Genomic DNA, 144,179 nt, shown 5'->3' with positions numbered 1-144,179 from the left:
ATATGTTTTGGTTTTGGAAAAACATACAGTGATGCAAACATTTTAATTTTAAATTACAAAGTGGTACATAATTAGTTAATCAAAAAAACAATTACTCAATTATAATCATTTATTTCACATTTACCAAAAATACAAGGCAACCATATTATTAACAAAATGATTATTATAAAGTGTACTTTTGCGATACATTATTTTTTTTTTTAATTTCATTACTCTCTTATTTTTGAGAGAGTATTATATCGTTTTAATAGTTACGTTGCTTTTGAGCTACTGTAACATTGTCTGGGCCAATACTTACGTATCCAACCTCAGTAAACTGCAAATTATTCAAAAGAAGGCTATCAGGATTATATCTGGTGCTCCACCGCGGTCCCATTCTTCCCATTTATTTTCCAGACTTAATCTCCTCAAACTCATTGATATAAACTTCCTGCCCTGCATTTCACTTCTCCAAATCATTTAAACAATATGTTTATTCCGAATTGTTCTATTCACAATTACCCTACACGTTCTAGAACTGATATACACATACCTATCCACAACACCAATTATTTTCAAAACAGTATTAGATACTCCGGTCCATCAATGATGAACAGTTTACCACCCCCAATTACAAATGCTGTTTCAATTTCTTTATTTTCCATTAAATTAAAATAACACCTAATGTCAAACTATTAAAAAGACAACGATCGAATGTCACAATTTGATTTATGCTGCTGAACATTGATCTACTGTGGTTTTTGAGTTTTATTTTCTGATTCTACAATTTGATTGATCTATTTTTTTTTAGATTTATTTATTTATTTATTTTATTATTTTTTTTGTCTTGTTTGTTTCTCTTAATTTCCACTCTTATTTTATTATCCATTTTATTTGCATAGGCATACCCAGCACAAGATTTCCTCATCTTCTCGGGATTATGCTTTCTTCCATAGCCAATTTTCTTTAATTCACTTTCTTTTGTATATCCAACAATCATCTTTTTCATTTTTAATATACCTTACCATTTCTGTTTATTATTTTGTATTGTATTGCTATGGAGGAAAATAAATGTCTTTTGAAATGAAATATATATATTAATGTTGTATTATGTATGTGTTGAAATGAAATAAAAAAAAAAATAAAATAAAGTACGTATTTATCTCTGTTTAAGGTTTATTATTAAATTGGTGCCCATTTAAGGTACTATATGAATAAAAAAATGAACCAAGGAAAATTAGGATTAAAAATTATGTTTTAATGAACAAAAGAATATATCATAAAAATACAAATAAAAAATTGGTTGCGTTTTAATATAGGTTCCAAATTAAGTTTAAAAAAATGTAGTTCTCATATTTAGGCATATCCAGTGTTCTCTCTGCAACTTGTTCGTATGTATTCCCAATTTCACAGTGAAACAATAATAAAAAAAAAATTAAATGTTCTGTCTAAACAAGTTCACATAATGTTCTGCATTGTAGGTGGCTGCTAGAAAAAACATTGAAATTTGAATTCCAATTCTCAAAAAAAGAGCATTTTGAATTATTTCCCAAATAACAGTAAGATAAAAAATAAAAACCACAAAAGGGTGTAGGCTAAGGAAGTTCACGTTTGGTATTTCCAAAAAAGACTTGTCTACACTATCAAACTTTATGTTACAAAAAATGTGATGTGCCCATATATGGTCGTGATGATGTCGTATCACAACCATATTTAGGGATATCACTACCACATTTGGAAATATCACATTTTTTGTCAAACTAGTTTGATAGACAGAGCTTTACTTTGTTTTATTCACTTATTTGATCTTGAAAATGGTTTCATGATTGTGACAAAACTTAAATTATTTTTATCCTTACATTTTATTTTAAAGTTATTATCACAGTAAATGTACGTCTTTCTATTCGTATCTTTCTATCTTTATTCTTTATTTCATTTAATTTTACTAATTCATTAAAAATTATTTGATCCCTAGAGGTAATGAAGCAATAACAATAGTTTACTTTCATTACTTCGAACAATATGTAACTATGGAACCAAAAAAACGCTAGAGGTGGTAAAACATGGAAGGACTTAGAACACAAAAGAAATCCACAATTACAGTAATTAGTTTATCTTAAAACGCACTAACACTGCTAATTATTGTAGATAAAATTGGGAATTGGTAACTTAATTATACTTATAATAATATATGTATATATAAATGTATTTTCGGTAATTTCTCCGTCTCATATGTCATTAAAACGGCAGTCCTTCTTCTATTTGTACTTAAGAAATTAAATTACCAAAATGACGGTTTGAAATAAAAAATAAGATAACTTTTAACTTAATTAACAGACATGTTTCGGTGAGGACATTAACCATTATCAGCGTTAACTAAAGCAACAAGTCTTCTCGGATAAGGACTATAAACCGTAGGTGCAGTGTACACAACTTGCTCGTGTGCACTTTAAAGAACCTAGTACATCTTTCGAGACGAGTAGGGGGTTACCCCGGTGTATTAGTACATTACAGCCACTGATCACCAACTGGGCCCTCTGGGAGATCAGTCTTTGACTGAAGAGGTTACCCAGTATAAAGATAAAACAAACAAACAAACAAACAAACTTGCTAGCTTGCTTATGATATACGAATAAATTTAATTGATCTGGTATTTAAATTAGATGGTATATCATATCTCTAAATTCACAGTAGGCCTATATCATATCAATTCATTATACAAATAATTAATCTTTATGAGTGTAATGGTACAAATAATGACATGAGGTGAATGATGAAAGGTTATCATCATTCACCAAATTGCATTATTTGTACACGAATATAAAACATTCATTTTGTTTATATATAACATATAAATGTCATTTGAATTAAATAAAAGGTATTCCTAGCCAAGGCCTACATTTGATTCACATTGATACAGTAACATTTGGTTTTTAATAATTATGTCAACAAACGACCAACCATTCTAGGCCTAGCAAGGCTAAAACGCCTAGGCCTAGCCTATACTAATATGCCTACTAGTAGGCCTATTAGGCCTAGTTAGGCTGAAAGCAATACAAAACTTTGACAGGCAACTGGAATTCATCTCAAGCTAATTTAAATGCCTTTTTGACCTAAATTATTACATATATATCTCCCCAAAAATATAATTCAATCGCGAAACCAGTCATAACTAAAACTTTCGCAACGAAAGTACAAAATAGGTAGCGCTGTTGTATTTTTCAAAGGCAATAGTATAAACAAATTTTTTCCAAAAAAAAATCATTTTTTCGTACGTACACGAAAAAAGTGCTATTAAACGATCGTTTAATAGTGCGTAGTATTTCACGCCATGTGACCCAAAATCGTCCAATCAAATGACAGGAATTTATTTAGGTGTTATATAAAAAGTAATATTACAGCATCGAAAGTAAAAAAATCAGAAAACTTGTGTGCTTGTTCTGTATAGTTTAGACAGATCAATGTTTCATTTTAGAAGAGAAAGAGGGTATAGAAAGACAAAGGCCAAAATAAAGCTCACCAAAGAAGCCAATAGTCAAGCGTTAATCTAGTAGTTCCAATCTCCAGCGGGTATTGTTTTAGGCTTTAAAATAAATTCTCAATTTCAACAGCCAATAGGAATCGTTAAACCATGGACCTATAAATTAGGTCCATGGTTAAACTGACGAACTGTGGAACTGCATTTAATTAAAATCATTTAAATAGATGTTTGGCTTGGTAGTATCGTATAAAAAACTTAGCAAGAAAATAATAATGATCATTTATATTTATTTTATAATTATTATTTTATAAATGTGTGTTGTATTACAATACTGAACTATTATTATGTTATAGGGGCTGGACTCGGAAAGTATTTTACTTTTGTCTAGCTAGCTCCTTCCATTACTTTTATTGTTATAATTTTATAAGAGGAAAATAATTTTGAATTTGAAATGTTATATTTTCACAGGTTCGATTGTGTTTGTGGCCAACATGAATCCTCCAGGCATCTACATGTCAAACATAAGTTTTCGTGACACCAGTTTAAGTTTTACGAAAATACCAATTCCGCCGGAAGCTCAAGTAATCATGCCATTGGTAATTGTTTATGATGTCAATACCTCAACAATATACTGGACTGAAAGATCCCCAGCTACCATTCAACGCTATTCACTTGTCACTAAAAATCACGAGGAGTTGTTGTATTTACATCCAGACTGTAAGATGTATTTCTAAAAGAAATGCTTAGTTTAAATCTTTACTATTCATGAATGTACTTTTTTTCGTAACTGCAGCAGCACAACTAAACAGCAAATAACCTCGCTGAGTATAATTACAATATGCATTCTATTTGGAACCCCGTATTTTAAAACCTTATTTGCAATCTTGAGACTGCCATCTGTTAAACTCCTTTTGAGTTACCATTGACATCAGCCACTTGGAAACCCCATATCCATGCATCTAATTCTTTCATCATTTGTTTTTTTTTTCTCTCTGTATTAAAGGCCAATACATTCCAATAATTATCGATCTATAGTTTCCCCTATGTTTCATAATTTTTGGGATTTTATTTGTGTTACACGAGCTTGTTGAAAATAATGATATTTTTATTCAACTTCAGATTTTTATTTTCATGCTATAGCAAAAATTCTCCACCGTATATCTACCATCTTTTTTCACCATCTAGAGAATCACCAGACATGTTATTACATTAGGTTAACTACCTAACTACTGAAAAAAGTCTTGCTGGTTTTGTAATGTTGTATTTGACCATATGAAGGGAAAGTCATGTTTTTTCGTCTTGATTTCTGTTACAAATATTTGATTTATGTACAATTAACCAAATATTATATTTAAAATTCATGCCTGAACCTGAGCTTTAAGACATTTGTCTGCTCATCAATTTTACTTAATTTTTTATATTATTAACTATTGTTATTATCTTTATTTGTTTGTTTTTTTATCTATTTTTTCCATATTTATCTTGCAGTCAGTCTCGCCACAAGATTTTCATCTCTTTTTTTGCGATCCTAGTCCCCTCGTCCTTATCTCAACTTGTCAATTATTGTTTTCGTTACTTATTGTCTTTGAATTGAATCGAATGATATTTGTTTGTGAATAGATTTGGTTGGTTTAGCCGTTGATGTACCTGGAAATAAACTTTACTGGACATCAGTTCTGAATGGAAATATTGAAGTAATAAATCTTGACAGAACGAACAGAACGATTCTGATTGACACAGACTTGGTCAATCCACGTGGAGTTGAACTAGACAAAACTAACGGGTATATCTCTATCGCTATAGGCTACTATTAAAAGCTAAATATAAACGATTAAGTCATGATTTTGGTTAAGACTAGAAAAATAATTCAAATAAATATTTTGTGTGGTAAAGAACTAAATTATGTTCAATCCACTAACTACATTGGTTGTGTAATTAATAATAATAAAGATAATTTATATCAAAAGACAATATCAATTAGTATGCATCAGAGGTAATTTCTGTAGGCCTATGCAGGAGATTTAGCAAAAGCTTTATTGATGTTAGGATGTTATTGTTGAAGTGTTTTAGTATGTATTGTGTGGCATTGTGGTTTGACTTTAATGTGAATACTATATACAGATTTGTTACACCAATGCTTTCACAATGAGTCGCAGTGCTATTGCAATGTTTGTAGAGAAGCATGTTGATAAATCAATGTTTAGTTTTTAAAGATAAAAAATAGTAGCAATTACATTCTCGAAACGTCGATTTCTCAAAATGTATCCTGTCTTCTTAGGCCTATTTTGAATTACACTCGTATTATGTTAACTGTAACAAAGGTTTAACCGCACCCTTATACTTAGATACCTGTACTGGATTGACAGGATACCACAAAAAATAGAGCGAGCAAAGTTAAATGACTTGAGCACAAGAACGGCCATAGTAACAACTGGACATATAAGCACAAGCCGACTTGTTTTAGCAGTTCCCGGTAAGCCAACACTTTTCTATTCTACTGCAGTATGAAAGTAAACATAACAATAAGCATATCCTCCAGTCAAGTAATTAAATTTAACAATTGATTCCATACATTCTTTTTAAAGATGGAAAGATGTATTGGTATGATTTTAGAGATAAAGTGGTTGAGGAAGCTAACCTTGATGGAACTGGCATAAGAACGATCATAGGTCAAGTTACGCTCTCTGGTATTAACATTTATGGTAACTATCTGTACAGTCCGGATCATACCAATGGGATTTTATATCGAGTTAATAGAATAACGGGAATATTATCCGAAGAAAGTTTTGATAGTAGACTAAATGCTACGGGATTCGAGACATATTTTTTCAAAAGTAATTATTCTATTATTATTATTGCATGAAATTAAAACTTTCTATTTTGTTTGTTATCATTTATTTATCCTTCAGTCAAAGACTGGTCTCCCAGAGGGCCCAGTTAATGATCAGTGGTATTGATGTATTTGTACATTTACCTACGGTTTATATCCGAGAAGACTCATCCTACCACCAGAACCATGGAGTGAGTGAGCCTGGAACGTTATAGCTTAACCGCAGTTATTTTGTCTTCAATGAATCACTAAAATAAAGCATTAATTTCACTATTTAACGTAGCAATGTAATCAGGGAGTTGTAAAATAATTTTACAACTCCCTGATGTAACGGTGATTATATGTAACTTTACGACTCATTATAACAAATTGATGTATGACAACACCGGATGAGGTTTTTGTCCGGACAGGTCTTGAAAATATGTTGTTTCAGGTGAAATGTCTCAATAAAATCTTTCGAGTCGTTATTTCAATATTAGTGGAAGATTCTAGAACCACAAGACGGATCATTTAAGCCACAGATAGATATGTTGTAATGGGGGTAAACAATTTGAAAAACAATCCAGACTAAGATACAAATTCTGCAGGACCAAATTGTTAAACATTATTTTTCTAATTTTAGACCGTACGTCAAAAATAGAAGTCTGATCACCATTCTTGATCCCCTTTTCTCTATTTTTTTACTCCTGGCGGAGAATAATAATTATCATTTTTGGATAACTCAATAGAATCTTGATATGAGTTTAATGGAGCTATATATTTTCTGGATATTACAGGTGCTTGTTGAATTGTCAACTTCCCTAAATTTTATTCGAAAATATATAGCCCTTATATTTTACAAAAGTAAAAGCTAATTAATCAATAATATGTTTTTCTTTTTTTTTGTTGGCACATTTGCGACCTCTTCTGTAATGTTTATGTTATTTATTGTTTAGTGTGAACTGTTTAAAGACATGAACAATACAACTGCGGGATATATTTAGTTCTGATATTTCTATATATTTATATATTATAGAAAAGAAAAAATATAAAATGAATTTCATCTTCTATAACCGTTCTTGGTGTGTAACTTTGTTCTATTTTCAACTTTTTCTAAACCACTGAGTTTAAAATCATTAATAAACGTTTTTTTAAATTTTATAGTGTGTGTTTATTTTGTCTCAAATACTCATTTTCAGAGAAATATATGTTTCGTTACTGTAACATAGTTTTAATAGAGACACCACACGAAAGAAAAGTTATATTTGCTACAATACAAAATAATAATACTACTACTAATAATATTTTACTGTATTGTTTCTGGTTTAGCTCTCGATATGGATGCTAGCGCAAACGTAGAGGATTCGAAAACATACTATGGAAGTGGGGATGAAGTGAAAACGGACCTTATGGTTTATACAGCTTACGGTTTGAAATCTGGATCCGGCTTCAGTGTCACCATTACAGCTGAAAACATGGAGGTATATAACCTGAAAAGAACAATATTGAAATTTTGATTTCATCGTGTTGCTATTATTCTAAATCTTTATCGAGTACTTATATAACAATTACCGGAACATCGGCCTTTTATATTACTGACGAACAGTTAAACAGTAGGTGTGAATGCTACAGTGGTTTCGGTGCAATGGCGACTAGTCTATAGGCACGGTCTTTCATCGTGACGTCACGAGCATTGCCAATTCCTCTAACGGGATTTTCAAGTTTTTTATGTTTTGTTTTAATTTATGTGAATCTCGGGTATACGTTTCCGACACCAATTTGTATTACTTAGTACAATTTCAAAAATAACTAAATATCCGTTGGATGTAATAATACTAATAATGCAGTAAATTTCTTTTTCAGTTCGATTTGTCTACAGATCCTTTTAATTGGACTCTGACAGGAAACGGAGTTACCGACTCAACTGCCACGGTAAGATTCCTTGTGTGTGTGTGGGTGTGTGTGTTAGGTTTTTGTTATTGGAATATATATTGGAATATAAATTGGAATAATACATATTGGAATATTGGTATGTTCTGATCTAAATAGTATAACAGCACGACAAGGAAGCATTATTTTTTTTCCTATGAGGAAAAGAAATCATTTATAATGCATTACCTTTATTATTTTCTATTATAAAGAATTGCAAGAGAGCTGATCTACTTCCTAAATATACTAAACCTAACCCTCTAAATAATCTTTCTCCAGTGTAATAGGTTAAAGCCACTAGACCAAACATATATTTTTATTTTCCAGAGCGACTTCACAATCACCGCTGTATCCAGTTCTGAAGTGAAACTAACTTTTACTGATAATACATACTTTTCAACTGACATTCAATTCTTAGGAAACATCAACTCTACTGTCAATGGTATAAAAATATTATAAAAAAACTAAACTAGGGATACATGGTTTAAAAAACATGAAACCAGTCCAGTGAAATCAGCCGAATCGTTAAAAATATGTAGTGGGTTACTCCACAAATCTCATAAAATAGCTAACTTTTTCATCACGTGGAAATGGCAAAGTTATTAATATTGTGTTATTATGTCCACTACTCTTTAGAAGTGATCTCTTTACCAAACTTACCCTTATTTGGTATGTAGGCCTACCGAGGTTACGGGACCATGGCAAGAAACTAAATGCCTACGACCTATATGGTTTTTATCCATGCTTACAGTAACACAGCTGGCTCGTGTTTCAAAAAAATGAGTCTCACAATGAGAATACATCACCGCCACCTAACAAAAACAACACTAACCCTATTGTTAACAACAAATGACAAGATTGCACTAGGTTATTTGGTGTATTCATTTTCTGAAATTTAAACTATATTTGACCCATTTGACCTTTGACCCCAATTTATTAACACCATAACTTTAGCAAGGCCATATACATGCTATACGTGCTCAAGTTAGTGTTTACCGGTAAACCGACCAAACAATCGATCGACCGACCGACCGACCAACCGACCAACGTAGTGAGCTGTAGAGCCGCGTTGCACGCACGCGACTAAAAATGGGAGAGGTACCAATAACACTGACTAAGCGGGAAACAAAATCTGTTTAAAATAATGATAGAAAAAAGAAAGAAAGAAAAAACGACTGAAAAACATAACCGAGTCGGTCAAATCAGTTGTCCACTTATTGAACGGATTGTCTCAGTAATGGTAATACAATTTTCTTTTGCAGCCAATGTAAAGCCTGGAGCTGTTTTACGTGTAACTATTACTGCTGAAATCACCGAATCCAGTATTCTTACAGCAGAAGCGGCCATCGACGCAGTTTTCAGTAAACTACCGCATTTCGTGTTAAACATCACTGAGCAATCTGCAGATGGTAATGTTTATGTTAACGTTGGTCAAAAGGTGCATATGAACCTAATTGTTGAGTTTCCCAAAGGTACCGCTGATCCTACAATTGAAGTCACACTACCATACAACTTTACGACTAACAAGACAAGCGAGCAGTGGAGTATCAACAAGGTGTCCATTTCGTATGTCAGTGACTCCTTATATTGTACGTATTCGACAGAGTTCTGCTATTACGCTCCTCAAACGCAGTACATTGCTAACGATGATGATTTCGGCATTCTTAAAGACTGGTCGCGGACACAGTTTGACGGATTTATTGAAGTGAGCAACCCAGATGCTTCTAATAACATCTTAGCGATAGAAGTTGAAATTGTCCTAGACGATACAGACGCGGTGGTCAATGGATCAGAGCACTGGTTAGGACTTGGAATGCAGATTGGCGACGGAGCTCACATCTGGGTTGGAGAGGTACCAGTTCATACGCTGATTAATGAAGTCCCGAATCCTAAAATGTCGTTCAAGATATTATACGAAACTAATTCCTTTTATAAAGGGTAAGTTTAGTATCGGATACAAGCAATGTTCTTATTATTGTAGAATTGTATGAACGAAATAAGATAAATTAAAATGGTTATGACTGACACTAACGAACACTATCAGAAATAATTATATACCTCGTATTAATACCACAGTACTTTAATTAACAGTTGTAATAGATTTTGCGCATACATTCAGCACGCCGATGGTATTTACCATTATGCATTATTTAAATGGCAAACAATTCCATTCGTCGTATTTGATTGTTGTCAATCATTGTTCATGTTTGTAGATTTTTAAATGTAACCAACTTGTACAAAATCATTTGAAAATTAGATTGCGGCATTTGAAATTTGGATTTGAAGTTTAGGCCGTTTTCGATAATACTATATTTCGGTTGTTATTTTTAGTGATGATGTAATACTATTGATTAGTATTTGGCACGATGACGATTCAACGGGAAAAGCAATAGATGTAACTTTCACAATAATGACGTCAAAAAATGTGCGATATATTAACCTTGAATCAGAATACATCGAGCTGTTCCAGCCACCAGCGGTAAACCCAAGCATGCCTGGACCAACCCCTGTTCGATTTAATGTAAGTTATTCTAAAATAATGGTTGCAGTAACAGATTCAATTATGTGTAGGGCCCACAAGTTGCTTGGTTAAGGTTGGGAGAGTATTTTAACCTAGTATTCTAGATGTTTAACTACAGCGCTCACACATTTGAAAGATTAGGAAATGGGCGACGAATGGCCGATGACCTTCAGTAAAATGCCCAGAATACATTCATACCTATTGGTCAAGTGTGGTCTGTCTGAATTGTTTCACTCTTGTAGATTGCAGACTCTGTTAAAGTTTTAAATGACTTATGATATAAATGGACATGGGTTTTCTAAATGAAATCAAAGCAGGCGTAAAGGACAACATTTAATAACATTTTTATGAATTTTACAGCTTGGAACCATTCAAATTGCTGCAAAACCAATATTCCGTGTACGTCTAGGAATCGACAAAAACGGAAAAAGTGCTCCTGGTACTCATCGCTTTGTTGGCGTGGCTGATTTGTTGTGGTTCTCGACTGTTAATAGCGCTAAAGTTTTAGGTTCTACAAATCTTTTTCAATTTGAGTATACGGACAGACCAGATGTTGGAGGGGGCGGTAAGTGTAGAATTTATTTTTGAAAGAGCCTATAGGCAAGTGATATTGAGAACGGTTGGACACATGCTCTCAAGAGAAAGAGTAAATTGGTATTTTACGTCAGGTGTAAATGTACCATATAGGCCTACTTCAGTATCTGTAATAAAAAAAAACAATATCGCCCCATTGATGGGCACATACAATTCTACTTTCTACCTATTAAGATGACACTGTTTTACTTACTTTAAAGATTTATGTCGGTCGGGTTATTCACCTTATAAGGAAACATGTTACCAAGTGTTCAACCACACGCTAGAAACTTGGGATGCAGCAATGGCGGCCTGTGAAGCAGACAATGCGCAATTAGTCATGATCGAAGATACGTTTGAACAGCAATTTCTTCGCGTCCTCGTTCCAGTACTCTCTCCTTACAAATACTGGATTGGGCTGAAAGACGTTGGGGTGAGTATGGTTCATCATCTTCATATTTTTGAAGAATGGTAATTATAAATATAACTTAAAAAAACCGCCGCACTCTACCGTAATGAACTCTCCCGACTAACTTAATAAGATGACGTAACCAACCTGGCGATAGTTAAAAATATTAATTTAACTGTATGCGATATAATATACCGTACGTCTTATGGCTATTCCACCAACAATGTTCGTTTTCTAGAGTACTGATACTTTCATGTGGACAGATGGTTCATTAACATCTTATACAAAATGGCTACCAAACAGACCCGGAACAAGTGCAACTGAAGACTGCGGAGCTGCGGCTTTTGTAGATGTCTACGATACAAGGGATGTCAGTACTGATCTTGGTGACTGGGACATAATGGATTGCACCGCTGTCCTGCCAGCTATCTGCGAGTATTCTATGTTTCAAGGTAGTTTCTTGATTGCTTAAAGATATATTGTCACTCTAAAATAGGGTTCTATTAAAAAAAACCTTCAAGTTTCACTTTGTTGCCAGCCAATTGGTTTTTGGTTGAGTTTACCATTATTTTTTAAGTGATATCAAACTCCAAAATTGCCAATACAAAATGAATCATTTTTTAAATGTTTTTTGGGGACAATACATCTTTAATTAATATTCAATTAACTCAAGGGTCCAAATCTCGTCGCTTCAATATAATTTAAATTCTAATGTCAAAACAGAATCAAGCGTTATTCATTTGAATGATTGATTTATATTATAGTATTGCATATTTTGAATATACTAAATATCCTCAATAAATTCCTAAGTTATAGGCCTAGTATGAAAAATGGAACTGTATGTATGCACGAAGACTTTCATCAATTTTGAGAGGACATCTGATACTAGTTGTATATGACTGCCATTGTCTAAATACGCCATAGACAACTTGCCTCTTAGAAAAAAGTTTTCGGCAAGACTAAGTGAGGTTGCCGAATCTCATCCAGGCGTTACTAATAACAATTTTGTCTTCAGATGAACCCAACCCAACCCAAGAGCCCTACCCTGCAAAAGAACCTGTGATGAGATACAGCAAATGGACCAACGGCCAGACAAGCACCTGTCATTATGATGCAGGATCTAGCCAGTGCAATTCTTGCGTAGCTGGTGCTCATAAGTGTGAAAACGGGAAGCATAGTGTGTGCGTCAGTGATCCTAGTGACTGTCCAGTTTCAGGTAAATTTCGGGATTATGCTGAATATATTACGGGAAGATACGCCTCTTATGACTAATTAAAATACTACGTCAGCACATTATGCAACCAATAGAAAGCAAGATTGGATTAGAATCGTGCTTGTGATTGGTCAAATTTATTTTAATGTTAAGAGTTTACAAATAATAATTTAGTTTAAAATAATTCATCTAAAACAAACACTACTCGACTTAAAACAACTCAAATAAACAAGAAATAGTAAATGTCGAAGACGGACTTCAAACTTATTCCAACAACCCCAGATCATCTTCATGGTTTGGTTTCTGTCTGGGTTATTTTTTTTAAGCACCTGTGACCTCACAGCATGTCCACACACAATGATGAGTATTTGCATTATTTTAACAGATTATTACAACCGGGGTTTTGTCATTACAAAGAAATTGGACGATCCAGATAATGACGTCATTTTTGTTTGTAACCCTTCATTTGGACGTCTATCAGACAAGGTTGTTCCGTCTTGCTATATACAAGATAATCCACCAGATGGGAGATGGAAAGGTAAGGCAATGATGCAAGGTTACAAAATTACTCTATAGAACAGCATAGCATGGCTGTAGATTATCTCCTTAAAACAGTTCCTTCATCGATCCGTTTCGGATATATATCTTGGAAAAATAACTGCGCATGAGCGCCTTTCCAATTTGCTTTTATGAGTGCAACTTTAAAGTTAAAATGCTATATTTCTTAAAATACACCTCACTATTATCAATATTCTTCATTAGCTCTTCCAATAAATCTGCACAACGTCATTGGATCTGACCAACTCACAGGACATATCTATGGCATCCACATGGACATGCGCAGTTACATGCGCAGTAAAGATCATGGTGTAACGTGGGAGTTTATCAGTAAAGACGACTGGGACTCGTTGACAAAAAGTTTGCCGGACTTCAAGACGGCTGGGACTAGTGAGGACAACTGGATATGTAAGTTTTTCTTTTTGGTTCTCAACTCTAACTTCTCACAGTCATGTAATGTAGGTGTAACGGGTCTTTCACACCTGTTCCGGTACGGTTCCGATCCGAATCCGGGAAATCAAATCGAACGTCAACGTTTCGCTTCCACGACGCTCCACGCGGCTATGCACCAATCGATATGCGCGTAGCCGCGTGAAAACGACACACTGACGTTCGAAACGCAAGTTTGGTTGGCGTTTGATGCCAGAAGACCTTCGGATCGGCTTTTGAGTGTGTGTGAAAACAAAGGTTTGATAGTTACAAAAGGTGTTTTTAAAATATCAAGTTTAAGTCGATACCAACCATGCAATCAAATGACAAGGACAATTGTTATATATTTATTATATCAATATAATATTATTAATGTAATATTATTAACATCAATTTGTATTATCTTCAACAGATGACGACAGTGGCCTGAAGTACAATGGAGTATTGAAAATGAAACAAGACTGCTGCTAAATTTAAAATCATAAGCCATTATTCTTATTGTTCTGTTCTTTGCTAATGTAGTTTTAAAATGAAATCGAATGAAAACTTTTATTTACGGTATGTAGTAAGGTATTGGCATGCATTGTGTATTCAAAGATATTGAAACTACAAAACATTTGTATTTATATAAGACAGGACCACAATGCATAACAGGTTCTATAGCTCTCATTATGTCGGTCGGTTGGTCGGTCGGTAAACACTAACTCAAATTTGAACACGCGACTGGGCCAGCCTTGTAAAATGGTCTTGTTCTGTTACCTGATTGTGTAATCATGGATAGATGTTGTTAGATATAACATAAAATTAGGCCGAAGTTGATTAAAATGTAAATATTTTTATAGCACTTATATTTTTCGTAATTTAGGTACAAGCACTTATATTTTTAGTAATTTAGGTACAAGCAATTGTCTTTTATTATGTAAACGTATTATATAAGCTCTGTCTACACTATCAAACGAGTTTGACAAAAAAAAATGTCATGTGCCCAAATATGGTAGTGATATGACATCATCATGTCCATATATGGGCACATCAAATGTTTTTATCACACAAAGTTTGAGCTTTTTAACCTACTTCCATTCATTCAGTGAAACGGAACAGCGTGAATGTTTAGATTTAGTCGTGTAAAAATATAAAATTCATTAACAAATTTGTATCGATGGATTATGCTATTACATAGATTTATTAGATAGGTAGATACTAATGTTCTAGCCTATTTTAAAAACAGAAATATATGGGTACCAACAAACATTTTGCTGGTAATGACTTCAAAAAACATTGAAGAAAAATATAAAGAAAAGATTTAAGCCATGAAATAAATCCTAATTAACAAAAATAACAAAAGATGCAACCTCCCTATGCTGAGGAACCGGCCATCACCGCTTTGTTCGCCTGCAATTTAAGGCGCTTAAGCCCTGTCTACACTATCAAACTAGTTTGACAAAAAAAGTGTGATGTGCCCAAATATGGCAGTGATATGCCCGAATATGGTAGTGATATGTCCATATAAGGACACATCACATTTTTGTCACATAAAGATGTAGACGAGCCTGCTCTTAGATAGATAGATAGATTTGCAAATACTTGCTAACAACGTTACTACACTCAATAGGCCGATAATAGGACATCTGCGATTATGAAAGGGCTACTGGTAATGAGCACAATCGAAAAAATGCAAACTAAATTTGCATCTGTGAGTTACAATTAGCTCTTAATGTGCCATATAAGTGTGTGAATTATTCTGAAATAATCATAAGAATTAAGTTAATAAATGCATACACGGAAGCTCTTCAGAAGAAGAGAATGATCCAATGGTTAGAATAAATATACATTAGTATCTGAAACAGTCAAATCAATGAAAAATGCATTAATAATACAAATTTAATCTAAAAGTAAAATATATGTTATGATTAAAAATGATCACCTGGTTTTTAGATATAATATATTAATCGGTGGATAGATAACGTGTTATAGTCGTCAAGAAAAGTTATTACGTATTAAGCAAGCACTACAATAATGAAATTGCTATCAATTATAACAATAAAACGTTAATGATACAATAATGTTGCGTAATTATGTTTCTTTGCAATAATTGGTGTTTGACAGACACATTGAGAAATAAACTCTTCTGGTTGAAAAATGACTTTTCTTTGCGGAGGTTTCGATCCACGCCTACGCCGTGTTGTTGTCGAATAGAAAGCGTCATAAAAGTATACGAATAGGGTCATAGGTCATTGATACTTCGTTTGATGTTTAAAATAAATAGAATTACGAATTACCTATTGCAGTAATGATACGACCGTCACAAAGTCAACTTCACGTAGATTTATTTTTCATCTGTTGCTCTTGTTCACCATTGTCAGCTAATTATCCAGGTATGTGTATTGTGTAGGTATTCAGCAATTTAAAACATTTGATTAATTATTACATTTTCATGTTCTGTACATTCAAATCACGTGTTTCCCATTTATTGGTAATTTTTAAAGATGTTTTATGAATTATTATGGGTCTAATAACTTTTAGAGATTTGGCTGATAATAACATGTTTATTACTCTTTTTTATGATTAAAAAGTAGAGATGAGTTAAGCTCTGTCTACACTATCAAACGACAAAAAGTGTGACGTATATATCACTACCCATATGTGTGCATATCACTACCATATTTGGACATATTATCACCGTATTTGGGCACATCACACTTTGTTTGTCCAACTAGTTTGATAGTGTAGATAGAGTCTAAAGCTTGCCATGATTAAAAAGTAGAGATGAGTTAAGCTCTGACGTATATATCACTACCCATATGTGGGCATATCATCACTGTATTTGAGCACATCACACTTTTTTTGTCCAACTAGTTTGATAGTGTAGACAGAGTCTAAAGCTTGCTTGTTTTAAAATGTTTTATGAATTGTTATAGATATAATGACTTTAGAAATTTGGCTGATAATAGAATAGTTATTACTTTTTTTTCATGAGTAAAAAGTAGAGATAAGTTATCAAACTTTATGTGACAAAAAGTGTGATGTTCCCATAATTATAGACACGATGATCATCACAACCATAGTTGGGCACATCACACTAGTTTGATAGTGTAGACAGAGCTTAAAGATTGTTTGTTTTGTTTTAAGTTGTATAGCGACTGTAGTTTGATAAAATCTTTCCTGAATCATCAGTATGGAGATTGTGAATCCCACGTGTATGATCACGTTTATGACGCTCATGACATCGTCCGTTGGTGAGTACCGTACATATCATTTATCATTTAAACAAACATTAATTATTTTTTTTTTTCATCATTATTGGCTGATTTTAAAATATCATGCATGAAAAAAGCAAAAAAAAAAAAAAAAAATAGGAAAATTTGGTAATTCAAACAAAAAATCCATATCAGTAAACGGTAAATAAAAAGAGAAAATTAAAATTCTAGAACAAAATGTACTGTAAAGATTTTAAATGTTAACATTAATAGTGTTTTTAAAATTGGGTTTTTGCATTTAAGTTTTATCTTATCATAAATTCAATAGCTGCGCACGTGTTTTTCCTAGTACCAGTTTCCTATTTCAAATATTATTTATTCGTTATTTCCTAAGCTCTAAGTATGACTAATATAATGAATGGGTACATTTCTCTCAAGCTTTAAACATTAATTAATAAGAGGTTGTTCATTGTAATACTGTATAATATTCACAATATCTCCTTACAAAAATCAGGAAATTAATTGTAAGCATTCCTTTCATCTTAAAACTCTTGTCTTGCGCCCTCTATAAAGCAGTTATTGTCCGTATTGTACATTGTTTTTTTAAGGCATAAACGTTCAAACAAACACAAAAATTTAGAAAAACTAACTCAATCCTCAATTTTGTTTTTCTTCTAATAATTATGTTTACCCCCGCCTGCGTGAAATCAGACCGGTTGCTTCGCCGTTTCCCACTTGTGATTACGTAATACAGCACTTTGCGCAATATGCTGCTGCGATGCGTTTTGTCGCACACTTTAGTTATTAATACAGGTTTTTTTTTTATTCTATTATTGAATTTTCATTTAATCAAATCAGATATTTAATCTTGCTCGATTTTATGTTATCAATGATTGAAAGGGCATTTTCTTACGTTGCGTAGATTGCGTTACATTGCGTCGCTAGTGAGAACCAAGCTTAAGTCTTAATATGAGGCTTAGGAAGTGGAGTTGAAATATTCGTGAGTTGCAACACTGGCACTAGGTCCGGATTGAACCTCGGACCTTAGGATTAAAAAGCAAGCACGTTAACCATCAAGCTCCACTAAACATTTTTCTAAGTATCGTCGATCGTTATCCTCCTCGTATAAACGGGTCTTAAAGCGTGGTTCCCACTAGAATGCAACGCAGTGACGTATTGACGCAAAGTGCTGTATTGCGTAATCACAATTGTGAACCGACGACGCAATAGTGCTGCAAAATTGCAGGTTTGATTTCACGAAGGCGGGTGAAAACACAATTATTGGAAGGGCATTTTCTTACGTTGCGTAGGTTTCGATACGTCGCGTCGCCAGTGGGAACCAAGCTTAAGGGTAAACAGGGATGGGGAGATTAACCATTGTGTTACTCGCTATAGAACGAACTTCAATTAAATTCATAGGCACATTTTATAGCCTTATCGTGAATAACCACGCCAGAAAAAACATTAACACAACGTGTAGGTAATTATATGTACATTAATAAGCAAACCGAGGTATCGATCTGCTCATTTTATAAGCTTTTACAGAATAATTGTAACCGTGGTAACTGCCACTAGTTGGATAATTTAATTACTGTACTAAGTAACGAGAAAGAACACAGTGTATTGTAAAATAGGTACTAAAGCAACGAGACAATCATTATCTACGTATAAAAAATGTCTAATTACTTATTGGAACTGAAGAAACTGAAACCGAATTTGTTTCTGATGGGATGGATGGCTGTTAGGTCTAAATAAACGCAATTTGGTAAAAATATTGGGGTTGTTTTATTTTAAAACATGTTTTTCGGAACAAATTTTGTTAAATATACCATTTAAATTGTCACACAGGCCAAGTAAGTCTAATTAGTGACCACAATTGGATTAGTGAAAAAATACTTAAAAACTGACAAAACTATAATAGACCTACCGTAGGCAATTAGTCATGTTTTTGGTTAATTTTTCCTGTTTATTCTATCTTTTTAAAAGTGAAATTATTATTTGTGTTCGTTTTTTCCCAAGAAAATGAATGACTTAAAACTGCACAATTGCTTACTCTGCAAATTGTGATTTATTACCCTGAAGCCTTGTCTACACTATCAAACTTTATGTGACAAAAAAATGTGATATGCCCATATATGGACATGACGATGTCATATTACTACCATATTTGAGCACATCACACTTATTTTGTCAAACTAGTTTGATAGCGTACACAGAGCTTTAGACCTACTTGTTCATATAATTATGCAGTTATTTTTCTTTAACAATTTATGTGCGTGCTAAAGACACACTAAAACTCAGTCTGCACTATCAAAGTAGTTCGACAAAAAAAGTGTGATGTGCCCAAATATGGTAGTGATTTGCTTAAATATGGTAGTGATATGACATCATGTCCAAATATGGGCATATATTCTAGTTGATGATGAATGTTCATTCAATCTTTCCTTTTATTTCAGAAAGCAAGATCAAACAAGAACTGAATGGTGAGAATAGGTCATTTGATTTCGTCTCCGAAAAAATATTACAGTTTTATTTTGCCTTATTCCAAAATACCATTCGCAATTAGTGTGGCGCAATTTAAGATATATAAATTGATTGATTGATTGATTGATTGCCAAATCAGTATCAAGTATTGTTATTATTTCTGTATAAATTGAACTTTAACTTAAAAGAAAAAAAAATTTGCTCTCGCATTCTGACAGTAAATAATAATAATAATAAGATTTTTATAGCGCACATACCAATCGAGAGTGCTCAAGGCGCATTTAAAATAAAAAACAAATCATACAAGTTCCTGACAAATAAAATGCAATTTCTTTGGTTCTCGTTCTGTCGCGGTCCCGGACCCCTACCTAGGTGACCAAACAAAGGAACTGGATACACAAAAAATAAGCGGTCATAGCTATACAATATTATTTTGTTTAAATTTATTATTGTATTTTAGTTTCTGTGTTTACATTGATTTTTAAAATACGTTTCGACAAAATTGATAAATAACAATCCTGTCAAGACGTAGATGGCGTGAACACCTGACGATAACGTGCGCGTGTCAAAATGCAACTGGAAGACAAGACTAATTAGATCTTACTACGCATGACAGCACCGCATTGCATGAAATGTTCAATCTTTCTACTAGTCGCAGTAAGGTTAGACAAGATAAGGCTTTGTTAGTTTAAAGAGCCGAAACACAACATGTTGTATCCGCCGATTTGGGGCAAAGTAATTGTCCTATCTAGTTTGATAGTCCTTTTTGATAGAAATGGTAAGTAGTATAAATTTGATTGTTTTTTAAGCAGCTCAGAAATAGAAAAAGAACAAAAGTTTAACTATGCATTTTAGTTATAAGAAATACAAAATGAAATATTTTTCAATAATCAGTAAATTCGGTGAATCGCGCATTACTTCTAGAATGTTTACTCGATGCTATATAAAGTTGGTTCGTACTTTCGGTACTGATTTTAACTACCCGATGTAACCCTGTTTACTAATTATATTGAGTAAGATAATTATTTATTGACAATTAAAACGAATTTACTATTTTGATAGATTTAATACAAACTTGTATACAAATGCATTGATTTGCGATGAATGGAAAATTCCAAATTATTTGGTTTAACACAAGTAGGTAAATTTATGGGCCATTAGAGGATAAACTTAAACGTTTAGACTAGTATTGCAATACTTTGACAATACTGTAAATACGTATTAACCACTATCGCCATTTGAATCGCAAAATTTTTACTGTGAGTGTGGATACTGTTAGATATAATATAAACATATATACAAATAAACTTTATTACTATGAGTGTGGGTAGGCCCTACTGTTAGATATAAACACATAATATACAAATACACTATTTTACTGACAGTTGCTTCTCAACGTTTGTATTAATTAATAATTACAAAAAATATAAACGTCGTAGTGGTGTATCGTTACATGTACTTTACTTTTTCACTCGACTATGACAGTGACAAAATATTAAATCGCACTGTATTTAGTGGTATATTATTTATAGGCATATAAAATATGAACAAAATATTTCGTTACTGAGTGGATACGAATATATTTAAACATTGTTTCTCTTTGTACCTATCCTCTTCCATCCCATAATGTTACATACAAAACACAAATTGGGTTTATTTGTTTCAAACATAAAAAAAATGTGGACTCATTTTGTGACAAGTTTCTCTTTCGGAAGTAATTCCCAGGGTGTTAATTTTAGTTTACTACATAAATCATCGTATCTATCTATTCGTTTCTGTAAACGACAATGTAGTCCTGCTGTACGTAAATGTGAAATCGTCAGTTTTTTACGCTGAAATTACTTTGTATTCGAGAAGCATCTGTAGGCAGGACCTAGATGGTAAGCGAGTGTACCATCTAGGTTATATATTGTTACTTATAGTTTACCTAGTCACATACTTTTACTAGTTTTACTAATCGAATAATTGTATTAGTTTACCTAGTCACAGAGTTTTACTAGTTTTTATAGTCACATAGTTTTACTATTCACATAGTTTTACTAGTTTTTATAGTCACATAGATTTACTAGTCACATTGTTTTACTAGTTTTAATAGTCACATAGTTTTACTAGTCACAGAGTTTAACTAGTTTTAATAGTCACATAGTTTTACTAGTCACATAGTTTTAATAGTTTTACTAGTCACATAGTTTTACTAGTCACGGAGTTTTACTAGTTTTAATAGCCACATAGTTTTACTAGTCACAGAGTTTTACTAGTTTTAATAGTCACATAGCTTTACTAGTCACAGAGTTTCTAGATGAACGGTTTTTATTATGTATGTTCAACAGGTGAATACTGAATTAAGGTTAATAGAATGTTTAACACAGGACTAATATAATTTACGCCTACGTTATACATATCATAGTATTAATGTTTATTCCCTAAATTGTCTACGTCATGTTTGGATGATAATAATAGGATGTTGTTACAATAAATGCTGCTTGCTTTCGCTTGATTGCTTTCGTTTCTTATACATGTCTACAACGTACATACAGTACTTATAAGCATTTATATATAAATCCAAATGCAAATTACTGAAAAAATGACAATGATGTGGGTATCAGTGACTGGATCTCAATGGAGATACAAAAAAAAAAGCGAAAAGCTAAATCAATACGATAAGTAAAACAACCAGAAAAGTTAGCAGAGCTTTCGGACAACAGTAGCCCTTCATTAGTGCAAGCATTTATATATATACATGTATATATATAAACACAACAGGCAAAGAACATTAATTCTAAACCGCCCGGTGATATACTGACATTTAATAAATTAATTTGAAACGATAAAGATGAGGAAATCTGTGAGAATGAGAAAAAGTCGCCCCAACCGAGACTCGAACTCGGACCGCCTGCTTGATATGCAGATGTCCTAACCATTAATATATATATATATAAACACAACAGGCAAAGAACATTAATTCTAAACCGCCCGGTGATATACTGAAATTTAATTAATTAATTTGAAACGATAAAGATGAGGAAATCTGTGAGAATGAGAAAAAGTCGCCCCAACCAAGACTCGAACTCGGACCGTCTGCTTGATATGCAGTTGCCCTAACCACTGGGGCTTTCATGGTATTGTTATATATATTGTTAATATATATATATATATATATATATATATATATATATATATATATATATATATATATATATATATATTATATATATATTATTTTAAGTATGCTTTTGTTAACCAATGCATTACCATCTTCAGTATAATAGAGTAAAGGACGACTCCGACACACAAGAAACCGAGTTAAGGCCCATTTACACTAGGATGATACATTTTTCTAAGGCCTACATAAAGCAAACAAATAAAATAAAAAGGTTTTCGGTAGGATAATCATTTATGTTGTCTTTGATAACAATAATAATTATTTGTATAAACCAAATCAAATGATTAATACAAACAATCACGATCTTTATCATGACGTCATTATGATTAGATTTCTTTAGTTTTATGTATAAAAAGTGCAAATCTATTTATCGTCGATCGTTATCGTCCTAGTGTAAATAGACCTTTACAAAAAGCAAATTCTACAAAAATTCTACATTATATAGTACATATAATAGTTTACAAAAAACGCAAAATAATAAGAATATATTTATATATTTCAAACGAGAAAGAAGAGTAAGCTAATTAGGTATAAATTAAGTATACCGTACTTAAATACGTCAACATTGTCACGAAGAAGCAATTTTCCGTGTTCTCTCATAATAGTACCCACTTTCTAATTACGGTATAATCGATCGATGTAAAAATGTAAATGTAAGCAGTATTGTCGACTGGTTGGTAATTTTGAAGTATATAGTCAAGAACTCGTTATTGCTTTGTCCGTGTCTCCATGTTATTATCAGCTATTGTCTTTTAAATGCACACTCAAATACAGAACACGTTCGTTGCCGTCGCATACATTAGTCGTCATAGCGACGTTGATATAATTGTTGCTGAAATATTTGTTCCTTCAAACAATATTCTTTCCACTGGTTATGGTTTGAAGGAGACGAAAAATAATCTATTTAGAAATTTATACTATTATTGAAGAATTGTCCATTTTAGAATAATCTACTGCTGGTTTTTTTTTTCTTTTGTGGCGCAAACACCACTTTTATTCACATTCATATTATCTCATGTTACATAAAATCGTATTATTTAACTTGTAAATGTCGTTACAGTTCATAAGTAACATTTTTACATATATGAATTCTGTATTACACCTTTTTTTTTATTAATTTTCTTATATTTTGTTATACACTTGACAGGATCATCATTATCATCTATCCCATTTTAAAATAGTTCATACATTTTCATTTGTTTGTTTTCATTTTACAACCCGGATTATACAATTTATTATATTTATATACATGATAAAATGAGAAAAAAAAACAATAATAGCTCAGTACCACCAGTAACCCGTCTCACAGTAATTCCTTTTCTGATAATCGTATCAAATTAGAAATTTTATTAGCATAATGTATTTCTTAAAGCTACCCATTTTTCTATACTTGTTTCTTTATTGTTATATGTTTCACGTTTGTGTTTCCTTAACTTTCCACTGATACAGCCGTTTGTTGGTAGGCAGTATTCTATGTAACATCTTATAATTGAATTGTGCTAGTTTCTTATCCTTCATTTTACATACTTTTCGTAACCAAGATGTTTTCCAAACTATTTTGTTATCATTGAACTACTCTTCCCATTTTAGTTGTGACATTGGAATAATGAAATATTCTTTCACAAACCATGAATATATTAGTTTAGTAGTATTAATCTCATACTTGGTCACAACTGACTCATCATTATAATCACAATTGAAAATATCTACCTCCTTAATAATACGTTTCCATTGAATTGGTATTGCCTTAATAATGCACAAATACTCATTTAACCAGTTTGTTTTACATTGTACTTTCACCAGTATTTCGTTTGATGTTAAAAAAGTGTTCTTATTAACAATGTCTTTAATACTGATAATGCCACTGTCAATCCAATGCTTGTAGAAAAGCGATTTTTTTTTAGTTTAACGTAGTGGTTATAAGTTTCATGTTTTTTTAGAGATTCTGTTATAATTTATGTAGGCTTTTATCATATTTTTGTAAAACAGTGGAATTTTATCATAATTAACATCAATAATGCTATGACATGACATATTAAGTAAAACATTAACATCACATATTTTTTTAATATAATACATTGGAATATTTTTCCATTTAGCACCATCATCATTCATAATTATTTTTAACCAGCCACACATGAGTGCGTTAACATGAAGAGTAAAATCAGGCATTTTACTGCCTCCCATCTCATCATCACCAATTAGAGTTTTTCTTTTTATCTTTTCCCTTTTATTGTTCCAAATAAAATTATATATTAGATTTGTAACTTGTGTATATACATATTTTGGAACGTCAGTGATATTTGCAGCATATGTTAATTTAGATAGTGCAAGACTTTTCAGTCCTGCACTATTTTTTTAATATACTGCTGGTTAATGAGTTTAGTTTTTTTCAATATAGAAGGTTTTATGAGGCGTTATTTTCATACTCCAAAACCTTGCTAAATAATTGCATATGATAAATAATAAACAAAATATCTTCTTCTTCTTCTTCTTAACCTATTTCTTTCCACTTCAGGACGAAGGCCTCTTCACCAATTCACCCTTAACTTTTGTCTCTAGCTACTCTTTGTCATGCAATGCCACCAAGTGTATTTAGTTCATCCCTCCATCTTATCTTTTGTATCCCAACAAAATATAGTTATGTTATATAGTATTTAAAAAATATAATATAGTCTGATTTGTATTACTGTTAAATACGTTTATCTATATGTATACGTATAATATTAATTAAATATATGTATAAGTAAACAAAACTGACAGTAACCAACTTTACGGAAGAAGACGAGACATTCTATATACGTCACAACTCAAAGTATGAGTTTAGATAGATAATTAAAATTGCTCTTGTCTTATGATACTTGCTTATTATTATTTCAGCTCCTGCCGAAGCCGTAGAAATGGATGCGAGCGCAACCGTAGAAGATTCGACAACCTACTATGGAATTGGAGATGAAGTAAAGACGGACTTCGAAGTGAACACTACTGGATTGACATCTGGAACAGGCTTTAAAGTCATCCTTACAGCTGAGAACATGGAGGTAGCGAACTAAATCAAAAACAACATATATATCATCATGATAATATCTATTCAATAGATTTCTACTGTTATTCCAAATATTTTAAATAGATTTAATAATAATTTTAATCTGCAATTAACTATAATTACCAACCAATAGTTACTGGTACGGGTACTGGTTTCTGTAGGGCGTTTCTGGTGTTTTCCATTTTTGTTTTGGTGTTCACAGTTCGAAAATAATTATAGTTAATAGTTCAAACTTAAAGAGTAAGAAAAAAGCTGCAACTTTAAATGTAATTGCACTTCTCATTACATTTTCCATTCTTCACACAGTTCTACAATATTATTGAGTCTAAATGTAGAATATGTAGGATACTGATAGAGTACTTATATACCAGTTTGATGTAATTTAGTATTTTTTTTTTTTCTCTTTTGTGGCGCAAACACCACTTTTATTCACATTCATATTATCTCATATTACATAAAATCGTATTATTTAACTTGTAAATGTCGTTACAGTTCATAAGTAACATTTTTACATATATGAATTCTGTATTACTTTTTTTTTCATTAATTTTCGTATATTTTGTTATACACTTGACAGGATCATCATTGTCATCTATCCCGTTTTAAAATAGTTCACACATTTTCATTTGTTTGTTTTCATTTTACAACCCGGATTATACAATATATTTATATACATGATAAAAAAAACAATAATAACTCAGTACCACCAGTAACCCGTATCACTGTAATTCTTTTTCGGTTAATCGTATCAAATTAGAAATTATATTATCATAATCTTATTTCTTAAAGCTACCCATTTTTCTATACTTGTTTCTTTATTGTTATATGTTTCACATTCAATGTTATATAACATATTGCTTTTAAATGAATTCCATAAAGATTTACCCACTGGCTTATTTAGTGCAGATAACATTTTTATTCTATAAATAGTAAATGCTGCAAAAGTGTAAATATAATCTATTAGCTTATCTCCCGTTCCTAGTATTAATTGTTTAAATGATATATTATTGTGATTTAAACTTACAAAGATACTAAGCATTTTCCTCCAATATTTCTGAATAAATCTACAACTAAAAAACAAATGATTTTCATTTTCAATTTCTCCACATTTGTCACACGTTTGTGTTTCCTTAACTTTCCACTGATACAGCCGTTTGTTGGTAGGCAGTATTCTATGTAACATCTTATAATTGAATTGTGCTAGTTTCTTATCTTTCATTTTACATACTTTCCGTAACCAAGAAGTTTTCCAATCAATGTTGTTATCATTGAAGTACTCTTCCCATTTTAGTTGTGACATTGGAATAATGAAATATTCTTTCACAAACCATGAGTATATTAGTTTGGTAGTATTAATCTCATACTTGGTCCCAACTAATTCATCATTATCATCACAATTGAAAATATCTACCTCCTTAATAATACGTTTCCATTGAATTGGTATTGCCTTAATAATGCACAAATACTCATTTAACCAGTTTGTTTTACATTGTAGTTTCACCAGTATTTCGTTTGATGTTAAAAAAGTGTTCTTATTAACAATGTCTTTAATACTGATAATGCCACTGTCAATCCAATGCTTGTAGAAAAGCGATTTTTTTTTTAGTTTAACGTAGTGGTTTCCCCACAGTTGCTCATTCATTATATCGTTATAAGTTTCAGGGTTTTTTTTAGAGATTCTGTTATAATTTATGTAGGCTTTTATCATATTTTTGTAAAACAGTGGAATTTTATCAGAATTAACATCAATAATGTTATAACATGACATATTAAGTAAAACATTAACATCACATATTTTTTTAATATAATACATTGGAATATTTTTCCATTTAGCACCATCATCATTCATAATTCTTTTTAACCAGCCACACATGAGTGCGTTAACATGAAGAGTAAAATCAGGCATTTTAATGCCTCCCATCTCAACATCACCAATTAGAGTTTTTCTTTTTATCTTTTCCCTTTTATTGTTCCAAATAAAATTATATATTAGATTTGTAACTTGTGTATATACATATTTTGGAACATCAGTGATATTTGCAGCATATGTTAATTTAGATAGTGCAAGAATTTTCAGGATTATTATTCTACCAAAAATTGAGAGATTTCTAGCATTCCATTGTTTTAAAGTCTTTTCTAGCTCTATTAATTTAACATCCCAGTTTTTTCTGGTACATTCTTCTGTATTATATCCTACATATATGCCTAAAATTTTGATCGGGTGTTTTACCCAATTTAAATCTAAAGGTCTATCTATTCTGTTCTTCCATTTACCAATCCAAAAAGCATTGGTTTTTTTTTTATTTAGTGTCATTCCAGATACTTCACAAAAACGTTCAATTACACTGACTGCTGACTTAATACTTTTGTCATTACCAACATACAAAACAGTATCATCGGCTAATTGGCTTATTCTAGCTTCTATGTTATTTTCATTATTTGGAAGTTTAATACCCTTATAGTCATCTTTGTTTCTTATTCTAGATGCCATTACTTCAACCACTAAAATGAATAACAGAGCAGATAGAGGACAACCTTGTCTAATACCTCTTTCCATTTTAAAATTGTTTGAAACCCAACCATTGTTAACTGTGACACATTCAACGTTATTGTATAATACTTTTACCCAGTTACAAAAGAACATTCCAAAGTTAAACTTTTCTAGAACATTGAACATAAAATCTCTACTAATAGAGTCAAAAGCCTTCTTAAAATCTACGGTAATTATTGCCCCTTCGATATCATTACACTCTGTATAATAAAGCAGATAATATCTATTCAATAGATTTCTACTGTTATTCCAAATATTTTAAATAGATTTAATAATAATTTTAATCTGCAATTAACTATAATTACCAACCAATAGTTACTGGTACGGGTACTGGTTTCTGTAGGGCGTTTCTGGTGTTTTCCATTTTTGTTTTGGTGTTCACAGTTCGAAAATAATTATAGTTAATAGTTCAAACTTAAAGAGTAAGAAAAAAGCTGCAACTTTAAATGTAATTGCACTTCTCATTACATTTTCCATTCTTCACACAGTTCTACAATATTATTGAGTCTAAATGTAGAATATGTAGGATACTGATAGAGTACTTATATACCAGTTTGATGTAATTTAGTATTTTATTTAATTTATTTTTTAAAAATTTCATTTCCAAAAACACAACGCGCCACCAGCTGTGGCAACAAGACAAAACAAACAAAAAATGGTTCTCAATAAGATGTGTTTGTTGTTGTTGTTTTTTGTCTCTTTGATGTAATTTATATTAAACGTTTTTTCAGTTGGATTTGTCTTCGGATTCATTCATCTGGACCCTCACAGGAAGTGCAACTATCGAATCAACCGCCGGGGTAAGATATCTTTATTTTATATTTGTGTTAAAGGTTTCTCACTTTGCCTCTAGAATGTTTACTGTGTTTTATTTGTTGATATAATTAGAAACCAAGATATAAATGCTAATGGTTTATACTGTTGTTACAATTTTTCAAGAGCGGTTACACGGTGAACTCAACGACAAATAGTCAAGCTGAACTCACGTTTGATAGTGATACTTACTTTGCAGCTGACATTCAATTCGTAGGAAACATCAACTCAACTGTTAAGGGTATTTAAACTAAAACGTTGTTTTTTTTTTAAATCAACAAAATCAATAACTAGTCATATATTGATGATAATAAAACATTCATTACACTTTTAAAAAATCTGAGTACAATTGAGTATTATTGGTTTCTTGTTATCATAATTAATCGTTTGTACTTTTTAGCCGATGTGAAACCTGGAGTAATTTTACGTGTTACTATTACTGCTGAAATCAATGACGCCGGTTTGGTAAGCGCAGAAGGAGCTGCTAACGCAGTCTTCAGTAAACTACCACATTTCGTAATGAACATCACCGAGCAGTCTGCAGATGGCAATGTTTATGTCAACGTTGGTCAAAAGGTGCATATGAACCTTATTGTTGAGTTTCCAAAAGGTACCGCGGATCCTACAATTGAAGTCACACTACCATACAACTTTACGACTAACAAGACTAGCGAGCAATGGAGTATCAACAAAGTGTCCGTTTCCTCTGTTAGTGACAGTTTATCTTGTACGTATTCGACAGAGTTCTGCTACTACGCTCCTCAGACGCAGTACATTGCTAACGATGATGACTTCGGCATCCTTAAAGACTGGTCGGTGACACAGATTGAAGGGATTATTGAGGTGAACGATGTAGACGCTTCTAATAACATCTTAGCGTTAGAAGTAGAAGTTGTCCTAGACGATACAGACGCGGTGGTCAACGGATCTGAGCACTGGTTAGGACTTGGAATGCAGATTGGTGACGAGGCTCACATTTGGGTTGGAGAAGTACCAGTTCATACACTGATCAATGCTGTTCCGGAACCGAAGGTGTCGTTCAAGATAGCATACGAAAGTAATTCTTTTTATAAAGGGTAAGTGATTTTATTGGATTCATACTATAGTATAATCATAAAACTAAAAATTACAAGTACTTGCTGCGAGCAAAATAACATAACGTAGTTTTGATGACGCACGGCCCTCCTAAAGACACAAACAGAGTGTCTATATTTTAGAACGCTTCTCATTGGATAACAATATACCTCCCACAGACTATGCAGTAAAAAAACCGTTAAACGCATGCCTAGGTCTTCTTAATCCAATGGTCTGTGGACAAACAATAAACTTTCAAGTCTGACAAGCAATGAAGCGTAACGGCAGGTCAAGCTGCTGTTAAGAATATTAACTACTACTACGCAGCAATAATGTTTATGCTCACTGGCAAACACATTAAAACATACTAATACTTTATTAGTCTTATGATTAGATAATAGTTCATCTTCAATATAATATAAATATAATCCTCCAATCAAATGACAATAATTTACTCGGGTGTGTTAAAATAATATCCTATTGTTTGATGTGGCACAAAATATGATAATATTTTGTTTTGATCTATGTCTCTAGTGATGATATTATACTATTGATTACAATTTGGCATGATGACAATTCAACTGGAAAAGCAGTAGACGCCACTTTCACATTGCTTACGTCTAAAACTGTCCAGTATATTAGCCTCGAATCCGAATACACAGAGCTCATCCAGGCACCAGTGGTAAATTCTATCATGTCTGGGCCATCTCCTGTTCGATTTGATGTAAGTTTTATAGAGTTTTGTAGGAACCTAAAGTCGGAGAGATCTTTCCGCTTCGGCCATTATCGTCTACAGAATATAGTTCTTGACGGGCCATGACGTTCCATTCCTTTCAGAATCTTATCAATTTAAAATTTTAACAAAACGATGTTCTGCAAGTGTGGTTTATTTTTCTGTCTCCGTTAGATTTCTTCGTGCATGTGTTTTCTAAATGAAACACAAAGACAAATTAAAAATATAGTAACATTTGTTTTACAGCTTGGAACTATTCAGATTGCTGCCAAACCAACTTTCCGAGTACGCTTAGGAATCGACAAAACCGGAAACAGTGCTCCGGGAACTAATCGCTTTGTCGGCGTGGCTGATTTGTTGTGGTTCTCGACTGTTGATAACGTTAACGTTCTAGGTTCTACAGATCTTTTTCAATTTGAGTATACGGACAGACCAGATGTTGAAGGCGGTGGTAAGTGTAGCATTTTCATGTATGTGAAAGAAAATGGTTAAGTTCTGGTTGATTTTCTATAACTTTCTTATCGTTTAGTGTTGCACTTATCGTGGTCTAAATTTGGCAATGCTTAATCAAATTTGGAACTGGCTGTTCATATCTTTTTTAGGCAGGCCTACATAGCCTATACACAAACATGAGAATGTTACTTTTGATTTCGCTTCGTTATAATGATTAATTAGTCCAACATTAACACTCATACTTCAGATTTATGTCGGCCTGGTTACACACCTTACAAAGAAACGTGTTACAAAGTGTTCAACGACACGCTAGAAACTTGGGATACAGCAAAGGCGGCCTGTGAAGCAGACAATGCGCAATTAGTCATGATTGAAGATACGTTTGAACAGCAATTTCTTCGCGTCCTTGTTCCAGTACTCTCGCCATACAAATACTGGATTGGGCTGAAAGACGCTGGGGTTAGTATGATGTTATCCATATGATTGAAGACTGATGACGTAACCTGATGTAATCATGGCGGTGGTTATATTAATTAACTGTATGCGATATACTGTATTATACCTTATGGTTATTCAAAACATCTTCATTTTGTAGAGTACTGATATGTTCATGTGGACAGACGGTTCATCGACATCTTATACAAAATGGCTACCAGATAGGCCAGGGGCAAGCGTGACTGAAGACTGTGGAGCTGCGGCTTTTGTAGATGTCTACGATACAAGGGATGTCAGTACTGATCTTGGTGATTGGGACATTATGGACTGCACCGCTGTCCTGCCAGCTATCTGCGAGTATCCTATGTTTGATGGTAGGTTCCTAGTTCAGCATAGGGAAGGCGCCAACTTTGATCGATTCAAAGTTTCCTCAATTTTCTAAGTTACATTGTAAAAACTAAACATAATTTCGCTAGATTTTGTTTGAATATTTTCAGAATACTCAATTCATTCTTGAAGGCCAATTCTTAAGTTTAAAATTTCCTACATGAGTACACTAGAACAATATAAATATAGTAGAGAAAATTAAACCCTGTCTTATTAATGTATACACAAAGTATTGTGAACATAGTGTTTTAATCAAATGAGCTACTATAACTGTCATCACTATCATTTTTAATGTAATCCATAACCCTTACCTCATTATTCGACGAGAATAAGAGCCCATTCAGTGTTAGTTCATTAACCGCGTTGGCTTCACAGACCAATTATCGCTAACTTTGGTAGGTAATTGTCAGCAGCATTCCCATTTAAATAACTAAGCCTTACCGGGCCCCATGTTGTTGAACCTCACCTTTTTTGTTCTCATTATCACACTGATTATGTTTACTTCAGAGGAGCCTGCAGTCAACCCGGTTAAAGAACCCGTGATGAGGTACAGCAAATGGACTAACATTCAGACATGCGCCTGTAATTATGATGACGGATTATTATCTAGCCAGTGCGATTGTTGCGTGGTCGGTGCTCATAAGTGTGAAAACGGAAAGCATACTGTGTGTGTCAGTGATCCCAGTGACTGCCCAGTCCCAGGTATTTTTTAGAATATTTTTAGAGGCTGAATTATATTTAATGCTTAATATTTCCAAAGATAATTTCACTCTTCCCTGGATAAATAAGAAATATACAATTTACCAGGAATGATATCAAAAGACAGAAAGATCCGTCGCCTAAAAGGCGTCAAACCTTAGCCATTATTAAGAACACTACTTACACAAAGTTTACCAATTATAAACACATTTCAATTAATTCCTAGTTCTAGTTTCCATGACCTAGAGGATCGTAACCGCGTAGCAGATTAGATATTGTGCACCAAGTCCTTCCAGGAAATCAGTAGTTGTACTCATCATGATCGTTTGCTGGATGGCCGTTATTGGTTTTCCTGAACTAACACCCTTGTAGTACCAACTGGATGTCCAACCACCTTTCACACCACACTCTTAAAGTAGACGTTGGTGTACCGGTTTAATCGCCGGCGGCGTATTAGATTTCAGGTTACCAATGGCAAGTCTCCTGAACTGACCTATTAGTTTGAACTATCTCATAAAGACAAACTTTGCCCTGGTTCTCATTTCGGGTCGATTATACTTCCTGGTTTGGTCCCTACCATCCGTGTGGCCCATTTTTATCTTATCAGCTGTCTACTCAATATACTGAGCTAAAAATGAATATAAGAGGCTTGTAGATTTTGTATTTTATTATTGATGTTGGCTTTAATTTCGACAGATTATTACGATCGAGGTTTTGTCATAACTAAGAAGTTGGACGATCCGGCTAATGACGTCATTTTTGCTTGTAACCCTTCATTTGGACGTCTATCAGATAAGATTGTTCCATCCTGCTATGTACAAGATAATCCACCAGATGGAAGCTGGAAAGGTAAAACATGAGACTTAGTTTTATAATGTCGCTCAAAGAATATCACTGTATCACTGTCCTGGATAACACAGGACACTAAACACTCAATATTTCGTGACTGACTGATTCTAAACATCCCCCGGTACTAATATTACCATAATTTGCATAACATTATACATATTTTGTTTAATAGCTCTTCCAATGAACCTGCATAACGTCATTGGGTCTGACCAACTCACAGGACATATCTATGGCATTCACATGGACATGAGCAGTTACATGCGCAGTAAGGATCATGGTGCAACGTGGGAGTTTATCAGCAAAGACGCCTGGGACTCGATCACAAAAAGTTTGCCGGACTTCAAGATGGCTGGAACTAGTGAAGATAACTGGTCGTGTGAGTTATTTTATATCTTTATTTAGTTCCCACAAAGGACTCACCTGAACCGTCGCTTCTGATTGGTTGAACTTTGCTTTCTAATGTTTGAAAACTTAAATAATTACACCACAGTAAATATTTAAGTGCGACAATCTTAAATTGTGGCTGACCGTTAAATAAAACCATTGAATGGAACGAAATAATCAATTCTACAATATTCAAACAAATCAACTGGCAACGATTACATAACTCATTTCTATCTCTTCAACAGATGATGACACTGGATTGAAGTATAATGGAGATTTGAAAATGAAAAAAGACTGCTGCTAAATCATGATATTTAATCAACTTTCGCAAATATTATGCAAATTAGATTCCGTCCTATTGTAGTTTTGACATTTTTTCGAAAATTCTATTTTGGAATTTATATAGAAAATATTTTCAATTCTAATTTAATTGTTTTGATTGTAATATTCATGATATTTGCATTGATTATTTAAATATCATATATTAAAAATACATAACATTCCAGAAATTAATTGTTAACGAATTACCTTGAACATTTTTCTGTCTGTGTTTAGAAAGTATTTAACTCTTTTTTTTGCAATTATTAAATTACGGAATTTATTAAAATTCAATCATTTTTCAACAAAAACGTGAGTAAACAATTATTGAATGTTCTTAAACAGTTTGAATGTCTTGGCTTACCGTAATATAACATTAATGGCGATTCAGCCTAATAATAATAAAATAGGTTTTTGTCACGCATGACCTTTCATAGATACACAAAAGCTTTTTTTGAAAAGTCAAAATGCCCGGGTCGCGATATTTCTTTTCGTACATAAGTTGGGGACCCCTCGTGAAGCGTCACAAAATAGACATGAATATTCATTAGTCATATCCATAAGGTGTGACGTAAGAATTAAGCTAACTACAATTCGCTAATGCAAACGATTTCTGTCGAGCCGTCTGTGCAGTCGAGTGGATAAGACTATGGACTTTACATGTCGATGTATGGGGTTCGATTTCCATGAGCTACTTCTTTTACTTTATAGTGAGAGAGAGATTATTAAGAGGGTTAGGTTTAGTTATATTTAGGAAGTAGTTCGGCTATCTTCCACATGGGGTCCCCAACTTATGTACGAAAAAAATCGCGCCTGGGTCACTGGTGGCGCTAGGTTAAAGTAATAAGAATTATATCAATTTCGAATATTTATAGCTAGATTTTTTACGTACTTATTAATATTGTAATTACAGATTAAGTATTAAAGGGACATTTTCTCGTGAAACCCATTTTAAGGGGAACATTTGTCGGGTCTCCCGAAGGTGTCCCCTCAATAGGGGTTCTACCGTATTAAATTTATCCAATTTGCACGTGATTAAAAACATATAAGCTTAGGCAAAATTGCAATACTGAGATTTAATAATTCGCATTTTCAAATCCTGAACTGTATTTACAATTGTAATTGCATTATATCGTTTTTACTCTACTAATGTTTTTAATATTTTGTATAACATTGCATAACATTCGAATGAAAATGGTTATCAGTGTAACAGACCAAGGCACTTTTATTCTAAACAGTTAATACCAAGATGATCCATACATAGTTACTTATTGCGCATGCACGTGTCAACCATAATCTGTATCAGAATGTATCTTTGTACAAACACCATTACTGGTTATGATGTACCGTAGTGTATTGAAGGAGAAGATTATTGATTATGCACTGTAACCGACGAGGTAGTCTAATTGTTTATTTTAACGGTATCTTAGTTACAATGTAAACTTAATTTAACGCTTAAATAAAGTTGTCGAAAAAAAAACAGTCATTGTAGGCGTATTTTCATATTATGTACATACATCATACACATACATGCGCGTACACATTTTTTTCTTTAACAACAACACAAACTGACTTGGCTATAAAAACATGAAGCTGTAGATGTTTTTGTGAGCGAACACCATAAAACATATTTTAATACGTCGCCTAAAGTGATATATTGTTATTAAAAATAAACAATAAAGTTGTCGAAAAAACAGTAATTTTAGGTGTATTTTCAAATTATGTACATAAATAATATATACATGCCCGTACATATTTTATTCTATAGCAAAAAAACTGACATGGTTCTAAACAAGGCCATATACATGGCTGCAGTCGCGTTCTAAAATTTGAGTTAGTGTTTACCGACCAACCGACCGACCGACCAACCGACCGACATAATGAGCTCGTTTGCACGCGACTAAAAACATGAATCTGTAGTGTAAGCTAACGTTATAAAAAGTATTACTTGGCAAAATGCAGAGAGAGCGACAGAGGGCGTGTTATTTAATACTTTCACCTATAAAGGTCTGTCTACACTATCAAACTTTATGTGACGTGCCCATATAATGGACATGATAATCACATATCCCTATAATGATTGGGAATATCACTACTATATTTGAGCACATCACAATTTGTTGTCAAACTAGTTTGATAGTGTTGACAGAGCTTAAGATTTTATGACGTCACCGATATATCGATTTTCCTGACAATCAATATGCATGTTCTGTTTGTATATAAGTGCAATGCAAATTATTTGACCAATGACGACGCGTGGCTTCGAAATACCATCTCAAACCATTGATCTGGGGATCGAAAATTGTATTTCTCGGGTAAGTTTCCGAGTCGACTAAAAAAAATATGGAGACGCACGGTGGAGAAAGAGATTAGGCCAGAGTGATGGAATGAAGCTAACGCAAAAGCTAGAAAAAGAACTGGCTGTAGAGAACATCTTGTAGCCTTATGGGACAATCGATCCAAAAGGGATGGGTTAAGTAAGGTAATTTCCGTGCAGGAACTCACGTTTGTAGACGAATAAAAATCCAGTGGTATTGATTGTACTCGATATCCGGGATGTCTAGTTGTTGATGTCTAGTTGTTGATGTCTAGTTGTTGATGTCTAGTTGTTGATGTCTAGTTGTTGATGTCTAGTTGTTGATGTTTATTTGTGTTTTTTTTTTCATTCTCCTAACATTTTGAGTAAATATTGCTAAAAGTATAATTAACCAGCAGTTGACCATCGCACAGACATCTTAAATTATATAAATCCACTAATAATGTTATAGTGTCTTGTAACCATGAGGAACACTTAAAATGAGCAAAAACAACAATTTTGATAAATTCGCTGTTATTTTTTTTTATAGAAAAAAGCAACGGTTTTGATACTGCGTACAATTTTTATCTTTTATTAAGGCAGTAAAAATAAAATGTCAATTATTGCTTTATTTTGAGGGTTAAAGGTCACCAAATACAGGCCAAAAATAACTAAAAAAAAAAACAAAAAATAGTTTAGATTCACGGCGATTAACGCGCTAATTTTAACATTAATATTTCGAGCAAGGCTTGAGCTATACGTTAATACATTCCATAAAGCGATTTAAATGTCCCTATGCGTGCCATTTTAAGATAAATGTATAATACATAATTATAGGCGCGGTTCCGTTCGGTTGCGCACAATGATGTACCGCAAACACACGAACCTGACGAAGAAGGACTTTCCAACGCACCTGTATTGGAAAAGGGGATGCTACAACCACATGAGATTAATCTTTCATTAATAAAGCACAGAGAGACTCAATATATTAAATATACAACTTTTTGAATCTGTCAATTTTATTACGAACATGGAACAAGCGTGTGATGTATATTTTGTACGTGAATTACGTGTACATAATGTGGATGATGAAGAGAAAATGGAGAATACTTCCAAAATTTAAAAAATGTTTTGTTATCACAAGCTTGGAACACTAAGGAAAGTCGACTTTACTAAACGTTTTAATTATAGGCCTACCAATTAAGTTGGTATTTATTTAAATAAGCGCCTCCCCAATAAAACATCACTTAGAATAATAATCGCATTTTGTATTATATTTATAACACAATTATACTTGTAGTAGAATTCATCAGACAATTGACCAAGCATTTGGTATTCTTTTTTATCACTTTTCATATCAATTAGAGGATTTTATTTGATTTTAAATGTTACCATAATGATTAATAAAAAAAAATTAAACGTATCCCTCGAAAAAGCACCTTCCTCAAATGAACTCCGCCTCCCCACCTCCGCACTACAAGGGTCCTACCAAACAATGAACACTACACTTTAAAATCATCTAAGACACTGTGAAACAGAGCAGGATTAGTTTTACGAATATCAAGCATTTCAATAATGGTAACCGGGGAGAGTGAGCGAAGCGAGCTCAACCTCTAGTGTATTATAAATTTATCTTAAAACAGCACGCATAGGGACATTTAAATCGCTTGCTATATGAAATGTCGTGGATGGTCGGAGCCAAATTTGGTATTAACGTAAAGCTCTAGCTTTGCTCGAAATATTAATGTCAAAATTAGCGCGTGAATCTACACACTTTTAGTGGTTTTATTTAAAAAATACGCTTTTTTGGTATTTTTGGCCTGTATTTGGTGACCTTTAACCCCAAAATAAGCAATAATTGAAATTTTATTTTCACTGCCTAATATGGTTAATAAAAGATAACAATTTCATGCAGTATCAAAACCGTTGCTTTTTTCTAGAAAAAAATAACAGCGAATTTATCAAAACTGTTGTTTTTGCTCATTGTGAAATGTCGTGGTTTCTCCTAGTTCCCATGGCTACAAAACACTATGATTTAACAAATATAAAATTATTACTGGATTTATATAATTTCTTCCTAATAAAATATTAAAAAGTTTGGATTGCCGCATTTACCATTTTGGATTTTGGCACACTTTGAATTGATTCTGGCCCACTGTGCATCGTCACGTGACTCCTTAAATTCAGTCTGGTATTGAATTTTGTTATCGTAGCTAATTATTTTCATATTACTTAGGCCTACACATTATAGTATATTTTGTCTGTCTTCTGAAAAGTTTTTAATGCGGCCCGCTTAATAAGTATTATCATGCATTATCAAAAAATCCCTCTCAGCTCTAACTTATCCAGTATAATGTAAGTTTGTTAAGTTATCGATTTTGTATTTTTTTGAAGACAATAACATATTATAAAAGTTTACTTGTGTGTGTTATCAAATACAAATACAATTTTGTTGTGTTTATGTGCATATAAAGTACGTAATTAGTCCGCCAATATGAAATTAATTTTAATACTAGCGTTATTGCTATTTTTTACCAAGAAAGGAATTACAAATAAATTCATAACTCATTGTTATTTTCCCCGTTACATGCACGTACATATTTTATTATTTATAAAAACTGTCATTGCTAAATAAAGTTATTTATGCATGAGTCGAGTGAACATCAAATACAAGTACAATTGTGTTGTATTTATGTGCATATAAAGTACTTAATTAGTCTGCTAATGTATGAAATTAATTTTAATACTAGCGGTATTGCTTTTAATCTAGCAAATAATTTAAAAGTCTCAACTCATCATTATTTTCTTATTATACAGATACATGCACGTACATATTTAATTTTTTTATAAAAACTGTCATGGCTAAAAAAGTTGAAGATGCATCCGAGTTGAGTGAACGTCATAAAAATTAATTTTTGTCAAAATATTTCCGTCCACGAAGATAATGAAAGAAAGACTATTATAATTTTTATGACTTCACCGATATATCGATTTTCATGAAAAGCAATATGCATGGTCGGTATGTATATATATATATATATATATATATATATATATATATATATATATATATATATATATATATAAATCATACTGTAAATTATAGAAACAGTGCTCATATTCGGAACATGATCTCATAATCGCGTCGAGCATAGCTCATTGGCGAAAGTTCCGTATTTTTTTTTTTTTTTTTAGTTGTATGAAAAAATGTCTCTGACGGGATTCGAACCTGCAACCTCTCGCTTACAGGGCGAGTATCATACCATTAGACCACAGAGCCATGTATGGTATTATCACAGATTTTCACCCACCAGATACATTCTCTCATACAACAAACGCCCTCACAATCAGTGGAGGCTTAACAAGTCAGAATAAATTCCAACTTTAATTCGCAACGGTTTTTTAAATAATATTGTGTATATGTAAATACGGAACTTTCGCCAATGAGCTATGCTCGACGCGATTATGAGATCATGTTCCGAATATGAGCACTGTTTCTATAATTTACAGTATGATTTATATATAATTTACACAGTGCTACGCAACATCAATGATTTACATATACACAATATTATTTTAAAAACCGTTGCGAATTAAAGTTGGAATTTATTCTGACTTGTTAAGCCTCCACTGATTGTGAGGGCGTTTGTTGTATGAGAGAATGTATCTGGTGGGTGAAAATCTGTGATAATACCATACATGGCTCTGTGGTCTAATGGTATGATACTCGCCCTGTAAGCGAGAGGTTGCAGGTTCGAATCCCGTCAGAGACATTTTTTCATACAACTAAAAAAAAAATACGGAACTTTCGCCAATGAGCTATGCTCGACGCGATTATGAGATCATGTTCCGAATATGAGCACTGTTTCTATAATTTACAGTATGATTTATATATAATTTACACAGTGCTACGCAACATCATTGATTTATATATATATATATATATATATTAAATACTAAAAATAATATAAAAAAAAATTTTATTGTGTTTATGTAAATATAAAGTAGTTATTGTCAGTCTTATGTATTAAATTAATTTGAATTATAGCGTTATTAATAAACAAATCGCAACAAGATAGCGTTAGTTATAAGATTGCGACCGTTTCATACACAGCATATTCGTTGTTGACGACGTAATTGAACATTACACACTAGGAAATTAGATTGTTTTAAAAAATGGCCTGTTGGAAATTCGTCTGTTTTTTTCTTTCTGTGCTTATACACTTAAGTAAAGGTATGTTATTAATATATATTTACCAATGCTGTAAATGTAAATAGTATCTCAGACTAACTTCTACATTTAGGAAGAAACTTGATGTTTTTTTGTTTTCTTTTGTGGCGTAAACACCACTTTTATTAACATTCATATTATCTTTCATGTCATAAAATCACAATTATTTATCCCATTTTTGTTAATTTCTAATGTCATAACAATTTGATAAACTTCTTCAGTAACTTTTTCAAATCTTTGTTTTCCTTATTGCCTTCCTTTTCATTAATTCCCTTATATTTTTGCTATAATACACTTACAAAAGAATTTAAAAAAGTTAATACAAAGACGTTTCGTCTAAATAACATTGATGTTTATGCTCTTCAAAGTAGGTTACTGTGTATTGTACGAATTAAATATGAATTACTTCGTTAATGTTATTATTTTAAACAATGTTTTCCGGAATTGAGTATTATAACATTATTAAACATTTTTAATAATCACAATTTATTTACAACATTGAAATTATAATTTTCCTTGTGGTTTTTGTTATTCGTTCACACACTCGTGACGATAAATTAATCAAATATATCGGTAACTAGATATGATATTATATAAATATTTTTTCCTAAAGCATTTAAACCATCTATCACATGTACGCATATCGAGTAAAAATATTGGTGATTTTCAGGTGTGAAAGAAACTTAAGCCGTAATCACAGTTATTTTAATATTGTGATAGTGGAACTGAACAATACTTACAAGAAACCTGTTATATAACTGTAGAGTGAATGTTTTAATAATTTCCTAGAGATCGGCCTTGATCAATCTTTCTTTTTATTTATATATTTTCACTTTAGTTAGAGAGGGTAACCCAAGCTGAACCCACAGCTGGTATCCAGATGGTCTCTAAAATATAATTGTTATACTTAACTAAGTTAAACTCTTTACAATATAATATTCAATAAAAAAAATACGATAGAATATATTTTTAAAACTTGAATTTAACGGAATTTATATTGAAAGACTTTTTTAAAACAGCTTGTCCCGCCCATAAGACTACAAGATGTTCTTTTCAACCAATTCTTTTTCTAGATTTTGCTTTAGATTCATTCCATGATATCCAGCCTAATCTCTTTCTTTCTCCACCGTGCGTCTCCAGATTGCTTTGTGTCTATGTGAAAACTTACTCGAGAAATACAATTTTCGATCCTCAGATTAATATTCTGAGATGGTATTTCGAATCCACGCGTCGTCATTGGTCAAATACATATTATAAATGTGTCGCAAAATAACTAAAATTCCAATGTTACTTTAGGTACCTGTAAATCGCCTCTTGAAGCAGCTTTAGTTCTCTAGAACTTTTGCAAAATCGCTTTTGTTTTTGTGCATAGGTATTATATTTGATTTGTTCATGCGTAATAATTAATGTTTAATAGAAATAATAATTAAGGTATTAATGTATAATTTAGTTATAGTTATTGTTTATTTAGTTGTAATATTCATATTATATATTATATTTTCATTTTTTTTATATTTTAATAATACAGGTGATGTTATGTTTGTAGTAAACCAGGATCCTCCTGGAATTTATATGACCAACATTAGTTCGAGTGACAACACAAATTTAAATATAGCATCAGTTATTCAGAATGTCGTATTAACTAAACCTATCGCTCTCGATTATGACATTAGCACATTAACACTGTATTGGTCTGATGTCAGCAACCACACCATTGAACGGTTTTCACTTGTCACTAACCAACATGAAGTGCTTGTATCTTTGGGATCAACTGCTGGTAATATTCTATTAATTTTTATATAATGTTATTAGGAAAAATAAGCATTATGATATTTTTGATACTTTTAAATCAAATTGTATGCAAGAGAAATGTATTCTTTTTTGTTAATGTTTATTTATTTTTGAAGAATATGCCTAATTATGTGGAAGCAAGTTTATAATTTCGTTAGATTTACATAGCCCAAATAGAAAAACTCTTCAGAGTTATTTCAAGGTTGAATCAAACGTTGTTTAACTAAACATTGTTGTTTAATTATCATAAATTACACGTTTGAAGATACTAAAGTAAAATAATGTCGTTAAGAAATTTCCGTTTTACCTCTTTTTGCATAGGTGATGTTATAAGTAGTATTAAGCAATTATAGATTTACAATTTATAAATCCGTCTGATTTTTCCAGAAATTGTAGATAACGGGATCGGATTTAGGATTTCTGAATCGAAAGATTTTAGTAAGCGTTGATAAGATATGTATAGGTTAGGTAAGATAGCGCCTAGTCCAAATGCGTAGCAGAAATTAAACCATTTTACAGCATATTTTATAATTTGTATAAGGCCAATTTTTTATGTTCCGCTTTCGCAAACAAAAATCTTTCTTTTGTCATTTCCTCTGCATAGAAGAACTATAAAACCTGGAATAATAAAGGGTATAATAGAACAAATAAACAATAGAAATCAAAACACCAAACATAATTAATAATAAAACCTACAGAAATAAACATACAGGATTATTATGAATATCATAAACAGAATTTTACAAACTATTAATAACAACATGTAAAACAATCAATATATCATGCTCTGTAAAAATAAAGACATTATCTAATTATTTTGTAAATAAATTGCCACGAAATCTAATTAATACTTTACTGCAATAGGATCAATGTTCTTGTAAAACCCAAGCTATCTCTGGTAATGTCACTCACTATCTAAGGAATCCCATTAAAACGTGTTTGTACCTAAATCTGCAAAAGAGATTCTTGAAATGTATAATCTAAAATAGTGCCGGCCTTGACGATGTTGAACTACAATAGTTATAAAAGAAATTGAATCTTTGTTAGCCTCCGAACTCATAACTTATATAATGTTCCCATCATAAAATGTATCAACTTTTCATAAAAGAAATTATCGTACGGTTCAATTATTACACTGCGTTGCTTTTTAAAGATACGCCTTAAATTTTATATAGGCCTATAACATAGGCCTACATTTTTTCTTTCTACGTGAGCAAGCATTCCAAAAAAAAAAAAATATATAATTAGTTGAGTCGAGAACCTAAAAAATAACGACGTGAAAAACGTTAACCAAAGGGTATCGAAACATGGAAGATCATTACATCTCTGCAGAATAATTAAGAAAACAAAATGGTAAATTTAAAGTTATATTTTTAATTAAGTCAAGTAATAATTATGCAAAAAATGCCTAGCAATTGTTTTAACACGAGCGGCGTATGTTGCGTGTGCGACACATGCGTTGCGTTCAAATCAAATTTACAAACAAGTACGTTCGCTGAATTATGAACTACACTGTTATGAGTACAATGTTGACGTCATCCGTTAAAGTAAATGTTTACGTCCCGTGCGAAAGTTTACTGTAATATAATACATCATTTTATTTTTAGTCTATAAAGTCAATTTCATAGATTGAGATTGCAGTAATTGGTTAATTGTAATCATTATTTAAGATGTTCGTGGTTTAGCCGTTGATGGAGCTGGAAAAAAACTTTATTGGACAGATATTAACAATGACCGAATTGAAGTAATCAATCTGGATGGAACAAACAGAACAATTCTGTTTGAGACAGGATTAGCCCGTCCATTTGCAATCGAGATAGATACAGCTAACGGGTATGTTATTCTCTCTTAACGTACATCTATCTTTTTTTTCACTCATCCAAAAGAGATAAACTGTGTGATCACATCTCGGGTGAACTTGTATTCTGTATATTATTATTAATGCATCTAAACCACACATTTAAATTCGTTAAAATTTAATAATAAGAATGTTTAAAAAAAGAATGTTTGCATTTACGTTTAAAACATTCAATGAATTGAATTTCATTAATAACATTAATTTAAGCAGTTTTGTAAGTTTCTATACTTTTCATTCACACCCGATTATCTGCACCGTATTGTACAATCAGTCCAGTATAGGCCAATTTTGTAAATACATTGTCACATGTTTCACATAGCGTCGGTATTATGTTATGGTAAAAGTTAGGATAGGCTTATACAGGTGTCACATGTGATACAGATATAACACTGTATTGAACCACTTGTACTGTATCATAATCTAAATTAGTAATGGACTGGCCGTATTAAAGTAATAAATCTGGATGGAACGTACAGATCAACAATTCTTTTTAGTTACGTTTAATATATCTAACGGGTCACCTTCTATACACAGTAAAGCTTTTTTTTCACGTTGGAGGGAGATCAACTATGAACTTCACATTTCCACTCTTTTGATTCTTACTTTTTGATTAGTAAGCAAAAACGTAATAATAATAATAATAACAATAATAATAATGCATTAATACCACTTAATAGAGGAAGTAATAAAGATTTATTAACATTTCTTTTCACATATTCGTAAATCATTAATAACTTATCTGCATCAGTAATTTCGTAAGTTTCAAAATATTTTTAGTCGCATGCAACGTGACTCTACAGCTCACTATGTCGGTCGGTTGGTCGGTCGGTTGGTCGGTAAACACTAACTTGAGCACGCGACTGCAGCCATGTATATGGCCTTGTTTTTATACGTGGAAGTGATGTGAACTACTTGTAACAGAACGTTAATGTAGTAACATAGATTATACTTATATTATAGATACCTGTATTGGACTGATACAGAAAAAGATAGGATAGAGCGAGCGAAGTTAAATGACTTGAGTACAAGGACTGTCTTAGTAACAAGTGTACAAGACGCAACCGGACTTGTTTTAGCAGTTCCCGGTAAGTTACTGTATGACCATGAATGCATATAAGTTATATAATAGTATTACCGTATGTAATATATACATTATCCATTTCTAATGCTGATTATTGATGCCTGTACATAAAGTCGCTTATAAACAACATGGTCATTTCGGGCCACGTTGCTTATTTATATCTGCAACATGAGTCACTGTGTAGACTATAGTCAGACCTAGAAAATGAATTTGTACCAACTTCTGAGCCTGCAAACCGTATTGAAAAAAAAAATATTATGCTTTAAGTATCGTGGCTGATATTTATGCTATGTCTATTCTCATACAAGATACAAGATAACTTTATTGTAAAACAAGGCCATATACATGGCTGCAGTCGCGTGCTCAAGTTATTGTTTACCGACCGACCAACCAACCGACATAGTGAGATATAGAGTCGCGTTGCACGCAAAATTTTTCCTCAAGGTAACAAACAGCATAAACATATTTTAGAATACGTTAAATAAGTTATATAAAAATAGACAGTATGTAGTGTGTAAAAAAAATTACATAAAACTATATAAATATTTAGATATATAAAAATACTATAAAATACAGGTATAAAAACAGCAAAATTCCAGAAAAAATTGTCATCCACGTACCTATTAGGCATGGCGGTGGTTGATAAGTGTTATGGATATTACACAATAATTCTTTATAAGTGAAGCTATTGGTACCAACTAATCCCTTCTAAGTACATTTTAACATAATTTTACTTGTTAAATTTGCATGGGCGGACGCATGGGGTTGCCCCAGTTGTCCAGGAAATACCCTTAAGTTCATGCTAAATGTATTTTTCTTACACTAAATTAAAATTTAGTTCCCATTTTATCATATATAATAACCATTAACGTTATAGAAGTCCGGTTTCGGAAGAGCCTATATGTAAATTGAGAGACTGCAGCGTAAAATTAACCAAAATTACAATACCGCGCACAATTTATCGCCGGATATATTTTTGTGTTGATATATTTCTGAACATGCTCAGAATGAATTTCTGACTGTTTGGATTGCTTGTGTGCATCATGAGAAGGTACGAAAGACCACTACACAACGTGTTCGTGGAAAACCCCGTCATATGGGTCGTTGATTTGTCCATAATTATTGCATTTTGGCGGAGATTCCCATCATTTAAGTATTTCCGTATTATTACTACTATCTATCTTCATTTTATGTCCGTAATATTGGGCCAAATTTCCGTAGTAATTACGGACGTTCCAAACTTTGAAATAACAGTGTTTAATTGCTTCTTTTTGAAAATTTTGATCATATTTTCTTTTCTGAAGCAACACTGTTGTACAGTTTTTAGTGGATAAATGAACATGAATTTTGTAAATTGTGGTCTACTAACTTATTGATCAAAATAATACAAGTAAACGTTTTGCTCAATATATTTATAGCAGTAGCTTCATATTTTTTGTCAAACTTTTTTTAATTATTAATTGATAATAGTAAATATAACACAAGAATCTCCTGTTCTTCAATTTGCATTCAAAACACAGTATCGGAAGTACAGGGTTAACAGGTCAAACTGGGCGACGCCATTTCACAGCATGGAGCAGCGCCCCCTCCAAACTAGGAAGTCAATTACTCTACCCCCCTAGAGTATTAGCAGATCCCCTCTATGATTTTGACTTTCTAATTTGATGCGGGCGCCCTACTCCATGGCTCGCAATGGCGCCACCCATAGCTCTATTCTATCCCACAATGCCTTTCGAAATTGTTACGCGCTTCGGACGAACAGGAGATTCTTGTGTTATAAGTTCTTTGATAATAGTAATAATAAATTTGTATATATTGATAATAATTGCCAGAATGTATTAGCTTACCGGAAGTACCTTCGTCGGGGACTTCCTTTGACGTTAAAAATGTCGCGCGTGTTTTACTGGCGGAAAAAAGGCGGACTATGATGGTGGTATTGCTCTTTGGAGTCCGATATAGAGTTTCATTACCGGCGAACTATAGGTGCCATTTATCGTGAATTTTACGTGCGAGAGTACCATTTCCGGCCATCTAAGGTAGAGTTTGATATGTGTGCTTATCCTTATTATATTATTATATTTTCATGGGCGGTCTGAGGGCCTGTGGCGCAAAAACTCGTTGTTGACGGTCCTGGACTTGTGGACAACCCCCTTAAAATAGTTCTGCGACCGCCCCTGAAACTTATAGATAATAAGGATAAGCACAAATTATGATCAAACTCTATTATCAAAGTTTTGATTGAATTGAATTCAAGCTCTTCTCCTTACTGTGTTCAAAGATGTAGTATGATGCATGTAGTGACGAAATTGAGGAACCTAACATTGTCAATGGTTGTAATGCTCGTGCATGATATTACTAATTCATGTCAAATGTACTTTGACATTCAATGTACTGCATGTAGTAGAGCCGGCGTCTTAATTTACTTCCTGACATTAGCGACTTTGCGTTCACACGACGCGCCAAGCGTCTTTCATTCTAGTAAAAAGAAAATTCTGCGCACGCTCAGAAACACATGAGCATGCGCATAATAATATTTTTACTCGTTAGGCATAAAGTATGTTGCTCAGATCCCATAATTAAAGATATGCTTACATTTGAGTACACTCTCTTCTGTCTCAATGATTTATACCATTTTTTCCCGTTGTCCATTGTGATTAATTTTCTTGAGAACTTTTTTGAACTAAATGCATGATACTCCATTTTGCGCGCTTACTAAAAGGTATCGTGCTTGAAATACAGTATTCAATCGTTAACGTCTCTCTCTCATTTTTGGTTTTCACTATTCTCAAGATGGAAAGATGTATTGGAGTGATTGGTGGAATCAGTTAATTGCGGAAGCTAACCTGGACGGAACTAACAGAAGAACGATTATAACTGGGCTGAATCGCCCGTATAAAATTGACATTTATGGAAACTATCTTTACTGGACAGGCGGGTACGGGGGTATATATCGAGGTGATAGAACGACTGGAGTATCATCAAAGGAAAGTATCGATAGTCAACTTCACAAACCAAGAGGATTATATATTTTAAAAAGTAAATATTCTATTTTAATATTCAAATGAAATTGCTAACTCAAATTGTAGTTAAAGATGCAAATAGCACACGTTCCATTAGCGTTGCTTTTATATTTCTATTTCAGTTTAGGCCTAGTTAAGTATGTTTGTGGTCAACAAAGCTCATTTTGAATTATAAGTACCTACACTCACAATTAAGTCAAATGTGCTAGTAAAATGACTCTTTAGAACAAAACAATAAATGTAAGATGAAATTGGACGCGTTGTTCTCTCAGTTCCCGAAATAATTTTAAATCGACGAAATATTTTCGTGTTGTGATTCAAAAGCATAGTGGAGGATTGGAGAGAAACATATTAAATTTATAGAAATAAGATCTATTAACCTTAGTGTTGTTGGCGAACAAGAGTTCCATCGAGTAAATTTTGATAAAAGACGCATTCTCTAAATATTGTGTATTTTAAAATCACAGACTACATTTTTTTGGGGTAAAAATGAACCCTAAATCGGCCTATATTGCGATCATTTTTGTTGTCTTTAAACCGGTAAAAACCTGAAAAAGAAGTAGATTATAATAATTTAAGCGGCTAGCATTAAATACCGGCATGCATTGTGCTCAGATTGTTTTGTTTTGCTTCAATAATAAACCCAAAATAGAGGCGATTGTGAATAAATTTACAGGATCTGTCCCGTTCTGTAGTAATGGATTCTGCCAAAAAATGAAAGACAACGCGAGGATGTATTTTTCTAATGGGAACCAAGCATTAAGTTAATACTAAATAATAATTAAAACATTATGATTCAGATTCAAACAACTGTAATTACATAGTGTTGCCAACAAGCTATTAGGTTGGACACAACGAAATAATTATTGTGCAAACAAAATTAATCAATATCCTTTAGATGAGTCATTTAACTATTAAAAAACGCTATAAAATGTAATTGATTACAAATAATTTAAATAATCTGATAGCAGACACTCATATAGATATATTAATAACACACCTGATTGTATTGTTGCAATTTTATTGGTCAATTAAGCTTCATTAAATAGTGCAGTCAATTTTTCAACGAATATAAAGCATAATTTATTTGTATAATTAATTCTTATTTTTATTGTTATTATCTAATTGTTTATTAATACCGGCAATGTACTTTCAGTTCCCATCATGGATGCGAGCGCAACCGTAGCAGATTCGACAACCTACTACGGAATTGGAGATGAAGTAAAGACGGACCTCTTGGTGAACACTACTGGGTTGACATTAGGAACAGGCTTTAATGTCACCCTTAAAGCTGAGAATATGGAGGTAATTAACTAAAAAGGAACACACACATTGTATATACAGTGTTACTGACCATCTTTATATAAATTATGGTTAATTCTGACATAGGCGAGCACAATGCAAAAACTTCGGTACAAATCTCCGCCTTGGATACCTACCTTATCTATCCGAGATGTACCGCGAAACGTAGATTTGATAACATTAGTGTTCACGCCGACGCTATTGTTCCATATTTATATCTTAGGAAGATATTATAAAGAGTTTTTTAACAACATTTATGATTTCAACATTAGATTTTCCTCTCAATTTCAATTCTTCCCGGTCAAAGTAATTTCCGGGTTTAAGATAAGTTCACCTTGCAACAACCTTAGTTTCAAATATTTTCTCTCTTTTAAACACAAGGGAGCAGTTAAAATAATAGATTTGACCCTAAAGGTGACTGGAAACAGGCACTTTCCATCAATCAATAAAGTGTCCCTTTGGAAGACGAAAAAAAAATCAGATAGTAGGAGTGGTTGGCCATTAGTCATAGCCATTTCAGTTTTTTGTTTATTTTAAAACACACCACGCGTGTGTGAAGGTACAGTAGTTAAATTATACTGCAAATTAATAAAGATCAAATTAAATATACGTCATAAAGAATCAGAATATATTGTGGGGAATAGTATTATAAAATTACATAGGGAGATTTGATGATAAGACATTTTTCGAGTGAAATCCCGATAGCTGAGTTTTATTGAGTAAGCTTGCAGGAATAACTGTAGGCTATCTTCCTGTGTCCCGTTAGGACCGAGATGTCTGCCCATGTTGCAAGCCGTAATGTCTTCTTTCTTGGGCCCACTCTGTTACGGCAGTTTCAAAAGATGATTAAATTAAATAATGTATTAATAATTATTAGGATGGTATTCATTTGAATAAACGCCTCTCCAATAAAACATCACTTTGAATAATAAACCCCCCCCCCCCAACCCAACTATCTAATAAACGTCCATTCACATATTTATAATAACAAAATTATACTATTTGTAGTAGAATTCACCGCACTGTTATCTACAATTTACCAAGCATTTGTTATTCTTTTTTAGCACTTTTCATATCTATTAGAGGATTTCATTTGATTATAAATGTTACCATATTATTAAAACTAAAAAATTTAACATATATCCCTCGAATAAGCACCTCCCTCAAATGACCCCCGCCTCCCCAAAGGGCCCTACCAAACAATAAAAACTATACTTTAAAATGTTATTAATCATCTAAAACACTGTGAAACAAAGTAGTTTAGTTTTACGAATGTCAAGCATTTTCAATAATGGTAACCGACAGAAAACGTATAAGGAGAACATTATCATTCCGAGAACCATCGTCTACACATCCTAGAGGGGGAGCGAGCGAAGCGAGCTCACCCTCTAGTGCCATTAATTTATATATCAAATGTCTATATATATAATCTTTATTTTCTCTTCTTTTGGTTATTCTCAATTTGAGTCGACGGCTATAGGGTGATTATTTGGCCGTAATGTTTTCCACTGTTTTCCAATCGTTTTGTATGGATTGCATTTACACGTTACAAATACCTTTTTTTAAAATGTAAATATGCAAATATGCATGCATTTCTATATCTTATTTCATCAGTAAGTTCTTAAAAACATAAACAAGAAAAAACAAAGTTTAAACTAGATTTAATTCGTCACTATGACGAATTATAGGTTATATGCATTGATTTAAATAAATATAATTGATTTTTTAAAGATATATTGATTGATTGATTTTCTCAGAATCTTTAATTATTTATAATATATGATAGGACCTTGCTAACGCGAACACCATAGCCGGTATCACAATCCGATCAAAGATCCATATGCGTATAATGTCATAAACCAAATTTGTTGTTACATAATAATAAAGACATAAGTTAATTTTTATCTAGATTTCATTATAAATCATGTGTATAATCTATACACTAAGAAATAAATTTGAACAAACAATACGGATAATAAAAAAAAAATCTTATTTCGTTTCCCAAGGTGAGACTCGATCTCGGTACCTTGAATGCCATAGACAAGAGCACAGTCCATCGAGCCGTACACAACTGACTAAAAGTTGTAGAAAAATTCCTCCGTGTATTTACTATGCAGTAACCACTTTGATGCAAATAGATTATTACATACCGAAATGAATTATAATTTTATACTATGATGACATCTTTAAAATGTATACAAATGATGCACTGTCAAACTACATACTTTTAACTTTAATATATGAATTTTTGAAGGAAGAAAGTTAATGTTAAGTTTGTTATTTTGGCCTAAGAAAATGTCATAATTTGTTTGATTGTCGAAATTATTTTTTTTAAATTTAATATGCAATTAATGATGACTTAATCAACTTTTGTTCTCTTAATTTGATAATAAATCATACATATGATACATACACTTCAAGAAAATGAAATAAAAAATAGGTGTTCCCCTGCATTCTGACGATATATATTAATTTTAAAATGTAGCATATTTTCACCATTTTGTTAACTTATACGTGCGTAGCCAGTCACTTTTAACGTGCTCGTATAACGCAATTTCGAGTTGAAACCTGAATCAAATATGATGATATTATTAAAGAATGATTGTAAAACAGAAATCGGGCAAAAAGAGTGCGCATTAACGTTTAACGCGCAGTGCGCGTGCAAAAATCTGCGCACTCATGGCAATTTTTTAAACGCTTAAAATTGCCTGAAACGTACTCTAATTTCATCGAAAATAAATTTTGACAATTTTGAACATTTTAAGCGCGCGTACGCAAGCGTTATATGCGCTACGCACGTAATTGTATTGCCATATGATGAAATATGACCTGAAATTTATGAGTACCAAATTTTGTTTAATTGTGATTCATGCTTGTGAAGATATGATTACATACGTGATTTCGTAAAATCGCGCGTAGACCGCGTAATTTTTTATTACGCATCGTGAAAATATAACCACATCGATTCCTGGCCATAAGGAATATACTCTGAAAACTTGACTTAGCTAGATGAAACTGATGCCAAGATAATTCACGGACAAAACAGTGCTAAGGAAAGAATAAATAAACTAGATTTAATTCGTCACTATGACGAATTATAGGTTATATGCATTGATAATTAAAATAAAGATAATTGATTTTTAAAAGATATTTTGATTCATTGATTTTCTCAGATTCTTTAATTATTTATAATATATGATAGGACCTTGCTAACGCGAATACAATAGCCGGTATCATAATCCGATCAAAGATCCCTCTGCGTATAATGTCATAAACCGCATTTGTTGTTACATAATAATAAAGACATAAAGTAACTTTTTATCTAGATTTCATTATAAATCATGTGTATAATCTATACACTAAGAAATAAATTTGAACAATACGGATAATAAAAAAAAAATCTTATTTCGTTTCCCAAGGTGAGACTCGAACTCGGTACCTTAAATGCCATTGACACGAGCACAGACCATCGAGCCATACACAACTGACTAAAAGTTGGAGAAAAATTCCTCCGTGTATTTACTATGCAGTAACCACTTTGGTGCAGATAGATTATTACATACCGCAATGAATTATAATGTTTTACTATGATGACATCTTTAAAAATTTAAAAAAATGATGCACTGTCAAACTATATACTTTTAACTTTAATATATGAACTTCTTAAGGAAGAAAGTTAACGTTAAGTTTGTTATTTTGGCCTAAGAAAATGTTATAATTTGTTTGATTGTCGAAATTAATTTTGTTAAATTTAATATGCCATTAATGATGACTTAATCAACTTTTGTTCTTCTAATTTCATAATAAATCATACATATGATACATACACTTCAAGAAAATTAAATAAAAAATAGGTGTTCCCGAGCATTCTAACGATATATATTAATTTTAAAATTTAGCATATTTTCACCATTTTGTTAACTTACACGTGCGTAGCCCGTCACTTTTGACGTGCTCGTATAACGCTGTTTCGCGTTGAAAAGTGAATAAAATATGATGATATTATTAAAGAAAGGTTATACAACAGTAATCGGACACAAACAGTGCGCATTAACGTTTGACGCGCAGTGCGCGTGCAAAAATCTGCGCACTCATGGCAATTTTTTAAACGCTTAAAATTGCCTGAAACGTACTCTAATTTCATCGAAAATAAATTCTGACAATTTTCAACATTTTAAGCGCGCGTACGCATGCGTTATATGCGCTACGCACGTAATTGTATTGCCATATGATGAAATATGACCTGAAATTTATGAGTACCAAATTTTGTTTAAAAGTGATTCATGTTTGTGAAGATATGATTAGAAACGTGATTTCGTTAAATCGCGCGTAGACCGCGTAATTTTTGATTGCGCATCGTGAAAACATAACCACATCGATTCCTGGCCATAAGGAATATACTCTGAAAAATTGACTTAGATAGATGAAACTGATGCCAAGATAATTCACGGACAAATAGTGCTAAGGAAAGAATAAATAAATAAACTAGATTTAATTCGTCACTATGACGAATTATAGGTTATATGCATTGATTTAAATAAAGATAATTGATTTTTTAAAGATATATTGATTGATTGATTTTCTCAGAATCTTTAATTATTTATAATATATGATAGGACCTAGTACCTTGCTAACGCGAACACCATAGCCGGTATCACAATCCGATCAAAGATCCATATGCGTATAATGTCATAAACCACATTTGTTGTTACATAATAATAAAGACATAAGTTAATTTTTATCTAGATTTCATTATAAATCATGTGTATAATCTATACACTAAGAAATAAATTTGAACAAACAATACGGATAATAAAAAAAAAATCTTATTTCGTTTCCCAAGGTGAGACTCGATCTCGGTACCTTGAATGCCATAGACACGAGCACAGACCACCGAGCCATACACAACTGACTAAAATTTGTAGAAAGATTCCTCCGTGTATTTACTATGCAGTAACCACTTTGATGCAAATAGATTATTACATACCGAAATGAATTATAATTTTTTACTATGATGACATCTTTAAAATGTAAACAAATGATGCACTGTCAAACTACATACTTTTAACTTTAATATATGAACTTTTGAAGGAAGAAAGTTAATGTTAAGTTTGTTATTTTGGCCTAAGAAAATGTCATAATTTGTTTGATTGTCGAAATTATTTTTTTTAAATTTAATATGCAATTAATGATGACTTAATCAACTTTGGTTCTCTTAATTTGATAATAAATCATACATATGATACATACACTTCAAGAAAATGAAATAAAAAATAGGTGTTCCCCTGCATTCTGACGATATATATTAATTTAAAAATTTAGCATATTTTCACCATTTTGTTAACTTATACGTGCGTAGCCAATCACTTTTGACGTGCTCGTATAACGCAATTCCGAGTTGAAACCTGAATCAAATATGATGATATTATTAAAGAAAGATTGTAAAACAGAAATCGGGCAAAAAGAGTGCGCATTAACGTTTAACGCGCAGTGCGCGTGCAAAAATTTGCGCACTCATGGCAATTTTTTAAACGCTTAAAATTGCCTGAAACGTACTCTAATTTCATCGAAAATAAATTTTGACAATTTTGAACATTTTAAGCGCGCGTACGCAAGCGTTATATGCGCTACGCACGTAATTGTATTGCCATATGATGAAATATGACCTGAAATTTATGAGTACCAAATTTTGTTTAATTGTGATTCATGCTTGTGAAGATATGATTACAAACGTGATTTCGTAAAATCGCGCGTAGACCGCGTAATTTTTGATTACGCATCGTGAAAATATAACCACATCGATTCCTGGCCATAAGGAATATACTCTGAAAACTTGACTTAGCTAGATTAAACTGATGCCAAGATAATGCACGGACAAAATAGTGCTAAGGAAAGAATAAATAAATAAATAAATAAATAAATAAAGATTTTGACAGAATCAAGAGGTTATATGCATATCATGCATATAACCTAATAAATAAATAAATAAATAAAGATTTTGACAGAATCAAGAGGTTATATGCATATCATGCATATAACCTAATAAATAAATAAATAAATAAAGATTTTGACAGAATCAAGAGGTTATATGCATATCATGCATATAACCTAATAAATAAATAAATAAATAAATAAATAAAGATTTTGACAGAATCAAGAGGTTATATGCATATCATGCATATAACCTAATAAAACGACAAAGAACTAAAACAAATGTTGGCCAGACTATAATTTAGGACCACAATGGAAATAAGTTTGCCGTCTCGGTACTTTTTTGTGTATTTATCCTATTGATTTTATATCAGAATAAAGAAATAAAAAAAAAAAAAAAATCCACCATAAGCCTACTGCGAACATGTCTGTCCTACTGACGGACGTAAAATGAATTTTGCCAAATGAAACAAGCTACGAATTTAAACATATCCATTATACGTGTGTTGACATGGATAAATATTATACATATAAGTTAGTTTATCCAAGAAATAACACACGCGCGTGGAACATAATGTATAGTACTAAAACCCGGCTGGGTGTAATTATTACTCGATTCTCAGTGCTGTATCTTCGAGATATAGTTTCAAAGTACCAGAGGAATATTTTCTTATGATATGATACCAGGAGAAACATGTGAAGCACATGTGATGTTGTATTACCAACTATTCCTATGATACTGAGCAAATACAGATACAGCATCGATAATCGGGTGGTAATTATAGTAAACATCTTTTTTCAGTTCAACCTGTCTGCAGATCCTTTTATATGGACTTTAACAGGAAACGGAAACACCGACTCAACCATCACGGTATGGTTCAGTTTTATATGTTCCTAATATACGGTATTGGTTAATGTTGTGATCATAACAGTGTGACGTGTGACGTGTGATTTTAGCAGTAAAATAATTAAATATAACTGAATGTAGGCTAATGGTATGTGAAACCATAGATATTGGTATTTTTTTTAATAATTAAAATTGGGCGTGCGGAAGAAATGAAAAATATCCGAATTTAATCTTCTTCTATATAAATTACCGCTAAATATGTTTACCTATTGCTGGGTTTCTTCTTGATTTGTTTTTAAGTCATATTTGCTATCAGATGCTGCTACGGATGCATTGTATTTTTCAGAGCAACTTCACGTTCACCCTGGTCTCCGCATCAGAAATTACTTTATCTATAAGTAATAACAGTTTATTTTCATCTGACATTCAATTTGAAGGGACCATCAATTCCACTGTTAATGGTATTTTGACTGAATCTTTTGTTTGTTTTTTAGCCAAATTAATAATTTACACTGTAAGCTGTTGAACCCAACTGAGTGTTACCACATCCTTGTTCCTATAAAACTGATGTCGTTAGCGTATATGATCAGATTTATTATCAAATTGATAATGTTTTGTAAAAGTATTTTTAATGAATTAATGTGCAGACCCCAACCAACCATATCACATTATAACAGTTCCTATAGATATCTCCGGTAACCGTACATTGCTTTGTTGTACAAAACCGTAATTACGTCACCAAGTGCTAACAAAAACTATGCTTTCGTAGTTTAAGGCATGTATTTAACATGAAGTATAACACTGGTCCAATACGTCTTTGAAGTGAACATTATAGTTTTAATGTCTTCCTAATCTGCATTATTTTAGATATACAATAAAAATTGTTATTTATTGTTGTTATATCAATTTCTACGTAGCTGACGTAAAACCTGGAGCTATTTTACGTGTAACTATAACTGTTGAAATAACTGACATATTCAATGGCTTAGTCACCGCAGAAGGAGTGTCAAACGCAGTTTTCAGTAAACTACCGCATTTCGTGATGAACATCACCGAGCAGTCTGCAGATGGCAATGTTTATGTTAACGTTGGTCAAAAGGTGCATATGAACCTTATTGTTGAGTTTCCAAAAGGTACCGCTGATCCTACAATTGAAGTCACACTACCGTATAACTTTACGACTAACAAGACAAGCGAGCAGTGGAGTGTCAACAAAGTGTCCGTTTTGTATGTCAGTGACTCATTATCGTGTACATATTCGACAGAATTCTGCTACTACGCTCCTCAGACGCAGTACATTGCTAACGATGATGACTTCGGCATCCTTAAAGACTGGTCAGTGACACAGTTCGACGGACTTATTGAAGTGATCGACCCAGACGCTTCTAATAACATCTTAGCGTTAGAAGTAGAAGTTGTTCTAGACGATACAGACGCGGTGGTCAATGGATCAGAGCACTGGTTAGGACTTGGAATGCAGATTGGCGACGGAGCTCACATCTGGGTTGGAGAAGTACCAGTTCAGACGCTGATTAATGAAGTCCCGAAGCCTAAGATGTCGTTCAAGATAACATACGAAACTAATTCCTTTTATAAAGGGTAAGTTTAGTATCGGATACAAGCAATGTAGGCCTACTGTAAGAGTAATTATTCTTATTATTGTAGCATTGTATGAATAAAATAAGATAAATTAGAATTGTTCAAGTTGACACTAGCGAACACTATCAGAAATTGTGATGTGCATTATTTAATTGGCAAACAATTGCATTCGTCGTATTTCGTTGGCAATCATTGTTCATGTTTGAAGAATTTTAAATGTAACCAATTTATACATAAGCGTTTGACATTTGAGTCGCGGCATTTGACGTTTTGACAAAAGGCCTCATCTACAGCAATTGACCAATCAGATAACAGTGTGATGGATATATAATGAGGCAGATTAACACTTTCAAGAGAAAAGCCTTTTTCATATATTTGATAATTATTTTTTTTTACAAATTACGTGATCTAAATTGCATTTATAATTTATTTCAACTAAAGTTACTAAATTTCTTGGTAAATTTTGATCAAAAATCAATAACTGCAAAAGTGCCCTGTTTTCAAAGTATTTCCCGCCACTTTTAAGTACAAATAATTTGAAAAAAAGGCTTTATCTACAATTTGACCCCCAAATAAAAAAGTAATAATTGAAAATTATGTCAAATATTTTTCAATAATTTACTGTTGAAATAGATTCATTTGAAAATAAAATATTACAAGAACTGTTGTAATGAAAAACAAAAACACGTTTTGGTCAATTAATAAAAAATAGTTTTTTGTATATAAGCCCTTTTCTCAAAGTACGGCAGATATGTTCACATAATCACTCTTAACGTCCTATAAGTATTGGGATATAGTGATTGTGGTACCACTCTGATTTGTTTTCGATAATAGTATTAATTGTTGGTTGTTATTTTCAGTGATGATGTAATAATACTGATTAGTATTTGGCACGATGACGATTCAACGGGAAAATCAGTAGATGTAACTTTCACAATAATGAAGTCGAAACATGTGCAATATATTAAACTTGAATCAGAATACACAGAGCTGTTCCAGCCACCAGCGGTAAACCCAAGCATGCCTGGACCATCTCCTGTTCGATTTAATGTAAGTTATTCTACCATCAACCAGATTCAATTATGTGTAGGGCACACGGTCAGCTTGGTTAAGGTTTGGAAGAATACTTTTATTTATGATTGTTTACCTACAGCGCTAATACATTTTGAAAGATTAGGAAACGGGTGGCCAGTGTAATACCTTCAGTAACATGTTCAGAATACATTCATATACTTATTAATGAAGTATGACGTCTGTCTGCATCAGGATAACAAATTCGGTTGTGGCTGGGTCCGATTTTTTCAATCTTCAAATTTGTTATTATTAGGCTATTTTATTTGATTACAATTATTACAGCCTTTATTTCGCTGGGCGGTGTGTTTAACTCTCTGTTTTAATGACTTATGATAAATGGACAGGGGTTTTCTAAATGAAATCAAAAATAAGCGTAGTAACATTTCTCATGTATTTCACAGCTTGGAACCATTCAGATTGCAGCAAAACCAACTTTCCGTGTACGCCTAGGAATCGACAAAAACGGAAAAACTGCTCCGGGCACTCGTCGCTTTGTTGGCGTGGCTGATTTGTTGTGGTTCTCGGCTGCTAATAGCGCTAAAGTTCTTGCCAGCACAAAACATTTTCAATTTATGTATTCGGACAGACCAGATGTTGGTGGTGGTAAGTTGTAGATACAGGGTCACATATGTATCATAACGATGACTTCCTCAACTAAAACAACTTGCGTTGATACAAGTTTACATGTGATCGATATATTACGTTGTAATTAAGAGTGTGTCTATGGTTCTTACAGACATGAATCGGCTGATTATAATTACTCTATAACTCTTACACTGTACTTCTAGATTTATGTCGGTCTGGTTACACACCTTACAAAGAAACGTGTTACAAAGTGTTCAACGACACGCTAGAAACTTGGGATGCAGCAAAGGCGGCCTGTGAAGCAGACAATGCGCAATTAGTCATGATTGAAGATACGTGTGAACAGCAATTTCTTCGCGACCTGGTTCCAGCACTCTCGCCATACAAATACTGGATTGGGCTGAAAGACGTTGGGGTGAGTATGGCTATCAGACCCCGTGTCACTCGTAATCGCCGTAATGAACTTGTCATGTTAACTACACGAGCAGGGCGACGTAACTTTGATAGGACAAGTCTATAATTAATCACATGACATGCCGTTTATTATACTCAATATGACTTTTCAATTATAACAATGTATATGTTTTAGGGTACTGATACTTTCAAGTGGACAAACGGGTCATCGGCGTCTTTTACAAAATGGCTACCAAACAGACCCGGAACAAGTGTGACTGAAGACTGCGGAGCTGCGGCTTTTGTAGATGTTTACGATACCAGGGATGTCAGTACTGATCTTGGTGACTGGGACATAATGGACTGCACCGCTATCCTGCCAGCTATCTGCGAGTATCATATGTTAGATTATTTTGAACACGGTACGCTAATTCCATGGTCCTTACGTAGGCCACTGCACAAGACCGTGTCTCTGCAGCCTAAAATTAACCGATAAAACTTAACCGATAAACTTAACCGATAATTAACCGATGAAGTTCATATGTTTTCCTGATTCCGCTCCAGAAAAAGTAACCGATAATTATCTCATTCAAATCGGATAATTAAGAGTCGGGTTGGTGAACATCAGTCCAAAATACGCAGAATTTTTTCCAAATTACGTCAAGTTGAGGGCGCTATACTAATCCAAAATACGCGAGTCTTTCCAAAATACGTCAACTTGAGGGCGCTATTCATTTTCCAAAATACGCAAATTGTCCAAAATACGTCAAATTGAGGGCGTTATTCATTTCCAAAATACGCGATTTGTCCAAAATACGTCAATTTGCAATTTGGGACCGCTAGTAATTTTCCAAAATACGTCAACTTGAGGGCGGCAAACTTTTTTTCCAAAATACGAGAGCCTTTCCAAATGTATCATATTGAAAGTGTAAGTAAAACAAACAAGTACATTTTAGTTATAAATGAAAGTATTGGAAGGCATAATTTTTTGTAAATAAAATGTCATAGAGTAGCCAATTATTATTTTTTAATGTAATCATTTATTACTGAATAAAAACAAATATGTGCCAACATCAGTCAATAGACAGTGCCTATAATATACATTAATAATGTCTGAACGATGTACGATTGCATTGCCAGACGTAGCTAGTTTAAATGAGGCATAAACCAGCTACAAAAGCAGCATGTACGTATATAGTATTTAAGCATAGTCATAGGCATGTGTTATATATTTGGTGATCTACAAAATCGATATTTTTCCCGAGCTCAACAGACCAACATCGCTTTCAATTTAATGTACAGTATTTATGGTCAAATAAGTTACCTAATCTGAAATCTAACATAATAGTTATTTCATATAATATATAATAATAATAAAAAGCATATGGTATTGTAATTAAAATAATATCAATAATTGGTTAGAAGAAGTAAAGTAATTATTTAAATCGCGTATTTTGGAAAATGAATAGCGCTCTCAAGTTGACGTATTTTGGAAAATTACAAGCGGTTCCAAATTGACGTATTTTGGAAAATGACTAGCGCCCTCAACTTGACGTATTTTGGACAATTCGCGTATTTTGGAAAATGAATAGCGCCCTCAAGTCGACGTATTTTTGAAAGACTCGCGTATTTTGGATTAGTATAGCGCCCTCAACTTTACGTATTTTGGAAAAAATTCTGCGTATTTTGGACTGAATTTCACCAACCCTATTGGATAATTATCGGATAAATGCAATAATGTTTTAAACTTTGACCTAAGTACAAATTGTTGCGTTGTGATTGGGTACTTGGTTTTTTCGATAATGACTACATACTAGCATAGACTTGATAGTCACAATAAACCTCTAAATGAGTTACAACTGCAATTTTGTAATAAAGAAACGCACAAATTGTCTATTAGAAAGAGGGTTTCAGAAAAATAATCAATGTTGTTCATTGTTATAGTACTTTTATTCTTCAGAACCAGTACTAAGATATGCAAAAGAAGCTGTGATGAGGTACAGCAAATGGACCGAATCTCAGACAGACGTCTGCCATTATGATGGAAGATCTAGCCAGTGCGATGGTTGCGTGGCTGGTGCTCATAAGTGTGAAAACGGAAAACATACTGTGTGTGTCAGTGATCCTAGTAAATGCCCAGTTCCAGGTAAGTTTGGAAAAAAAGAATTCTGTATAGTATAACTAATATTGCACAAAAAGTTCCTTCGTATTATTAGAAAACTCCAAGAGCTTAAACATTATAATACTTCTCAATCTACAATACATGTTTCAGTAATGTTAAAATTAGTCTAAAATAATATCCTTTAAAACCCCTAAAGAAACGAGTAAATAACATAGACGCACTTTTACCAACAATCCCCGAGCGCGATTCGTTCCTATTTAACATGGTTTTATCCGTGCGACTTTTAGCAATTTGTCAAAGCATCAACATATTTTTCAAACAATAGAATTTATCTATTTGCTTTATATTATTTCGACAGATTATTATGACCGGGGTTTTGTCATAACTAAGAAGTTGGACGATCCGGATAACGACCTCATTTTTGCTTGTAACCCTTCAGTTAGACGTCTATCAGACAAGGTTGTTCCGTCCTGCTATGTACAAGATAATCCACCAGATGGACGCTGGAAAGGTAAAACAATGAGGATTGTTTTCGTAATGTCCCTCAAAGAATAGCACTGACCTGAGGCTGGCTGGTATATCAAAGCACTTAGAACTTCCATACTTGGAGTCAACCTGCCACGGGGGACCATACACATCGATATGGACAGCAAGAGAAATCTCTAACTAAATTGAAAAGTAAAAGACCACTGACAATTTCTCCCGGAGATCTTTGGATGTGCGGAGAACTAGCAACTATATTTCTTTTGTCAATACATCCTGCCTTGAATGCCTAGCGGCCACACAACAATGTTGTTCTCATATTTTCCAATTAAAAAAATGGTAAATAAACGGAACATTGTATTTATTAATATTTTTCTACCATTATATAATAATGTATAAAAATGTAAATATTCTCCTATAGCTCTACCAATGAACCTACACAATGTCATTGGATCTGACCAACTCAAAGGACTTATCTATGGCATTCACATGGATATGCGCAGTTACATGCGTAGTAAAGATCATGGTGCAACGTGGGAGTTTATCAGTAAAGACGCCTGGGACTCTTTGACAAAAAGTTTGCCGGACTTCAAGACGGCTGGAACTAGTGAGGGCAACTGGAGGTGTAAGTTATCGTATTCTATTTTGGTTACTGTTGTCTGACGTTTGACCAATCTCAAGCGACGGCTTATCTGAACTGACCCCGGTGATTGGTCTTAAAATAAGCTGTACTTTGGAAATAAATTAGACTCTATTGTTTTAATATACGGTGATCTTAATTCTGACAATGGGCCTAAACCACGTTAGATTTTAAAGTTATACTTGTATTAATTTTCCTATAGTTACTATAATATAACATTACTTAATTTTTTTAATTAATTTCTATCTCATCTACAGATGACGACAGTGGCCTCAAGTATGATGGCGTTTTGAAAATGAAAAAAGATTGCTGCTAAATTATGATATTTTAGCGGCCCGACTTATATTTGGCTTTCGCAATTATTAGGCAAATTGGAATTTGTCCTGTTAAATGGCGTCGAAAACTTTTCTTTAAATTTTACTAAAAATGTTCGTTTTATATTTGTTTGTGATTGTAATTATGATATTTGCAGCTTATTTAAATGCAAAACATTTCAGAAATTTACTAATCGTAACTCACTGTCACTGTATTTTAGAAAGTAGTCCTAATTATCAATTTCATGCAATTTATGCAAAAAATGCCGTGTCCCAGGCTTCGGCTTAGTTAAATACTTTTGTAAACATATAAACATTTTTGTGAACGTTACATGTCGTGTCAATGTTACTGTACAATCATATGCCTTTCCGATTTTTAAGGAAAATAATAGTCGTAGGCCTAGTTCAACTAGATCTTATATACAAGACACACTTTAATTAAGCCTTTCGTCCCGTGACCGGATGCCGTTGGCCTCATACCAGAAACTCCTCGCAGAAAAAAAAACTATTAGAGCTTCGATGTATTTAAATGCAAAAATTATTATTAATATTGTTAAATTGGTGTATTAATTACAGGTAAACTAAATGCATCAGTATTTTAATTAAAATCTTAACGTAATTTACCGCTTAAATAAAGTTGTCGAAAAAAAAAATCAGTCATTATTGCATATGTTACATGTTGTACTACTTAACCACAGACATCTGACACTTGACTTGACTTGACTACAAACCATTGCAAGAATTTCTCGCTCTATTTGAGAATTAGGATTCTTATGACTACATTATTTTAATTCATTGAAGTTCAAACACCCAATTTGTACGGCCATACTGCGTTGAAATGCCGGTTCTGGTCAGTTGGCGTTCTGGATGGGAGAGCGAACGTCTGAAATCGCATCGGGTGCTGTATATACAGGAGTCTTTATATTTTTCTCTTTTAAGAGGCTAAGGCTGAAATCATGAATAATTCATAATTAATTATGACATTATAGAGGTCGCTATATATTTACATGAACAGTAATATGAGTGATGTAGTAATGATAATATCGTGATAGCATGGGTTCGAGCCTATATACAGTATACCATACTAATTGTATCCTAGGCAAGATGCTTTACTCTCATCATTGCATTGTCCTTCGGATGGGACGTAAAGCCGTTGATACCGCTGATTACTATCTGCATTATGGGAGTATGTTTCCATACGTGTTTGATAAAAAAAAATAGGTAATAATGTTCAGTGCTTAGATGTTTAACGCTATTTAAATCCAGGATATTATTTAAAAAAAAGATATACCCATATATGGACATTTTGATGTTATACCACTACCATATTTGGGTAAATCACTACCATATTTGGCCACATATTGGACAAATCAAAATTAATTCCCAGTGGGGTATGTTATTATATAGTTTATTACATACATTACCATCGTGTCTGTATTTAGTCACTTGCCGCAAAAAAAAGCTATCTACATCCCGACGTAAGCGGCGCTCTACACCTTTTCATCTTACATGTTCCAGAAAAAATAGTTGATTGCTCTTTCTTTTTTGATAATATAGTATTCTTTGTTTTGAACAAACAGAAGGTACTTTACATAATTCATTTCTGTTTCTTTTCTAATAAGGAAATGTTTTTAAAAAGGTGTTAAAAAAAACTGGGTCACCTCGAATACTTAAGGACATCACATAAAGATAAGAAAGCAGGTGAACAAAAATATATTTAATCCAAAAAGTGCGGATTATCGGACATTACCGAACAACCAAGTGAATTACAACGCAACAATTCTTCCTTCAGGTCAAAGGTTAAAAATCATCTCGTACTACAGTCTGAAGGTTGGATTGAACAATTAAATCATAAGCGTTGCTTTTTTTCTCCATCTTTTTGTAACAGTGAAAAAGGACGTAGGGCCTATGATTCACGTGAAAAGTTTGCTGTGACCTTGTTGTTTGTTTTATCTTTATACTGGGTGACCTCTTCAGTCAAAGACTGATCTCCCAGAGGGCCCAGTTGGTGATCAGTGGCTGTGATGTACTAATACACCGGGGTACTCCCTACTCGTCTCGAAAGATGTACTAGGTTCTTTAAAGTGCACACGAGCAAGTTGTGTGCACTGGACCTACGGTTTATAGTCCTTATCCGAGAAGACTCGTTCTACCACCAGAACCATGGAGTGAGTGAGCCTCGAACCCCTGCCGATGTTATGGCTACGTGATTACGGTTCCACCGTCTTAACCGCTCGGCCACTCACTCGCTTGTTTTGTTTCTTCTTTAGCTTGTAGCCCTATTGTGTGTAGATTTTGTTTATTGCACCACAAGATCCTTATGTTATTTAGCCTAGCGTAGCAGTTAATATACAAGTTAAATCGTAAACATATATACCTGTGAAGACACTGCATGTAAAAGTAAATTATGGATAGTTAACCTTCCCGACTGTACTGATATCAACTTCCCATAACAAACTCTGGGCATCGTAGTTGCCAATCAATATACCTATCTGTGTAATTGGAGTTTAGTTTCAACACAATTGCAATTAATTAACAACATTATCTTTATTATTGATAACGATTGCGTGAGTGACGTTGTTGTTGTTTAAATGTTTTATTGTTTTTCATGTTGGTTTAATCCAAGTTGGAAATGTCAATCTATATGAAATAACCATACAACATTTATTAATGACATGCGTGCTATTAAGGGAATTTTCCACAGACGAAAAGCGGTAACGGTAAGCGAAAACCGCGTAGCTTGACCCACGTATAGAATCTGTATCTATCGTGAGCGGAATCCACCTGTCCGCTCCCCGTTGTGTGTGTGTAAATGGTCATAATGAATTGTTATTATCGTTACCGCTCGTCTGTGTAAATTGGCATTAAAAGTCTAACGTTTTTTTCCGTTGGCTGCTGCTGCAGTATAGCTCTGTTTACACTATCCAACTTTTATGTGAAACAATATGATGCGCCCATAATATGTACATTATGATGTCATATCACTACCATATTTGGGCATAACACTACCACATTTGGGCACATCACACTTTTTTAGTCAAACTAATTTGATAGTGTAAACAGAGCTTAAGGACATGTTCCCGCTTAAAAAAAGTTTGTAAGAATATGCAATCACAAAAACAAATATAAATATTAATACAGTACAAATCAAATAATTAAACAACTTGTTTTAGCTAAATACGTAACGATATTATTATGACGTACGGTAATATTTGTACCCGTGGAAGCCCGGAAAGAAAGACACTCTCCTACATCCTGCAGTAGCGAAAGAAAGGCCTAAAAAAATTCAGGCAAGAGTACCGTAACTTTATACAAAACAGATCCCATGCAGGAAAAGTCTAGGCCAATTATTTTTGTCAAACCATTGAAGAGACCACTGAGTCTAGGCCTATAAGAAGATGTAAAATCTGTCTTCAGAAAAACTATTAACAGAAGGCCTAATCAATGCGGAATATTTGTGAATGACCATGTTGCTAGGCCTACAATAGCCGTAACAAAGAATACAATGATTTTAACAAGTCGAGAGGCCACTTTGCACTAATTGACCGCGTGCTGGTATTGTGTTTGGCGTAGAAGACATTTCCAGCCAAATGGTACAACTTACAGTATGTCCAAATAATGTCATTAAGTAGGAATGTGTTTATTTATACTTGTTTGGTGACAATATTCTTGATGAGTTGGTCTATGCTTGGCCAGTAGTGAGAAAAAGTAGTATGACTAAAAAACATTGTGTATACTGGTACAGCCTCAACTAATAGGGGTATACGAATGAAAATGTTAGTTCTACTAGATTTAGATTCATTACATAACAATAAAAATCGAAATATTCATTTAAAAGAGAATTAAATAACGAATTTATAACAATTAAACCTTATAGTAGGCCTACATTTTGCTAGTATCCACAAAAATACGTACCTATCTTAATCCAAAAATTTCGGAATAAAATGTATATTTTTAACATAATCATGCCCTATAATATCAGACTTAACAACAGTATCCTCACAACTAAAGTTTACCTTAAGATTATTAAGTACATCGACGAAGATAACTGCTCCTTTTGTAACATTAGAAGAGAAACAGTTTATCATTTATTCTGTAAATGTAATATCAGTAGATGGATAAGTAATTTTTTTTTTCAATGGTGTTCTCGAAATCTTGACATTCGTATATTTGTATCGGAAAGTGAACTGCTTTTTAGTAATACACCATCCAATAGGATTAATTTACTTTTGTCAATATTAAAGTTGTATATATATAAGAGTAAGTTTTCGGGCCTCCTCTCACCCACCGGCCTCATAAGCTTTGTAAAATATTACTTTACAATTAAAAAGTTTAGATGTTTGATTAATAATAGATCCGAAGAATGGGAAGAGTGGAGTGCCTGGGATAATCTTCTGTAACATAGATTTGTATCACTCTATATCCTGACTTGATGTGCACAACTATTTTTATTTTATAAGAAGGTGTTTATATAGAATTGATTATGTATAATTTTTCTATTTTTGCTCTGTCTGCCTTTTTTTTGTATTTCTATGTATTAAAAAAAGATTGAAAAAAAAAAAAAAAAAAAAAAAAATATCATTGAGCTAAAATGATTTAAAATTGCTACTCATGCCGAATATTCTTCAGTACTGTAGGTTAATTAGAGTATTCGTGAAAGATGTATTGTAACCCTAAAAAAAAAGTATTTACAATTTTTGTTGTTGACTATGCCATTTTAATTTCAGACACAATTATCCACTTTGACCAAAAATTTGATCGAAAACAAAAATTATTTACCTGAAAAAACTGTAATTTAAAACAAAAAATATTTTAATTGGCTGCCAGCCAATTGATTTTTGGTTTAATTTAACCATTTGTTGTCGTTCTAATAGGGGAAAACATATTTATACGGAAATGAATAACTTCATTAAAACTACAAAATTACCTATTCAAAGTCTGATTTAATTAATCTTAATTTTTCATGTTTTTGGGAGACAATACATCTTTAAGACACGTAAATGCGATGACGTCATATCATTTTGGCAAAATGATTGATACGTATCCTAACATTTATGAATTAAGAAACAGTTGGTTGGTACATACCAGATAAAGTAGATACTTAACAATATCGAAGAAGAACCATCAATGGTAAAGAAATCAATCCGTTTAATTGTGTACAATTACCAACAAATTGATAATTATCTCTATAATATACAAACATACGTCCACGATAAAGACACGCCTTCGAGCGTAAAATCACCTTGAGAAAATAAAAACATAGTAGGCCTAAGATATAGATGTGCTCGGAAAGTTGTACCATCCTTCGAAATGTGTCTGATAATTGAAAACAAATTTGTCCTAGGCCGGTGAGTGTATGTTGTGAGAGTGATCGAAATGATAGACTCGCCCTGTCCATTATCATTCACGGCTGAGCCCAAAGATTGTGATCAGCGTTTTGACACTTAACGGTAATATCGCATCTGTGTCACGACACGGTAAGCGGATGGGGTCCTGTATTATTGGCTGTATTAAGGCCTACGCTTCGTTGTATTTAAATTAAGTCTACGAAGGTGATGCGCCGGTTTCTGAAATAGATTAGTCTATAAAATAATTTGGACACACTCATTTGAGATTGGATAGATGTTTGTTGCATATTTTGCTGTTCCTATCTGAATATCAGGTAAGATAGTAATCCTACGATTAGATTGTATTTATTTTTAATAGATTAATATTTTTGTATTATATATTTTAATTTTCTTGTCTGGATTTGTTTCCTGTTTTAATGTTAATTAAATCAAAGCCAATTTCTGACATTATGAGAAGCTGTTTAAGTGCTTTTAACATTTTACATGTGTTTTTGTTTGTAAATAATTAAGAATATATAGGCTTATTTATATATCTATAATATTTATAATACTTTAATCTCTTTTTATCTAATATTGTCGTGATAATATAATCGAGTTATGTTTACAATTATGTTCCTCGTTCTCCTGTATAATTTACGATATTATTGGAACTTTTTGTGGAAAAATTAATTAATTTTTAATTAATATTTATAGTAAATTTAAATTAAAGATTATAAGTTTTATACATAAATTTAAAAAAGCAATGAGAATAATAATAAAACAAGCAATTCATTTTGGCAAATTATTTAACATCTTATCTTATGTCTTCATATTTTAGCCTGTTATGCCAAATTTATTGTTTGTTATGCTTAACTATACTGACTAACTAACTAACAACTAACTAACTAACAACTAACGTACTTATAAATAAATAAATATCTTTATTCATAATTAAAATTTACAATTTCAATTATTACAATTTACAATTTTTCACCCAACAGTACATCAAAAAGAAGCGAGTGCTTGTCAGTTTGGTGACTATTATTATTACACATTATTAATATAACGTCATTATACTGTATATGTAGACGAAAATTCATTAAAGTTCTCTGTACCGTTGTTGTTCACATGTGCAATTCAGTTTAGATGTTAAACCAAATTAGGCCTACTATTCTTAATACATTGATGGGTTAGATGTCTTTTTCAATTAGTTTTTATTTAAAAAAAAAATTATTTCAAAGTATCAAAAACAAACAAAACACAAATAAAATAAAACAAAAAGATTCTGCAATAAACAATTCAACTACTATCTGAGTAAATTAATCATATATCTTACTTATTAAAGATTGTCCACTTAAAGAATTTAAAGTGATTAAAGAATCCATTTTCAATTTAAATCCAAAATAAATTGATTAGCAAATACATGTGTTGCTTTTGTATTTCAATAAGACAATGTGTTTAATTATTCAGGTTTTCATCATTTTTTTTCTCATATATCTCAAATATTTTCCAATGTAAACAGTTGCTTAAAGATGTAAACAAATGGAAACATTGGGTTTATAAGGGTATTGTAATACCTAGGCTACATAAGTGTTTCGTAGGCCTACATTAGGTCCAAGACAGAAGGGATAGCCGCTCTAAGCCGTTATTCACAACAGGCCTAAGTTCTACAAATTTTGCTGTGGCTTTAAACTACCTGGCCAAAATGTTAATAGTATAAATGCCTAGTATTAAACCTGTATATCATAACCATAAGTCTATTATTGTTATTGATGATGATGATTCAACACATAGGCCTATTTAGTACCAGAGTATTGAGGCTAGCGTGTAACGAGAGAATCGTCACTGTATACGATTCTTGGTCAGTTTTCTTTGGCCGTAAATCAAAATAAAAAACAACCCCTAGACAAATATTTTTTACTTAATATAATAGTGATTAGTATGACGTTTGATCAAATATAAAATTTCTATCTAGTAGTCGAGTTCTATATAAAAAATTCGTTTAATTTGTTTAATATTTAACTTACCGCTGTGGTTCCTCTAACAAAAGTAAATTTGAACCGTTTCGTTCGCAGGGGTTGCTTTGTGTTCGTGGATTGGTTCATGACCGTCGACTACAAATCCATTAAACCAAATTTGTACAAAATAAGTTTGAAAAATGATTTTGAAAAAGTTCAAATTCGTTACCTTGGTTTTAATTATAATCCAAACTTTGACCAAAACTTTGAAATTTGTTTAATATTTAATGACTTGTCAAGAGTATTTGTATCATCTTCTTTTAAATTACTTTATTGCTGTTTTTTTACCTCGTTTTGTTAAGGGTCTCGGCTTAAAAGCTTTGTCTATTATGAGTTCCTTTTTCCATAACTTTTTGATAAAATATTTGTACATATCCTTAGTTTATGGAATAAATTGATTTTGATGGATTGATGATTGATTGATAGAGAGAGAGAGAGAGGGAGAGGGTGGGGTGGATCCATAGGTAATTGGACTAATAATTTGAAGAAAACAATTTCCATTTCAATTATATTTCATAAAGTAAAAGCGGGATTTGATTTTAAAAAAAACCAAATCTGTAACTAAAATGTTGACATTAAACCAAGATATGTCTGAATAAACATGAAGTTTTTTAACAGAAGAAATAGGCTTCGCGAGTTAAATTAAACGAATACTTCAAGTATATTGTTGTATATTTGACACAATCTAACGGATACGAGAACAAAATCTTTGCTTGAATCAAAACAAAGAGTATTTAACGTTTCTAACTACAGACACAAAAACAAGACTTGGCATGAACCAATGAGACATATGTGAAAACGTTTTTGACAGTACAAAATGCTTTTAGGAAGGTCTCAATACAAATTGTGTTAGAAAAGAAACGAATTTTTCAGGAAGATTTCTCACAATCTAACGAACACAAAAACAGAATTTGAGAATTATAAATGGTTGATCTTTTTTTGAGATTCTAAGACTAGTTTCAATAAACAAAGACGAGCAAGACGATGCGATCATGGCGTATTAAACCTGCTGAGTTCGAACACCAAAAACCTAAAACCATGTCAAACTATGGTCATTTGATACAGCATTCAATTATCTCTCGGCCAATAAATACAAATGGTTTAGAAAAGAGGCGAACGGTCAAGTTATGAAAGGCAATCACAAGTGCTGAGTCACTGACATTTGGGATGGAAAACGGGTATATATTGGTCCTTTGATGGTGTGTTTGCCTGTGTTTGTGTTGATACTAAAAGTAGGTTATGAACGAGGAGTTCATTTGGCTTAAAGATGAATTGTTCCCCTGAACAATTTTTTTCTTTATTGTTGTTGAATATGCCATTTTAATGTCACATAATAGTTATCCACTTTGAACAAAAATTAAATTGAAAAAATATATATATATATTTACCTGAAAAACTGTAATTTAAAGCAAAGAAAAGTCAAATTGGCTGCTAGGTTTTTGGTTTAATTTGACCATTTATTTTGTCATTTTATGTAAGAAAAAATTGTTTTGGGGTTTTTTTTTTGCTACGAAGGGGATTAACTTGATTAAAACTACAAAAGAACCAGTCTGATTTAATTAATATTTATTTTTGATGTTTATGGAGGACAACACATTTTTAAAGGGAGCCGAAATTTATAATTTCGTTTAAATAAAATGTTTATATTACTTTCTATGCCAAATACCAGGTTATAAAGGTACGAAGTAACCCCTTTTTCACAATCTTAAATGTTATAAACAAACCAGGGATAGGCCTAAGTGAAATTAACAGTGTTTTGTTTTGTGTCTTAATATTACAACACAACATGTAAGAAGTATGTATAAGCACCATAGACATTATTTAGAATTATTCTTTCTCATACCGTAAAATCAGACTTGAGAGATTCAATTAAATTTATTTATGACAAACTATAAAAGTACTGCTTATTTTTGGTGCAGTGTATCAACAAAATAAGAAAGGAATGTCGCCCTCAATCCAGAACTCAAAATGTATACAATTCATAACCTCAATGTTTTATTGTTAAATTAGGATTAATTATTGATTTAATAACTAGGCTGCACTTCTAGACATGTTTTTTTTTTTAAATATCCCTAAAGCTTTGTCTACACTATGACACTTTATGTGATAGACAAATGTGATGTGCCCATAATATAAAAATGATGTCATAGCACTACCATATTTGGGCATATCAATACCATATTTGGGCATATCAATACTATATTTGGGCATATCAGAGCTTAATATAAATTGTTTTCACAAGAATTATTCTACATACTAGACTACACGTGTGTTACATAATAACCACATCTGCTTAAAAGTGCATGAGGTCAATCTGCACGCAGCCAGCCACGTGTATCTCGCATCAGGCCTATAACAATGTGTTGGATGTGTTAACACTATCAAACTTTATGTGACAAAAACATGAAATTTACCCAATGGACATTATGATGTCATATCACTACCACGTTTGGGCATTTCACTACCATATTTGGGCACATCACACTTTTTTTTGTCAAACTAGTTAGTTTAGACTTTAGATTTGTTGCATTATATTCGATATTTTGTTGATTTAAAAAAATGACTTATTACATGGAAAACAGGCCTCCTGCATATCTAAATAGACACATGAGCTTCATAAACAAATATTTTTCAAATGTTTTAAATCTATTTTTTCATCCTTACGGTAATATATAATAATAGTTTTGAAAGCAATTTTATTTTATATTTTGTGGTCAACCACCATCTTTTTTTATTCAATGTTTCACAATAATTAATTTCAGAATCTCTACACCTTTTTCTAAATTTCTCGTTATTTACTGTTTTTATGTCTTTTCAAAGCTACTTGCCTGTTATTTTAATATTTTAAAATTGTTACGAATGTCTACAAATCTATCTATCCCCCTACTTTCAATGTTTGTCCTAAGGCTTTCGGTCGCGTGTACTAATAAAAATCATATACACAGGCTATCGTTACAAAAAGGAAAATAACACTCGACTAAAAGTCTGTTAATACGTCGACAGTAAATACAGAAAATTATGCCGAAATAAAAGATATGCACGCTTGGGTTAGCTTGGCAAAATTGACTTTGTAGGCTTACAGGTCCGCCTCATTGTGACTGTAGCCCCCGAGGGCCTTATTTTGGCTCTATGTACACACACCACACGGCATTCTTTTATATTTTTCTGGGCTTGTAAGTTAGGATCAAAGTGCCGAAGCGCTTGCAACATGGCGGGTCGCTTTGAACAAAATGAGAACAATGAATACAACTTACAGTAAATTAAATGCTGCTTAATTTAAGAAAAAATGACTGGTGTTAAACAAATCTTTTGATAGGGGTGCCGTACTCTGCTCGGCGTTGCTCCGACCTCGATGGCACTTTTTCAGGCCTACACGTATATTAACAAATTTAAACAATAACAGTTACCACGAGGCCTATTAAAAATGGTAAAAATAGATTTATGATAATATCATCTTAACAACAAATAAATTACAACTCTACTCCCAAATCCCAAAGACTTGTAATAAGACTGTGTTTATGTAGAACATCTTGTGTATGTGATTAATTTTTGTGTGGATTGGATTGCCACTTTTAAGAAGGATAGTGAATGAATTCGCTTACGGCCATCCTTGGAAATTTGCCAAAAATATATAATTTATAAAAAACAAACAACAAATACAGTAATTTATTCCTCCCAACTCAAGTGATTTGTGAACTTACGATAACGATATGGCCCAACGTCAAAAGCCTCGTCAGACAACAACCTCCTCCAACAATACCATCGACTTAGCTTAAGCCATCCTAGTTGCAGATATGTTAGATATGTTTTAGGCCTAAATCAATTCTCATTTTAGGTTGTAAGTTAAATTTAACTATTGCACGCAATGTGACCCGCAATCGTCCAATCAACTGACAGAGATTTATTCAGGTGTTATATAATCGGTATATTAGTCTGACAATAGAAATTGGATGTATGTCCCTGAAACATAATGAAACTGGTGTCGAAAGGCACTTGATATATTTAAGTTATAACTTATTCCACAAATAGATTACTAATATTAAATATTTGTAGTTTCCGTGCAGTGTTTAATATATCGATTTCAAAGTCCACATTACACATCCCAAAGTTATAATAATCCGTATTTGTTTAGCGTTCCGATTTGTTAGATCTAAAAGGAATCAAGGTTATTTAGCCGACCGATAGAAGTATCTAATTACTGGGTCTACTATTTGTGTTTATATATTCGATCGGTTGTTGATTACATGAAAATAAAATAAAAATAGTCATATCTATATGAGCACAATATTTCTATAAAACGAAAATTTAACTAAATCGTCAATTAGAATTGGAGTAGGAGATTAGCAGGAGTAGGGGATTAGCAGGAGTATGGGATTAGAAGGAGTGGGGTGGTGAGGGGTTGATGATGAGTTGGGTGGGGGGGGGGGGGGTTTGTTGGATTAAACATGTACGCCATGTGTATACATGATTAGATGATTACGTGTGTATACGACAAGACCATTATTTTGTTACATGGTTATACAGTCTGTGTCAGTGAAGTCGCATACAAACAGAATACAGATTTCTAAAATCGGTACCATATTTATTATTAAATAACTCTCTCATTTTGAAACGTTTTCCATCATGCAGACATTGCGCTTAACATGATTTTTTTTCATATTTGTTTCCTTAAATATTTTTTTATTTGGTTTATCCAGTTATCTGTTGGTTTATCAATTTTATCTTTTGGTTTATCCAGTTATCTTTTGGTTTATCCAGTTATCTTCTGGTTTATGGAGTTATCATTTGGTTTATGCAGTTATCTTTTGGTTTCCTAGTGGTCTTTTTAGTTTCCTAAGTAAAGGAATAATAAACCAAGTGGTCTTATAGGTTTGTCCCTCAATCTTCCTATAGGTTTAGGCGAGGAACGATACGAGATACAGTGCATGAACGTCCCATCTCGAACTGTCAAATTCGTCGGTGGTGCGCAAGTGAGGATGGTAGTGAAACAGATATTGGTATTAATACTAACTTCCGAGATCTGATTCAATAAGATTATACTATTCAGACAGTGCTATTTGTTCTTTAATTTTTTCTTTTTGATTATCAAAATTGATAAACGGTGTATTTGTAGTGTTAACCGTGGGAATTACGTCGTCTATTGTCAGATTGATGACAGACAAGATACTGACGCTTCAGAGCATTGAACAAAAGTGTGACATGTAACCAAACATAAGAAATACAATGTGAGGTTGTTAGTAAATAAGATAAGGGCGGTGCACATCAAACAAATTCGACAGGTTTCAATAAACAAGATAGATTTCTCATATTACATTTTCTTATCTTATATCTGTACCTCACAACTGTAACAGGAAAGTATTCTAACTTAAATAATACAAGTTTTGTTATACGTTATAGTGTTTATCGTTTTAACTATCTAACTATCTTTCTGTTCATCTTCTCATTCATCCATCAACCGTGGCGGTGCGTGTACACACCGCCACGGTTCACCGCCACCGCGCTCCGTCGTCTATATCGAACTAAGCTAGGCTGGTGGTGGGGATTGATTCAAGAGGTATGACACGCAACGCAAGCAAGTTAAAAATAGACAACGTCGCGTCGTCCTTTATTATGGCGCGCAAAAAGTTTGTAGTCTGCAATGTGCTCACAAAGAACTTACTCAGTTCATTATAAACCACAATATTCTTACACAATTTACTTCTACAATAAAAATAATATAGAGCAGTTTTAAGTGCGATGTTCGATTTATTTTTTTTTACAACTTTATATATCAGCATTGTGTTTGAAAAGTACAGCAAAGTTCAGGCTATATCTATAAGTATAATATCGTGACAACGTACGAATAGTTCAACTGACATTTCATTTTGAAAGTGTATGGGTTTCGCCTCATCGCCTCTAACGTTAACAAAAAGGCGGTTAAATCAGAGCTTTTGAGAGGTTTTATTTTTGTTTGGTTTGGATTCACCCCACTAACTACTTTTGAAATTGGTAATAGCCTACTTATGAACATGGTATTGTTAAGTTCTAAAATAATATACGTTAGGCTGTGCTTTTTGATTTGCCAAAGTACGGACTATTATTTTGCACCGTTATACACCCTCCTTTTTTAAAAGAAAAATGTGGACAGATTGGAACGGTTGGTATGGATGTGTTGATACTAAAGAGATATATCAACAGTGTACTACTTATGTTACTAGCATCCCTTTTTAACAATTTTTATTTTTAAAGTGAAGGAAAACCCGAAAAGAATCAATTTCTCACCATTCATTATAACGCATGCTTCATGTTACTTCTAACCGGTGCACTTATATACTCATGACCACATTAAAAACAGATACTCGCTAGTTAGTTTATGCCTAAATGTATATGCGAGAGTTCGGGCGGAGTGACCACTTTTGCAGAATTTACTAGTAGAAGAGAGGGTGCAAACGCATTTGCCTGCGGTGGCAAGCTATCAACCACCTAGGCCTACAAGACAATCGGTAATAAAAGGGGATTTCATTATTGTCATGCAATACTTAATAGCAGATTAGTTGTGGTAATAATTGACAATCCTACATATGAACATACACAAGTAAAAATACTAGTTTCGTCTCATTTTTTGGTCAATTTTTACAAAATAAAACAAAACCAAACTGTAAGGCTCCAGTTGTCTACACTATCAAACTTTATGTTCTCATATATGGATATGATGATGTCATACCACTACCATATTTAGGAACATCGCTACCATATTTGGGCACATCACACTTTTAGTTTGATAATGTAGACGGAGCTTTACAGACGGCCCAGCACCTAATTTGATTATGCTATAAAATTGTTTATCAATAGAAAGCTATTTAGCATGAAAAGAAATACAGAATGGAATGGCAATAAAATCCACGTAGTATTGGTGTGGCTATTATGACAGGCCTAGTTGGTAGGTTAAAGGAAAGGAGAGAGAAAATGAGGCATTAACCTTGAAAAAATCTTTTTTTTTTTAGAATACGAAGATAAATTACACTATTTTGCGTTGCGTACGCGCAACACAAGCAATTTGACCAATCACAGCCGACGGTTTAGATGATCTGTCGTTTGTCAAATTGCATGCGTTACGAGCACATGGCCTTGTGTTTCCTTTAAGTGGTTTTCTTGTGTTACAATATAACCAGGGAAGAGTTAAACTCTGATATAACATTATAAAACTCTGTCTACACTATTAAACTTTATGTGACAATACAATGTGATGTGTAGGTCTAACTATTCCGTGTCATTAAATGTAAGATAACATTGACTATGTATTCTTAACGATTACTATAACAGTTCTGTATCGAAACATACTTTAAAAGACTTCTTACAAAGACGTATTCACCTAACATGCGCCGTGTTTTAAATACAATAGACCATTCTTTAAAGTACCACAAACTTATTATCGTGTTGATAATTATCATCGTAAAACTTGAGTAACCCCAGTATATGTATTCTTTAGAAAGAATATACGTTATTCAATTCTTTTAAACCACAACTTTGTATGAATGCTAGAAATACGATTTAGACTAGAGCAGGTCATACGGTAGAGTCAGTGTAGGTCTAAATATTAATAAAAGGTAACATGTAGTGGCCTATGTGTGACGGGCGCACTGAACGTAGCCAGCCTTAGACGAAATGCTTAGAAGAAATAGATACACTAGTAAGTTAATGTTTATATTGTACGGTTATCGGGCGTGATACCACCTTACCAAGGTATTCTACAACAATATTGAACAAGGGAGAATATATGTGTGTGTCTGATAGGATCTACGCTTCTTGAAGCTTTGTACAGTTAGAATCCTTCCTTTGAGACACCCCTATTCAGGGGTCCTTCCTAATGAGAAAGAGGGGAAATACAATGGAGGTATCCAATAAAATTATAACAAACCAGGGCTGCCCATATATGGACATGGTGATGTCATATCACTCCCATATTTAGGAATATCACTACCATATTTGGGCATATCACTACCATATTTGGGCATATCACACTTTTTTTTGTCAAACTAGTTTGATAGTGTAGACAGAGCGTTAGAAGATTTGTACAGTAACCCTTCTTTTGGGACACCCATATTCAGGGACACCATTATTATTATATGGGACACTTTCATGTGAAACTAACAAGGGGAATAATGTATTTTGTTTTAACCATGGAGCAATGATTTGACATTAAACCATAGGAGGACACTTTTGGTCACGACGATATATCGTTAATTCATGTTCTACTGACACACTACAGTACTATGTTTTCACCCTTGGTATAAGTTACAAGGTATAAACTGACACATACAGCTATATCTATTGTTGCTTCAAGTAGTAGCAAATCCTTTTATACACACGTCAGTTTGTTTTAGATTTTTTTTTAAAGCCGGTTTCCTTCTTTTATGATACATACTGCATTACAAAAACACTTGACTTTAGCAAGTTTACTCGGCAAACATTTGTAAAGAGTGAAAGTGTCGGTGTACACCGGGAATTGAGTTTTGGCCCAGTAAAGGTAAAGGTGAGTCCCGTGTTCTCTGAACCTAGGGAAATGAGCAGTTAGGAGCTCATTGTACTAAGCCTCGGCATTATGTGGTAGGGTGGCACAGTAACCTTAGTTAAACATTTTAAACTAAACTAGAACATTACAGATAGCTCGTAAATGTGCAGATACTCTGGAGATCCGACATTTTTGGGTAGAGTTATTTAGTTTCAAAGCATTCCTATTGCTAATTTACAATACTATGAAATAACATTGTCAATTTGGGTAAAATGACGGGGATTTTTTTAAAGGAAATACGTAGGCTTATGTTGTGGATAATTGTTAGGCATAATTTACAAAACTTCCATTATACATTTTATACGGCATTTTTAAATTTAATTAGACGAGACCTAAAAAATGAAATCACGATTTAAAATGTCTGACATTTTGGGAATGGGCTTATACTTTAGGTCAACTACTGAATAGAAATAAGTAATATGGTAAGATTGGGCCTGGCTAATACGAAAGATGGTCCACGTCACGAGCGTACAAAGACTGGGCCTGACTTTAGGCATACTACGACGAAAGATGGCCCACACGAGCGTACGAAGATCGGGCCTGGCCCTAGGGCTACTACGAAAGATGGCTCACACGAGCGTACGAAGACTGGGCATGCATGACTTTAGGCCAACTACGAAATATGGCCCACACGAGCGTACTAAAACTGGGCCTGGCTTTAGGCCTACTACGAAATATGGCCCACACGAGCGTACTAAGACTGGGTCTGGCTTTAGGCCTACTTTGAAATATGGCCCACACGAGCGTACGAAGTTCAAAGAACCATACGTGACAATCACCATCATCCACGAAATAGTTTTGCAATGGTTGTTGACATCATCCAAATATTAGTTAATATGATTAAATGTCTTAAACAAATAAACACATTTAGCAGTACACAAACAATCGTGTGCCGTTTCGTCAATAGTTCGTGCGGGACTGTTGATATTATGTTGATGATCAAATTCGTCACCCATGTTTTAGAAACCGACAAAGCAGTACTGCTTTTACATGAGCTATTCTTAACGTCTTCAAATAAGGATGGGTCAAGATTTCGTTATCCCATCGTAACTATAGTTTTTGTGATCTGTATACTCCATTTTTTCACCTGTGCTGTTCTCAACCACTTCAAATAAGGATGAGTCGAGCTTTCGACCAATCGGATACGACCTAGAATTATTTGTCATTCGCGTTTTAGAAACCGTCAAAGAGCGTTGTTCACACTGTACCAGCAAAACACCTGTAATGGTTTAATGAACAAACAATAGGTAATATAATAATCGTATTATGATTGTTATCTGTTCATAATTTCGAATGCTGGACAATGAGAAGTCAGGCTTATGTTATTGAGAAGTCAATGCGTTATTCGGATTTCAATGCTGGTTTATTCTGCTTGACCGAAATATGCTCCAGTTTTGTTTTGACTTTTTGGAAAGAATGAATTACAAGGTAAGACAGAAATAAGAAATAGGATTAGAAGACAGGTGGGCTTCGGAAATATTTAATTTAATAATTTTACGATTAAAAAAAAATGAAATTCTAATAGGCCTACTCGTGTTAAAGTTTTACAAACCATCTTCTTAAGCTCCGTCTACTCTATCAAGCTGTATCATATCCCTACCATATTTGGGTACATCAAATTAGTTAGTGTAGACAGAGACACTATCAAACTTCATGTGACAAAAAAATGTGATGTGTCCTTATATGGACTCGGTGATGTCATATCACTACCATATTTGGCCATATCACTACCATATTTGATAGTGATAATTTAGACAGAGCTTAAATTTGTATCATCAATAATCTCAGGCGTGGGGGCCTAATTTACACTTGATGGGCCCTAACGTAATCTACTTTAATATTGTGCACGTTTAACATCTTCGGCCCAAATAAATTGATTTAGGAATCTCCGCTCACTCAGGAACGAGACGCGGGTGGTAACGGCCTGCGATTTAGAAATATATGTAAAATACCCAGGCCTAACTATTGTATGCCTACTACATGTAATATTACAAGTTTGTTTAGATTATCTTAAATTTGTATCTCCAGCCTCCTCAACTAAACGGAACGGGAAATCCCCATTCTGTATCTTTTGTCTTTGTGAAACGTACCATTAAATAATCAGCGCCCTCTAATATATTGTCACTAACTTTTTCAACCAATCAAAATACAGAAGACAACTTCTTCAAAAAGGATGAGTTAATTTTCAGATATTAATTACAATATTTATTTGATTTGTGGAAATTATTTAATTACCAACTGCCTTTGACGACTCGTCATTATCAGCTCACATGCATCTGCGCGTATGAACACTATCGATTCATTGTACAGTACCGTAACCTAAAACAGTCTACTTTCACTTTTATAAGCCTAGGCCTGTACATTTGTACGGATAGATTTTGCCAAGATTCCTGCGCCCTAAAAAGATAGTGAAAGTTCAAATGAGCCTGTCTAATGAAAGGTAATTAAGCCTCTTAGCTAAAATTGGATCCGTCAATATCATAAGGATACGAAATTATGATACTCGCGTACGCTGTTGTGTAATAAGCTGCCTAAAGCTCTGTCTACAAAAAGCGTGATGTGCTCAAATACGGTAGTGATATGCCCAAATATGGTAGTGATATGCCCAAATATGGTATTGATATGACATCATCATTTTCATATATGGGCACATCACATTTTGTTGTCACATAAAGTTTGATAGTGCTTAAGAACAAATCATAGTAAATTCTTATCAAAATATTGCATAGACGTTCATTATTCTAAACGATGTCATACTTATCGAGTAGAGAATTTCTACAAACAAACCAAACAGTTGGTTATAGGCTATAGAATAGTACAAATTACGATTATAAACAAAGCATCATAAAAATATATAAATTATAATATTAGAAGGTCTCTAATAAGATTGTTTAATGAATATTGTCTATGATGAAAAAATAAGCATAACATTTTGTATTTTGTAATAATTGTGCTAAGTTGGTTTATCGTGTATTGTATTATATGCAATCGCTTCTACTGATCAATTACTGTTTCAAAATGAAGTCATAAACTTTTACTTGGTCTTCTCTCAGACCGAACGTTAAAACGACTAAATACAGTCACGATATGAACGGAATGGGGCACTGAACTTACACATGCGCAGTTTTTTGTTTTATATATACATTACTGTCTGCTTTCGTTAAACGCCCCGATGCGCGCAAGTACTCACTATTATTTATTCACTATACGGGGAGATAGCACATTGTTCATAAAAAGCTGACATACGTAACTGTATTATAAATAAAATAGAAAGGATGTTTTTTTTCAATTCAAGAAAATTGTATACTTATTTATCTAAGATTCCAATATATTTCAAAGTTGTTTAATTAGATATGTACGCAGACAGTAGCAATAATTCTCAGTGCCCTAGGCTTCATAAATCAACGAACGCTCAGTGTTAAGGGATTGATTCCCCCAATCCCTGGAAATAAATTAATTGCGTGTTTGTTTGCGATAAGCTGGTGAAATATTCGTAGAGTAAGCTTCCTTAATCTAATATGACGACACGAGTTAATTGACAAATCTCTTAAAGATGCATTGACACAGAAAATTAAAAAAGAATTTTTTTTTGTGAAATGTTCGTATTGAGGGATTACCCACGTAATGAAGATTTAGTTGTTAAAAGAATACGTTCACACATGTGCGCAAGTCAGGAAGTTAGTACAGAAACTGTGAGGTATAAAAAAAATTGTATTTATTTATAAATTAAAAAAGTAAAGAATTCGCATTTAAAGAAGAATGTCCGTCGCTTGCGCAATTCAATGAGTTAGCGTTCGCAATTAAGTGGTAAGTTCACAGAAAATAAAAAATAATTAGTAAAACAAAAATTACTATAATAAAGGTATGTCTTTCTTCAACACAAGTGTTATCTACGTTTGCCTATAAAACCCTTGTTGTGTCTACATAACTCTCTAAACAAATTACGTTAATCAAAATTTCAAAAATAAACATGATGAAATTAATTTTTAAATGAATTTTGATTACCTTTTCAAAATGTCAAAATATTTATTTGTATTATACTCACTCTAATCCCTTTTGACTTATTCCAGACATATTTAAATTTACGTTCACAAATCGTTTCAACGCGCGTTAGAATATTGATAATAACAGTACGCAGTACGCGCGCTTTAAAATGTTGATAATAAAGATACGCGCTACGCGCAAGTTTAAACGTGGATATGCCTACACAAAACACGACGTTAAACTGTTGAGGATAAAGGTACGCGCGCGCCAACTTTCTGCCTCAATGTTATGATGTTATTTGCATATTATTTTCTTTTAATAACTGTTTCTGTAAAGAAACACAGTTACGTGTTCTAGGTAATGTTCCTTGTCCCGCTAACTCCTTGGGGCCTGGCGCCAAAGCGAAAGCAAAACGAACGGTTGATGATCCATTTTACTCTGCTTATTGAAACTACATTTCATTTTCTATATTGCAGGAATATATTAAGAGACAGCATTTAATAATGTCTGGATAGAGAAATAACCGGAAGATAAAACGACGCACGCATTAGTTTTCAACCGTTTGGAAAAGTACAATATTATTAATTGATTCCAACATCTTGCGTGTTGTGTTTCAGATAGTTTGTAGATTATCTATAAAAAGTATTACAATTGTAAACTATAGTATTTAAAACTAGTAAACAAAACTTATAATGTGTGTTAAAAAATGTAATACTTTCTTTAATTTTATTTCTTTAATTTTATTATTTTAAACGTGAATTGAAAGCATTATTCCACTTTTTAAAATGTGAGGGTTACGGTAAAGATCCATCGTGATAGTCAGTGTCGTTCTGTGCGCCTTTTTTAGTACATATGACATAATTAATACAACAATTAAAACCAATTCTTAAAGAAATAAACTCAGAACAAGAAGTCACAGTCAAAACATAACAAAGAATTTTCAACCAATTGAAAAAACAAACAAATCTCAACCGTTTCCTTTTTTTGTCGTCCTGTACTTATTCATCGATATGACATTGGATTAATTAATCCAATTAATTTAATAACTTGATTAAAATCAATAATTATAAAATTTCTCCAATTATAAATACCTTAATTTGAAAAGTCAATAATCTTTTTATATGAAGCCACGTTTCCTCTGTGTTTTTATTTCATTGCCGTTTTAGTTTCAGATAAGTTTCGAAATCCGTGTTAGGTAATTGGAAGCTACAGACTAAGATTTTGTTTGGATTAACTTATGTAAAGTGATTTATCTAATCTATAAGTTTAGCCAAATGATATAGGTTATAGCCTGGCATTCTTCATTGGTTGGTACTCTGCATACTACTATACAACACACCCAACTAGCAGAAACCAAATGCTCCGAAATATAATTATTATTCAGCTAAAAATTTAGTTAGATGTTAAAACATTTAAAAGTGTTAAATAGCTCGAGCTATCGAGCAATCGTAATTGAAATACTTATACATAGTATTAATAATACTTAAAAACCAATAGGATAACAGTAAAATGACACAAACAGAAAGGTAGTACTATTGTCTAGGTGTGTATATGACTACAGAAACGTATCCCGAATATAGAGTTTGAAGAGAGTAGGCCTATATAGAGAAAATGTTTAGTTCTTTATTGGAGATTACCTTTTATAAAGGTATTCGGTAAACCATGGAGGTATAAACGTTTTGGATTGTAAGTGACATTTTGATCAACTATGACCTGTAGCGATGCAACCGTGTATCATTTTGTCAATATTGACTCAGTGACGTGCCATCCATAGAAAACTTTTATTTGTTTTAGTAGGCGTTGTGAACACAATCGTTGGTTGGTATAGGCCTACATTGATAGGTAAACAATAACTTGGACGGCATGGCCTAAACAACGAGTGTTTAAGAAACATTTGAAAGTGATGAGTTGTCGTAGAAACAACCGTATGTTGCAGTACAAATTGCGACCAAACAAAGTAAAATTTACCAAACAAAATCAGACAAGTTACGTAATAAAAAATATAACAATAGTACAACCAAGCCACGGAGATATGATAAAAGACGAAATACCTCAACAGGAAAACTTAGACCATGGCAGTCTATTTGGGCACACATTTATATATAATACAGTATTATGTTTTACTTAAATTAATCATTTTTATTTAGCCTAATAAATGAGATTGATATTAATGTGTAATATCAAATATGAGTATATACGTCTGGTAGCGTATTATTGATGACGTCACAGACTAGGCGACAGCTTGTCGGTAAAATCATATAAGTCAGGGTATCAAAGGCCTACCGCGATATTAGTCAATTACTGACTGTCAATCGGCTTTAGAACCGGCCCTTACCTGCCCCCGGGCTAACGCTACGATGATTCCAAGCCTAGCTACAATGGCTTGATCAATGCATTTGTATTCAGTCGTCCCAAACAGTTTAAAAATCATGCATGTCCTCTTTGTGTTTTTATAATCCGTTTAATTGTATTTATTTGATGATCGTTTGAAGTCTGCTTACAGAATTCTCAAGTTTACAATTGGTTCTGATAAATATCTCAAACACATGGAATTAACAGTATTATGGTATTTAACTGTAAAAAAAGGACTTTTCTAAGGTAACGCACAATTTCAACTAAAGACATTACACCGCTCGTGGCTCGTGGCAACAAAGTGTTAAAACTAGTTTATTAGAGGTTAGACAAATCACCTGGTTTACGCTCGCTTAATTAATGTACGATTGCTTATCCCTTTGCAATAGAATCGGTCCGTTCCGCAAGAATATAAATATATAAACACATGCATTCTAAACCGCCCGATGATGTACTGAAATTTAATCAATTAATTTGAAACGATAAAGATGAGGAAATCTGTGAGACTCGAACCCAGAACCTTCTGCTTGATATGCAGATGTCCTAACCATTAGACCACAGGGGCTTTCATGGTATTGTTCAAACTCGATTATAAACACATCAGACACAGAACATGAATTTTAAACCGCCCGGTGATATACTGAAATTTAATTAATTAATTTGAAACAATAAAATGATGAAATCAAGTCGCCACAGAGATTCTATATAATTTGGGTTTGAATTTGAATTGAATAATTTCAATAAAACTAATTAGTAATAATAATAATCAAAAATAATGATACATTATCTTTAACGGTTAAAATGAGGGTGTGCGGATGAGGGAGAGTGTTGGATTTTTCTGTGGACGAACGCATTGTGAAATCCAAGCATGACGTCACAAGATACTATAAGATTCATATCACCATATCAACAAACCCTACAGATTTCAATGGAATTTTCAAATCCGATTGGGCAAGACCTTCGCCTTTACGGTAGAAAAGGTTTCAATTGTACGCACGCGCAACATAGAAAGATTCTGTTAAATTAAAAAAAAAATATTATCTTGATTTGTATCTTTTACGACTTTGTAAATATAAAAGTGCATCAATCAAGCATTTCTTTAGAAAGTCACGGAAATGGTAAAAAATACAGATTTCTATATTTGTAATACATATGGGTAAACCTTAGGATAACTATCTATAATCAATTGAGATTTTGATTCGGATTGCGTGAGGTATGGTAACACGATACCATTACATAACAATTTTATCAAAACATGTAAAGATGATATCAAATCATGATATACAACTCTTAGATATCATCTGGTTTACTGTAGACTAACATGGCCTCAGGGAAACATGTATTTTTGTTTGTAAATAGACATAAAGGTGTACAAGTATAATTTGGAAAATTGAAATGTCGTCATATGTTAACAAATAGATTCTGTTCGTATTTGAGCAATTTTTGAATTAATAAAAAAAAAACGTTATGGTAAAAAAAAAATAATTTTAATATTGAGTAATGTACTTTTGTATGAAGATGCTCTAGAAAAAATATGTATCAAATGTCTAATTTTAAAATGTGCGTAACAGAAAATGGAAATGAATTGATGTAGCACTAAATTAAGGTTATTAGATCATTAGGTTCCCGTGGGTACCGTCAGTACATAAGTAAGTTTTACTAGGCGAATGGAAGATTTCTAAGGTCAGGTTTTTTTTCGGGTCACAACAAGAACACCATGTACGCTTTCGATTCGCGTATATTGGAAAACAAGCCATGACTACATTATATCTTAGACTGGATATGGGTACTGCGGCTCTAAGGCTTTGATGAGTACCTTTCGTACCTCAAATGTTGTTGGGCCTACATAGTTTTATCTAGAGGAGGTGAGCGCGGGTGGGGATGGTGGAGGATACCGTACGACACATGGAGTACCTAAATATTGTCTAGTTTAGTGATTAGGGACCGAGACATTATGGCCTTAAGGAGTACCGTCTCGTGATTGTGTATGTCTACATAGTTTATTGGGGATCGTTCCCACCTCAATACGCTTACTTAGTTTAACAGAGATATCGATACCTCCGGGCCTTAGGAGTGCAGTCCCTTCTTAATAGTGCACAATACAGGGGATATATATTGTGTCTCATTGTTTCAGATATGGTATCGCTAGGCCTCTTATTCTTACGCCCAGATAACCATTGGAAGCTGTTCTTTGACTGATATACTGTACTCTGTCGCCAGGAGATGGGCATGGGGACTCTCAACCTTGTATTCAGAAAATGTTCCTGCTGTGAATAAATTCAGTCTTTGTTTTTGGTCTTTGCTTCTTTGGTATTTAAACAACTTTTGTTTTCACTCAATCAATATAATTATTGTTATATTTAAAATGGTATTGTTGAATTATAACAGAGCTATGATTTATAGCATGGGTTAAACTCTGTAATTATTTAGTAACCTCTTTATTGTCTGCTGATTGCTATCAATTAAACTTACAAAGTTCGTTGTGGCCCGAATGCGTCAAATAAAATGCGGTAAATATTGCATTTGATCTGCCGCACGTTGGTATTAAGTCCGTTGTCGACTGTGACTAATTGAAATTTATTTCTAAATCACACAAATAAAGAACTTTATTTGCTTTGAATATATATACATTTGAATGGAACGCATACTTCCAATTCCGTTACACAATAGAAAGGTGAACGAATTTCAAACACAGCGGTGTTATTATTATCAAACTATGGTAAAATATCGTTCACCAATGAATTAATTATGAATGGGATAAAATTGCTATCGTATGAAACCAAGCCGCTGCTGTCGATCGTCTGCTAAACTAGTGTGAAAATGTTTCAACCAATCGCGACAGAGTAAGTTGCTTTGGCGAACTATGATTGGTTGATTGTTAGTATTGTCATGTTGAGCGCGATTTGATAGCAAGTCAGCACCAAATACCATCAACACTGAACTTCTTTCATCTTTAAATACCTCATATACGTTTCATATCAACGAGTCGTATACGCAGTACGCACATGTCAACATCAATATTATTTGGACATTTGTACACCTTCACATTACCTTATTTTCAAGAGGATTTTTTAAAATCTTATATTACCGTTGGATGTAAGGAACAGGTTTACAAAGTTAGGTAGGTCAAATTCTAAATAATAGTTCTAAAATGTTAAGTATGTATCATGCTTGTATCCGACACTTCCGTATAGATTAATTTATCACTTCTACTTTCTATACATAAAACTGGGTGCCTTAACTTCCATCTACTTTATATTATAGGCCTAGAACTATTTTAACTCTATTTAATGGCGATGGGTGCCTAGCTTCCATCTACTCTAGGCCTAGGATTATTTTAAATCGATTTAATAATGCTCATTCATTACACTGAATTATTTACATTGATTAACAATTATAACAACATTAATAATTAATTAGTATACAATATCCAGTGGTAGTGTGGTATATTTGAGAATATATCAGTCCCTCGCCTTCATCCGGGTGTTTATAATAAATTATATTAAAGTCCAGTTAATTATAAGTTAGCAAAAAATAAAAAATAAAGAAAAATAAAGCACGCTAATGTTGGTGTTGAACATTGATTCTTCCAGTATAATTTATCAAACTTTTTTTAGGGTTGAATATTGATATCATCTTATATTGATATCATCTTATATTGATATCATCTAATATTGATATCATCTATTATTGATATCATCTATTATTGATATCATCTAAAGTGTACACAGTATTTCTTTATTTTATAGTGATAGTTTACTATATTTTTTTGAACTGCACTCTTCTATTTGAAATCAAATAAATTGTTTAGTTTTAGTATGATAAGAACAAACAAATAGGCCTACCGTATGCAGCGATAACCCTTTGCGACACTTTCTTATCAAACGACCAAGGGGACATTTTAGCACACGGAAAAAAAGACCGCCAGGCCCGGAACAACCCTTTGTTGGGTATGGTACTGAAGATGATTGTCCCCTTGACATTGGTTATACCGTAGGCCTACTTAACTCATCTAATCTATCGGTTTAATTTGACTGTGGTTCTCACGATGAACTAATGTTAATAGATATCAGATGTGTGATGACGGTTTAAGTCTACTAATAATCTACACATCATTACCCTAATATCAAATATGTACGGTATTCATAATAATAACAGTACAAAAATATAAAAACTGGACAGAAGAGGAAACGTTTTAATATTATTGGTACGTGTTATGGCTTTATATTAAAATAATAAACAAATTCCATATCATAATCTCCCGTTATTTTATATGGGTCCGAATGTTCGCTTTAAAAGGAATTCATATAACGAAAGCGTATTGTATATAAACCGTTATCACTTAACCTATCAAACCTATTCGTAAGCTCTTATTATTTTGTATTGATTCTATTGTAAAGATACATTTCTATTACAAAATAATATCTATACATGTTCAGAAAAAGGGAAGTAAAGTTAAAATTTATGATTTTCGACCGAATAGGAAAAGGAAACGATTAAAAATGTAGGCCTGTTATTTGCATATATAAACCTACGTTTTGTCCTTTTTACCTGATTAGAAAAAATATCGTCACTTTGCATTGGGTTATTTTTTCTATGCATCCTTACATAATGTACATTCTACCCTTTATCGTCATTATATTGAATTGTTCCGTATTATAGTAACCATGATCATACCTTATATGCTTAAAATGTTACGTTTCTTTGTTTATATGCAGGCCTACCTAAAACGTTTGTTCTATATACTAGAAAGTAATCAATTAACGTAAAACATAAACCGTTCGCATATTTCGCTTTCATATTCTTTGAAGAGGAAGGCCATTGGTATTCTGTTTAAACAGAATGTTTCACTCAATTATCTTGCTAATTTTACTAAACATGTGTCTTGTGTCTTATGGCATAAACTGTCGGTATTTGATTTACTGAACTGTTCCTGCAGTAAGAAACATCGTACCGCCATTTAATGTTCTTTCCCCAGCATCAACAAAACAGTGTAGGCCTACAATAAGAGTAGCAATGATTCACTACGATAGGCCCACATGTGTGTGTCGTGTTTAAACCCTACTTAGGCTCACTTGTGCCACACAATCAGCACTCCGCCACTATTTAAATCACCTGACAGCGCTACAACCAAACCTGCCACTACAGCAACTCATAGACCCCTATAACCACTAATACTGCTACTACACCACCATGTTAGCTACCCCGCTACTGCCGCCACTACTGCCACGTCTACAATACAACACTATAACACCACTTAGTCGACAGTAGGCCTTACATAATCTCTCATATTAATATTATACACCAGTTAATACGGCTCTACATAAATGACTACACTACTATATTCGCTACCACCATCGCCTCTGCAGAAGGTCTGCTAACATATATACTGTTACACTAAATCTAACAATTATACCCATTCGTATGAATATTAAGGTCTCCAGTTGAATAATTAAACAGATCGAAATATAAAACAAAAAACAGCATATTTTCCGCGCTTTGTTACATTTTTTGCAATATGTATAACACACTAAAACAGTGTTGCTATATTTGAACAATTTACATTATCTTTATAAATTTTGTAGGTAGTATGCACCAGGTATGTCTATCAGTTCTGGTTTAGCATCATTAATAAACCTGCTTACCATACTATCACACAGTTACTATTTGTATAATCTAACTCTCTTTAGAAGAATTAACACAAAAATAATAATTTGGCTAAAGGGGATACACATCACTTGTGTATGTCTCCGATTTTAATTGAGAAAGCCAACGTACACGGAAAAACGTCAATGATTTTATCTACAGAACCGTCTGAAAATGAATATACAAAACTATATTGAGAGAGATACAGTTATGACGGAATATATACACGATATACACGAATACAATTTAAAAATACTTTTTTCTTTACGGATCTATAGAAAATCAAGTATTATTCACATTATCAATACATATGATAGTTTAAGTCTACATTGCCGTAGAAATAGGTTACAAAATATACAGTAGTATATAATTTGAATTACATTTTTCCTTTACGGATCTATAGACGTATTACTAAACACAATGTCGACTATTCATCCGATTCTCGGATGTGTAAATTTTCTCCAGAATATTTGGAATAGGAATACAGCATTGTATACCATACCTTACTTGATACAGGTAACACATGTGATACAAATGAGATGCTGTTTTACCAAATATTCCTATGATACTATTGTAGTATGTGTAGATACAGCACTGAGAATTGGATACATTCTTTATAATAACTGATTATAGTTGATTCTTTATTTGCATTTCAGAAAAATATTTGTCACAGTTTTCCTAGTTTTTGTCTTTCTATTTTGTAAAATATGTAACGTTCTAACTAAAATGTTTCACACAAATCTAATTTTAAAAGTTGTCCTCACGATTAGGTTATTCTACCTCGATTTTTGCTTCCAACAGAGTCAAATAACATTCATAAATGCATCTAGTATAGTGTATCATTTCTAAAACAACAAAAATGACTGAGGGGTATTTTAATTATTAAATATATACAAGCGTTCGATTGCTTTAATAACTTTGCAAAAAAAACCCGTTCGAATTCTTTAATAAGGTTAACAAACTTTTTAAAAAACAAACACCCTCGATTTATTTTATAACTAACTAATATTTATATATATTATATTTATATATATTATATTTATATATATTATATATATTATATATATGTATATATATATATATATATATATATATATATATATATATATATATATATATATATATATATATATATATATATATAAGCGTTCGATTTTTTTAATAGCTTTGCAAAAAAAAAAAACCGATTGATTTCTTTGATACATTCTTTGATTATCTTAACTTTGCAAAAAAATTGATGAACCTTTAAAAGTACATTTGGCTTATGTTAAATTTGAGCACAGTTTACCAGTTTTCTTCAAATGAGATTCAAAGGAAACAATAACTCACTTTATTACAAATAAAAAGCATCATTGTAAACATTTTAAAATAGTTGTTTGACCTAAAGTAATTCAAAAGGTACCTAAACAACAATAAGAAAACAAATAAAGGCCTATTGGTTTATAGTAGTTTTTTTATTTTACGAATCAAGGACAAATACTAATCCGGGAGATTAAAAGGTTAGGCCTAAATATTAATGATAAACCGATTAAAATGTAAACAGTAAAACACTACATGAAAACTTGAAAATAATTAGAAAACAACAAACAAAGGAATACACTGTTTCATTTAGATTATTGCTTAAACCTAATTTTTTGAAAAAGAACATTGCTTTTCAAAACATTGCATTAATGGAATTCTAATACTTATAATTTAAACAATTTTTTCAAGATCAGTTAGTTTATCTGTAAGTCAGTACAGGATAATAAGAAGAATGACATTAGATGGCTAACAACCTCTAATAAGCTCTTACGTATCAATAAATCCGAAGGTTTATAGCTTTCAAGAAAAATAGGTGGAGAAATCTCCTTTATTCATGAAATTAAGCGCTGCAAAACATATGTAAATCCAATGTAACTCACTGTAGATATAATATTGAGATATTGAGAGTGAAGAAAGAAAACGTTTAAAGGACTGTTCTGCAGGATATGGAATAAATCCCCAGTGATAAAAAAGATGAGCAATAATTAAGCCAAATTTTAATTAGGACTAATCAGTGACAGAAATAATATGCCCTTAAACAAAACGTAACGTATAAATCCTGAATTAGTAATTCTAAATTATCTAAAAACGAAAATATATCTCTTGACCTAAACAAATAAAAAATAAAGTTAATTATAGGAGAATTTATTTTTATGATTAATAATAATTTGATAACGAAACTAAACAAATGAAATATATTGATTCATAACTTTAGAGTAAAGTTGGTAGTTGGACAGAACTAGTTACAGAAGGTAGGTCACTAGATACTGCCATCATAACTTTTTCAACTTGTAACTTTAAAAAAAATTATTATAATTGTTTAATTAAGCCTTTTTGTTAAGAGTTTCAGTGAGACAGGTATCCACTTGTTTCTTAAAACTTTATCTGGAAAAGGCAGGCATGTTCGGTGGTCGGAAAAACGTTAAATAAGGATCAAAAGATACTTAAGGTATATGATAACACGGCTTATTTTTGTGGGGTGGCGGGGGGGGGGGAGGTGTTATGTTTTGTGACGTGTTATCTGAATATATGTTTACGAAAGACAGATTAGGAAACTATAACTTTTCGTCAACTATAATTTCAACAACACTTAAGTCTTAAAATATGTATCAAAAGAAGTGTGAACGGAAAACAAACATAACTGTGAACGTAAACTCTGATTGCATGTCACAATTTTGCGGGGTTTTTAACTTTACCATTTAAAACTTTCGTTCCATTTTTAACCTTTTACATAAAAAACATCAATCCACATATTATTCGCATTGTATATAACACTATTATTGTATAGCGTTTAGCAAAAGTGTAGAAGTGGTATTTGTAAGTAAAGTATCTTTTAGGCATGTAGATTTTATCTCGTTCACTAAGTATTATCATTTAATCATAATTGTTGATGTGGATTGAAATATCCGATAAAATCAGAGACGCGATATAACTACTTCTGTGTGTCCGTCAATCAAGACAATTTGACATTTTGTTTTATTTATCAGCAATAATGACAAAACAAGAGGACAAAAAATGACAAATGTTAGGTAATTTCAAGATAGGTTACATTGTAATTTGTGGGATTCAAATTAATTTTATATTTAAAAAAAAAAGGTAAAGCTTGATTTCCACTAACTTCCATTGACCAATGGCGACGTGATGGACCATATGAACTATCGCTTGGTTGGTCAACTCACTTGCGTTGCGCCTATGTTGTCATTGCGTCGCGTCCAAGAAGTAGGAACCAAGCTTAAGCTTGGTTCCCACTAGAACGTAACGCAAGGACGTAAACGCAACGCAAGCGTTTTAACCAATGACAAGCGAAGTTATAGACAGTTACCAATCACAAGCGAATAAGACATCGCTTGTGATTGGTCAATAAATACACAGTAAATTACGAACGCTATGTGTAGTCAAATAATTATGATCTGAAATAAAATCATGTAGGCCTAAATGTTTAAATGGATGCCATTGTTTCCACCAGCAAGATATATTTGTGCAAGTCGATCATTTAAGAACTTTGATTGGTTGCGTGTTTTTTTTTTCGCGTCACAAAAATGTTATAGAAACATGATAAACGCATGCGCGTTAGCTAACGCTTTCTATTCGCGAGAACGAATTATCTTGGCCCGAAAAAAACAAGCTTATAATCTGCATAGAATTGTGGACTTAAATACGATGTTCTTCTCTAGAGGACATTTTAAACTGTTTTTACTTTCTGATTAGAAAGTTTTTGTTCATGACATTCGTTCATTTTTTTTACATATTTAAACAGGCGTTTTTAAAATCATTATAAATAACGAAACTTGAAGTTGCAATCAAAGTCGTTGTCAACTGTGAATTAATAATTGTGTATCTGTCGCTGTTTATTTTGAATATAACTGACAGATGAAATGTTAAATTTCTGTAATCTTTAAATAATTATCTATTTTAGTTGTAATACTATGTAACTATGACACGATTAATCAACATGTTTGTTTCCTATCGAATATCACAGCAAATTTCGATGAAATTGATAAAAAAAAGTTCAATAATGAAAATGAAACTATCTTGTTATAAGTTTCTTCGCGTCTTAATTAGCTACTTGATGTGTTCAAATTTAGTTTATTTTCAATTTAGTTGAAGTTTCTAACACTTTATCAACGACAACAACAATCTAGTTGAAACTACTTCAAGGACAAACGAATCACATGTGTTATTAAATCATTATTTTCTACAACATGTATAACATTTTATAACGTATTCGTACGAGCTAATATAAAACATTTATCGAAACTACAGTATTTATAAAATTATGTAAAAAGTCTGAAAAAACTGTTCTGAACGGTGACACGCCATATGTCGTGCAAGATACCAGAATATTACAGTTACGTTCCCAACATTAAAAGTGCATAACAATTATTTAACGAGAAAGGAATAAATTACGGTAATTTAAAAATTGTTTCGTGCAAGATAACAATTAAATAAAACCTTGTTCACGGAATAAGTCCCCAAAATAGTGCATTTTAATTCATCGAGCAGATCATAAAAAGATTAATAAGATATTTTTTATTATAAATGTTATTTTTTTATTCTTATTGTTGAGCATTTTCATCAACCTGGGACGAACTGAATTTTAAAAACCTGCTACTGTACTAAAAATTTGTGTTTATTGATCATTTATTTATTAAATAATTGTTAGGCATATTTTTATGATTGTTAGCATCGTATTTTGGTCACTCTTGTACACACTGCGGTTTCGTCCTGGTAATTTCCAAGGTGGTCTGTAACAGGCTGTGTTTCATTTTTTTCGGAACATAAACCAAACTTCAAAATGATAGTATTAACGTGTTTGATTCCTTAGATGTTTGTATTTGTGTGTATTTTATGTAACAATGCTGTTACGTCAACGATAATTGACCTTTTACGACACACATGGATTTTAATATCCCTGGATTTGGTAAGGGGTACTTAAACCAGCCTAATTCACTTAGCCGATAAGCAATCCATACTTTTCCTGAATTAGTTTAGCAATTTGTAATTATTGAAATGATAGGAAGTGAATATAAATAGTCAATATTAGATTAAAAAAAATATATCCTTAATAGTTATTTGTCTAATTTTTTTTTTTCAGTTACACTTTGTTTGTACTTGACGATACTGGACTGTGATTGGTAGAATTAGTTTGTACTTGAAATTAAGTAACTATACGCGTATGCACCCGACACACGTGGACGAACGTGTATTCACCTGACGCGGTAAGAGAGAACACGAAAGCACGCCTCTGTCAGGCGAAGGTGACTCGGTTGCCGATAACTATGGAAATGTCACATGTACCGGCTATTTCTGAGCCCACCCGGTGGATGTTAGTGAACGGACAGCCCCACGACACGCACGCGCCGCACGCACCCAGTGGGCCTTCAGTCGACAGAATGCATGTATCTTCGGGCTTAAATTTCGTAGATCCTTCATCACAGATTTTGCCGTCTGAAGAGGTAGATGTTTTCTACCCTACGTATGATGGGCCTGGAAATCACATGAGCCACACGAGCTACTACACAAACTCCGCAGCCAGAGCAATGCACAGCTACAGACCATCATCAAGTAAGTTGAAAAGCCTAAGTGTTTCTTAAATACTAATTTATTATGTAGGGCCTATAACAAAATGTTACTTATCATCGTAAAGGTCCATTTATACTAGGACGATAGCGACCAACGATAACATAGATAAATATGTATTTTTATAATATAAAACAAAACAAATTAGAAAAGTTTTCATTCTAAATTATAGTTTTAAATTTCTTTTGTTTTATGTAAGAAAATGTAAATGCATATTTATCGTCGATCGTTATGTAGTTTCTTTAGCCAGTAAGTATTGTTGGTAAATAAATACAAATTAGCAATGTGTACTAAAGAATTTGAGGTTGTCAGTTTTTCGATCGGAGAAAAGGCTTTGAGTATTAAACATGATCTTTTGTTTTCAATTATTAAACTCTGTCTACACTATCAAACTGTATGTGACAAAAAAAAGTGATGTTCCCATATAAATATACATGATGATGTCATATTATTACCATATGTGGGCACATCACTACCATATTTGGGCTCATTCCACTTTTTTTTTTTCAAACTAGTTTGACAGAGCTTTGCACTCTCGCGCTAATTTGTACTTTGCGAAAAGAAAAGTTTGAAATCAATATTCTCTCAAGAGTCCAAAGGATTATTAATTAATTTCCTTGTTAATTAGATTTACTTTAATTCGTTTTATATTTATACTTCTTACGACTTATACAACATACGCAAATGAAAAAAAACAATACGCTGAGCAAGATTCTGAACATTAATGTTCACTACACTCTGACGTGATTTGTTACGTAATTTGTTACGCAATACCACTGTATAGAGGAAGGAATGACAGACCAGTGATCGTTCAGTAATACATTTTTTTTTATTTTCAAAATTTTTTTAAAGTGTTTGTAAATTGCACTTCACTTTTTAGAGATAAGCTAAGTCGCAATGAAATTAAATATATAGGCCTTTGAGACACTCCTATTTACGGAATATACCGTACCTCTAAGGGACAAACTATTTTTAATTCAATGTATTCACATTGCTTATCTGCATATAGAAATGTCTGACAGACATAACGCGTATTTAATAAAGCTAGACTCGTATCTAGATGGCTTGCGATAGTCAGTTAGAATCTATTTTGTGATGGCTGCAGAATCAGGTGTTTAACACTCTACGACCATAACAATTATTAAAAGGACAACCCCCCTTGTTCGGTCCCGGTTCTAGGCCTATATATATACAGTATTACCAATTCCAATAAACTTCCAAAGCAGAATTACCGGATATTTGTGTAAAAATCAGTATGATAGGCCTACGATGTACTGTATACTATTGGCCTACTATTATAAGTTATTTATGTTTGTACATTTCTTTGTTTATATAAATAAGGCTATTGTGTATGTTAGCCAATGTTATACAGTCTTCGATAAATGCGTTGTTAGTAGTAGCGTTAGTACATGTAAATCATTTTAAGTTTCATTTTAATAATCGAACACTAATGCTATTAAGATTTTAATCAAAGTGAACGTTCTTTCAATTGGCGAATGGACAAGTTTCGTTTGTTAACAGTAACTTAACAAACGCCCGGGGGCGCTGTAGCAAATCCTAAAATTAAATATATTAATATCCAAATAAAAAGAACAAAACACGTGCTGTAAACTATTGCAAAGTCTAAGCAATTCATTTAATATTTAAAATGATAATTTTAATTAAGTTCAAAGGTATAGTAATTATATTGAAAAATAAAATAATAAATAATAAATAAAAATAACTTGATAGGCCTATATTGAAATTTAAGATAAAAATATCTAATCTTTTTATCTAATAATTTCAAAAGCATTGAGAAGATATTAATAACAATTAAAAAATATAACGTCACGAAACAATAGATATTATTATACAATTGAAATATAAAAAAGCATATACACGGGAAACCAAACTAACGAGAGAAAATCTTGTGATTTTAAAAATCTCTGGCCTTAAAAAGATTGGTTCCAACTTGGACGCAACGCAATGACGTAGGCGCAACGTAAAAGTGATTTGACCAATCACGAAGCAATGGATCATCCAAACTGTTGTTTGTGATTGATCAACATTTGCGTTGCGCGTACGACGTCATTGGACATAAGTGGTACCATTATCTACAACATAGTCAGCTTTTTTACAATAAGAAATTGGTACTAGTTTGTGTTTACTATTATTATAAGCAACATTTTGATAAAGCAGTCATGCTATTCGATATTAGAGATTTAATTACATTCGATGTTAGTCCTCACCTTGAAATTAACATACATGTGTTTCATTTTAAAACCAGTTTGCTAAATGGCAGAAGACACCTGTATAATTAGCAGACGTGTGGGACGCATTGATAATTAGGTCATCATAGTTCTACTAAAAATACCTCGAAAGATCTAGGGTTAAAACATGGGCAGCTTTATCAGTAGTAATACATAACCCTATATTGTTCACTGATATAAATTATTCTAACTTGACCCTCTTGACCCTTATGACCCTGGGTAAATGAAATAATTTAATTCAATATATTTAAAAAACTACCAAATCTATTCAATGTATTATTTAGGCCTACATTTACAATTATCAATATTTCTTGGTTGTTTTATAAACGTGGTATTAGAAAAAGATAAATCAGAAAAGATAAATAACAAATGTACCGAAAAAACATGATAGATGGAGTGATAAAGTATTTATTTATTTAAAAATTATAATATAATTATCTGTAATATTATTACAGAAAATATGATATTTAAAAAACTACCAAATCTATTCAATTTATTATTTACAAATTCAATTTTTATTGTTGTTTTGGTAAACGTGGTATATCAAAAAAGATAAATGAAAAAAGAGAAATAAGAAATGTACCGAAAACACATGCAGATAGATGGAGTGATAAAGAATCATGGATTTATTTATTTGTGATACCGGTACAACACAAGTTTCAAATGTTAAAAAATGTCTACGAAATATTTTTACAAAAGTTGACATGTTTAACATGTAAACATAAACTTTGTTTGTTTATACAATATTTTATATTGATTTTGAAAAAGAATCATTACAAAACGATTATCTGATTTTATCGTTGATAATATCATAATTGAGCATTTAATAATTATAAATAAATGACCATAACATTTAAAAAAATGAGAAGGCTTAGTTTGATTTATTGCTTAATTAAATAAAACATTGTTATCTGATGCTAACCGTTGATAATAATATGCTTACGTTTTCCATGATTTACATTAAATACCAATACGTGGAAACGGAAAAATAAAACGATTAAAACAAAAGAAAATTGAACAAAATACCACCACGGGTCGTAAATAACACGTTATAAACTGATTGCAACGATGGGAATTCTGTGTTTTTAAGCAGATAATTTGGTTTAGAAAAAAACACAATATCAATTTGGGAATATCCGTTTTTCTATAATGTCATTATAACATAATTTATGACGTTTCCAATTGGCTAGACATAGTGCTAACACCTGCTATCCAGTTCAGTATAACAGTGAATGAAATAGCTGTATTTCCTAACAAAAATGTTTTAAGTCAACGACCAATTATTACTATAGATTTCATTGATTATGATGATAATTTCTTACAATGGGTGGGAAATTCGAAACCACACAATATAAAATAACAATGGTTACATGAACAATAATAAAACACAGAACATTCATTCATATTTATGTATTCACACAATAAAAAATAAATTTTATACAGTATAAAACTTTTAAAAAAGCGGGCGTGGGGAGATTAATTTAATGAAATTAATACATTAAAAATAAAATAATTATTATAGGAATTGTGTTTGGAAAATACAAGTGGGTCCAACATTGTAAAATGCTAAACATTAAAAATTATATTTTTTAATTATTAGTAAAAAAATAAAAATATTAAACATCATTTCATTTGAACTACTTTAAAGTTATTTATTTGCTGTTAATTAAAAATATTTTATTTTACAGATTTTTATCTACAAAATTTAAGTTTAAAAATATAAATTATTTTCGAAATTTTTATTTTGATTATCAATATTTTATTAATATAATATCTTAAATAACGATCAGTTTTGCTTATGTTATCATCGAAAACTCTTCTATCATTTCGGATTAGTACGACTGTTTTTAGAACTCTTCGCGTCTGTACAGTGTAAGATAGCCTATGTGTTTCCTTACAGATAAGTGGATTCCCTTGTCTCTGTATGTCGATCTCTTGTTCGCTAGTTTTTTTCATATAAAAGGCATCGAAGAGTCAAAAACGGATATTCTTATGTGCACAAGTTATAGCTGTCAAGCTATGTGCGCTTTGAACTTTATAGGAAAATTGGAGTTCCTTTCCTGTGTGTTGCAGTGATCGTATAAATAGGACGGGCACAGTAAGTGGCTTATTTAGTAGAAGCCTTGGCTCAGTGGCCACACGTCCGTTGTTTTATTAGTTTTAACCTGCTGTAACCGTAGCTTCGTTATTTTTTTCTTGTTTCTCAGTGCGTGGAGGAAGTCAAGTCTGTAGGCCACCGCATTTTCACGCTGCACCGATTCAGTGGTTAGAAAGCAGTAAGTCGCTGCACTCGGTTCAAAGTTCTGCTCACAGTGCATGGTGTTCGAGTCCGTTCAGCAAACCAACGCACCATCCAAGACCCGCATGTTCCTACCAACCGTCCAGCATTACCTCTAGCAACCACTCAAACGGCCATCATCCTTTCAACTATCCACCTACACCGCCTAAGGAAAACACCCCTGACCCTGTTGTTGGTACGGCGGTGGTGACCACCCCAACTTCAGACTACAATTCATCGTCTGAAGATAAACTAAGCTCAAAGTCAATCATTGGAAATTCTGCGATGAACATGTCAATATCAGGCGCGGAGAGCCCGTACAGCCAGGCCCACCCTTTATCGTCTTACCCCACGTGCCCAACGTATGTACCCACGACGGACTTCGCTTGCAATGGAACAACCCTTGGGTTTCACCCTAGTGTGTTCTCAAATCGAAGTAGTTTAACCACTACTACACGACCACGAACCAAAAGTCGATCAAGCTCAGGTAAGTCTAGCAATTTTCCGTTTTTTTTTCTTGAACTTTGAAAATCTTTTATACTGACCTGCTGCTAAATAAGACAAACCAAATAGTTAATAGTTTAATTTTGAGTCAATAAAAGTATGTACGTTGTAACAAATTACATCCCGGTGGAATACACTGCGTATACCGATACAGCTAGTTTGATGTTCATTGATATACCGGGAAATAAACGAAGCATTTTAACAGGAAGATTCAAACTCAAACGATACACCTGTTGTTCAGACTGTTATTGTGAAACTAAAAATTAATAATTCTTAGTATACCTAATCACAAAGACAATAATAACTTTCGTGTTGATAAATCATGTATAAAAAGGTATTGAACGACGAGTTGATAACCCAAATGCATTCAAACAGTGGTTCCTCTAATAATTAGTTTTACTTAAATGTCGAACAATACAGTAGGATATACATGATACAGTATTTTGAATATCGTTTACACACGTACAAAATAACGGCACATCTTTTGTACGCGCGCGTACAATCAATGATAATAATGATACACGCTGTACGCACTCTTCAGAAGTGACATGTGTACCTTAACAATTTTAAGGTGAACGAGTTAACATAACCGTTACATATCTATGTTGTACGTGCGCGTACAAACAAAGATGATAATAACACACGCTGTACGCGCGCGTACAAACAATGATGATAATGACACACGCAGTACGCACTCGTCAAACGACGTGTGTCACTGAAAAATTCCAAGGTAAATGAGTTAACATCGTTTCGGATGTTTAGCCTAGCGTTAAATTGTATTAAATTGCTAACTTGTAATAATTTCATAATAATTATTGCAATAATCGTTGTTGAACAAGACGCATGGGTAATCTATTTTTAGTCTACGATGTTCAAAATGTATCTCATGGGGGATAATAATAATCTTAAACGTATTTTGCGATATTATCTTATAAATTCAAATCCTTGTTTTGGGGTCAATGAATTACAAGGATAAAATAAGGAATATCCATAATTACACTTCGAAACAAAAATATTAAAACAAGAAAAAGTGTGGGCATATTTTTTAAAGGAGGAACCTTTGGCTTTTATGTTTAATGTATTAATTATGAAATTTAAACATTGAGTAATTTACATTTTTAAAGTTTATTCTTAACTTTTTCACATATTATGCTTCTCAGAATGCAATGTGTACCTTATCAAGGTTATCGGGTAAATTAGTTGATTAACTAACCTGAAAATCTAATTAACTTCTTTTAGTAGGCCTAAGAGCAAGAACATTTCAAAAATCTGCTGCGGATTTTACACACAACCCTATTAGCTATATGATATCGTACAAAATATGTACCTCAACAATTATTGTATAGAAAGTTATATTTAGATTAATCCTTTTGTGTCAAAACTTCAGATATTATTCGTGATAAAAGTTTAAGGCCTAAGTGCATCGACATTATGAAGGCCCCGGTAAAAAGCAATACTTCCCCGAGACTGAGCTTTTGAAATTTGCGTCGCTGGGTCAAAGCAACACAGCCTAAGGGTATTTAAGATTTTACACAGCTGCTTCCGTGTTCTTTGCAAGTCTAACCCAGGCTGTGTACTCCCCAATGAACACGACAGTATACGCAACATCGCGACAGGATCCCCTCTATCCTAGAAGCCTTCTTCAGTGAACGTGATCACTCACTCATCGTCTATTATTTACAGTTTTTATCGTCTTAAACATGAGCTCTACAATCGCCTTGAAACGTGTAATATTGAAAAGTAAATTAGAAGGTTGATTTGTTAAAAACCCTATGACTTCTGTTATAGAAGATAGTGTGTTTTTTTTGTTATGTAGGTCTGGAAAAACGTGTAAGAAAATTATCAAATTTTATTTAAGCTAATTGCATTCGATTAGTTAGGCAATAGTTTGATATACTTTAAATAAAGATAAGAAAGATAATGTTAAATTAAAAAAAAAATCGTACACTGCACTCATTATACACTGGTAAAAATATAAACATATTGATGTTATCGGTAAATCATGAGGCCAATAATAATAGGTCTAAGAATTATACGAATTCACTCATAATAGAGTGTCTAGATTGAGGTGTTTAGGATGGACCATTATGGTACCTTTTGGATCGTTATCATCGCACCACACAATACCACGTTAGGTCATCTTTACCACACTGGCTGCTCACCAGTCATTATTTCTATAGTAGCAACATTGCCATTATTATATCTCTCGAACCTTTTCACCGTCAACCATTAACGTAAGACACCCTACGCTATGGTACTGAAACAATTAAGTCGTATATTCAAACAGTATTAGTATACCTGTGCGCCTTTTACACAGTGTTGCTCAATATAATGTAGTACGGTATCACAACCGGGTTGTAAGCATACCGGTACAGTGCGTAGTAGGAAAAAACGGACATGACAAAATGTGATCCTAAATGAACCTAGGAAAGATATAGGTTCGTAGCCTACTGTACTAAATGTTTTTCATTCATTACATACATTACCGTTGTGTAACTTTCACGCACATACACAAAGAAGGTGTACTTCAATTTAGATTATCGAGTTTTAGAACGATGTGGATGAATCTAATAATAAAATCAATTAATGTTAACAAGAGGCACACCGTCCTAACTAATGACATTATAACATTATTATTGTTCAATTGAATAGGATAATATAATGTTCTATATAGGAATATAGATAGGCCTACTATGATTCGGTGACATAACGTCTGGTAAAATATTGAATTTGATAAGCTCAATTTCATCGGAGGGCAATGTTTTCGCAACTATACATCGGTTAAAACCACCACATTGGAGTCCAGGGTATTGTAACCGTGGGATAAAATAAGTCAGAGAAGACATTAACGGGGCTTTGATGAGAATTTAACGCTAAGTTGAATCGACTGTATCCAAACACGGGGAAATGTTGGCTAAACACGCCGTGAACTTGCAGTTTTAACCGTTGGCTGATCGACAAATGATCCCGATCATTTGGTCTTAATCAAAATGCCGGAGACAGAACGACGACGCAAGTCTTATAATTTGGGTGTCATCATCTTCAACAGGTTAGCCTCCCGAGAGACAAAAATAGCTTAATGTGTCGAGTAATTAATATTTTTGACAAATTAGTACACGCCTTTGGCAGTGTGGTTAATTCGTTCACAAAAAGAAACCCTTTTCTCTGCATTTTTATTTTCATGGGAGTTGAGTAAAAGGCGATTTCAGATAGCACGTGTTCGGTTTCCCATTTGAACGTCTGTCTATTTCGCGCATTTCAAAAGTAGCGCGTGTTGCGTGCATGAATGTTGTAGGTGTTACGCGCATTGATTGCTAGTAATTTCCTTGCAGGTGTTATGTATGCGCAGTGGTTTTTGCGCAACTCTTGCTTCATCAATACATTTATGTAAGAGAGAAAACTTTGTATATCTTCAGAATAACTCTTAGAAAGAACAACCGCTAACGTAAACAAGTTGATTTATGTCTAGACATTTTCGTCCCGCATGTATTTTAGAAATTCATATTATACGAAAATCAATGCAGATAAAGATACACAGTCCTAAAGATTAAGTCTTATTGGCTAAAAAATACAAATCAAAGTTAACCATTTAATATCACAGACATGTAGCATTTAAACGGTATGCAAATTTTTAAATAACTCCCTTGAGCAAACGTACGTTTATACAAAAAGCAATTACAGATATGACTGACCAATTGTGTTCATGATTGATAGTAAATACAAATAACAACAATAAAGTACATAAGAAAACAAATAAAATGTTAACCATATCAAAGTATGTCTCTAGTTTTTATGGGCTGCCTTTTACAAGCTTCGCTTTTTTTGGAATGTTGCCCCTCTTATTTTAATCATATTTACTGTTAATTTTTATATTCTAAGAAAAAGATGAGAAATAAATGTTACTTTGATTGATTGATTGATTGATTGATTGCAATACAATTATGTATTTTTGATTTTGTAATACTGTATTGGATTTACTTTAACCTACAAGGGGAAGGGGAATCCGGGGGGGGGGGGGAGGTTGTGGACTGATTATATTTTGTTTTATTGATTTTTATATATTTTATAGTTGAAATCTACTTACTAGATTTTAAACAATACAAAACGAATAAGTATTTATATGTTTAATTCATAGTTTTATGAATTCTTTATTGTTTTTATTTAGAAGGTCGGGAGTGTGTTAACTGTGGTGCAACGTCTACACCTCTATGGCGAAGGGACGGTAATGGTCACTACCTGTGCAACGCTTGCGGATTATACCACAAAATGAACGGTCAAAATAGACCCTTAATAAAACCCAAAAGAAGATTGGTACGTACCAAAATCATTATTTTTAATTCATTTCATAGAATTTTCCACGCCTGAATAATTTTGATCATCATTGTTATTGATGATACCATCTTCATTAACATCATCATCGTCATTGATGACGTCATCCTCAACATCACCTTCATTATCACATTCAATCCACCATTCTAATAGTTTATTATCAACTCGCTGTCGTTGTGTTGTCATTCCATCAACGACAATCATTGCTTTATAACTATTGTAAATCATTTGAATGTAAGTTTAAACATTTTAAATTGCAAATTAGGTCCTGTCCCAATCAACTACCGTATCGTTATAATATGACGTCATAACATTCATCATAAGCACAAATTCCCGGAAGCATAAGAAAAGTTACCGTACATTTAAACAAACAAACAAACCGTTTTCCGTTCCATGGGACGGAACGGAAAACGGCGCCGTTCATCTTTTACGGTTTTTCATTATTTAGCAAAATGGCACCATCTTCTGTTACGTGAAACGGAAAAAGTTTACATTTCATTTATTTTTAATGATTTTATTTAATTTTATTTTACCATTTACACAACTATTCAGCATTTAAAGCATATATTTAAAATTAAAACTTTCGTATAGACATAAAACAACGAAGTACACATTATAACATGAACATGTTACTGATAATCGAACGTTCAGCAGATAGGAACACTGCACCCGCTCCTTCCTAATCTATCTCACTCATCACTTCGCTTTCATTTTTAAATTAATTTGTCTTAGATGAAGTTTAATCTACGTTATTAATAATTCAGAAGAGTGTACGATGTTATCTTGAACTTCATATGGGCAACGGTGTAATGATTTAATTAAATTAGGCAGCGCGTAAACCACCGAAATGCCAGAAAATGACCCAAATCTAGTAGCTGTTTCGTATCCGCAGCTTGCATATTTCCTTTAATTTCTTTAAGATTAAAGACTAAAAAGATGGCTAATTATGAGGTTATTAATGCAATAGTAATTAATTTTACAATATTGCAATGATTAATGTTCGGGATAGCTTTCGTTATCACAACATCACGAATTGATTATAACGCATTCGCTATGCATGTCGTATCATTCGTTATTAGTGCTAGAGTATCTGAATACATATGGTATCATCATTAATGAGTTTTATTAAAGTATCTGTTCAAAATTAACGATAAATTTCCTATTATACAACATTCTTGCTAGAGTCTACTAAAGAGCAGAACATTTAAAATCATTAGTTTGCAGTTAATTACTAAGCCATACATTTTAATTTATGAAAATTAAATCAGATCAAGGTGATGAGTTCACATAATCTCTGGTAAGGTCTTTGGAGTTTCATAGTTTACGGTAATGAATAAACTTACTGACGTCATCAATCTTTAATCGCACTAAATACACGCTTCTGACAACCTGGTCCTACATATAAATTACACTACACCTGTTGCATGTGGGCCTATTTGTGTACAGTACTGTACATTTTTTTTAGCAAATGGCTTTCTATAAATTAAGATCTTCGTATATATAAATAACGAGATAAATAATTCTACTAAATCTAAATGTATTGAGTTTTTATTGGTTTTGTTCGCAAGAGTTTGTTTTCGTTACCCGTTTCAGCAGGTATATTACCCGTTCTATTTTTATCTCGTAACAAAAGAAATGCCTTTGTTAAACGGTCGTCGTATATCGTCATTAGAAGATCCGTAATCTGTAAAACGCATTACTACTAAATTCCTGGGGGTAACCAATTGACCCTAACATCGGAATTCGCTTAACACCATAAATTATAAGTGTTTTTATTAGCTCGAGTAATTGAAGTCGCGAGTCAGTTCGAACAGAAAGGATGTTCGTGCAATGTTTGATGGGAGTTTCCGGTGTTTTCGCTAACGGACCCGAATCACATCCTGGAGTAATCTCTCTTGTTTAGGCCAAGGGGCTGCATCAAGCACGTTCGAAACCTTGAAAACAAGGTAGAGTATATCACATTTTCTTGCCTTATGTTATCAGTCCCATGCAGACGACCATTGACAAAAAGAACGTAAACAAAATGACATCCAATGTTTACTAAACTTCTAAAAATAGTTGCATGGAATTAATGTACTTAAAATGTTAATACATTAAAATGTCTTCAGAAAATAAACAGACGACCATAGGATCTTATGTAGGCCTACGTCTTCTTTGTTACACCTGTTGATTGACCCATGGCTAACAGTGGTTCATCTATAGTCCAGCTTAAAATGACTGTTGAGAGATGTATACTTATAAACACCGTGGGCCTACGCGGTTCTTCTTTCAACAAAAGGTGTTCACAGACTTCGATTCAATGATTTACGTGCAGCACGTGGCCGCCATTAGAACAACTTGTAAACATATTCATACGCGTGGAGTGTGTAGTTTGGCGTGCTGCCATTAGATTTATGCAGACATTATTCTGCAATTGTTATGGCAGGTTTAACGATCTCATGTCAAAGTTCAAGGGCCCTGGTTATATAAAAACCTAAATATCAAAAATGTAATTAGGTATATAGGGCTATATTTCAACCTTTATATTTTAAATAAACGATCAAAAATTGTATGACGTTTTAGGTCATAACAAAACGTTTTAGGAGTTTTTGAATCGGTAGGACACTTTAACTAATAATATATTATACCCGGATCTTCTATATACTTCAATCACGAAGATCGTTCAAGTAATATAGATTCCTACTATTAAAGCTAAACTACTACGATGATACCGAGTATACCAATCTAATAATAACATTTCATTATTTAAAACATTTTTTTTTTAAAAAACCATATTTAATGAGGGTGATCCATCCAGCTATTGCTGATCATTAAGGTAACAGTGATAGTATCATGGTGTAGGCCTATAACGTATATAATTTACACCATCAATTGTATGTGCCTATCAGTGGGAACCCCCCTTGTTCTTCCTAACCTATCTATATCAGTAGGCCTAATAAATATATGCATATAAACTATACACTGAAATATGCCATTTCTGCAAGGATCTGTCAATTACAAATGGAAATTACTACTACTACTGCAATTGATCAAAATCATTTTCGGATTTCTAGATGGATAACACATGTATATAAAATATACAAATTGAATAAATCGGTTTTGATAATTTGAGGCTCAGTTTCCGCGCTTTGTCCTAGCCTATATAAAACGGATACATCTTTCTCTTTAAAATTCCTTCTACCGACTTGATTTGTTTGTATTAACTGGTTTTCGTTTCCTCTTTGTGGTTCTATAAAAAGAGACTCGTGTTTATAGTTATTTTCCTGTTTGACGAGCCCAACAATTCAGTGTAATTGTGTAAACAAATGACTATGGAGGATTTCCTTTACAGAATTAATAATATAAATTGTCGTCATAAATTTAGAAAGTCTCATTTGTTTTTAGCTGTTTAAAATAAAGATATTAACTGAATTTCATTATAAAATGAATATATTGATAACTGATTGTAAAGGCTTTCCTTTCTGAAATTAATAATATAATAATGTCTTCACAAATTAAAATGTTTCAATTATTATTAGCTGTTTAACAGAAATATAATTATTCGAATTATTATTATTAAATAATATAATACAACTATAATGAAGATAACGATTGTGTGTAACCCGATTCTCATTTTGTATCTTAAAATATGACAATATTTAGCCAGTATCCTCAATACAGCATTACATATGCATCATGTGACACCTGTATCATGGAAGGTTAGTTTAAGTGTTAGATAGAGACTATGATACACTGTGTCACATATGAAACACATAAGATGCTGTATCAAGTAATTTGCCTATGATATAACTTGACAAATTTATAATCTTCTGTAAGTGTTGTGTTGTGTTGAACAATGTAAATAAAAGTGGGATAATCTCACAAACTCTCTCACAACTGTGTGATGATAAATTCATACCATTACCTTTATACGTGTTATCCGATATGTTGTCTATGGTAACTCATTAATATACATATTTTTAATAGGCCTACAATTTAATCGATTATTTCCGGTCCTATACACGAATTACAACTTAATTGTCATAATAGTTTCTTGTTGATATTAGGAGATTAAACGATAACGTTATAATGACAGACAATGTTTATCTTTCTGACTACAATTTAGTCTATAAGTGGAAGTTATTTGAACTTACAATTTAGTCTTTTTTTGGGTAAAACCATGTGTGAACACATTTCTAGACATTATTCTGAAGAATTTACTAGTGTGGACACAATTCAGTAGATTAATATTACAACGATTTAGTCCTTTTTTTTGTAAAATCATGTGTGAACACATATTTAGACATTATCCTGAAGAATTTACCGGTGTGGACACAATTTAGTAGATTGAGATTATTGTAATGTTACTCGTTCGTATGTTCTGCCTGATACGTTATGTAAGAGTAGTCCTAAATGCCACAAAACCTAACGCTATTAACATTAAATACATTACATGGAATTACAAATCATTTGATGTCTGCTGCTACAAATAACATCAAATTACAACACAAACTTCAACTCTAAAAATTGATGTGTAATCGTTACATTTTTATGTATTTCTTATTTTTTTACAGTCTGCAGCAAAAAGGGCGGGAACATCATGCGCTAATTGTCAGGCAACAACAACGACTTTATGGAGAAGAAACCCCAGTGGAGATCCTGTTTGTAATGCCTGTGGCCTTTACTACAAACTTCATGGGGTGAGTTTTTTTTGTCTTTATTTTCATAAGAATGAATTAGCAGACCACAAATTAATGGTTAAAACATATTTTTGGATCAAAGTTCAAAGGTAATTTCCGGTTACAGGTCATTTTGTGGTTTTCCATGAGCATACAGGTACCTGGACAAATCTGGGACGAGCTGTGAACAATGTAAAAGGAATGAGTTATAGTTTTGGGAAAATCATTAACTGATAATTATTGTGCGTAAATTGACCAAAAAAAAAAGAATGGTACGAATACTAGAAGATACTTTGAAACTTGTTCTTCCTATGTGATTTTTTCTTGAAATATTAAGATGGTAAAAATGGAATTTGCATGTGGTGGGGCTAATGTAATTTGCATAAACTGTTCATCAATAAAAAACAGTAAAAAGCAGTATTTCGGAAATGTTTTGTCAATAAATTAAAAGAATAACGAAATGCTTTTCTCCATGTCCTGACTAATTATTATTAGGGACATTATATCTTTAGGAAAAACAATAATAGGCTTATATTGTTCTCGTAAGCATTATAGATAATAAATTATAGTGAATATAGAGATATTACAGTTCACTATAATATCTCGATGTTGTTAAGTAACAAACGGACATTCGCTGGGTTTCGAGACCAGTATTTCTACCCTATAAAACGTCTAAACATTTAAACCATACATTTATAATAATAATTGATGTAGGCCTATACTCCCACAGGGGATAAGTATTGCCTATAGCTACCGTTTTATAATCATGCATAGAAATGCTGAAAAGTTCGAGAAAAGTTTATTTTTATACACAAATATCTATACTTTAAAGTTTCCAACAAAAGTAACGATTTATATTCGATTCAGAATATATTCCTATAGCAATTTTAAAATTCTGCCAAATAGGCTTATAATCATGATAATAAAACTATCATAATACATGCAATAGTTAGTATATTTATATTATTTACGTTAAATATTAGTAATAACTCAAACATTTATATGTTTATGGCTAGATTCTGATTCGTCATTGACATTGAATGGTATTAGCTTACGCGCCTCTAGCTAGCAGACTACAGTTGTATACACGGAGGCGCCAAAATAAATATTCTTTTAAGGAAATACCAAAGATTTTTTAAATAGAGGTAAATAGGATTACGATGTTATACAGTTAACTCTATAATTTGGTTAAATACAAGCACAATAGGCCAATAACAATGGCGGTAACTTCAAAGGCACATTTGTACTTTTTTGGGACTATTTTTGTTAACTTTGCGCGTGCGTAGGAACGTTTGTGAAAGATTGACAAAATATGATAAATTTCTTTTACCATTAATATCATAACTTTTTTTAATTACTAAATTTTGTACATTGTAAGAAAATAAATCATTAAAAATAGTATTATTCGTATTTCTATTCTATAAAAAGTTAATTCAGCTATTTACGACGTAAATCTGTACATGGTATTGTAAATAATTTCTCTCATTTCCAGATCTAGCAAAAATAACATTTTTTTAAATATAAATTAACCGTAATTCTTAGAAATTAATGAAAATTGTACACTCGGATATAATAAGATATTAAGATAAGTGGCTACATTTTAGGAGTTCGTTGCAGATGAGATATCAATCGTTAAGGCACCTATCAAAAAGCTAACCGTTTAGATACTAGTAATTAGGCTAGATTTGGAAACTCGTGCCCAAAATAACGAACATATCGTCGTTGTCGGATTTCCCATACGCTAATAAACCACGTCACACGTTATCGTTTATGTCTAAAACTCTCTCGAGTTTTCGTTAGTTAGAACCCTCATTAAATTTACTTAATTTATCTGTCAAGTTCTCATATGGTGATGACGTCAAAAGCTAGGCCTGCGTCTTGTACATGCGCGTCGTGCCAGGAAATATTTCAGGCCGTGCTGCCTTATCTCCGCGTATCAAGCTTCCCTTTTGAATTAGTACTCTCCTTGCGTATAGTGCCTGTTTCCTGTTGTGGTCCTAATACATGCAAATTAGCTCAACCCACATTAACCAATAACCGTCGCGTATTTCAGACGAACACATCCACGCGACTTCAATTAATAATAATGAACTTCTAGTGTTAATTTTCACCGAGATAAGACTAAAAATGAAATTAACAATTTCGTTTTATAGTCTATTGCTTGATACTACTCAATCCTGTTCGACGAAGTAGAATATATATATATATATATATATATATATATATATATATATATATATATATATATATATATATATATATATATATATATATATATATATATATATATGGTTAGGACATCTGCATATCAAGCAGGCGGTACGAGTTCGAGTCTCGGTTGGGGCGACTTTTTCTCATTCTCACAGATTTCCTCATCTTTATCGTTTCAAATTAATTAATTAAATTTCAGTATATCACCGGGCGGTTTAGAATTAATGTTCTTTGCCTGATTTGTATATATATATATATATATATATATATATATTTTTTTAATGAAAAGAAAAGAAAAATTCTGGTTTGAAATGCTGTTAACATATTTTGATTACATCATATATGCTTTATATTTTATTAGACCGGAAAACTTAATTATCCAATCATAGGTTGTTAATTATAAACATTATTGTCACACCTTCGAGTGGTATTCCATTTCCTTAATATAGGGTCTAGACAATTGGTGTATCTTGTCAGAAGAGTGAATACGCTACGAATAAAATAGGCAAAACTTAATATATACTACTGGTGACCCGCGTTGTGGGCCTACATTCTTACTTTGTTTGATACAATGAACTTCTTAGTATACATATAAGGATTGAAAAAAATGTATGAATAATATTAAGCCTACATTTAGTAGCTGTAAACGAGAACTATCAACAAGCAGTGTCAACTGCTACTGTTCTAGTCGATAATCGCGTCTGGATAAGTAGAGACTAATCCCATGGGTGTTCAGTCTAAATTGATATTGGCATGTTCAGTTTTTAGCATATATTTTGCCTCAATTCTGTTGTTTGTGATACAGTTCTGTTTTGTTTAAAGTTTCATCCGTTTAAAACACTAACAGACACTGAGTTTTCAAAAGCTCAATAATATTTTGTTTTGGGGGGTATGGCGCGCCTAACTACCATTTATTCTAAAAATAAATATTTTAATAGATATATCTGGTAATTATCAACTAAGAAAATCCAAAAGAAAAGTTTAATTGAAAAAAATCTACTGATCGATGTTTTTTTTTGTTAAAACGAAATTTGACTATAATTCTCAATGATACTGAAAGAATTACATTTGTGTAAGAAAAAGTACAAAATGAAACACAATTAAAATGGAAACATTCGCATCGGATTAGTTTAGCATGAACAAATAAGTTAAACAAAATATATAATGATTCATTAAATAGATTCTATTCAAATTATTTTGAATTGATTGATTTAGTTAAATTCAGTGCTAGTAATACTTCCAAGGGATTTGACCTCCAGTTTTTAATTTTGTGTTAAATGAAATTAGTTTCAAGTAGGTTTTTTCTCTGAGCACTTCCATACTTGAGGCTAATTTATATTACACGAAATTGACATGGAAGGTTAGTTAGTAACGCGTTTACACAGTGGAAGTTTGCGTTTTAAACGGTGGAATTTTGCGTTTTAAACGCGTGAAATGAACTCGACAAATTAAGACGTGTTTATTTATTACGATATTTTATTCTTTTCAGGTAAACCGTCCATTAACGATGAAGAAGGATGGAATACAGACAAGAAACAGAAAACTTTCCTCAAAGTCAAAGAAAAACAAAAATAAAATGCCAGAAGAACTAAAATTCCCGAGTTTTATCGATCAACCGAACCACTACGGCACGACGATGCATCACGTACCCGACTACGGTATGGGAGGCCCAGGAGGTCAAATTCACCATCACACACATCCATCGATGGCCTACTCATCACCATCACTTTGTAACAGCCTTTATCAATCACCGCCCAGTCATCATATGTCTGTTCCAAGCAGTTTATCCCTGTCATCAAATACGAATATGGTTGGAGCTATGGCCTAACTTGCAGGGCCTAGAAGTTATAGGCTTACATGCGGTACGGTAGAAAGAGCGTCAAACGCTTGACAGTACAGTAAAGCTAAAACGTGTGATATTTTAAAACAGTAACATTTACGGTGCTAAGACGTCACGGGAAAATTGAAATCATTATGAGATGACCTTTTGACATTTCCGTTAATGAAGAATTGAAATTGAGCGAATAAATGAAAATAAATGGACTCCACAAAACAATGCTTTTCAGCATTCTTCAGAGCCGACTACTTTATAGCTTACAGTATACAATATTGAACAAAAAATAACCTTAAAGTGTATGTACATAGTTTAAATATTCGGAGCAGTTTGCTTTCAGGAAGAAAATTAATTTGTATGTTTTGTATGAGCAAGAAATTAGTTTAAGTAATTAAGGCTAGTTGACATTTTATATTAATATTTTTACCTGCCAGTTGACCGGAGGAATGCTTCGGAAAGTTTCGGAATGTTTCGGAATGATGTGAATCATAGCTTCCATCAATGTTGTAAATTTAAATATTTATGTTCTGTAACCGTAAAAAGGTTTAAAGATAATTAACAAGGACTCTTTGATCCACGAATTGAAATTGAACTTTAACCTTATTTTCTAATGCACGCGCGCGTAGTGAGCATGCTTGACCAACTTTGTATTTACGCTGTCCGCATTGACGGACAGAATGGGAAACTTATCAAAATATTGAATTAATTGAAATTCGTGGATTAAAGTTTCCTAGCAAGTATACCTATAATTGGTTTACAAGAAAGTATTAAAAAGCTGGACTTTAAAAAAAAAGTATAAGTGTTATACTTATATGGACAATAACTTTCTGGATAATTTTTAGGCTACGGTTTGTACATTTTTAACAATAGGTGTTGGTTGGAATAAGAGTCACAAAATTGGTGCAATATTTGTGTTCAAGTTGATAAAAAAAAAATTATCAAACAGTTTGAATGAACTTGACATAATTATTTCTGAACAATCCGCGAAATCTTCCCTAATGAATCCTCTAGAATCAATCTAATTTGTTCCACAATTATAAAAAGAAAAATCCAGTTTGCAAAATTTGAAATTAATTAAAAAAATTTTCTTGCGTCCCTAATTTTTACTTTGCCATCACCTTTACATTGTTACAATTACCAGAATAAATGTTTCTTTCTTATTTAAAGTTAGCAAACACACTGCTGTAGTTATTCTATCAACAAGACATAGGCCTATTATAAGAGTATTATCCAATGAAATGCATCCTATTATTCGTCCGTTATAACCTTATAATCTTGAAAAATGTCGTATTCTTTTTCTATGCCTAAATGCTAAATTACACTAGTAATGTTAAAAGTGGAAATTGTGCGTGTGTATCCCTTTAAAATAACTTGTGTTTACTTTGTGAATTATATTGATGAATGAAATTGTCGTGTTCAACAAAACTTAGTAAATACACATTAATACACGGTGTGAGACAAACAATGTTGTCCATTTAACCTTTATTGTTCATTTTTGCCTGGAAATTACAATTTCTATTAAGGGAACACCTTCGGGACCCAAACAAGTGTCCCCTGGATAGGTGTTAAAACATTACTTCTATTTCGGGAGAAAGTGTTCTCTGAATAGATTTTCCAAAAAGAGGTTTGCCGTATTAAAATACATAATTTAACTTCGTCACTGAAGTGTTTAGGATCAGCGTTATTTCAGAGATAATTTTGCCCGGATACAAATATTTTGTTTCTTACTGGTACCATCATAATCTTATTATGTTCCAATTATTATTATATTTTCTCTTTACAAACAAAACTTAAGAAACATTGATTAAAATATATTCCGTTTACACAAGAAAGTAAAGATTACCTTAATCTTTTTTACCTGCAATTAAGATGCTGTCAACATTCTTAAAATTTAAACTGGCAAACAGCTGTTAACGTGTGAGAAAATAGCAGTTTCAAACTTGAAAATAATGTTTTAAATAACTTGACTGTTACCAGTTCAAGTTATACTAGAATTTTAAATCGCTTCGGTACAATACGGGTACCAGAAAACGACTTATTATTAGCCTATAAGTCATTATTTCCAAATCTGTGTGTACATTTAAATTTCATTAGGATTTTGGTTGGTGTACTTACGATGCTGTAAAAATAAAGTTATTACAAAATGAAAATTTAAAATGTGTTTAATGATTATGTGATGAATTTGTTGTTTTGTTTTTCTAAAAAGTAAATTTTCGATTGAATTTTTTCGATTGAATTTGTCGTTCAACAAGATTGATTTGGTCTTCTTTATTGTTCAGGGAAGAGTGAATTGGTTCACTCTATTCATCAACAAAGATTGATTCGTTTCCATATTTTTCTCAGAGATTGAATTAATAGTATTCCGTATTTTCGGTAAAATTCTTTGCTCTCCAACGAATATTCAATTGGTCGTTTCTATATTTTCAACAAGGAATGGATTGGTCGTGGATATGCCATAATGCAGATTATATGCTCAAACAAGATCCGCTTCTTACTATCAACAGTTGAGAAGGAAGGGTATTGTTAGAGATTAGATTGACGAGTTTATTTTGATTAATATACTGTACTTAACACTTATCCTAGATTGTAGTCTGTAACAATAATATTTCTATATAAATCGTAGGGAAATTTCAATACTGAAGGTAGGCCTACTGAATATCAACGAAGATACACTGGAAACAGCCAGAATGTGAGTTTTCAGAAAAACCTTTTCCTTCGTAAAGGATAATTTGAATATCTCTATATATAATTCATTACAAAATCTAAAAGATATATTGGTTAACTGTAAGCGCCTTCTTCGAATAACTGAAGTCATGAGAGGAACCAAATGTTTCATAAGCACTCCTACATTTTGTGTGAACAACCTTTCAGTTAATAATGGGTCATTCCACACCTAGGGTTGGACGACTTCCCATATGTCTTTCCGATTATAGACAAAATTCTGGACTGATTTTCCGGAGTTGTCCGGAAGTTATTGGTGTAATGCTTTGATAAAATAAGGATATAAAACATTGAATTTAACAAATTACTAGAGGAATAACCATGTCAGAAGTCTTTGGATTTCATACAACAATTCAATTATTGTTTAATTATTCCGAGAAAAGTAATTAGGAAAACCGTTCAAACCAAAAGTGTTAGGCAATATTCTTCGTTGCCCCACAAAAGTGAACCTGTTAATTTAAATTTTTAGCCTACCTTCTCTTTGTTTTTTCTTTTTTTAGTCGGGATTACAACCCCATCGCTAGAGTTATTTGTTAACATTATTATTTTTACACAGTCTAGCATCCAGTAGTTGTTCCACAATTGTTGTTCAAACATATCTAATGTTCGCTCATTTAGAAAAAGCAGCATTAGACGTTTGTAGATTTTATGAGAATGATCTAGAACCAGGCTAAACTTAAACTCGAGTGCCTACACACTAAAAATTGCATATAGTTATAGAATATGCAATATTTATTAGGTTTTAGAAAAATTACCATTATAATTTGTAGTTTTTATGAGATCTAACCAAGCTAACTTAAACTCGAGTGCCTACACACACATAAAATGCCATAGTTATAATAATATGCAATATTTTTAGGCTTTAAATAATATACAGTCGAACAAAAAACGTAATTTTTTCAAAAGATATTGACATAAAAATGAACAGAGTTGAAAGTACCAAGGTTGTTCAAAGCGCGGTTTAATTTAACAAAAGTTATTTTATTTGATTAGTATAATACAGGATGTTATTAAAATGTCCACCATGGCCGGAGCTAGTGTCCAGGCCTCGTGGCCTTGGTGCTCCTCCTGAATTACCGGATCTTATCCACCTGGGGTAGTGTTGGCTACACAAAACTAATTGTTTAGCCCTTGTTAATATTTAAAACGGAATGAAGTGGAGGGCAGAAGCGGATATAACGGTTTCTATGCACACATCACAGGGGAAAGATTGCAATAATGTTTAAGCCTACATTTTTACTAATCAGTATAGTTAAACCTCTTTGTTGGACATGGTGATCACTACAACAATGTCTTCCACATTCAACTAAAATTAGTCTAACTTTGCAGAGCTTTTTAGAATTTGGTGCGTCAGATGATGATCCAAGCCCAGAATTTAGGCCAACCGTTTTAACATTTCATTAAATATCGGAAGCTAATGTTTCTGTGTCCTGTTATAAAAAGTATAACCTATGAGGTACTGTATGATGCCTAACTGGTACTGTATAACCATGGTAATTTGCATAACTTTCTAAATTGTTAAAAAGGGTACGATCTTACATAAACATGAATATATAAGCATAATTTAATCCAAAATCGTTGTGTTGACCAAGCATGTCCAGAACAAACTAGTTTTCTAATAAGGAATACTAGAATTGCCTAGAATACAACAACACTTTTCAATAAAATGCGGCACTATACATTAATGTTGATGAATCATGGGCAATACAAAATGTTATTGTTACAAATAATTGATAATAAATTTAATAAAAAGCATCGTCAACAATATTAGTAATGAATAAAGGATGCATATGTGTAAAATGAGGATATTGCCGTCCAATACTGTCACCATCATTTTACCTCCCCTGGGATGTCAAAGGTCACTTAGGATATAATTATTTCTAAATTATTATAATTGCCCAATAAAGTTTGTTTATTTCAAATATACCGAGGCAAAATTAGTATTGAAACTGACCAACGTTGTCGGAAATTAATGATACAAACTTTTACTTTCCCATAACAACGTTTTTAAGTAAAATTCACTTTAAATAAATGATTCTTACGATTATTGCTTCAATGCAAAATTGGCAATAAATAGTTCAACTGAACACAATAACATTAAATGACCAGGAGACATGCGCAAATAGAAACTATTTTAACGGTACTAACATTTAGATAGTAACACTTAACTCGAGCGGAATATTTACACACAGAATAACAACCTATACATTTTAGTATGAGACGCATCCTCTTTGATTGTTCTTTGTTGGGATAGCATACCTTCACTCAACTCTATTCAAACTTAAATCGAGCGGAATATTAAGAAATAGAATAAGCTATAGATTTTTGTATTGAGAAGCGCCCTCTTTAGAGTTTTTGTCAATTATCATAGGTAAAAACGATCGGATCAATCTTGTACACAAAAAACAAACGGTGATGAAACATAATATCTGCTTTGATGGCGGTAATGATAGAGTAATTATATTGTGATTAACAGTATAAAGTATGGGTGGGTGGTTGGTTATGATACGTGTGCAAATATGCACGTCTTATTAATTTACAAAGCACCTTTATCAGATAGCGTTATTTAAATTATATTTTGACAAAGTAGTCAGTAGAAAGATTATAAATAATCGGTTGTCTCTCGGTAGGAAACTAACGGGACGATCTGGAGATGACCACACGTTTAACATGGCCGGACAGATGACCGTCAACAGCCGGATTGTTCGGACATCTGGTGAACTGACAAAAAAACAGCATGTATGAAGCGTGTGTATAATTGTTGTTAATAGTGAAAGTTGTATAGTGATTTTTTATTGTTGCGTCAACATCGAATTTCATGTACTGTTTCGATTTTGTCACTTTTTTGAATGTAATATTCACTAAATTGGCACTCATATGTATATATGGTGTCACATATAATGTGACACAATTAACAATGAAGGTCGTATGTATAGGCCTAATAACAAGTAGATAAAGATAAGAAAATGTTAAAAAAAAAGTTACATACAAGCTCACATTTTAACGAGTAAGATTAGTCTACGTATAGATATTCCTAAAATAAAGAATCTTTATATTTTTTTTAGCAGTATAATGTTTCTTTCCTCCTTTTATTTTTCTTTGCCTCCATTAATAAAGGTTATAAACTATGCAACTATTATGTTAAATTGTTCCGGGTAAAACACTAGAGCAGATATTAAAATGATAATAAATAGAGGCATTTATTGTTGAAATTATAATAATGTATTAGTTCATTCTTATTAAATTTAAATTATAGGCTTACTATATTATATACCACGTGAAATTTGTCACGCTGAGTTCTGTAGTAGGCCTACTGTACAATTAGTAGAACGAAACTTCCTAGACACATACAACTGCATCCGCTCCAATTCTATGGATCAGAAATCATTAATCAATCAGATTTAGGCTTAAACCACGAATTTACAAGAGTTTCGTTACTAACAGAAGCATACATGAAGGTTGAACGAGCCTCAACCCTTAAAAGGACACGTTTGCCCGCACCAGGTGTAATTTCCCCCCACAGATCAGACGTGGCATAGAGCAGAGGCAAAGTTCTCAAGGAATTTGCAATTTACTGTCTGTTCGTTTGAACTAGCGTATGTGCATACTGGGTTATGTCAAAAGGTACACTGATTTCTCGCCGTAGAAAATGAGATTTTTAATGTTGGAAGAAGATAAGCAGGTGCGGGGCTTGAAAAGTGCAAGGCTGGTGATGTCGGGGTGGCAGTACTCATTTGCATTATGCAAGTCACTGACTTAAACCGATGTTTGTATTAGGGTCTTTTCAGCTAGGCAGTGTCAAACTTATTTCTGACTTTTACGTGTTCTTACAGGGGCGCTCTGACCCGTGGTTCAGCGTAGCAGCGCGGGGACTGGCTGTACCGAGCGTCGCTTCGTAAGCTTGCTTTTACATTTTGATTGCTGTAAATTACCAACAGTTATTGCAGTTGCGATTTGTACCCTTGTGCTGTTTTTGAACCGAGACCCCTGGCGCGGTGACGAAAACGTTGAAAGGTGTGAGCCTGCGCTGCTAACAAAGTGTCACTAACCATGGAGTATACTCCATGCACTAACCTAGTTTGGTATCTACAATATGTGTTGGCATCTTCCCTCCCATCGCTGGACGCTGAGTCTAGAGGTAGGCAAGCAGTCATTTGCGACTGATAATTAAATCAGCGCTGATTGCAACACGCCGCTATGGTCTGTCAGCGAATGAAGAGTTAATTTTTAGTAATCGTTAGGTAATTTCTCTACAGGTGCACTAGGTATCAGAATGATTAACAGATAATCGAATTCTCTACTCTTTTTAGATACCTCACAAATCAACACAGCCCTCGTGCTAATAAAGACGAGTGGTAGCTTCTAGATCGTTATCTCAACTGTCTTGTCCTAATTTTAAGTATATACTATGCCCTCAAATCATTGCGGTCAAAAACAAATTACCATTATGCTCTCTACAAAAATCAATCGTTCAAAATATAACAAAGTCAACAATTGCATTGTCAATTCCACTAAAACGACGGTCTCATTATTACTTAGTAATTAAGTAGTTATTTGAATTAACTGAATGAATTTTCTTTTATCAATAAAACTACATAATTCTATAGTGGGCAAATTGTGATTCTATTTATAGCTGTAGATTGATGTAATTTTAGTAAAGTTTCTCTAGAATTTATAACTGGGAAAAAAATTTAAATTTTGCAAAACTAGCGAGAGATAGTAATTTGATAGTTTATTGGAGAAAAAACGTAATTCCAAGCTATCAAAATATTGTACTTTGAATTATAAATTAATAAACTCCTAAAAATGTATTTCTTTGCACTATTTTTTTTCTTTAAGTTGGTCTAGTGTATATAACGCGTAACGAGTGTGTATTGTAATGACTTAGTGTTTATTGTGCATTAAAAAAACTCAATTGTGTATAATGAGCAGTATTTATTGCGCGTTAGACAAGCTTAGGTGTGTTTAATGCGCAGTATTTCTTGCGCATTACACTGTTTCTTGCGGACAAACTTGCATTCAATCAGTAGGCCTATGGTAAACATTATTTGAATTCTACTCTAATAAAAATATCACATTTACTTGCTTTCATTTATAATAATATGAATAAAATATATATTACATATTTTATGAAGTTAAAAAGTAGAAATTTGAGATGGACAAAAAAAATGAAATAAACGAAACAAAAACGAAAACAAAATAACCAACAAAAAAAACAGAAAGAACTCCAGGCCCTATGACAACACTGATTACCATGATTGTATATAATGTAAAAATAAAATGTACGATGTGAATTCTTATCTCGTACTCTCACATAGAGTATCTTTTCCTCCTTTCGTTTATCTCATAATGTATCTGAAACCAAACAGCGCTTATGATGTGTTACAACACGTAGTGGCTTGCCAAGGCCACCATGTACGCTCCGAGTGGGTCTGTAATTTCCCCCCTTTTCCTTTTAGGTCTACAGATGTTCTTTTCTGTTAGGGCCTATATTATCGCAATCACAGCAATTACGGATATTCGAATAGTAATGTTGAAAATTTGTGTAAAAAAGGAACAAAATTAAAAGGGTTAAACATTTTCCCGGACCTGGAATCTGGTGTTTGATTTATGCTAACGCCTTTATAGAAATGTAATAATACATTTAAAAAAATGTATTGTCTCTAAAAAAATATGAAAAGAATGTTTAAAAACCACTTTGAAAAAGGCCATTTCGCAGTTATAATCAAGTTACTCACTTCCGTAGAAAGAAAAAAAAAAAATGTTTTCACTTATAAAAAGACAAAATAAAAGGTAAAATTCAATCAAAAGCTCATTGACTTCCAGTCAAGCTGACTATTGTTTGTCTTGATTTACAGTTTTTTAGGTAAATCATTTTTTAGTAAAAGTAAATAACTATTATGTGACACTAAGAATCAACAAATTTTGATTTTTTTTCAGGGGACAATTTAGGTCATACATCTTTAAGTAAAAAAAAATGTGTATGCGTTTAATTAAAATTTAGATACTTTCATATTGTCAGAATTGTCGTTATATATTTTTGCGCGATTATTTGAATCATGAATAATGAATTTTGTTTTCACCTACCGTACCGAAAAGATATCAAGCGTCCTGTATACGTGATTTCACATCTAGTTGAGGGCCGCATGATCCCGTTTTTACAAGGATTTACTGTAATAGATACAACCTCTATTAAGCGATTCTTTTAAAAATAATTTTAAATTATAAACTAATATAATTTATATAATTAACTGAATTTAAAATGGGAAGTCGAACAGAACGAGATAAGGATTTTATTCGTGCCTGGCTAGCAGGGACTTAATAGCACTGAGGCAATTCCGAACTATGTCTATTTGATTCTTATAAACAAAGCCAAAAATAATTGTCTGGAGATTTATAAATATTTCTTCTTTTTTTTCAAATAAATACATATATTTATACAATACAAGTTATTAATACAAGTATCTTCTAAAAACTTTATTACATTATTTGTGTTAAAAATAACAAAATTAAGCTCTGTCTACACTATCACACTTTGTGTGCGACCGACAATAAATGTGATGTGCCCATAATATGGACACGATGACGTCATATCACTACCGTATGAGAGCACGCGACACGCTTTTTTTTGGTCAAAATTGCTTGGTAGTGTAGACACAGAGCCTTAGATAGAAAGGGTATTTAAACAACCATGACTGTGTATTTGTAAAATTACAAGAGGAGCTGTGAAGTATTTTTTGTTACTATTTACCAGTGAAATATTAATAAAGATATTTTATGCTCAGTAACTTAGTTTTATTATTTTATTTTGTTTAATAAACACAACAAATTACCTAAACCAACCGTGTTGTTGGTAATGTTTGCCGCTTACTTGGATGAACTAACATGCCTGTGCTCCTCGTGGGAGAATCATGAAACAAAAAGTAGGCCTACATTGGTTACCCCTCTAAAATAATGAACTAATCCTCCAACTAAGTTATCACATGGGAACACGCCGCCAACATACCACAGTCATATATTTGAAAATAAATAGCCTGTTTATATTTACCATATTACATGTCCCGCTATCACTAACTATTTGAATGTCAATTTAATTATGTATTTCTTTCAAATATCGGTTTGGATGCGGATCATAAAAGGTAAAAAAATATGACCTTAGAATCGTATTAGCGTTTTTCCCAATTATCCTTCATGATTAGAAACATTTAATTGATAGGTTTGAACATCATTGGAGAAAGCGAAATTGGAAACATCACAATCAAGCCTATATATGTAACATGAGAAGAATGAGAAAAGGAAGTGAAAATGAAATTAATCCGCACTGGAAAATATCATAATCCATGACAAGTTGAGCTTTCTATTTTTATCTTTATTTAGTAATGTAACTATCAATATATGTATGTGATATCTAATTATTAGAACTTGGAGCACCGTGTACTGTATTACTTTGTTAAAGTGAATTTTTTTCGAAACAAAAAAGCGTTTAAAACATGGACAACGTTTGATTACCCGCTTAAAATGATAAAAGTAACAATTTAGGAGAGAACTGATGATTATCTTCAAAATACTAAATACATGAGAATAAAGATTTCTTATTTGACACTGTTACAAAAAATACAATTATGGATGGATTGGTTGGAAGTCTTCATCCTTAAACCACCTTTGAATATTGTCACATGACACATTTTGAACTTTGTGCACACTTTGAATGAATTCTGGCACACTGAAACTTGAACTTCTAATTCTACAAAAAATATTTCTCGCAGAATAAATGAATACTCACTATATCCACATGCAGTTAGGACAATTCAACAAAATTCAAATCACCAAGTAAAAATGACAATTTACTATAATCAAGGAATGGCATTTCTACATAAAAAGCATGACACATCAAAAAGTAATGACAATTTTTCTTTGAAAGAATAAGATTTCACCACCAACGAGAAATGATAACTTAACACCAAAAAAACAATGCCAACAGCGATAAGTCGCGTGCTAAAACGCAAAGTGATACCGGACCAACAGACAGACCGACTGAAGAAAGTGTAGGAATAAATAAAAGTAATTTATCAAAAATAATATTGAAAAAAACTTGAAAAGGACACTAGTTTAGTGGTAGGTTTCAAGATGTCCTCCAAAACATGAAAAATGAAGATTAATTAAATCAGACTTTGAATAGGTTATTTTGTAGTTTTAATAAAGTTAATCACTTTCCAAGAAAACAACAATTAAACAAATAATTTTTTTCACTTATAAAATGAAAAAATAAATGGTTCAATTCAACAACAAAAAACCATTGGCTATTTTGTGCTTTAAATTACAGTTTCTTCAGGTAATAACATTTTTATCTATCCAATTTTTGGTCAAAATGGATATGTGACATTAAAAAAATAAAATTGCATATTCCAAAAAAAAAAATTGTTTTAAGAATTATTTTTTCAAGGGGACAATACATCTTTAAGGGAATTTTGACATTAAGATACCAAATTTGTATTTAAATAGAGGGAAGGCAATTGAATAATAAAGTTTGTTCCAAAGTGTTTAAACAATAAAGTTTGTTCTAAAGTGTTTGAAGGAGAAAGTTTGGACACAACAGAGTTGATTGGAATTGCTATGCTAAAAATAATCTATAATCTAAAGATCCTCAATTTTTAAATAACAATATCAAGCTAGTTTAACTAATAACCATAATAATGAGAATAATGTATTAACAAATTAACATATTAAAAACTGCTGTTACAATTACCACTAGCAATTGGATGTTATGTCTGAACGAAGTTTGTGAATTCAGTATGTGACTTATTTTACATTATTATGTTCTCTGTCATGTAATATTAATGCCCATCTAATATTTACTCATCTTCTTTGTTTGATCTCACCGGTATTGAGTCCTTAAACAGGTGACCAATTAAAATCAAGTGAATGTTGGCATGACCAATGAGAAACTACTGCGATTTTCTTCACCTTTATGGACCACCATACAAGCATGTCGATATTGGTATCGAATCGTGTATCTTACACGCAATTAAGATCTCGGTGCGATACACTACACTCTCTACAAAATCAAGTATGTTTTGATTCGAATGTTATCATGGTATGATATTGATAAGAAATGTTTCATTGCTCCTAAGAATGTCATACATTGCACGTCTTCGCACAGAACGTGTGAAATTAATTTTATCATTAGCGTACGCTAAGCCAGATAAAATATTTCTTTGACACGGCCCCTCCTGGGATTAAAACCAATGCGGTCGTATGTGCCCGGGTGCGCGGCCTAGGCAAAAATGCTATTAGGTGTACGGATTCAGCTCAGGTGAAAAGTGCCAATGGCTAAGAGCTAGCGTAGCGTTTTACTATAGCTACATGGTGTTAGTACGTGTTTGTATATCTGAAACATATGTCAGTACTTAATTCAAGCTGTGTTTTTGTCGCAGACGATTAAGATACGTTAGCGGTGAAGCTCATTGAGGTTCAATGAAAACGTTTTGAAGCGTCGTAACATCACCTCCAACAACCATCATTTACCCATCGTTTTCCCAGCATAGTCGACACACCTGGACGAGATATTTTGGCTACATGGGCAGTTATTTCTAAAACATTTTCTCATCGTGATTATTATACCAATTTGCAAAGGAAACATGATAGTTTACAGATCCCTGACAGTCATGTTGGCCTTAGGCTCGGACTATCAAAGGCGATCAAAAAGTACCTTGACTGTACAAATTTCAATTTAAAATTATCACCGTTATGATTTACATTATAAGATTATATACAATCAATCAACAATGGAAGATGCAGTTATTTTCTCACCACTGGAAGAAGACAAGAATGCTATTATTATTATCGAATGTCTATAAAATAGATGAACATCTTCCATTAAAATAGGCCTAATTGATACTAATAGCAATTATTTAATTTACTCCAATATCAATCAACAGTTTATAATAATGGCTCCACATAGTTCTCTCTTCTCATTGTTGCTATACTTACTGTACTACTACACCATCTAGTAGATTGATAATATTTTATTGTATTGTATAGAATACTGTCTGTGTTTTCTTTAGTGTCAAAGTTACTTTAGCTGTAATACAGGCTATTAAATGGAATGAAAATTCCAGATAACTATTAAGAATATATCTGCTGCAACTAAAATAGCGGCTGTTCGTAATGGCTTTATCATTACTAAAGCCTGTTACCACTGCTGTTACTAGTAATAGAGCTGATGCAACTAGGCCTACTACTAAGAGCCAATGTCACTACTATGGTTGCTATTGCTATTATTAAAGCTGCTGTACTAATTGTATCATCCTAATACAAGAGTTAATGCCACGCTGAAACTGCTATAAATACCAGAAAGGCTGCTACTAAGAGCGGTTGCAACTAGTATTAGAGCCAATGCCACTACTAAAGTTATTACAACTAGAGCTGCTGCTACAATAGAGCGGTTGCACCTACTATATTAGAGTCAATGCCACTACTAAAGCTACTACAACTAGAGCTGCTGCTACTAATAGAGTTGTTGCAACTGATACCAGAAAGTTACTGCCCACACCCATACAAGAGTGATGCTACAGTATTAGCATTTTCAAACTTAAATATTGTTTAATGTGTTCAATTACGGCTGGTACAAAATAGAGCTGTATTATTTTTTAGTTGCTGCATGGGAAATGGGGCGCATTATCAGTACCAGATAAGCCTACTAGCTTTAGGTATTATATGGCCTCTACAAACTGCAGATATTTAATCAAATCTCTATCATTGAAATCCAATTCTTGTACTTCATGGTACATCATAATTAGTTTTCAGAACAAACATGCTAATTACAACATTAAAGTCTTCCGCTTCAATGCAATGTGCATCCAGTCGCTACTCTGAATATTTCACTGTTTTCTCACATATGTCCCCACATTGTTTCTGTAAACACGAGTCTAATTTGATATGAGTTGACATGTCTGGTCTACACCTGTCATTGAAGGCCTGATGCAATTATAAGCTTGATGACAACCATTTAATACATTGTTATTTCATTCAAAAGGCAAAATTATACCCCAACATAAACAAATTATCTAATAGTGTTGTTTTTGTGGAAGATCTCTAAGCCAAGATATACAAAAAATCTTCCTTTAATAGAGGAAGTAGTTGGTAATAAAATAAGGGATTTAAAATCGGGGAAACATAATAGCTTAATTGTTCTGGAGAACAACCATATGACTATACACACACGTATGAACGCCAAACAACTATTGCTCGCGCATACAACTATTTGCATTCACTGATTCATTTACCTCTACTCTATCAGTACGGTAACCCAGAAAACCCATGATCAAAGAACAGTATCTCGGAGTTTATATTACTGTATAAGCTGCACGGTGGAGTAATGTTCATCTTGCGAAGTTTTACTCAATAATAGAGGGCGATGTCAAATTCGGAAATAAAGATAGAATCGAAAAATCTTAATCAATCCAATTCAATTAGTATAAGAACAAGACATTTGAAGAATCGACAGAAACAGTGGAAAAAGTCATCCGTTCTAATTATAAAAACTATAACATATTTATTTTATTTGTCCAGTAAAAAAATGAATAAAATCAATCTTTGAAATAGGACATTCTGAAGTATCAATACCGTATTTACTTTCTCAGATAAAACAAGGCCAACAGCCATTAAGTCGCGTGCTACAATGCATAGTGATACCGGACGACGTGCTCGTATAACGTAATTTCGAGTTGAAAAGTAAGTCAATAAAACAGAAATCGGGCAAAAAGAATGCGCAATAACATTTAACGCGCAGTGCGCGCGCAAAAATATGCGCACTCATGGAAATTTTGTAAACGCTTAAAATTGCCTGAAATGTACTCTTATTTCATCGAAAATAAATTTTGAAAATTGTAAGCGCGCGTACGCATGCGTTACACGCGCTACGCTAGTAATTGTATTGCCATATGATGATTTATGCCCTGAAATTTATTAGTACCAAATTTTATTTAATTGTGATTCATGGTTGTTAAGATATGATTACAAACGTGATTTCGTTAAATCGTGCGTAGACCGCGTAATTTTTTATTGCGCACCGTGAAAACATAACCACATCGATTCCTGGCCATAAGGAATATTCTGTGAAAAATTGACTTAGCTAGATTAAACTGATATCAAGATAAGGTCAGAAAGCGATAAAACGCATAGTGATACCGGACCGACAGACAGACCGACAGACAGACAGACAGACAGACAGACAGACAGACAGACAGACAGACAGACCGACCAACCGACCGACATAGTGAACTATAGAGTCGCTTCCATGCGACTAAAAACCAAAGTAATGGCTGTCGGTGAATAGTAGTTTGGTAATTGAAATGGACTATTCATTTGGAAATACATCTATACACACCCAATAATATCAACACCTAAAAGTGTGTTAGTGATGACATTTACTCAAACCACCCTGGAGTAGGGATGGGGATTACCCGCCCTACGGTGAATATCTGTCATATTTGTGAGCGATACGATACGATAATATACCATTTAAAAAACAAGGTAAAAGAGAAATTGTAAAATATTATATTATTTATTTACATTATTATTAATGGAGGATACTGTAGCTCATAAACGTTACATAATAAATATGTAGTTAATAATCCTAGTAGAATCCATCCTTTAAAATGCAATACTACTCGATGTAGGAAATCAACTCAATACATTTCGCCAACTCAACATTTCAAAGATAGTTAAGTGTTTTATCCATCTTGTAACCATGTACTTTTTTTAACGTTAGTCTTTATATTATATTATATTATATTGATATTTATTGATTATTATTATTATTATTAAGTGTTTACTGTTATTTTTTTTGTATTGTGTGTGTAATTTAAGTATCAAGGAAAACAAATTTAATGTTCACCTTGTTGTGGTCATGACAATAAATATTTATCTTATTTCTATGTATATTAAATTAATTACATGACATGTAATAGTGTCCCATTTTACCTTTAGAATATGTGATTTTTAAATGCAAATAAAACACATTGAAGAAAATGACTGGACACAAATATTGCTTTGGAGGACAGGTTTTTGTGAAACCAACGCGGTTCTAAGTCAGTGGTGATTTGCTTGCAATCCCTCTGTACACATCAACCACATCAATGACAATTGTTTTTTGATCCAATCACAAGTAATGATTCCCTAAACATACATTACCACCAGCACAACCGCCTGAGCATCGTGTAATGTCATATTTTAATATCAATAACAACAAAATTGGCAAACATAATTGATGATACACATAGGACCTTTTGGTAATTTCTTACTTTATGAAGAGTAAGACTTGTGGAGCCGTGTACGCCTCCGGCCGTCTAACCATTGACCCTAGTTGAGAAATACATGTTCCAAATGTCACATAGGCCTAATTTCTCGTCGTGTAATATTATTCATATACTTTATCATTTCTGCGGTTTTTCTTAATACAAACTTTTACAGCAGACAAAAATCTAAAGTTAATTTAACAAATTTGTTCAGCGTTCAAAAATGTTTTAATTGGCATCAACTTGGCAAATAAAACCATGTCTTCTTATTCCAATCTTTTTTCACATAATTGGAAAAATTATAAGAGCTAACTTAACATGGATAACGAGCACTCATTTGAAACAGAATATGTGGGAGATAGGTAACAAAACATTCAATACGTTTTGTTAACTAGGCCTACTTAAAAAACACACGAAAGTTCTTCTTGACGAAAAATAGGTGGGATTAGTATCATCATTGTTGTTATACATTTTATAATACACAATATGAACTTTATACCCGAAGCTACCCTTTACATTTTTTGTTGTGGGTGGGGTGGGGTGGGGGAATATTTATGGCGATCGGTCAAAAGCTAAGGTTAAGTTAATCATTAAGAATAACTTTATTACAATTAATTTAAAAACAGATACAAATATTATAGATACAGAATGGAAAATAAAATGATGTTTTAACCCGCGGCATCTGAAAGAAACACAATTTTTCGTAGTGCTCACAATCACTTGTTGTATTCGATTGGGACTTGATCGTTGAGTAAAGTTTTTTCTGTTGAGTAATTATTGAACATTTTTTTTTTTTTTTTTCAAGCAGAAAATATATGTATGATGATACAAACATAATTTTTTTTAAATCAAATTATGTTTATGCTATATGTAAATAGAATAACCGTAGTAGAAATGTATGTTGAACATAAAAGTAGTTGGAAAATAAACTATGTATATTTAGTTGGAAAATAAATTATGGATTAAAAAAAAAGAAGGTAATATGTTTAACTGTAAATAAACAAAAAAAGTTAAGTGTTCAAAGATAACAATGAAAAAGATGAACTCAAAAAGAACTGTACTGTAAAATTATTATATTATGTATTTATGGAATAAAAGTGGGATGAACCCACGTAAGACAACAATTATTGAACATACTATTTTGAGCGTTGAGATTTCCCTCAACGAAAAATCTTGTGTTTGCTAATGTTTTCTATTCGAATGATTTTCTTTTAGGACCTAAGCACAATCCGTTTTTTAAAATTTAAAATTCGAATACAAAAATACTCAACGAATCTTTACATTGACAACAAAAGTTCCCAATCGAATACAACAATTGACTGCAATCATTATTGTAATTGTTAGAGATACTAGGCCTAGTAAACAAGAAGAAACAACGAATTTGGCGCAGTATTCAGAAGAGTTCTAACACTATGGCGACTTGGACTTTGTCACAATATTCTCGTAAGGCCTACAGGTGGGTCTTGTCTGTAAAGCTACCGGAAACTATTGGTACAGTTAACATGAGACTATTGGTACGCTGTTGACGAATATTTAGGTGACTTAGTAATATTTCGGAGAACTGTGTGTAGGAAACATGTTACTGAAATTCCCACTTGACTCTAGGCCTGATGTTGTTTTAGCTGTCGGTTTGGCTGGGAGCTAACTAAACAAAAAAACATCTTTTGACCCGTGGGATAAAACAAGTGCCCATCTTGTTTCACCATCATGTAGCCTATAATTAAACGCAACATTTTTAAGAGAACCTACATCAATGCTTTTTATTTTTTTATTTTCTACCATATTTTTTTTTAGGACTATACAGCAGTAGACTACACATATAAAAGTGTAACCAATAATATAACGGCCTAGTACGGGACATTTAGGACCAAGGGGAATGACTACAGTAATATTTAATATAAAAGGGATTTTTTTATTTAAACATTATTTTTAGAAATATTATTCATATAAAAAAACTGGGAATATGTGCATACTCCACACCTAGTTTGATAATATTCCTTGGTTATTGTAATAACAGCCTACAGGTAGTGATGTAATAATTTTAAATCATATAATATTCCAGCAACATAGGCAGTGTTTATTGTTTTAGTTAGGATTATATTAAATAATTATTTTATCTTAAAATATTACAACATTTTCGTCATTATCTTATTTTTTATATTTCGTGTTTTTTCGTTATTTTCAAAGCAAATTTCGCTTAGGCCTATCTGTTATCCTCAAATATTCCAGTATGTTATTTCCGACACGATTCTCTGTAAAAAGTGTTACCATCATTCATATTATCGTCGACGTCATCATCGTTAACATTTTGAATAAGTCATGTATTCTAACGAAAGCTAACACTTGATTAATTCGAATAAAATGTTTTTACAGTACGTGCTTTCGTTCAATACATTATTATATTATCATATGATACAATAATAAACCATGTTTATTTATCCAATCAAAATTACTTTTCAAAATATATCAATAATCCAGATTAACTCGGCCACGTAACAATTTTACAAGATCCTGACTTCCTTTAAATAAGGGGGGGAGTCATGTATTCTGACGAAAGGCAACACTAGTTTAAATAAAATGTTTTTTATCTACTTTCGTTCCGTACATTATTATGTGTTCATATGATACATTAATAATCGGTATGTCCAGGTTTATCCAATTAAAATTCCTTTTCAAAATCAATCAATAATCCAGATTAACTCGGCCACGTAACATATTTTACAAGATCTTGACTTCCAAGTGTCAAATCGTTAGATCATAAGTCAATAGCGTCAACACGGATGCATTTTGTCATGTCACTGATGACCCACCGTCAACAAATTATGCAATTTACAACATCTGTACATCACCTGGTATTCGAATCATAGTTTTCAATTTCAAAATTAATGTCCACTCAAAGTAGGCTATCGAATTTCACGATGTGCCATCGTCAAGTCGCGGACAAGCCTGGGTACAAGGTCGGCAAAGGGACTGAAACAATATCAGCCTACACTGAAGACAAATACTTGGAATTGTCTTATAATCCGTCGCAGGTTAGAAAAACTTCGCATAAACGACACAAAGTGCAATTACCCAGGTAGTGTTTTTGTCCGCGTTTGAGTGTCGCGTTTTAGCGTCACAGCGGGTGACGCGTTTTGAAATGATACAGAAACACACATGACACAGCGGAGTATGTTTTTACTAAAAAAAATAATGTGAGAAGAGCAAAACGCGAGATATATTCAAATATACATTCCTTTTTTCATAGAAATTGCAAAACATTTTCGCTAGGCTACTAGTTCCCCTATATTGATTTCTGCAACACTTATAATAACAACCAATTTTGCAAAAATCAAAACATGTCAAAGAGTTGACCACTGGTCATCTATAATTCAATTGGTCACTCGACGAGTGGCCGCCACCTGAGGAATATCTTGGTCAAACAGCATTGATCAATGGTCAACTAGTGGTCAAGACCTTGCTATTTCAATCTTGTTTCACTTAATTCAATCTTTTTTTTAATTCTTTGGCTGTACTAATGATGAAATCCTTTATGTTCTAAAGACGAATATTAATAATTAATGAGGACTGTAATACATGAGTTGGTTTGTTTGTGATAACATAAAAAAAAGAAACAACCCAATTAAATTAAAAATTAACATAATTATAATCAATATTGTATAAGCCCAAACAAGATACAATTTAAAAAATAATTCATGTTTCAATGTCGCATCCTTTCATTTTAGTAGGCATATTATTGTATTTTTCATTTTTTTATAATTAGCCTATATTAATAAATTTAATTGAAGAAAAATTTAAAAAAAAATAGATTTTAAAATTGTTATAATTTGTAATTCTTTGTATTTTTTTGTTTTGCTTATTCATTCATTCATTTCTTTTAGGCCTATTTCGGATGGAATGCCATCCTGAGATGAGTAGTAATAATTTTGTTTATTTTATTTATTTCATTTATATGTAATTTACTTTCTATGGACCAGAGTTTCCGAAATAAAAGATTGAATGAATGAATGAATGAATGAATGAATGAATGAATGAATGAATGAATGAATGAATGAATGAATGAATGAATGAATGAATGAATGAATGAATGAATTAGACAAAACATACAACAGAACAAGCAATTTCACCAGGAAATTAACAATACCATCTTCCACAAAAACAACCAAATATTGCAAAATATAAATGTGCAAAATATTAATTTGCACTATCGCTGATGCAGGTTGGATTGTACGCGAATTCAAGTTGTGTACATTAACTCCTATTACAACTGTATTTTATTCTTTTCTTAAAACTATAGATGAAATGTAAAAACGCACTTCTTTCTATAAATATGAAAACTTATACTGTATTTGACTTTTCTTCCACACAGTTCTAATCTAAAAATATAAATCCACAAACATTTACTTGAATTAAAATGTACACACTCATGTATCTGTTGAACTAAATCTAACCTTCGACTTATTATTGAACTTATTTGGTCATTAACAACTAAATTTGGCCCTAGTCTTAGAATCATTTCCTTCTTCGTTGTTCAATGTCATAAGACACGTTAATTAACATTATTTAGATCACCTCAACATTACTTACAACAATCTCACAGATCTACAACATTACGAACATTTTTAACAATAACATTTGTTTTTTTTTAAATTTGTGTAAAATATAATTAGGACACCTGTGCTTCAAAAAAAGAGAGACAATTCACATAGGTAAAATATTTCTTTGTAATACCGAAATATTCAAGGTAAACGAACAAAGTCTAGCCACCGCCCGTCGGCGATACCAGGTTGTACATGAAACTATATAACTAATATTTACGTTTAAACATGATTATTTGGTTTATGAAATCATAAACGCTCCACGTTTCAGTATAACAAATAGTTTAAGGCACAACTTAGCATTGAGGTTTGTGAACAGTATAAATAGTTAGCAGCTGGAAACCTATGTTCTAGGTACATAAATAGCCGTCTAGGGATTTGACAACGCGGATTAATATTACTAATAATCGTGATACTTTGATGGAAATAGACTACGGGTAGGTGGGACCTCTCAAGCCCGCCTTGAACCCTCTTGGTAGTCATCAAGGGGTGCGAATTAGGGGTGTCAACTATCAGCTGCATTGTAATTATCAACACATCGGGTAGTTCCCAATCGGTCGTGTTTTGATGGTAACACGTCGCACTATGAGGCAAATGTAATGAGTTGAAACGTTATTTTTAGTTCTACTCTGATATAAGATTATTTTTGGAGTTGATAAACCTAAGGCAATACATAAAAATGATAGCTTATATCAATACTGAATGGGTAAATGGTATTGTGTAATAACGATATGATTTCTGCAAGCGTTCTCAATACTATAGAGCCTATAAGAGTTCACAAGAGTGTTGTAGGCTAATCAAGAAACTAGGTTAATTACGTAATAAACGTGTGACATTGGCGTATTGTCACCAATAATTGACATTGAGAGGTGACGAAGATGACAAAAGGTTACAAAGGTGAGATAAGGTGACAAATGTAAATACAATTAAATAAATTATCCGAATTAATGTATTTTTACTTAATGTGGAAAAAAAGAACAGAAAGAGAAAGAAAGACAGATGCGGGCGTATAATGAATGTAACGACATTTTCAAGAAATTCAGTAACTTAAGGGTGCTAATGGTCGCAGGAACTGAACACGTCGTAACAAACTAATGGGGGCGACGTACAGTATTTAGCTATCTACGTCATTGGAAAATAGAATAAAAATATTTGACAGGCTACAGACAGTAGCAAATAAAGCTAATCAATAAGGAAAACAAATCCAGAAGGAAAATAAAACCATTAGTTGCTTTAAATTGGACCGACCGACCGAACCACCTTTGAGTGGTGTCTCAAACAGTGAGAGCCGAATATGTATGACAACAAACGCCTATTCACGATAAAGCAATCCGACTAGTAAAGGTTTATAAATTTGTGTCACTCACCATTTTAGGCCTCCTTGTCCTCAGTCAATTGGTATAAAATCCACAAGTATTATATCCAGAATGTTAATTCATATAAATCCAAATGTTACCGTCCTTGATTCTTTAAATTCAAACGTTACCGTCTTTGAATCGTATAGATTCAAACGTCACCGTAGGCTACTTGGTTCGTATATATTCAAACGTTACCGTCCTTGATTCGTATAAATTCAAACGTTACCGTTTTTGATTCGTATAGATTTAAACGTAACCGTAGGCTACTTGATTCGTATAAATTCAAACGGTACCGTCGTTGATTCGTATAAATGCAAACGTTACCCTCCTTGATTCGTATAGATTCAGACGTTACCGTCCTTGATTCGTATAAATTCAAACGTTACCGTCCTTGATTCGTATAGATTCAAACGATCCCGTCCTTGATTCCTATAGCTTCAAACGTTACCGTCCTTGATTCGTATAGATACAAACGTTACCGTCCTTGTTTCGTATAAATTCAAACGTTACCGTCGTTGAGTCGTATAGATCCAAACGTCACCGTCCTTGATTCGTACATGTTTAAACGTCACCGCACTTGTTGATGATTCCTATACATCCAAATGTTTCTTAATTGCTCTAAATTCACATGTTATATAATTCCACATTCCAAACGTCCTCATTATTACTTTACAAAACCATATAAAGTGATAAATCCACGCGATAAATTAAAAAACAATATGTTTTGCCAAAACAGTAGCCTACATTACAACAGTAGCCTACATTACAACAGTAACCATTTTGTAAACACTCGCATACAGTATAGACAAATTTGTATTGAATTGATAGTGATTAGCATACCAACTAAACTAATTTGCATATTCATCTGTGATCTGATTGCACGTAATCACACAAGAATGTCGGTTCGTATAGTTATAATTACGTAAGCATTTTGTAAACACAATTTGTATACAGTACATAAGACAAAAGTGTATTAAATTGATAGTGATTAGCATATCAAATAAACTGATTTGCATATCCATCTGTGACCTGATTGCATGCACGTAATGTTCACACATCACATAGGAATGTCAACTCGTCTCCTTTCAATTAGTGACTTATTGTTTGTTTTGTTTTTTTTTTTATTTTGAATCTACAGTTAAGAAATAAAAGACCATATAATGTGTTTGTAGAAGATGCTATTGTTAATTTATTGGTAACATTTTTTCTATTTATGTTTTGTAACTTTTACGTATGAAACGCCATATGTGCCAAAATATTTATCTTTTTACTAATATTAAGAAGCTGTACTAAACAGGTTGAAGTTTGAGCAATTGATTAAACACGAGATTGGAATTGTCTTAATAAATTAATAACAAACGTAATAAATAAATGAAATTAAGCCATTATTATTATTTATTAATTTCGACAAACAACCAAACCGTACCAAATAGCGTTGTCTTTCAAAGGGGCAAAATACAAAAAATGTAAACAAATTCTGCCGCATATTAGGCGTAAAATGAAGAAAAATTAATAAATAAATCAAACTAAAATTCGACAAACATATAATGGCCAAAAATGTATATCGACATCTTAGTGAAGACTCACTTGTTTCGTTCTGTGTGAATTCATTATTTTTTCATATACATTTTATTCTTTGTTAGGCAGGACAGTCAGATGCTCACATCACTATGACAGTTGTGAATAAATAGCTAGCTTGTCTTGACAAGTTAGTGAAACAGTGTGGTGATGTGAGATTCCGTTTTCGGACTTTTTTTCTGTTGTCTTGGTCAATTTATTCGGTTTTCTTAGGCTATTTTGTGGTTTATTTTACATCAACATTTTCACACTTGTGCTAAACAGCGCATAGAGACTATTTGTATTTTGCGCTATATAAATTTAAAACCATTAAAACCATTAGTAATATTTGCATTACTTGAAATCACTCAATTATTTTATTCTCCGTTTCTTTCTGGGAATTGAAAATACAAAGTAGGTCTTACGTGATTAAAAGGCTTTGGCTAAATTTGATAATAATCACGCGAAGGATTTAAACAAAACCCCAAAGCTATAAATTCTCAAAGCATCGTCATAATGAGGGAAGAGAATAAGTAGTTTGACCAGTTAATTGTTGGGCATTTAAGCTGGATAACTGTCAAGTTGACGTATCCTTGAGACCCAAGAGGGAGAGCCTGTGCCCCGCGGGAAACCGTGAGTCTCTGGATGTCTAGCCTACAGAGGTGGGAAAGACGGATCTGTGTTTGAGTGGTTAATCCAATGGGTTTAGGCCTACATTTAACATTGATTAAAGAGAGGATTAATTAGTAATAAATGTGTTGACAAATTATTCGTTGATCCGTGAAGAGACTTTAGAGAAGCGATGCGGACAGTGAAACTTAGGCCAACGAAGACTGATGATCTACGTGAGATCGAAACCCCATATACTCTAAATGAGAATAGATAATTATCCTATAAATTAAGACCATTTTGAACATTTATCGAGTGTCAGATTTTTTGAAAAACATAGCTTTAAGTTAAACGTACGGTAAACAATTATACAGGGCTCGCTTTCACAAACTATAGGCCTACGAAAAAAAAGTAAGTTACTTAGGGGCTTACATCTACTGTACAATTTACGGTCGCTCATTTAGGCCGCCTACAAAGGAAACACAATTAAAGAAATTCTAAAAATTCCAATGAAACCGCCTCCACTATCTCCTAGGATAATTATGAATAAAAATCATATTCATCTACCCAGTGAAGGATGGGCCGAAAGAATATACGTGACACAATAACGAAAGAGGCCCTGCATTGCGGACAGCTAGACTTTTCGGTATACCAACGCATTATACACGTCAAGTGAGCCATCATCGTGCAACGAGGGCATTTCATAGGGCTATGATGATCAGTTACAGCCTGCAGGCAGATAATACACTGCTCTGCCATCTTCCTTCTTTCGGAGGGACGAGGTACAGATGTTATGTTTAGGCCTAAATGTATCTTAAATACAGCTTATTTTACCAAACACAACAAGTGTTAGATCCTATTCAACAGTTTCAATGTAAAATATTTCGAAAATAGTAATTGTGCATAAAATAATTTTTTTTTCAATATCAGTGAAGGTCAATAATCAAAAACAAAACAAAATATTGTAAAGCTATATTATTTAATGTTATGAATATGTATGCATCCATTCTGAAAAGGTATGGGGGAAAGTCCCAATAAACACCGACACATATTTTTAGAAAACACACAATACAAATAACAATAGACGAAATAAAATACTGTGACTTGCGACATTTTATATCGTGTGCATTGGCACGGAATAAAAAGTAGGCCTAAAAAAGGAATAACGTTGACAGATTCGTACAATCTTCCACTGAAACGAACCATATTTTGATTATTAACTTAATGAGTTATTGTTAATTTATACATAGATTTTGCTGGTTGAAAAATATTGTACACAATGCGCATTATTACATGATTACCGTACCTTAAGAGCCAACAATATCGGCAGGGGTTCGAGGCCGACTCACTCCTAGTTCTGGTGGTGGAACAAGTCTTCTCGGATAAGGACTATAAACCGTATGTCCAATGTACACAGTTATAACCTGTGTGCACTTTAAAGAACCCAGTTCATTATTCGAAAAGAGTAGAGGGTTACCCCGGTGAACTGGTTCACAAAATAGCCCCTGTATCAGGGGGATTACCACCTATCTGATAGGACAGTGATTAATTCACTATTGGTAATCCTTAGCCACATTGCCTAAAGACATAAAATAAAATAAAAAATAAAATAAATAAAATAAAAGCATTGACAGTGGCTGATAGAGAGACATAAATTGAATAGAAATTTATACTCTCCTACAAAATACAAAATGTATTCATATGTTACGCAGACTTTAAGCACTATATCTGGTGCTTCTAAGTACATATTTTCATACTCTGGTCCACTCTGGTATGTACAAATTATATGATGTTAAAGTTTTTAAATATTTATCTATTAATTGCAGACATGTTAATAACCTTAAGTTGCGCAATAATTTTATAGCCCGGACTGATTTATTTCATAACTCTGTCTTTAATTTTTTTGTTAGACATTTTAGAGATCTTCCTGCGGATCTCTGCAACCAACTTTTAATTAATATAAACTGTTTTAAGCATAGCCTTAAGAAATATTTTAATAATCTGTTTTAATCTGAACATATGTATATTTTAAAGATATTTTCTTAATTCTATCTTTTTAAATTAACAATTTTTTATAAAAACCCATTGCTGAATTTTATAGTTTTATCTCAATTTTAATAGAATCCATGTATTATTCATTTTATGTAAGTATTTCGATGTGGAGAGCCTCTCGACGGTTATTTTTATTTATAACTTTTAGGTTGTCCGGCCTCATTGACTTACTTTTGTATTGTTTTTTTTTTGTACTGTTCTGTATATTGGCTAAATAAATGATATGATATGATATGATACTAAAGTTTGTTTTATGGCCAAATATAGAAAGCACGAATGCTTTAAAGTAATTGCACTGGCTGTGGATTAGGAGGGGAAAGAAGTACCGTATGTTTCACCTTACCACCCCAACAACATTTATGTTTTCGGCAACAAAAATAATGGAAAAATATGTGGTAAATTCCTATCCTCTGAACAGAGGTCTCCTAAAGTTCTTCTCTAGGTATGTGAATTTCTAATATTAGGTACATTTAAAATCCTTATAAAGTTTAAAGGATGTTTAACACTAGGTATAGAAATCAAATTCTATGACCCAGTGAGGGAAGGCTCGTCGAGAACACCGACGCCGTCTACGTGGACGTCGGCGGCATTGTGGACAACTACGCTTATTAGTATACCATTTCAGTATACACTCCAAGTGAGCTGCACATGTGCAGTCAGAGCACTCTCAGAAGCCTAGCAATATATCATTCAATGGTGGAATACAGAATTTGAGTTAAAATTTATTTAATATACAGATCATTTTTCCGCACACTATAAGTGTTACATCTACTACAACGGTTTCAGTCTAAAATCTCGGAAAAACAGAAACACTGTATTATAATTATTTATTTCCAAATTCATTAAAGATAATTAAATAACAACGTATATCATAAACACAACACAAAATAATGGTACAAACTTATGAATATGCAAGTCGTCTCCTCTATAAGGGCATGGGGGGGGGGGTGGAACCCCATGTAACCATAGCAATTACAGTATACTATTCAAACACAATAGAAAAAATCAATAATGCGTCTGACATGTATAACTAAATAAATACGTTCTGGTGGTTTAACATACAATAAAACATAATTTATATACATATTAGGCCTAGGCGTAGAAGAACAAGGCCAACAGCCATTAAGTCGCGTGCTACAATGCATACCGGACCGACAGACAGACCGACAGACAGACCGACAGACATAGTGAACTATAGAGTCGCGTCCACGCGACTAAAAACACTACTACTAAACTATGTTGTATAATGACCGCCCCACAGCAGTTTGTGTGAAAATGTCAAATAAATAAGACAACGTCAAAAGTAGGGCCTGTTAACGCATGGTTTACAACCAAAATATGGAAAGTATGGATCCTACAGTAGTCCTCTTATAATGCATAATTTGAAATAGGTCTAATTTCCGGTACATGAGATGAATACTTATTTGGTATGAAGTAGGGAGAAGTGATAGAACTCACTTTTAGTTATGACACATATTGTATTACATTAAACATGTAGGCCTAAAGGCCAATTTACACAAACGAGCGGTAACGGTAAGCGGTAATTGTAAGCGAAAAACCGCGTGGCTTTTCCCATTTACACAGCGCGCGGAGTTCGCGAACGGAGTGGTGGAAAGTAGGTGCGTGTTAGGCCTCGAGGCTAATGCATGTTACAGATTTACATACGCTGGTCCACTAAAGTTTGTTTTATGGCCAAATATAGAAAGCACGAATGCTTTAAAGTAATTGCACTGGCTGTAGATTAGGAGGGGAAAGAAGTACCGTAATGTTTCACCTTACCACCACAACAACATTTATGTTTTCGGTTAATGGAAGCTAGTATAGGCCTACAGTGGTAAATTCCTATCTTATAATCTTGCGCCTCGTTATTTCACGGGAAAGTCTACACTTTAGGGAATGCCCTTTTACACAAATATATTGAAGTAAAACGTATATTGATGTGTGGAAAAGAATTAATAAACAAACAAACAGAGGTCTCCTAAAGTTCTTCTCTAGTTATGTGAATTTCTAATATTAGGTACATTTAAAATCCTTATTGAAGTTTTAAAGGATTTTTAACACTAAGTATAGAAATCAAATTCTATGACCCAGTGAGGGAGGGCTCGTCGAGAACACCGACGCCGTCTACGTGGACGTCGGCGGCACTGTGGACAACTCCGCATGTTAGTATACCATTTCAGTATACACTCCAAGTGAGCTGCACATGTGCAGTCAGAGCACTCCCAGAAGCCTAGCATTATATCATTCAAGCAAATGATACAATTGCAAGCCATGGTGGAATACAGAATTTGAGTTAAAATTTATTTAATATACAGATCATTTTTCCGCACACTATAAGTGTTACATCTACTACAACGGTTTCAGTCTAAAATCTCGTAAACACAGAAACA

General features: G+C 32.7%; 3 protein-coding genes and 1 long non-coding RNA gene across 6 annotated transcripts; all 4 read left to right on the top strand.

Annotated features, from left to right (window-relative positions):
* The first annotated feature begins 6,170 nt into the window (after positions 1–6,170).
* LOC140058751 (uncharacterized) lies at positions 6,171–8,173 on the top strand. The gene is made up of 3 exons (XR_011847054.1): positions 6,171–6,294; positions 7,599–7,750; positions 8,133–8,173. It is a non-coding gene; the product is annotated as an uncharacterized lncRNA (long non-coding RNA).
* A 1,845-nt stretch (positions 8,174–10,018) lies between these two features.
* Positions 10,019–11,378, top strand: LOC140058509 (uncharacterized). Its single transcript, XM_072104146.1, has 3 exons — positions 10,019–10,136; positions 10,530–10,719; positions 11,080–11,378. The coding sequence occupies exons 1-3, from the start codon at positions 10,093–10,095 to the stop codon at positions 11,305–11,307; spliced, it is 462 nt and encodes a 153-aa protein (XP_071960247.1). The 5' UTR covers positions 10,019–10,092; the 3' UTR covers positions 11,308–11,378.
* An 8,838-nt stretch (positions 11,379–20,216) lies between these two features.
* Positions 20,217–35,969, top strand: LOC140058874 (uncharacterized). Its single transcript, XM_072104642.1, has 13 exons — positions 20,217–20,360; positions 25,626–25,786; positions 29,074–29,142; positions 29,282–29,396; positions 29,556–30,231; positions 30,764–30,953; positions 31,209–31,413; positions 31,663–31,874; positions 32,011–32,224; positions 32,745–32,939; positions 33,633–33,785; positions 33,958–34,161; positions 34,415–35,969. The coding sequence occupies exons 1-13, from the start codon at positions 20,291–20,293 to the stop codon at positions 34,471–34,473; spliced, it is 2,523 nt and encodes an 840-aa protein (XP_071960743.1). The 5' UTR covers positions 20,217–20,290; the 3' UTR covers positions 34,474–35,969.
* A 42,972-nt stretch (positions 35,970–78,941) lies between these two features.
* LOC140058827 (GATA-binding factor 2-like) lies at positions 78,942–117,753 on the top strand. 3 transcript variants are annotated; one of them, XM_072104579.1, is made up of 6 exons: positions 78,942–79,068; positions 97,049–97,518; positions 101,990–102,547; positions 106,733–106,875; positions 111,447–111,572; positions 115,252–117,753. In XM_072104579.1, exons 2-6 carry the CDS (start codon positions 97,233–97,235, stop codon positions 115,588–115,590), a joined length of 1,452 nt encoding a protein of 483 aa, XP_071960680.1. In that variant the 5' UTR covers positions 78,942–79,068; positions 97,049–97,232; the 3' UTR covers positions 115,591–117,753. The 3 variants fall into 3 exon arrangements, with proteins under 3 accessions (XP_071960680.1, XP_071960677.1, XP_071960679.1); XM_072104576.1 differs by having other exon boundaries at positions 106,730–106,875; XM_072104578.1 differs by lacking the exon at positions 78,942–79,068 and adding an exon at positions 89,263–89,407 and having other exon boundaries at positions 106,730–106,875.
* The last annotated feature ends 26,426 nt before the right edge of the window (positions 117,754–144,179 follow it).

This window comes from Antedon mediterranea, chromosome 9 (genome assembly GCF_964355755.1).
Source record: "Antedon mediterranea chromosome 9, ecAntMedi1.1, whole genome shotgun sequence".
Taxonomy (NCBI): Eukaryota; Metazoa; Echinodermata; class Crinoidea; order Comatulida; family Antedonidae; genus Antedon; species Antedon mediterranea.
This window is presented reverse-complemented; position numbering and strand designations above follow the sequence as displayed.

What these genes read in the sequence shown, in the direction of transcription:
- LOC140058509 (XM_072104146.1), top strand. Translation starts at nt 10,093, where the DNA reads ATGTCGTTCAAGATATTATACGAAACTAATTCCTTTTATAAAGG. An exon ending in ACTAATTCCTTTTATAAAGG is followed by an intron (nt 10,137 to 10,529) that starts GTAAGTTTAGTA and finishes TGTTATTTTTAG; the next exon opens with TGATGATGTAATACTATTGA. An exon ending in CAACCCCTGTTCGATTTAAT is followed by an intron (nt 10,720 to 11,079) that starts GTAAGTTATTCT and finishes TGAATTTTACAG; the next exon opens with CTTGGAACCATTCAAATTGC.
- LOC140058874 (XM_072104642.1), top strand. Translation starts at nt 20,291, where the DNA reads ATGTTGTATCCGCCGATTTGGGGCAAAGTAATTGTCCTATCTAGTTTG. An exon ending in ACCAGATGTTGAAGGCGGTG is followed by an intron (nt 31,414 to 31,662) that starts GTAAGTGTAGCA and finishes CTCATACTTCAG; the next exon opens with ATTTATGTCGGCCTGGTTAC. An exon ending in TTGGGCTGAAAGACGCTGGG is followed by an intron (nt 31,875 to 32,010) that starts GTTAGTATGATG and finishes TTCATTTTGTAG; the next exon opens with AGTACTGATATGTTCATGTG.
- LOC140058827 (XM_072104576.1), top strand. Translation starts at nt 97,233, where the DNA reads ATGGAAATGTCACATGTACCGGCTATTTCTGAGCCCACCCGGTGGATG. An exon ending in CAAAAGTCGATCAAGCTCAG is followed by an intron (nt 102,548 to 106,729) that starts GTAAGTCTAGCA and finishes GTTTTTATTTAG; the next exon opens with AAGGTCGGGAGTGTGTTAAC. An exon ending in TAAAACCCAAAAGAAGATTG is followed by an intron (nt 106,876 to 111,446) that starts GTACGTACCAAA and finishes ATTTTTTTACAG; the next exon opens with TCTGCAGCAAAAAGGGCGGG.